This window comes from Rhinolophus ferrumequinum, chromosome 26 (assembly GCF_004115265.2).
Source record: "Rhinolophus ferrumequinum isolate MPI-CBG mRhiFer1 chromosome 26, mRhiFer1_v1.p, whole genome shotgun sequence".
NCBI lineage: Eukaryota > Metazoa > Chordata > Mammalia > Chiroptera > Rhinolophidae > Rhinolophus > Rhinolophus ferrumequinum.
Window position 1 is genome coordinate 777,283 of NC_046309.1, and position 144,179 is coordinate 921,461.

A 144,179-nucleotide genomic window follows, 5' to 3' on the forward strand; every position below is an offset into this window, starting at 1 on the left:
CCAGACGACGTTTAAATACTGGAAGAGACAAAGAGTTGCAGGTACAGCTGAAGCCGAGTCTTTGTGGGGTGCTCGGCTGGCATTCCAGGGTACACCCTCGTCAGTGGCATCCGTCAGCTGGTGGGCCCCTCCTCTGTCCTGACTGGGGGGTTTTCTGGTCATTAGGGAACCCAGGGCCCTGGGAGGGAGACCTCAGCCCAGTTGGGTTGTGTGGACGAAAGGGGCCACATAGTAAACCTGACACGCTCAGAGAGGCTCAGCGACTGAAACTGACCACACAGGATGGGCTGAACATACAAAGTCCTAACTGAAAGTGTGGACGAGAAAGGGGCCACATACTAAACCTGACACACTCAGAGAGGCTCAGAGACTGAAACTGACCACACAGGATGGGCTGAACATACAAAGTCCTAACTGAAAGTGGGTCATGGCCCGTAGTCACATCCTGGGCCTGTAGCTTTCTTGATAAAGGTCAGTCTTTACCTGAAGAGAGCCTGTCTATTTATTGTCTTTCTGCATCTAAGATAACATACCCTGTAACGTCAGTCATCCCTTTTTCCGGATCCCTCAGGGCACAACCCATGGCACTGAGCAAGAGACCACAGAACCCCTCATTGTTATCTCCTTCCCCGAATAAAATCTCTATGTGCTGTAAATGTTCATTATTAACTGTCCTGTGCCCACTGATGTAAAGAAGTACCTGTCTCTCTCCCTTTCACTTTTTATCCAGCCCCAGAGGCTTCTCTGCTTTGCTTTCTCCCACCCCCTTTATCTACCACCCATGGATTCCACGTAACCTTCTGTAACTCTCCTCCTTTGATTCTAATGTATAGAACAAGCTGCAAAACTGCTTTTCGCGGGAGCATTTTTCAGTCTGTTGAGATGTTGCCTCCCAGCAACTGTCGTCATTTAGGCTCAAATAAACTCATTAAAATTTTCCACAGGTTTGGAAGTTTCTTACGTCGACAGCTGGAAGATAACTGTTTCTACAGTGCATTTGTTCAGAACTGCTGGTGTTCCCAGTACCCATTTTCCTTTGTTCCACAGACTAAGCCGAGTCTCAGGCTCTCGGCCCATTAGGATGTAAGCTGCATCCCAGCAGGTTGAGAGCAGCGCGGCCAATTTCCAGCATTTTCTTTAAAAGGTAGCCTGAAGGCTCCGGAACAGGAACCGGCCGGGACGCCTCCCCCTACCAACAGGACTGCATCTGTGTGCTGCGTCTGCTTCTCTGAAGAGGTATCTTCAGTGTAGAAATGACAGTGACGCCACGGACAAGTGTTGGAAAGATCATTAAAAACAAACTCTCCTCCCCGGAATCAGAAGATAAAGGAATCAGCTGATTACCTAATAAGCAGAAAGTCGGGATGGGCGTGTCACACTCCTGAATGGGACAGGCTGCCAACGGGAGCCTCTGGTCTGGCAGGACCCACCCTCAAATAGGCAAGTGGTGCAGCTTGGAGCCAGACGCCCACTGAAGTCAGGAAACTGGGCCCGGGGCTTATCTCTTGAAGAGATGCTCATGGACCTGAGCTGTCATCCCAACTGTGAGACTGGCCAGAGGCTTTGAGCCACTGAGAAGATTTAGGTACCTTGGGACAGGTCAGAGGAAGAACCTCCGAGAGGGAACAGGAGGGGAGGGTCTCTGGATTGAGGCTGGAGAAGATGGGGCGTGGCCCAGGGGAGTGCCCAGGTCTGCTCTGGACTGTTGAGTTGGGGGAGCTTTACACATCCTGCCGGGTTCCCTGCTCCCTGTCAGTGGTTTTCACTGAACAGACTGCCAACCCTTGTCAGTCCTGACACAGCTGGGTTTGGAGGGTTTGGGGGCACAGTCCTGGGCCACTGGGGGGATGAACGGGCCGCCTTTCTAGAGGGCAATGCAGAGATTTCAAAGACACATTACCTTTTTAGCTGTAAGTCATTCATTTTTAGATTTTTAATCAGATTTAATTCACAGAACATAAAATTCACCCTCTTCACATGTAGATAGGTGGTTTTCGTACACTCACTGAGCAGTACACCATCACCACTGTCCCTTCCGGGACATTTCCTCACTCCGACTTCTTCCTCCTCCCAAGGGCCCCCACTCCTCTACCTTCTGTCTCTGTGTGCTGCCTATTCCGGACAATTAATGTAAAAGAAATCACTCTTTTCCTTTTTTGTTCTTTTAAACCAATTTCAATTCATTAGACACAGGGGCATCTACATATATTTTAATCAGTAGCACATGTCAGTGTGGAATGTATTTCTTAGTAGTCAGAGAAAACAGGGTATACAACCTTTGACCCAACAGTTCTACTAATAGGAACTTACTCCTCAGATACATGTGCACAAGTGGGGAAGTTACACACCACACACACACTCACGCACACTGGTTGGAGTAGCAAAAACTGAGTTGCCTGAGGGTTCATTACTAGAGGGTGAACTAAACAACGGGAGAGCCATGAAATGGAACACTACGCATCCATTAAAAAGGTAGCTCATTAGGTCCTGACTCGGGTTGTCCACTTTTCAATATATTATAGGTACATATGCTAAAAACCATAGCAAACACAAGGCAACAAAGACCCACAAGCGGACGAGCAAGTTAAACCACACAGGATGCTCGTCCTGAACCTCGCGCCTGCGCTCTGACTCACCGGCCGCGCGGGGCTGCGATCAGAGCGCGACCACTTCCTGGCACCAGGTGCCCAGCACCTACGTGGGTGGTCGCGCCCGCGCTTTTGCGGATTGTTACCGTTCGGTTTGCTTGGTTTCCAGATGGCAGGGTTTTCTCTCCCGGCGGCGGGAAGCCTGACAGCGCGGCCCTGCGCGCACAGCCCCGCCTCCAAAACGCGCAGCTCGGCTCTGAGCTGCTCGCACGCGGTGTCAGCGCCCCGGGCTTGCGCTCGTGGACTTGCCCTTTCCTGGACTCAAGGATCGCCCCACTTTTCTTCTACAGCAAAGGCTCTCCAACTTTCCTGAGGCCATGTTAGCTAGGGCTGAACCTGTGTCCGCCAAACTGGGTCATATGTTGGAGGCCTAACCCCAGTACCTCGGGATGTGACTATATTTGGAGATGGTCTTTCCAGAGGAGATCAGGTGAAGATGCGTCATTAGGGTCGTTGTCTCCAGGGGGGCCCTAATCCAATATTGACTGGTCCTTATAAGAAGGGGAAATTGGGCCAGAGACACAGAGGGACGACCTGTGAGGACACAGGGCGGAGACGGCGTCAACCCGCCAAGAAGAGATGCCTGGAGCCGGCTCCCTCACAGCCTCAGAAGGAACCAGCCCTGCCAGCACTTGGATCTGGGGCTTTGGCTTCCAGATTCGTGAGACGATCGTGTCTGTTGTCCAAGCAGCCGGTGTGTGCTTCTTTGTACTGCGACAGGCTCCCCCAGCAAAGACAGTAACTGCTTTGAGGTCTGCTGCGTGAGTTCCCGAGACGCCACGTTCCACTGCAGCACACGCACAGCCCCGAGGTCCACGATTCACGGTGACCTGACTCAGTGACTGCTGGTGTTACTTTGTGTTTACCCTACCATTTTGTTAATTCCTCCCTTACACCCAGACCCGTTAAATATTTTTCTTCAGACACACATCTCTCTGGCACACTCTCACTTTACTGGGTGTGGGCATTTCCCAAATCTTCTTGTAATTTCTTCCGTCCTTCGTTAATCTTACACACTTAACTCTAGGAGAGTGACCCACGTCCACGTCCAAGTGATACTGGAACTGCCCCTGAGGTGCTGACTGCAGGAGGCAGGGGTCCCAGAACCTTGGGTCGAGGGCCAGACGTACGCCCAGGCTTCTGTGACGCATGTGGTATGTTGTACATTCTTCCTTGCCTGTTTCCTTTTTTGCAACCCTTCATAAAAACAGGAGACCCATTCCCGGCCCCAGGGCCATATAGACACCAACCCACCGCCTGCATTTGGTCTGGGGCCGTAGTCTGACGTCCCCTGACAGGGGGTATGATCAATGGAATTTTCATTTCTGAGGGACCAAAGGGGATGATGGTCATGTTAGCAAGTTAACCAGAAGGGTTACAGGGATGCAAACTGAAGTGTTGGAGGCGCGTCCTCCCTCAGCCCCTGTGGGGGTGACTGTCCTGCTTGTCCTGGGACACCCAGCAAAGCCCTTTCCAGCAGCTGGATCTCGTGACCAGCCAGCACTCTAAGTGTGCAGCAAACGGTTGTAGAATGACTGAATGAGCGAATGAGATTCTCATTGTCCTGCTGAAGGGCCCAGCAGGGAGTGGTCTGCATGCTCCCCTTCTTTCCGCTCCTTTTGTCGTTTCCTGTCCGGGGGGTGCTGGAAGTGATCCAGGCCAGCACCCTCCTCATTGGGGTCAGGATGTCCGTCTACGCAGTTGGCAAACCAGGCAGTAAAACAAAGAAAGCAGAGGATGACACATATGACACAGCAGGAGCAGCTGACATGGCACCAAGAATTTCTAAGAGCCCATAATCTGGGTACTTCTGATTTCTCTAACAAATAAATGCTCATCAAATATTGACACACTCAGGGAGTTACAGAACAAAACCATGCTGGGCATTTATCTGAATGCAAACTACCTTCCCAGAAAAACCGGTACACAAATGCTCACAGCAGCTTCATTTGTCCTGGGTCCAAACTGGAAGCAGCCCAGAGTCCTTCAGTAGGTGTCAGCAAAACCAACCGGTCCGTCCACAGCTCTGCGATCCAAAGAAACGAGCCATAGATCCTGCAACACTTGGAGGCGTGTCCAGGGACTGGGCGGAGTGAAAAAAAAGCGTCCCAGAAAGTCACACACTATGCAATTCCACTTGAAATGATGAAATTTTGGAAATGGAGAAAAAGGACTGGTGGCTGCCAGGGATTAGGGCTGGGGTGGGTGGGAGGGGTGGGTAGGGTCCTCGGGTGCTGGGGAGTTCGGCATCCTCACTGTGGTGGTGGGTGCGGGAACCTACGTAATGCACGTGAGCGCACACATGTGCAAGTAAACCGGGGAACCGGGGGCCTGAAATCAGACGGGTGGATTGTGTGCCTGTCAGTACCCAGGCTGTCATAGGGCTATCATTTTGCAAGCTGTTACCATTGGGGAAACCGGGCAACAGGTACAGAGAGCTCTGTATTAGTTTTTACAACCACATATGAACCTACAATTATTTCAATAAAAAAACAAAACTCACAAAACCATAGTGTTAGTTTCCTAGGGCGGCCATAACAAAGCATCATAAGTGGGTGTCATAAGACAACAGAAATTTATTCTCTTCAAGGTCTGGAATCCAGGTGTTGGCAGGGCCAGCTCCTTCTGAAGGACAGCTGTCCCCTGCCTGTGCCCTTGTTTCTGGTGGTGGCGGTGACCCGTGGCTTGTGGGCGCATCACCCAGTCTCTGCCTCTTGGTCACGTGGCCTTCTCCCTTCGTGTCTGTGTCTAAATTTCCCTCTATATGAGACCACCTGTCATTGGATTTAGGCCCAGCCCAATCTAGTGTGACCATCTTAACTTGATCACCGCAAAGACCTTATTTTCAAATAAGGCCCCTTCACAGGCGCTAAAATGTAACATGTCTTTCTCGGCGGGGGGTGGGGTGGGATGAGACACAATTCAACCCCCAACAGCCAACCTCAGTTTCATCCTACCTGGTGCGTCACGGGCCTGCCCCTCCAGGTCAGGGGGCCTCCTGGTGGGCCACAGTCAGAGAGACAGCCGAGGGGGTCTGGGACCCGCAAACTTGTGCACACCGGCGGTGTGGACTGTGGACCATAGTACGCATCCTACAATTATGACGCGAAATGTGTATGCTATTCTAAATAACAAAGTGCAAACTCATTTTTAAACGGCAGTGAATTCTCTCCTTCAATGAAGAACCAGATATAATTGCTATTACTTGAGGGGCCATGGTAATTTGGGGGTGTTAAATGTGGTTCTCACACTCAGAATATGGATGTGACACGCTCATGTGTCCGACACTTCAAAGGTAATGTCACGCTGTAAACGCCTTGGCAAGACGCTGGGCATTTTGCTGTGGGGCCCAGGGCTGCACCATGACTGTGACCCATGACCCACCCCCCCCCACAGTGGCCGGTGGCCCCTGCTGGCCTCCCTGGGAGGTGGCTCCAGCCTGGCAGCAGCTCTTTACCAAGAAAGTGAACAGGAAGTCCCACACACTGCGGTGGCCCCCGAGTTCTTAATAAGGGAGTTTCTGGCCTAAGGGGGGGTAAATGTCTCATGGAAACAGGCTGTCAGTTGAGCCCTGTGGGGTTTTCTGCTGGGAAACTCTGTGTGTTTTGGCTTCACAGAAACTTCAGGTGATCGCTGGGGAATTCCGAGCTTGCCACGGGGAGCAGGAAGAGGACCCTGAGACACTCCCTAAGAGTCACGATCCACCTCAATCCCAGACCCGCTGTGCTCCCCAGAGAGGAGACTCACGGTGGGAGGGGCCTGAGGAAGTGGCCCTCAGACAGGTCCAGCCCCTCTCCCCTCCTCCCCCGCCACTACCCCCCCCCCCTGGACTCCCTCTTCTCTCCTCTCTCGAGCTTTCGCCTGCAGAACGGGAGGCGCCCCGGCCTTGCCTTCACTCCTGTAACGGGCTTTGTGGGGACTTTCAGTAGGGCTGGGTGCCACTGTGAACCAGGACACGGGACACTGTGGCCTGGGGGTTCCTTTGAGACAAGAGAGTTAAGGTGAATGCACGTCCTTCACAGCCTCGAGGACGGCTGGTGGTTTAAAACAATGGCCTTGTGTTCACCAGGCCCCGCTCAACCCTGAGTGGGAACCAGATGGGGGCCCTTCGTACAGCTCCCGGGGTCCCCCTGGGCTGGCAGAGCGTACAACTCCTGGGGCCTCGCCACGGGCAGGCCCGTGTTAGAAAAGAACCTCCAGAGCAGATCAGCCCCCCTGTAGGTGTCACCTGGCCTGTGGCAGGCACGGCGGCTGCCCTGGGGGACCCTGCGCCCAGCCCAGCACAGGACTAGGGGTTTCTGGGTCTGACCTGGGATTACCCACGGCGCCTTCCCTCACTGAGGGCCGAGGCAGCAAGATGCAGGTCAGCGCTCACCTGTGCCAGGTACTGCTGTCACGGGACCCTGCAGCCCTTCCTGCTGGCAGGTCAGCATGTGACTGTGTGCCCCTCTGCCGGCCATGGCTGTCCCCTCTGCAATGGGGACGTGGAGCTCAGGGCTCCCGCCCAGGTGCCCACAGGTGAGGGGAGGTGGGGCCAACTTACAGCACATGAGCCCTCTGTCCCTGTGACCCCATAAATGCTTTTCCCCCAGGACAGGGCTGGGCCACAGGTACACAGACACACACACACGTACACACATCACTCATACAATTAACACATACGCACTCACATGCACGTGCCCACATACATGTAGTCTTGCACATCAATTCACACAAGTCACACACACGAGTGTGCACACCCACAATTCACGTATGCACACTCACACACGCTCACTCACAGCTCATACACATTCACACACATGCACGTGCACACATGTACACACAACACCATGCTCACTCACAGCAGACTCCCGTCACGGGCACTGCAGACGTGGGTAGGAAGCGGGAGGTCCACACCTCGGCATCATTACCTGTAATGTCACATGTGTCTTTGCCATAATGTCCTTTTAAGAATAATGCTTTTTAAAAACAATGATTTAAGTTGTGACAATAACAGAAGCCCACAGTAAATATTCAAACAAATGAGTCCCCCACCCAACGGCGGTCGTGGTCAGTTGTCTCGCATCTGCCCTTCGAGAGACGTACGAGGAACAAGGCCGTGGAGGACAGTCTTTCAGTGTCTCTCACCATCCAGGCTGCTGTGCACGCGTTGTCCACGCTGCTGCCCGGTGGGGAGACACTTACCCTCTGGCTTTACCGCCGCAGCCTGCGGACGCCTGGATCGCCCGTGACCAGCTCTTGGAGCAAATGCCCAAGGCTGTCTGCAGGGTGAAGAGCTGGAAATGGGATCTGGGGACAAGCACATGTGCACTTTCATTTTTGTAATGCCAAACTGCGCTCCTTTGAGCAAGAGCTCTCAGACACCTGGACCCTCGACCAGGGCCTGCTGAGGTGACAGAGCTCAGGTGGCGCCAGGTCCCCTCAGCACCCCAGGCCCCAAGAAGCATGCGCCCCAGAACAGACAGCCAGCTCGCTGCACTTCCAGCGCCTGCCCCTGCTGCTCCTCTGGGCAGAGGTCTGCTCTGGGCGTCACCCTTACCTCAGGCAGCCATGTCACCTGCACTGGGGGACACAGGTCCGGACCTGTTCACAGCAGTTCCTCCAAAGTGAGACTTGGCCTCCCCTGACCCCACCTTCCCCTCCAACTCTACTCAGCCACTTTCACTCACAGATCTGCTTTTTATCTTTACTTTTGGATGTTTTTTTTACTGTAGTAAAATACACGTGACATAAAACTCACCATCTTAGCCATTTCAAGTGCACAGTTCAGGGACACTGAGTACATTCACACTGTGTCATCACCTCTGTCATCTCCAGAACTTTCCATCTTCCCAAGTAAACTCCGTCCCCATGAAACACACACGCCCTCCCAGCCCCTGGGAACCTCTATTCTCCTCTCTGTCCCTGTGAGTGTGACTCCTCTGGGGACCTCACACGAGTGGGTCACACAGGATTTGTCCTTTTGTGCCTGACTGGGTCCACGGAGCGTGTCCTGCAGGTGCATCTGTCACAGCAAGTGTCACAGTGTCCTCCCTGTTACGGCTGGATAACGGGAATCTGTTTGGCCTCTCTTCTTCCATGTCATCTTGTCCTCTGACCCTGTGGCAGAAGTACCTTGATGAGACAGGACGGTGGTGTCCTGGCAGCACCCACTCCTGCACCCACTCAGCAGAGAGGCAGAGATGAGCAGCGAGCACATGTCTCTGCCTCACTCAACTGTCTGCAGGGATGACCACTGCTCCTCCCACAACCTTGCGTCCTCGTCAGAAAACCAAGGCTCCGCAGGACCAAGGCCTTGGCCAGACAGGTGTATGGGGGCCGAACGTGCCACCTGCACCCTCGTCCAAGGGGCTTCGGGTGCCCACTGGGCCAGCAGGCGTCCCAGGTGAACCCGCTGGGCCAGGACCCAGGGCGGCTCATGCCTTCTTACCAGGAACACTTGCATTTTCACCTGGAGCCTCTGAAGCCTCGAGTCCACGTGACAGATGGTGGCGTTTCAGGCACAGAGCCTGCAGATGGGGTGATAGTGGGGGACAGAAGCCCTTTCAGGCTGCCCAGCTTCAAAGGCCTGTCCTGCTGGGTGACACGCCCACTGTCCCGAGGCTGCCGTCTGCACGGCAGGCAAACCTGTCTGCCCGCCTGCCCGTCCTGCCCTGACTGACTCAGCGCCACCAGTCCAGCTCCACCCTCCTCCCCTGCCCTCCTGCCCATAAACGAGCCACCCATCCCAGCCAGGACGGGAGGTGCAGCCGCCCGCCCATCACCATGTCCTAGGGAAGGTCTCCCAGGTACCCTGGAGGCTGTCAGTCATTTACATGTTAATGCAAACAAACGAACAAGCGGGTTTTGCCACGTACCTGACCCAGAGGGACCCATTCAGGCAAGAGACTTACCTGCAGAGCTGGGAGGGGCCGGGCACTTCCCAGAGCGCAGGTCTGGGGGCGTGGCACCAAGATCCCCTGACTTCTCAGAGAAGCGCCTGGAGCGGTGAGGTCACGCCAGGACAGACAGGCTCTCACAGAAAGCCTCAGCTCCTTAGGATTCCAGCTCTTTCCGGGGCTTTGTAAGGAGCCAGCAGCAATGCCTACTTTCATTCATTTTTGTCCAGGGCCATCCTGTGACACCATCTGCTGCTTTTCTCTGTCTGTATGAGCCAGGAAGCAGGGAGAGCCGTCCTGCCTCGGGCCAGTATTGACCACACACGGCCTTGCTCCCAAATGTCTCCTCCAGGTGACAGCCTAGCAAAAACCTACACCTCACTTCTCGGAACACTTAAAATCTGCTGGATCCTTCTGTCGGGAGCCAGTTCCCCCTGGGTCGCTCGTGTGTCTGCACGTCCTGTGAGCAGAAACATTGACAGCTGTTGTTTCAGGCTGTCTTGTCATGGATGCTCGAAGAGCATCAGGCAGGGACTCAATATGGAGCAGAGGCCAGGCATGCGCATGGCCTGTCATGGATGATGCTGCTTTTCAAGCACAGGGTCCTCCCGCAACGCCACTGCCTGTGCAGGTGCGGCTGTGCAGGTCCTTCAGCTCCCCTAAAATGCAGGTGTGTCCAGGGGACAGAGTACAGCGCCTTTTCCTGAGCAGGCAGGGCGGGTGGGAGCACGGGCAGCTCTGTAAGCTGAGGGTCCTAGAAGAGGGTATGGACCTCGTTCACAATCTGCCATGGGCAGCACAACCCGCACGGCTGGCCCCTCGCAGCAGGACGAGGAGTGTGGGCCCTCAAGGATTCCAGGTGGACGAGCCGCCCGGCACCAGCGAGAGGGAGCTTAGGGGACACGTTGGGACACACTGTCAGCACTGGGCTGGGACAGGGGTGGGTTGCCCGAGTCGGGAGGTCAGCTGTTCCAGCAGCAGTTTGAAGAGCAGAGCGTCTGTGTCTCAGAGAAACGAGTGTCCATTTTTGACAGCTTCTGTGGGAAGCTGGATCTGTAGGGAACAAGTTTCCTTTCCTTTTATCAGCTCTGCCTAAGCCCCTTGCCTTGGTGGGACCCACGGGTGGCCGCCACCCAGGGACATCACGCCAGTCCTGACCACAACCAGCCTGCGGAATGCCAAGGTTCCCAGCGCCAGGCCAGGTGTGGCTTGTTGGGCGGGGATCCCTCTGAAGGCACAGGTTGCCTCAGCCCAGGTGCTCGCCCAGGCCCCACCTGGGCCTGTGGCCAGTAGTCTCTAAATCTCTCGGACTGGACACATCGATGGATAAAAATGGTTGTGCATGCAAATTCCACACGATGGCAAAACTAGATATTAAATATCGATAAAGCTTCAATTCTTTCTTATGTTTTTAATAAAAAACATATCTAAATAGAACCCACCTGTCACTTCTCTCTGTGCCCAATAGATGGTCTTAGTGCCCACTGTTCTCCTGATCCCAAGGAAAGTTCCTGGGCTGGGAGGGACCTGGGCAAACAGCTTGTCTGGTGTCTGCCCTTTGCTGCCCCCACTGTGGCCGTTCCCTCGCTGACCCAAGGTGACCTGCTCGTCTTCCGGACCCAGCCGGTCCGCAGGCCTGGGCTCCAAGATGTGTTTCCCTGAGAACTTGTTTCCCAGCAGCTCTTGGGAAATATGTGTTTTTCTGAACCCTGAGAAAATTCAGTTGAGAAATTGGTAAACTAGGAAAAAGGACTATAATTCTGCCAGAATCAGAACTTCATCATCGACATAAAGTCATTGCTGGCTGGGGGCACCCCCGGTGTCGCATGGGAAGCTGCAGAAGGGACGTTTTCGGGCAGTCAGTTGTAGTGGGGAGCCGGCAGAGGCACAGGCAGCCCCATAGGAGCTGTGTCACAACGTGAGCGAGTGCCAGCCTGTCTGCGGTGTGTCACCCCTGCACATAATGCAGCCCTGGCCAGCCACTCCCCAGGCACACTGTCCAGGACCCCGCGGTGTCCTGGAAGGGCATGCTGCAGAGGGGAGACCTGCGCTGGGCACTCACTTGCTGGCAGGTTGAGCGCCACACGTGTGAATGCTACCCGGCTCCAGAGCTTGTAAATGCTGCTAAACTTCATATTCCTTATGAAACAGCTTTTCAGGTATCCACAGCGACGAACGCAGTCTGAGGAACGTTCAAGTATTTTAAGAAAGATAAAGGAAATCAACCATGGTGTGGCCAGAGCTGTTTTAAATCACAGTGAACTGTGCATTTATGTCTTTTTAAAAAAGAAAAGCCCCAAAACTGTTAGTATGACCCTATCACAGAAAAATGACTCACTCTCATATAGGCGCTCAATATTCCTTAAAGACGTGAAAATAAAGTGGTACAAGAAAACTACAGACCAACTTATGATTTCTGGAATCTGGTAACTCTCAGGAATTCTGATTTCTCATTCCCACATTTTGAAGATGAATACCGGTCAGGAACTTGTGACTAAAGGGTCACCCATGTCCTGTCTCCACCCTCATTTCCAGCTCTCCATCACCCCACCCCCAGCTATCACAGGTCCCTTGTTCACTCAACAAACGTTTCTTGAACTCTGACAATGTCTGGTGCTGGGTGTGGCCGTGGGCTGTGAAGTGAGTGGACATGGACACTGCCCTCTAGGAAGACACGAAGGTGGGGATGGCCGTGACCAGGTAGGTAGAACAGGATGACAGCAGGCTGAGGCGGGTTATCTGCCATCTCCCTGAATAAGTCACAGATAAGGTATACGAGTACACAGGCCTAGAAGGAGAGGGTGTCCTCAGGCACCGGGTGGGTGCAGAACTGCAGGAAGAAGGGGACAGACAGGGCCAGGCAGGGCTGAGAACTCCATGCCTGGGAGACAACCTCCTGGCTTTACGCAGCAAACAGCCTCGAAATGACCGCCCGAGGGTCCAGAGCCCTGGATGCAAATCTGCATGGCCCAGAAGTGGCAGAGCAATTAAAGACGATGCCATGAGGTCACCGAGTCGGAGGCCCCACCCAGGGCAGCTGCAGCCATGATTCACCCTCCCCGAGAGCCGCAGGGTGAGTAGCTGCCAGTCAAGGACTTGCCCTGTGAGTGACAATCTGCGGGTCCCTTCCTAATATTGCCGCTGCTTGGGAACAGCTGCTGTGTGCAGGCGTTCCAGGTTTGTGTTCATGAAGACGCACCACCAGTCTGCAGGTGGGTCTTTGCATCGCCATTTTACGGAGGGGAAACTGAGGCACAGAGCAGCTGAGTAAATAGCCCTGTTCTGATCTCCTGGTGCTTTCCTGCTCCCCTCTGCCCCAACACTGTGGATGGAGCCGGACCTCCTGCCTTCAGTCCAGCCCCCGCAGGGCCAGTCCGATCCTGCCCATACAGCTCACCGGTCTCCTCCCGAATGAGGGCCACACCCCAGGACATGCACAAACATTCTGGAATGTTCTGGAACCTACAGGGGGTTTTCTATGCTTGGTCTTCCCCACTCCCACCCCACCTCCTGAGGCGGGTGCCCTGTTGTCGGATAGAAGGCTGCTTGCTGGTCTTGGCTGTTTAGGGAGCCTTAGCTGGGGCGTGAATAATGAAGAAGCCTGTGCTCTTCTCTTCCTGCACCTGTTTCGGGGGGCATGGGGGGTGCTTCTCTGCTTAGCCCTCCCAAGGCCCACAGCGACCTTGTCACCTGAGGCATCTGCACAGGAGCCAGCACAGCTGCACTCACACGGGGTCCTGGGCCCGCCTGGGTGCTCACAGCGGACAAACTCAGACCTCTTTGACCGTGGCCCTGCCTACTTGAATGGATGTGATATTGATCTCTGTAGGAAGCCACCAGGGAGCCGAGAGAGGCCCTGGGACCAGCAGCGGGGACACTGGAGGTTCTGTGCAGGGCTGTCAGCCTGGCCAGGCCCTGGATCATCCTCGGGACGCACAAGCTGAGCTCAGAGCTGGAACGACATCAGTCTGCTTGTGGATGAGCACTTCCCCTGCCTTCTGGAAGCATCCCCTCAGAAACGTAGCTATTCTGTCTGTGTTGGGCTGGGCTCCGTGAGTGGAACTCTCAGGAGGGGCGGGCCCAAGCACCTCCTGCTGAGCAGAGCCTCTCCTGGTCCCCAGCTCTGCCTCTGAGGCCATGTTGTCCTCCTGCACCCAGAGCCTCGGCTGCTGCAGGAAGCTGTCCTGCCTTCTGCTCGGGCATGGGCGGTGGGCAGCGCTCTCTCCAGTGGCTGGTGGGCAGCTCCTGCCTCCTGGTGCCCAGTGTCTCCCCCTGTCGTCCACTACCTTGGCCTTGTACCAATTAGTGTCTCCTGGAGCATTTCCACATGCAGCCCGGCAGCCACCAACCTTCAGAAACCAGCCCCAGAACTCCCAGGGAGCCCCGGGGTCTCCCAAGGGCACAGACCTTGTCCCCAAGGAGACTGTGGAGAGCCATGTCTGTGCTGTCTGTGCTCTCGAGGGTGACTCTGGGCAGCTTGCCCCCAGCCAGGAGGGGGCCCGTGAGGGCGTCTCTGTAGCAGGCCCGGGGCTCAGCACCCTAGGGAGGATGGCATGCAGCCCATCAGGTGTTGGGCTGGGCCGGTAGACCAGCCCAGGTAACTTCTGCCATCTGCTGCCCACCCCCGCCGACTGAGGTCCTCCGTGTCAGGCTGATCCCCATGCCCCCAGCCCTGGCATGACCCACAGGAGGACCCGGAGGCTGTCACATGGGCCCGAGAGGGAGGTCATCCTGGCTGCTGCCCCTGCCTATCTGTCCACCTGGATGGGTTGTGGGCTGCAGGCTGGGACCCTGGGGTCTTTGCTGCATACTCAGCTTTGGGCTCCAGAAAAAATACAGGACGCGGTGAAGTGAGAATTCCAGATAAACAACTTGGGTAAACAGGCTACCAGGTACTGTCACTGGTTGCCTGACAGTCCCGTGTCACTGGGCACGCGGCTCTTACAGCTGGTGCCTGGGCCTCAGCATGGCTGGCTGGTGCCCACACCCCGTGCAGGGCGCTTGTGTGGAAGTCCCCACCTATGGCTGGGCCCTTGGATGTGCCAGTGACATGTGGCCCAGGAGCCTGCTGCAGCGGTCTGCAGGAGCGAGCTTGTCTGTCCCAGGCCTGAGCCTCCTGTTCACAGATCTGTACGCACAGACAGCTGACTTAATGGGACTGATGGTTTTGCTAGAGACGTAAATAATTGAAACGGCATCTCCGTTTACTCGACAGATTAAATGTACTTTACTATCCCACCAGGCCTGGTCTCACGCCACCTGTGAAAACTACACGCTGCTACTGTCTGAGAGAGGGCCTCGTCCCCAGGGACGAGGACGTTTCGGGCACAGCAAGGGAGAGCTGAGACAGGGAGACCATTCACTGGGCCATCATCCATCATTCCATCTATCCATCCACCATTCATTCGTTCATTCATTCATTCATCCTTTCAGTGAAGGGAGCCCACGAGGTTCTGGCCCAGGGCAGGGCTGCTGGGCAGGAGGCTGCAGGCCCTTGGGGCTGACCGCTGTATTGTGGGGTGCCTTAACTTTGTTGGATATTCACAGCACCTCTGCCTTTCCCCACCACATGCCAGTAACTACTCTCCCTCCCTAGTTGCCACAACCAAGAATTTCTCCAGATGGTACCAGGTGTCTCCTGGGGAGACGCCCCCCAAGTCAGAACCTCTATCTGATGGGAGAGACAGGCGAGTGGACAGTGGATCGTGACACTGTGGGCTCAGTGCTCAAGACAGGTGGAGACCCTGCTGGACCCCGGGGCAGGGGGCCCTCCTCAGACTCAAGTCTCTCTCACGGGTCTATCTCGGTCACATTTCCCCACCTTGCCCCCCAGGCTTGTCGGGGCCAAATGACGAAGCTCCTCCCCAAGTGAGAGGCCCCAGGGCCTACCCGTGTCTGCAGCTTGTTGGGGGCTGGAGGTCTGGGCTCCCAACATCAGGGTGGGTCCCCCACATGAAGCAGTTCTCTGCTACCCCCGCCGCGTGTCCTGCAATTCAGCTCTGACACCTGGAGTTAGTGCAGACCCCACAGAAAGGCTCAATTCCCCCTCATCAACCGCACGGGAAGTGATGCATGTATATATACCGGCACGTACACACCGGTACCTGTGTGCGTGTGACGTGCGCGCGCGTCTGTGGAGCCCCAGCGCCCTCTGCTGGCCACATCAGGAACCGCCGCGCCTCGGGCCCAGCCCCGGCTGGCTCCCTTCCGGACACTGCAGGTTGGCAGGGAGGCCCCGAGGACAGGAGCGAGCTGCCCCAGACAGCGCGTGCCAGTCACAGGCTTTCCCCTTTCGCAGCAGGTCCCATGTGGGCCATGCTACCTGCATGTTGCAGGGCGGTCCTGACTTGTCCCTGCAGGACCCGAGCGCTCGGAACCGGTTCCAAGGTACTCGCCTTTGGGGGCTCCTACCCCTGGGCGCTGGGTAGCCGAGCGTGGGGTGAAGCATCCCTTTGGAACAGAGCCCATTATTGGGGCCCCCATTCCCAGTTCCGTTGCAGCCCTTCTTCCCTGTGAGGCTGAGTCGGGGGTCCCCGACCTGCGGCTCGGGGACACAGAGCGGATGGGGGTTCCATCCCGAGCTCGGGAGCAGGACCCTCCCCCGCAGGGCCCTCCACTCCTGGGCAGAGCGCTGTTTGCAGGGTCCCCTTACAACCCCTTGTGGCCCGGACCGCACCCCCAGCTCCTTTCTCGTCCCTGATCCCGGCGGGCCCTGCTGCCTTGTTCCCACGGTCCAGACTCCGCTTCACGTTCGACGCTGCCTCCCGCCCCTGGTGAAGCCACACAGCATCTGGACCTGCCGGGCTGCTCACCTGCCACCTTGCCAGGCCACCAACGCGCTCCCCTCCGCCCCCTGCCTGGGCTCCCACCCCGTTTCCCAGTGGAATCTGGTGAGTGGCTGTGGGTGTCGGTCCCCGCCACAGGCATGACCCAGTGGTGGGTTCCAGCAGTATTTTGTGGGACGTGACCCGACCCTGTGGCCACAGGGAATTAGCTCGACTCAGCTGAGACAGAGACCAAGGGTTAGGACTGTCCTCTCCTGGGCTCCTGGGCCAGCTGGGCACCGCGCTCAGCGGCCCGCAGCCCTGCAGAGCCCCTCTCAATGACCAGAAGCCGCCTCCTGGCCATTTCCAGCACAGCCTTCATGACTCCATCTCCTCACAAAAACCCTAGTCCTTACTGGTGGTTTGAGCCCAGCGCCCAACCAGGCCACGGTCAGGGTCAGAGATGTCTCGGACCGCTCCCCAGGCTGGTCAGCAGTGAACCAACTCCGTGGGGCTGCTGCCACGAGGCGACCGCAGGGCACTTACTTATAAGCGGTTGGTCTCCCAGACCTGAGTCCGCTTTAGCCACGGGCTGCAGACGCTGACACTGACAGTGCATGGTGGGTGTGACCGCCTCCGCCAGACACCTGCGTTGGCTCACGACTGCCTCTCGTGCTGACAGGCTCTCGTCCCGACACCCTTAAGTCACACGAGTGTCTCCCCACAGTCCTGCCCATCAAGCTGAAGGCCTGGGCCTTCCCTGGGGGACCTGGCTCCACGCCCCCTTCAGGTTCCATTTCTCAGAGCCCCTCCCCGCCCCACCCCTGCTTGCTGAAACCCCGCACATCCGTCAAGGATGCTCCCAGATGCTCCCCTCCCCCCAGGAAGCCTGAACTGGTCTTCTTGGCCAGTGCCGCCTCCTGCCCCTTGGTGCCCAGCACGCACAGAGCCACCCAGCCCTCCACTACCTAAGGCTCTAGATCCATCTACGGAATTAGAAGGATGGGGTCCACACAAGGCCTGGTCACGGATGGTGGCTGTGCCATAGGATACTCAGGAGGCTGGGCTGCCCCCAAAGGTCTTGGGAACTGGAGAAACCTGGCATCTTTGGGAACTTTCTGCCCGGTAAGAACCTCCATGCCTGTGGACTGGTCATGGGGGTGCTGCGTGCCTACGAGCCTGACCCCAGTACAAATCCTGGACGCTGGGCTCCAGGGTGGGGTCCCACCAGGACCCTGCCCCACCTTTCCCTCTGATTTTTTTTTAATTTATTGGGGTGACAATTGTTAGTGAAATGACATAGATTTCAGGTGTACAATTCTGTATTACATCACCTATAAATCCCATTGTGTGTTCACCGCCTGGAGTCAGTACCCTCTGCGGATTTATCTGCACCTTTTCACCATAACACACTGCAGCCAAGAGCAGAACCTTTCAGTCCAGAGTCCTAGTGAGTCACCGGGCCCAGGGGTGGTCTTGGGGACCCCAACAGGATGGGCAAGTGGTGAGTGTGGTCATGACCTCAGGGGGAGCGGGGAGAGGAATCCATGAGGTCCCGTCTTGATTGTGGAATCTGAGATACTCAAACATTAGGAAAACAGTTGATCTGATCTATAAAATTACAGAAATTATTTACCCTGACAGCCCGGGCTCTTCTTCATGGTGACCTTTCAAGAAGAAATATAATACTTACCGTCTGTTTGACTTCTTTTCTCCCCATCTGTAGGTTGCCTTTCCATTTTGTTGCTGGTTTCTTTGCCGTGAAGCAGCTGAAATCTTTTTATTTATGCACCCATCAGTTGATGAGTGCTGGGTTCCCCCCACCTTTGGGCTATCATCACATTGCCGCATGTCTGTGGACACGTTTTGTGTGGACACGTGCCCACTGCATGGGTATAAACCTAGAAGCGGAGCTGCTTGCTCATATGCTAACTCTGTAACATCTCAAACCTTTTTTGAAGCGTTTGGTAAAAGCCCTGCTTCTATCCTCCTGCTTCAGTCGCCACCTCATGACGAAGACACAGGCAGGACAACCCTCGTGACCAGTCACTAGCTCCTGGACGTAGCCAGGCAGAGTGCTGTCACTAAGAGAAACTGGACAGGACTTGGGCGAGTCCCAGAGGAAGTCACACAGACCTGCGACGACCCTGTCGCAGGCCTGGAACACAGACCACAGCTGGGGGAAGGAGAAAAGGCCCTCATTGGGCTTAGAGGCGCCAAACAACAGCACTGGAGAAATTACATGCCCAGTGGAGGGGCAGCACCTGGGGTGGTCTGCTCTGGGGCATCGCGGCTACGTGCAGAGGGCATCTAACCGGGCCCAGGACAGAGAGTCCAAAAGCTTATAAACGCGGTGTTCACTTTAAATTTATCTTGGTTAGCAAAACACTCCACAGATGAAGCACATCCATTCAATGAATAACTACTGAGCACCTACTGTGAGCTGCGATTTGTTCCAGGAGCTTGGTATACAGCACTTTACTGACCAAACACCTACCAGAATGACACTTACATTCCGGTGGGGGGCAGAAAAATATGAGTGAAATACTAACGTACTGGACAGAAGGAGAGCCAGAGGGGCTGTAGTTTTTAACAATGGGGTAAGGAGAGGTGACATTGAGCAAAGAAGTGCCTGAGGAAAGCAGGAAGCCAGTCCCTCCGTGCCCTGAGGCCACAGGAGGGGACAAGGAAGGAAGCAGGGGACCCAGTCAGCACGAGGGCAGGTGGCCTGGGAGGGCACCAGGTGCCGAGTCACCAGGGCTCCTGCTCTTTCAGAGACAGAGGCACCTAAAGTTCTGCCTAGAGGAGAGGGAAGGACTGCCTTAGGAGCAAGGATCTCGTCTTGCTCTGCCCCCGGGGGCGGGCGGGCCAGGCCAGGAGGCCAGCCCGGGCGGAAGTGCAGCACTAGTCGGAATGCAAAGCCACCGCTCCACAAATGACAGTGAGCTGCCGGCGGTGCAGACAGAAGATGACGGTGCCAATTAGATCACGCAGAAGTAGGCAAGCGACGGGCAGCCCACCTTGCCGCCCTCTCAGCCAGCACTGCCAAGGCCCTTCTGGAACCAGACCCGAAAGGGCAGCACACAGAGGACGACTGTCCTCTGGCCAGCTCTGCGGGGACAAAGCAGTAATGAGGTCCTGCAGGGCAGCACACTTACAGTGCAGTGCTGGTTGTAGTTGCAGTGCTATCTGCAATGTGTGACGTCAAACCACATAGGAAGGCGACTCAGACAAGTTTCTGCTGGTTATAATACGGTAAGGTCCAAAGCACCCTACGTCACAGCTTCCCGACATCCCTGGGAAGCCACCGTATGTAAGGGTCCCCTTTCACAGACACATAAGTGCCTGGGCTTAAGAGCTCACCCTCAGTTTTCTGGAAGCAGAGACCTCTGAGTGGGCCGTGGCCACCAAGGGCCCTGGGAGCCCCCCACCTGCAGCCTGCCTCGGTCCTCCCCACTCTCTTCCGACTTCCCGCCTGGACCTGCTGGTCACCTAGCCTCCCGACGTCGTCAACTCTGGCCACACCGCAGTGCTAGGAACAAGCCTTCAGAAGCCAAAAAGAGCCCAACTACACACCCCTCACTCGGGGAGAAATGTCCCCCTAAAACAAATTCTGGGGAAGGCTGCTGTCCTGTGTGGCACAGTGTGTGGCTGCTGACGGAATGCGCTCTGGCCTGGAGTGTACGTGTCAGAAAGCTGACTGCTCTCAGCCTGTGTTTTGGTCCTGGCTGTAAGAAATCCACGAAACTGCAGCTCTGCTCTCCGCTTTTAGGCTCCTAGGCCACTCGCATCATTGTGGGCCTTTAGCTCTTTGTCCTTCTCTAAAGTACGAGGCAGCTTGAACACCAAGCTGCTCCAGCTCATACCACCCTCTTCAGGAGCTGCTACCCCAGCAGGGCCCGCCTCCATCTGTGTGGCCTGTCACCAGCAGGTCCGTGTCTGGGATGTGCGACTGAGCGGACTGCAGGCTTGTGTGCCACAGAGGCTCCGCGCCACCCAGAGCCAGGCCACGCAGGAGCGCACCACACTGTGGAGTCGGCACCCTGGTGAGATAAGCTCCCCAATGAGCTTTTGCAGGACACCTAGCAAACACCTGTTTGCAGATAACAGCTTGTGAGAAATGCCTGGGATAACTTCCCCTTTAATTCAACGTTTAGGTTGGAGCGTGAAATTACCAGAAGAAAAAAGTGGAACAGAACACAGAAAAAGGCGCCACAACAGTGAGGAGGGGAGAATGTCTCTTTGGTATCATTTTTCTTAATAATGTAATGCAAGGTGACTGTCCCTCCCCGCAGAGCCCGGGCTCTCACCACCAGCCACGGGCACCCTCCCAGCACACATGGGAGGGGGCACAGCCTGCTTGGAGCTTCTAACAGTGCGTTTCAGATGACAGGATCACTGTCTAGCACATCTGACTGTCACACTGTATTCACCAATGACACCTGTGATAAAACCAGTTCACACTGAGAAGTCCTGGTTTTCCTAGGACAGAACAGAACTAACCACAATGATTTGGGGTATGACTCCAACACAACCTCGGGGAAAAAAACATTTAATGCAAATATTTAGCCATTAGAACATACAAATAAATAAGCTTAGGATAGCTGAGGAAAAAACCCCAAATAAGTGTAATTGCCCATTTCTCTTCAGTCCCAGATGTTTCCAAAATACTGATAAAAAAAAGTACAAATTAACTAACAAGAAGATATGGAACACTCGACATAAAACAACCTCAAATAAAAATAAAACCAAGGACAAACCCTAGTTATTTTATTTCTGTATATCAAGACTACAAATAGCATTTAAACACTTAATTTATTATTCAAATTAAGAAATTATACATTTTGTTTTGATAATGGTCATTGTCTTAAAAGTGTCATTCAGTTTCCCCACAGTTAAAAGTATATTGCTAGTTCTGGCCAATTCAACAGGACAGCCCCCAGAGCTCCAGTGACTGAGATGCCGGCCGTGGAAGACAGAAGTCAGACTCGAGACCTCGCGTGCCCCAGCACCAGCCGAGGTCACTGTTCTCACAGCCGCCGCGCTGAAACACTCCGTGTCCAGAGACTGAAATCACCCAGCCACACGTCAGGTCCTGATAAAGTGCCTATTACGAGAGAATTCCAACACTCCTCCCCTGGACACGAGTCGGGGACTGTCCTGTCTTCCTTCCAAGCAGCACCATTGAGGAAGCAGAGGGTGCAGACGCGTGGTGAGTTACCCCAATATCCAGGTGACCGGCCAGTCAGCCCGGGCTGCAGAGGGCAGGTGGCCCCAGGCCCGGCCACAGTGGTCTGCAGGCAAAGGCGCAGCCCGGCACTTTGGTTCAAGTGACTGGAATCGGTGCTCAGTGTCTATTCTCCCCAAGTCATCATGTATCGTAGGTCACACACATGCCACAGGAACTAGACAGAGACCCTCCCCTCCTCGAACGCCCTCCAGGCACCAAGTGGAGACAGAAATGGAACAAGAATGAAGTACCCACCTCACATACCCCCACACGCAGTAATACCCCAACCACCATGATGCAGGTCAATGGGATACCGAACACAAGCATGCTAGTCCTATGGTGGGGAAATGGCTTAAAAAGCACAACCAAATACAATCGTTCTAGCTCTCCTCCAAACCTAACCGCTTTGGGAAAAGGCAGCAGGAAGAAAACGCCTTCAGTTTTGATAATTAGGCTTGTAAACAATTCAACTGCAGGAGAAGCCAGGCCCTGGGAGTCAGCATCTGCAGCTCTCAGAGCCGACTCTGCAGGCCGAGGGCCAGGCCGAGCCCGCAGCCGCCCCCCAGCCTGGAACCCACTGGCAAAGCCAGAGCTGCATCTTTGGTTAATTTCACCGAGCTGCCACCAGTCTTCAAACTGTGCTCTTCTTGGCAAAATTACTAACTTAGCCACATGGCACATGACATTTGTCACTTTAAGTTATCTGAAAAGTGATGTCCGTCTACATAAGTGAGCACGTCTTAACAAACCATGTGAAAGATGGAGGAGGGGGTGACGGGCGGGGGCCTGGGAGAGCTTGGGGGTGCAGCCTGAGCGCTCGGAGGGGCCGCCCAGGTGCTACTCACGCAGTGGCGGGGGCGAGCCTGTGGGCTCAGCTGAGCTCGAAGCCCGCGGCGCACTCGATGGCGTAGAGCAGCTTGCTGCGCAGCAGCGCCTCGTCCGGGAACTCGGGGAGCTTCAGCAGGTTCATGCACGTGCTGGCCGTGGGGAGCCGCTCCAGGTCTGAACCGCCATGATGGATGCAGAAGGCGGGGTACAGCTCCTGCAAGAGCGGGCGCGCGCCGGCGTGAGCACAATGGCTCCGTTACGCCGAAACCCTATCCTCTGCACAAACACACCCACATGGACGCGAGACGTGCAAACGCGCCAGTGGTCTGGATGGGAGACGTTACAGCTCTTTTAGTCGGAATTCCTGACACTCAACCACAATTCCGATTTTCTATAGTGAAAACATTAATTTTGTTACAGGGAAACTACTCAAACAGTATAGGAAATAATTACCCACTCACCAGTGAAGTGGGAGCTAGAGAACCAAAGTGGAGCCATGTTCCTGTGTGACAGGGACATCTGGACCATCTATGCCACGTTACCAAGCGTGGCAGGCACACTTCTGCTGCATTTTCTTTCATCTGTGGGTGAAGCCCACAAAGTGCTGAATAAAGAGACTTATATGCTTTTTAATCAATCTTTGTACCTCTCTTTACTGTTAAAATTTAAACCTCATTTAAACGACAGGTGGCCTGTAATACAGACTACAAAACCACTGTCTTTTCTTCTATTTATAGTTTATACACTACTTGAAATATCTCATGAAAATTTAGAACAGGAACCAAAAGAGAAACAGAAACAACATCTATTATTTAGCATTCTGAGTACACTGAAGACAATAATTCTCTCAAATGCTTGAGTAAAGTAAAATAAAACCATCACATTTTTGAAATAGAAAAGGCTCTGAAGGAAGGGCCAGTGAGCACTGGGTAAATGGTCAACTGATTGGGGAAATGGAAAGCTTGAAATATATTTTGCAGTTAAATGTCACATTTTAGTGTTTCTTTCATAATGCTAATTGAATTTCCTACTTTGAGTCTTAAAAGTAAAAAAAATGAAGTTCTTTATTGAAATCTGAGTCAAGGGCACCATTTCATGTATAATTCAACAGAGTACAACGGGAATTTGCATTAATTCAGAGTGAGAAAAATCATCAATTTATTATGTGGCCTGATGGCAACTTAACAATTTTCTACAGCACTTTAATGATTTTTTTGTCTGTAACAATCACATTCATTAACCATATTAAACTTTAATTAGCTTTAGCAGATGTTATTCTTCTCCGATAATCTGGCACTAAGGAGTTTCATAACTTTTAAATTATGCATGCTGCCTGCTACTTATGGAACTTCTACTCAAAGACAGTCTCCTCTTTTAAATCTGAAGTCTGCCAGCCCTTTCAGTGTGCACGCTCAACTAACTGGAAAGCATACATATTAAGGTGATTTTTCCAAATCTGGAGTCTTAACCTGACAATTGCAAAAACATTTGAAAACTCTTAATTAGATTTCACATTGAATATATTTTAGATCATTGAAAAAAATCTAAAATAGGAAGAATGTCTCATGGCTTCCAAAAAAGTATTCTTCATGGTAGGATGATAACTCAATTGTGACGGTACAGGGCGATCAACAGGGAAGAGGAGATTTCCACTGTGACTCTACTTGGGATTTTAAAAACTAAGGTCGACCCCTCAAGTCTCCTTTCTTCCCAGCCCGGACACCCCTGCTCAGGGAAGGGCGTCCTAGGCACTTCTAGGCCCAGACAGCCTTGCCCGCCCGCCCGCTCCTCCTCTGGCTGCCCAAAGTCGGGAACCGACCCCTTCCAGCAAGACCCCTAATTTCTACTGCAGTGAACATCACTGGCTTGAACGAACTCCCCAGAAGCCGGCGGAAACCTGTGCGCTTTCCACCCAGTGTGGATGGGAGTAGGTCCTCCAAACTTCTCTTCTAGAAACAAGATGCTTCAGGTTCTTACTTTTAAGCTTGGTGGAAGATGCTAGAAGCCTTGTTGCTCATAATAAATTTTACTAATAAAATTGCCTAATGGTAAAATCTTAATGTATAAGATTTGCTATGACTGTTTATGTCACTAACCGGTAAGAATCGTTCCGCAGACCGCCGTTTAGTTACTCCCTTTATCTGTGCCATTTGCACATTTCACCTGCATTCTTCCTGAACCCCAGATCCCAGAACAGCAGCATCCCCAGACTTCACCACATGCCCAAGGAACCAAAAGCAAAGCCCTGCTGCCTCCAGGCGGGTCTGCAGCCAGTGTGTGAGGCTGTGCAGTGGACCCACGTGTGCCGGGGGCGGGGGCTGGCGCACCAGGACAGAAGCATCACCGAATCTACAAGTCGCCTGCACAGGCTGCACCCAGCCCGTCTTATTCCTTTAATATTCTGTGCCAGCTCAGCCTTCTCCCACGCGCATGCTTTCTATCCTGTGATTCTTAATGTTAACTTGTTTCTGTTTCTGGCCAACACGGTTGGTTCTGTCCGTCTTGTGCTGCACGCTTGTTTTCTCCCTCTGATATGGAGGCTAGAGAAGTGATTTTAGTTCTGCTAAGATCACTGAGCAATTCTGTTCGCTAGTAGGTTACGTTCATGTCTTTATTCCTCACTGCTCTGACACGTGACAGTCGAGATCTGCCTGCCATGGAAAACGACCTCAGCACCTGCCCTACTCCCTGCCCTAGTTCCAGTGGCATTTCCCGGGATATGGTACGACATTGCCGATGTCAGTTTTTAAAAACAGCTTAAATGAGGTGTAATTTACATACTGTGAGATCTGTCCATTTAAATGCACAGTTCTATGAATTTCGTCAACTTAGGGCATTGTGCAACCAAACCACTCCCACAATCCAGTCGGAATGTCGCCTCCCCGCAAAGACCCTGCTCCCAGCCCAGCCCTGGGCATCACTGGCCTGCTCATCTACTAACGTGCCTTCTGAAGATACCTCACACGCATGGATTGGAACGCGTGCAGTCTTTACCGCCCGCCTTGCTCTCAGCACAACGCGGGCTCACAGTGTCCACGCATGCAGGGGACAGAGGACTCGGGCTCCCTCTGATTTCTGCACCTGCCCACAGTGTGGGCACACCACTGTGTTTAGCCACTACCACCTGATGGACATCTGAGCTAGTCCCAGGTTTGGGCCGTCACGAACCATCCTGTGCGCAACGGCTGCAGGAGTGCGGTGTGAGCATGTGTCGTCATCTGTCCTGACTACTGTACATTCGGAGGAGTGGGATTGCTCCAACAACGAGGAACATTCTCAGGATAACTTGCCTGCATCCACTGAAAACGTCCACGACACAGACCAACAGGAACTGAAGAGACGTGACAGCTAATTGTGATGTGTGGCCCTGGTGTGGACCCCGCAGTGGGGACACACACTGTGTGAGGGATGCTGAGGGACAGCGGGTATGGCCTCAGTGCACCCCACGCCCTGGAGGGTGGGGTAGCAGGAGTGCTGAGCCCACTCCTGGGGTCTGAGACAGGGGGCAGGGTGAGGCTGAAGAGGCTCATTTCTAACCAGGTCTCAGGGACGTGAGGCTGCGGTCCCAGCCCACACTCTGCAAGCCGCTCGGTGAGATAACACCAGTCTCACCGTGGCCATTTGGATCATTTAACTGTGGTTACGTACGAGTATTTGTATTTTAGGAAACAGGTACAAGGAACAGGAGGTCTTCAACTTACTCTCACATGATTCAGAAAAGAAACAGAGTAAGAACACAAATGTGGCAAAAGGTTAACAATTGGCAATCCTGGGTTAAGATGTTCTTTGTTGAATTCTTGCAACTTTTCTATACAGTTTAAATAATTCCAAAGTAAAAAGTTCAGGAAAAGAATACCTCATGTTTAACTCATCTTCAAAGGTTGCTGGAGTGACCTACCTGAAGTTTCACAAGGTCATCTAACGTCACTGTATTACCAACACCACTGTATCTTTAAACTATTAATGTTGCTTTATTTTAATTTACAATGAGTAAGGGGAACACTAACTGTGCTTCGACCAATTTTAACCACTAAAAATATTAAGTCAAATTATATGAGATCAGCATTAACGATCAGAAAGGTACAAGATAAAAAGAGAGACAGCGAGCCCCCAGGAGGACACGTGTTGCAGTTCCCACCTCTCTGCTCACACACACTCTGTCCCACTCTGAGCCTGTGTTCTGCTCAGCTCGGTAGTGACAATGGCCCAAGATGGTGACAGACGGGGAGGAGGGGAACTGACGTTAGTCAGCGGGGCAGACGCAGACCATCACAGGCCATCACCACCACCGTGTGCGAGCATGACATCGCAGGTGATCCTGCACACGTAAGAGAGGACAGAAGCGGCACCTCACTGACCCCGCTACATACGTTAACGTAGCTAAACACGGAGTGAACATAACCACCGTGGTTCCAAAGCACCCCACTGTAAACCTGACTCTCCGGAAACAGTGTGTGCCATGTACTTCACGTGACCACACCTGACAGCCTGCTGCCTTTCTTCCTAGGACATGGCCCAGAAGTCGTGTACCTTAAACCCCAAGAGTGGGGGTCGGGAGCAGCTGGTGACAAACTTGAGCAGTTTCCGCTTTTCTTCATCCGTGAACCCTTCCACAACTCGCCAGAAGACTTTGATGACAGGATGGTCAGCAGAATAGCCTCCTGTGACACAATGAGCACGTTTTAGTAAAAATAAGCTACGTGCCAAAGCAGGATGGCAATAAGGCTCAGACGTACAGGCGGCCCATTCCTGTCGTGTCCGGCACGGTGACAGGCGGGGTTCATGGCTGGAAGCCACATCTAAAGAACACCTCTCGTGCTGTTCCTGGGATGAAAGCCAAGTACAGAGGTACCAGAGCACCCAAGGCCAGAATGGGGACGCCTTGCATTTACAAGGCGCCCTGGCAGGAAACAATGCTGCAAAGGGGTCTGATTTTTTAGAGCTCTGCTGGGAGTTAAAATCAACCTGTGGTGAGCAGCAGACCCTAAGTAACAGGACTTACCTGATGGTCACACATCGAAAAATGGGCGACTTGGGATTTTTATCTCTACTAGAGCTGGTTATTTTGGCAACGTGACCTCAGTGTCTAGTTTGCTTTATCACCTGTCTGTCCTGACATGAGGTACAGACCATGGCTGACAACCAACCCAGCACATGATTAGACCACTATTCTGAAGTGTAATGTCTGCTACTTACAGCTTTTCATCTACTTAAGTGCTTCCTAAAACTGAAATAATCGCTATATATTGTTCCCTCATTGTTAATATACCACAGAAATAACATCAATAAAATATCTTAAGTGCATTAATTGGCACCAAAATGAATATGATAATATTTTAAACCTATTTACTGGAATAGCTCAGATCATTAAAGGTAGAAGCTTTCAGTGTAGATAGGGTAATGCAAACATCCCAAGACAATTTCTTGGCAAAGGCGAGACCGGATTGATCCCATTTTCTTAAACTCATGACTTGGTAGTGGGGCCAATGTGACCTTAGGTATTATTTGCCTTTACAAAGACATTCAAGTTCAAGTTTAGAGCAATATGAATTAACTGTAGATGGGGGACACGCACACACTGATACACGTTTAATATGCACACGTGCAAGCGGCTTGAGTTGAGAGGGTTTGCAGCTGTCCCCACAGCCCACTTCCGCCCACCCAGACAGCCACGCCCTGGTCTGTTTCTGGAGTGTGCTCTTGCAGATGCCACCGAAGCAAAACCATACCCACGAGCTATGCGACTTCACCTCAGCCCAGCGCCAAAGACTTTTCAAAGTTACCTTGGACGAAAGGTGGGGGAACAGCGTTGAACACAGCAGGAGTCTAGGTCGGTTTCATGTTTTTAAATAACATAATTTCACCATTTAAGCCATTTGTAAGCATCCAGTTCAGAGGCATTACATATGTTCACACTGCTGTGCAGCTGTCACCGTTCTTTCCAACCAACTCTCTGCCAGCCCAACAGCAAGTCCCCACCCCCTGCCCCGCCCGGTAGCTGCTCTTCTGCTCTCAGCGTCTGGGTTCTGCTTGTCCAGGTATTTCACGTGAGTGGAATCACACAATGTATGTCCTTTAGTGTGTGTCTGGCTTATTTCATCTAACATAATGTTTTCCATATTCATCCATGTTGTAACATGTACTTGAAATTCTTTTCTTTTTAACACTTAATGTTCCCTGCATGTACAGACCACATTTTGTTTATCCTTTCATTGTAGATGGATGTTGGGTCATTTCTACTTCTTGGTTGCATGAACACAGGTACGCAAATGTCTGTTCCAGTCCCTGCTTCCAACCCCTTTGGCTATATGCCCAGGAGTACAACTGCTAGTCATGCAGCAATTCCATGTTTAGCTTTTCGGGGAGCTACCAAACCGTTTTCCATAGTGGCCATTTTACATACCCACCCGCAATGCAAGAGGGCTCCAATTTCTCCACATCTGCACCAACATGTGTTGTTTTCTGTGTGCATGTGTGTGTGTGACAGCCACCTAAAGGATGTCATGTATGCCTTGCTGTGGTTTGGATCTGCAATCTGCATTTCCCTAATGATTAGTGATATTGAGCTTACTGGTTATTTGTATATTTTCTGTGGAGAAATGTCTATTAAAGTCCTTTGCCCATTTTTGAACTGGGTTGTCTTTTTGTTGTTGAGTTTTAAGAGTTCTTTATGTATTCTGGATACCAGACCCTTATCAATTATGATTTCCAACTATTTTCTCCCATTCTACAGGTTGTCTTTTCACTTTCTTGACAATGTCTTGATGCACAAATTTTGATGAAGTATGGTTTTTCTTTCATTAGTTGTGCTTTTGATATCATATCTAAGAATTCATTGCCAAATCCAAAGGCCATGGAGCTTTATTCCTGTTTTCTCCTAAGAAGTTTATAGTTTTAGCTCTTATATATGGTTGTTGATCCATTTTGAGTTAATTTTTTATATATGGTGTGAGGTACGGGTACAGTCCCATTCTGTTGCAAAAACTCAGCTGTTCTACAGTTAACTTTTTAAATAACTGTAAACTTTTCCAGAGACTCTACCATTTTACATTCCCACTAGTCAAGAGAGTTCCAATTTCTCCGCATACTCACTCACTCCTGCTGTTGTCTATCTTTTTGATTACAGTATTTCTAGTGGGTGTGTAGTGGTATAGCATTAGGATCTAATTTCCATTTCCCTAATGATTAATGGTGTTAAATATCTGTTCATGTGCTTATTTGCTTACTGACCATTTATCTGTATCTTCTTAAGTTAAAATTTTTTTTGCTCATTTTTAAATTCAGTTGTTTGTCTATCGGAGTTGCAAGAGTCCTTTACATGTTGTAGACACAATCCACTATCAGATGTATTACTTTCAGATAGTTTTTCCCAATGTGTGGCTTGTCTTTTCATTTTCTTAATGGTCTTTTGACGCACAAAGGCTTTAATTTTGAGGAAGTCCAGTTTCCCAGTGGGCGGGGAGGGAGACGGGGCAGACGGAAAGTCAGGAGAAGGACCTTCACTGTGGGCCTCATTACACATTCTGGGTTTTGAACCCATGTAGTTAAAAATGTGCTACCTATACAAGAAAATCTATGAAAAATTACTTTGGAAACAGGCCTCCGATACCAGCTTCAGGAATAAGTAACCAGTAGTGATAACATACCTGAGTAGTTTGTAAAAGATTTCAGGTCCTCCAGACTTATGGGAACTTGTGCACCAGAAATTAACACCTGAAAAAAAGGTTCAGTTCATGAGGGTGGAGGCAGATGTGAAGCGAGCCTTTTGAGGCAGGGGCAGGCTGGCAGCAAACCTGGATCTCCTGCTGGTCGAACATCCGCAGCCACTCCAAGCTGACCACGTTGGCCAGGCCCTGCCGGAAGGCCAGGCAGTGCTGCCGGATCTGCCGGTTCAGCCTGTAGTCTGCCACCAAGTGGATGTATGCGATGCGGTTGGCGCTGGTGACAGGGATGTCCTTCCCGCCAAACTTCAGCTCCACCACCTGTGAACATGAAAACCACTGCAGGGTAAACAGTGGAAAGCACGCCCAGCACACACCCGGCACCCACTTGAATGTGCCCGAATGGGCCACAGCTCGGCATCTCACTCTGTCTAGAAGAGCACTCACCCTGCTTTCTCCGAAGTACTAAGCACTGAGGCCACGTGAAATCATGGCGCTTCCAGGAAAGAAAACCAGAAATCACAGTGGGCAAAGACGTGGACCAAATGATCAGCACGAGTCAGATGGATTCACGTTGGAGAAAACGCAGCTTAAGGGATTAAGGCTGAAGGAAAACGACGGCTCACACTGGCACACACAGCGGAGTCCATGTCTCTCTGTGTTTCCGTGGCGTTACTACCACTGTGAAGTACTTTCCTGTGACTCACAGGCATGGGGATGATCAGCGGTAACTGGCCAGTCCACGTCTGCCTATCTGGTCATCACGTGACCATGCTCAGCCCTTGCAGGGCCCGGGCCGGGTCAGAAATAAGCCCTGCGGACATGGCCAGCGTATCCGTGGGCAAGCACTGTGGTCCCAGAGGCACCTGCTGGTTCCTGCTCCTCTCTGATGTGTGGCCACACACATATTATGTCCCCTTTTGTCATTAGTAAAATAATGACATCTCCTTTGCCTACTTGGACTTGCAACTAGGTAAGCTGACAAAAACAAGCTGACTGACAAAACGCCTCGGACAACTATAAACTTGTAAGCTATGTACAGGAGTGTACTTCTGAAACTGCTGTTTACTAGTACTTAAACAGAGAGAGGCATTCGTGATGCATTCGAATGAAACTACCCAGGCCTGGGCCTAGAGAAATATGAAATAAATACATATTAAGTAAGCGCAGACCTTCCAGAGTGACTTAGTAAGGGGACTGCTGCTAGTGGGAACCGAGTGACATCCCGGAACAGGCTTCACGTACCTGCCACGCAGGTGGCAAACATTTTGGGGCTGTCAGATTGTGGACGACAGGGAAACTATTAATAGCCCCCATGTGATTTTCTTCGGAGCCCTCACTTATCCTGGTAGCTGTTCCAGTCCAAGAGTAGAAAGACTACACCGGTCCTGCTGGGTAACAGCTTCCCGGATTTTTCCCCACTTTACAGAAAGGCTATCCTAAAATCTGCTCATGAACTTCCCTTAAATCATGCTAAGTCTGATGGTTACATGGCCACCTCACGTTATGAAAATCATGCAGCTTTATCACAGTGCTTCTTTCAATTCTGCATTTCCAGATGACATCTCGCTCTCACTAATTCACGTTCTCACTGCTGAACCACGGTCTCAGAAAGGGCTCCAAACCCCAGCCCCTCTGGGGGCGCCGTGTGGTTCTCTACTGACAGGCCATCTGTCCCCTGGCCTGGCTGGTGCTGTTTCGATGTATAAAGCAGCACCCACCCCTTAAGTGGATTAACGCAGGTAACAAATGATGATGTACTTACTGTGTGATGTGGGAGACGCAGGGCCCAAGAAGCGACCAGTAAAGGACCCCAAAGCCCCCCACCTGCCTAAGCAGACAGCACTGACATTTCTAGTGTTGTTAAAGCGGTTACACTGTGGGCGTTTAAACTCCTAAACAACTACCTAGGTTTAAAATCCTGTCACACTGTCCCAGGACGTGGGTTTTCAGGGCATTCTGAAATCTTTCAACAGGAGCTACAGCAAGAGCCACGCTCCCAGCCACTTCCGAAAGTTGGCAGGTTCCAGCACCACAGAAGACAGGGGCCTCCCCTCGGGCACGGGCCTCCCCTCACACACAGACTGCGTCTATACTTCCAGCAACTTCCGCCCCTTTTGAAGACAAGGAAGTCTTCTTCGACTGGCCCAAGGTCACACAGCAAAGCAGCAACACCAGGACCGGAACCAAGGTCTCATGACTCAAGTTCAATGCTTTTCTACATAACAGATGATTATTTATGGGTCCATCTTAAACTCTGAGCATTTCCTCAAGGGAGATGTGGATATAAATTAGTAGTCTAAAATTCCACGTTCTGTTTTTAAGCCAGCTAACAAACAGCCATATTGATTACCCTGAAGAAACAAATTTGAGAGCAAAACCATTATTTTAAAAGGGAAGATTAATTAACACAACCTGCCAACATAATGAAGTATTTGCATATTACAGACCTTTAAGTCATGATATTTTATAAATTTAAAGCTGTACAGAGGACCACGTTTCTATATCCATTTCTACAGAAATCTGTAAGATTGACCCCCAAATTAGTTGCTTTACCAGTGACTTTCTTAAATTTCCCAGTTGGACTCTTTAGTATAATTATTCGTGCACATTATCATCTGTAACCTCTTTGCTCAGGGGGCATTTCTATGACTAATTGGAACATCTTCCCTGTACACTTTTCCTTTTAACAGATTCCAATATTATTGGTGGCGCTTTAATGGAACTCTTCCCCAGGCGACATCTCACTATTACCATCTATTTCTGAAAGAAAAGTGGGGAACGCTCCATTAGCAAAGCCTGCATGGTTCGTTATGACCTGACCGCCCCAGAGCCTCTACGCCGTTCTGAAATCACCACAGGTGGAGCGGGGCAGCAGCGCCGCTGTGAATGTCCGAAATTTCCTTCGGAACAAACCTCATCTTTCAAAGAACAACTGAACTTTGCACTGTTGAAGCTTCAGCTCTACGGGACAGAAGAAGAGGCTGAAACAAAAGCAACCACATAAGTTGCAACCAAATAAAACAGCTCTGTATTCCTCACTCTTACTCTATCTTACAGTGTCGATGTCTGTTCTCAAAAATGCCTAGAGATGACCAAGTGCTGGGAGCGTCGGACGCCTGAGGCAGTATCATTTCCTTTATTCCTACCTAGGATTTAATCCATACCTATTTCTGAAATAGGGAGCTTTAAAGATTAAGAAACAGACAGAAAACTGAAGTACCACAAAGATGATCATTTAAAAAACATCCAGAAAGTTTAGACACTAGCCTGTATAACCTTTGTGTGTTTTTTATTTTAGTTTTGAAGACATCATTGCCATGTAGAAACCACAGAACAGTCCTGCACTCTAGGGAGGGCGCCAGGAAAACATGCTACATATCTTAGTTTTCGTGAAGAACTCTCAGTATTACAGCACAGCACTGAGGGAGGGAGGGACAGAGAGAAGAAAACAGAAAATGAGTGTTGGAAGGATGTGGAGAAACCGACCTGCCATGCACTGCTGGTGGGGGAAAATGGTGTAGCCACTAGGAAAAGTGTGGAGGGTCCTCAAAAAGATAAACAGAACTGCCACATGAGCCAACAGTTCCACTTCATGGCATTATTCATGAGCTGAAACAACTCTGCTGTCCACTGAGAGACGAATGAATAAACCAATGTGACACATACACGCAATGGGGTATTACTCAGCCTTAAAAAGGAATACATTCTGACACAGGCTATGACGTGGATGGACCCTAAGGACTTCCTGCGCAGTGAAATGAACCAGTCACAAAAGGACAAGCAGTGTGAGTCCACTCATATGAGGGCCTAGAGTCGTCAGACTCACAGTGACAGGAAGTGGAGTGGTGGGTGTCGGGGCTGGGGAGGGGGATGGAGAGTTGGTATAATGACGTCCTGCCTGCGCCCCCCACGCCCGACTCACATAAAATCTACTTCGCTTAAGACACTCACCTACAGAACATGATTTGACAAATGAAGATTGCAGGGGAAGTCACAGCGTCTCCGAATCCTGGAACCAACTGACCCAGAGGACACCGGGCTGCTCCCAGGTACTGCCCTGACTTGGAGAAGCAAACCGCAGCTCCCTGCGACAGGAGGCCAAACGTTTTCCTGTTGCTCACTTGCCCCGCTCTGAAGTGCACCTGCTTAGCTATCTTACTCTGAGGCGCGGAAATACAACAACGAAACACTGGCTCTCCTTCTGAGTTTGCTTAGCCTTTCTAAGGCCCAAGCCCTTAAACGGTTCTCCACGACGACAGGAAGAAACCCCGACGCCTTGGCGGCCATCGAACTCCTCTCCTACACGCCCTGTGAACTTCAGCCACTTCGAAATCTGCTCACCTCCCAGTGAAGTGATCTCCTTCTCACCCATCCAGGGTCTCTCCCAGAGAGCCCTCCCGGGCCTCCGTGTCAGCTACGACTAAACTTCACATCTCATTGCACAGATCACCTCTGCCTCTCTCGTTACAACATACATGGTCTTATAGTTTAAAAAACCCTCCTATGCATAGCATAGTGGCCGGGACACAGAGCGTCACGGGTATGTCATGAATGAATGAGGAAATAAAGACGAGGCACGGTGACAAGCAGGTAACGAGATATAAAAAGGCCAAATGGCACTGATCCAAACTGTTCAATGTGTGTTTAGCATAATGAAATGTTCGTGTTTCGACCTGGCAGTAGGTTAAGGACCCCGTGGGGGTCGATGCTTTCTCAATGGTGATTCAACTATTTAATATGCAGTTAATTTCAAACTGGTGAAGCTGGGGACCTTTGAGAGCCTGGATCAGAAACCAAGTCATAACAAAAATTTGGAGCAACAATTACAAAGTTTAAAGATACCATATTTTTTGTAGTTAAAATCAACTATTAGATTCAGACAAGATTATCGATCTATGAGTACGTAAGAGTTGTAGAAGGGCAGACGGGTGGCTCAGGTGGTCAGAGCGCGAGCTCTGGGCAATGGGGCTGCCGGTTCGATTCTCACATGGGCCAGCGAGCTGCACCCTCCACAACTAGAATGAAGTCAATGAGCTACTGCTCAGCTCCCGGGTGGCCAGATGGCGCAGCTGATTGGAGCGCGTCCTCTCAACCACATGGTTGCCGGTTCGACTCCTGCAAGGGATGGTGGGCTGCGCCCCCTGCAACTAGCAATGGCAACTGGACCTGGAGCTGAGCTGCACCCTCCACAGCTAAGATTGAAAGGACAACTTGACTTGGAAAAGTCCTGGAAGTACCACTGTCCCCCAATAAAAAGTCCTGTTCTCCTTCCCCAATAAACTGTTAAAAAAAAAATTGTGTAAGAATGTGTTGGTATGTCAGTGAGTGTATGTGTATTTAAAAAAAAAAAGAATCACAGAAAAGATGCTCTCCCCTGTGAAAGAGACACACTTGTCTGAAAATCAAACATAAATTAGATAAACACAGTTGGTTACTTTAAAATCTAATAAAATGAGAGATGGTAACAAATATGACTTGGAATATCCTAGATTTGTCTGTATGCACTAAAATGAGTTTCATAAATTATGGGAACATTTGCCCATAAACGTAGACAGAACAGCATGGCAAACGCCCATGTCCCTACCACCAGCTTCAGGAAGTGTCACCTTGTGGCCACCGAGGCCATGTGTACCTCCACCTCTGCCCATCCTCATAATGGTGGCAGCAAATACCAGATGTTGTCAACCCATCGTAAATAGTTTGTGTGTTGTACGTCAATGTTCATAGCAGTGTTATTCAGAACAGCCCCGAACATCCATCAGTGGATAAAATGTGGCACATCCACACGATAGGACATCATTCAGCCAGAAAAAGAAATGAAGCACTGACACCAGCAACAGTAAGTGACGGGAGCCAGTCACAAAGGCCACGTGCTGTGAGAATCCCATTAAGTAAAACGTGCTGGCCTTGACTGGAGGTGGCAGTGACCCGCCAATGGGCACAGTCTCTCTGGGGTGACAAAATATCCTACACATAGATGTCGGTGATGGCGCACGGTTCTATGGATATACTAAACTACACTGGTGGTTTATGTGGTGTGTGACTTGTAGCTCAAGAAAGCTGTTATTTAAAAAATTAGTTTGAGTCTCTAATATACGCTTTTTAAAAATAAAGGATAAAAATATGAAGAGCAACCAGATGTACAATGAAGATCAGAAAAAACATCCTGGCAACAACCTGCATTACAGCAGCAAGGTGCAGTGAGTGGACGAGCACCGAGGGAGAGTAACTCCCCAGGGCTGCTGTTGGAACCCTAACCATGAGCGAGACAGAAAACAAGGCTTCATTAACCGTCCAGTCAGCGTGCAGGACCACCCATCACCAAGGGGGCGGAACCCATTGCCGAGGGGGTGGAGCCCATCACGGAGGGGGCAGAGCCTATCACCCACAGGGCAGAGCCGTGCTCGCCCACCTGTGAGTCTGAGGTGGGCAAAGTGTTCCAGGCCCTTCAAGTCTCCCTCTCGAACCATCAGCCACTGTGACTCTTCCAACTAAAATGTGCACAAGCTCAAACAATATAAAGTGGATGATTCTATACAGAAGGAAACACAGGTGGGTGAGCTGCCGCCTACCACGTGGACGGAAGCTGGGTGTCAGGCTTACCTGTGCCTCCCCGAGCTCATTGTTCACCACGGTGAAGTTCAGGCCCAGCTCCTCCACGTCGCCTTCATAGCTCTTGAGAAAAAGCAAATTCTTATACACTTCCGGATCTAAGGAAGCTAGGTGATGGATGTCCACGTCGGCGCTGGTTCCCAGCAACTTGGACAGGAAGAACCCAGCAAAGGGCAGCTCTACCAGCATGTTCTCGTAGAGGGCCTGAGAGGAGAGCAAGGACCAGGGTCAATCAGCATCTCACAGGCAGGCATCTTCTTCATACTTCCTGAAAGAGGCGGTGCCTGTGCAAACGGATAGCTAGCAGCCCTAAGAGAGTACACACTTTCCCTCCATAAAACGAAAGGATGGCGGGAGCTGGTATTTGGTGAGCGTTTACCATGGGCCAAAGGTAAGGATTCAGTTCATGCATTCAGTATGTTGAAAACTCTAGAAGAGACTACCAAAGAATTCTGGGGCTGAAATTAGAGTGTTAACCCCAGTGAGATGTGAAGGGGCCACATCCTCCAGGTACGAGAGGTTGACAAGCATTTTCTGCAAATGGCTTTGCAGGTGCATCCGTATCCCAGGCTGCTGCACTAACTGAATGGCTCAAAGCAAACGGGATCTTACTGCCTCCCCGGTCTGGAGGCTGGAGGTCCGGAATCACGTGTCTCAGGGCCGAGCTCTCTCTGAAGGCTCAGGGGAAGGCTCCCTCCTTGCCTCGTTTGGCCTCTGGCGTTGCCGGAGTCCGTGGTGGAGCTGGACTGGCAGCCACATCCCTCCCACGTGGCTGCCTTCCCCTTGTGTCTCTGCTCTGTGTCTGAATCTCCGTCTCCTCTCTCATAAAGACGCCAGTCACTGGATTCGGGGACCTACTCTAACCCATCTGAACCTGACGACACACGCAAAGACTCATTTCCAAATAAGGTACGTTCACAGGCGTGGGGTATTAGGACTCGAGCATATCTTTTGGGGGTCACGATACAGCCCATGACAGCAGGCCAGACGGCCTCGGTCACCCCCACTCTGCTTTGGCTGCACAAAGGGAGTGCAGTGCATGGCGAGTGAGGGCAGCTGTGTGCTAAGTGGCAATTCACGTAATTTCCAACTTAAGAAATATTACTGTTCTTTAAAATTTGTTTTTTCAACCAGCAAATGGAAAAAGCATTCTTAGCAGACTGTCCACACAAAAATAGGTGGCAAGCTGGGTGTGGCCCACAGGCCGAGGTGTGCCAACCCCCGTCCTAAAATGGACCTGGGCCTGAGAACTGAGAGGCTTGTGTAGCTATCAGGAGTTGGGAGGTAGCAAGACTGACACCAAACCCAGATTTCCTGAGGCCCAGACCAATGCCGTTACTGCCTCCCTTTATGCCTGAGGGTTGCAATGTGCAATGCCCTTCGCATGTACTGAAAGTGTAATTTCCATATAGTAAGAGAAAACGTGCAACCTACAAGTACAGATTGAATTGTCATATTCGATTATACCTGTGTAACGACCTGTCAGATCAGGATAAAAACACTTACGCCCCTTCCACAAATCCAGAGTTCCCTCAGCCCCTTCAGGCAACACACCCCTACCAACCCCTGCAACCTCCATTTTGTTACCACCACCCTAAGTTTTACCAGTTCTAGCCCTTCATAAATGGGATTATACAGTATGTATTCTTTTGTATGTCTTCTCACAACATAGTGTTTTTGAGATTCATCTATGTTACTGTTTGCTCTTTAATTTATCGCTGTGTAATAAATACATACGTATTTGCCTGGTAATAGACACATGGGTTGTTTTCAGTTGGCGCTACGATAAATACAGCTGCTATGACGTCACGTGTGAGCCTTTCTGTGGATCTCTGCTCTCATTTCTCGTTAGTGATACTTAAGGTCTGCTGACAGTGGATTGGGTCACCCGACTGTTTTCCAAAATGCAATGATTCTGCCACCAAGACCCACAATGCAGCTCACCAATGATTAGCACGGCAGTCTTTGTCATTTTGGAGTTCTGGTTGGCGCAGCGGGGTGGCACTGGGTAATACTGTACCGACCTCACAGACACTCTAGCAGAGGACGGGGGAGGAGCGTCTGGAAGCCTCCCAGCACCCACCTATGGTCTGAGGCTGTGAGATGCACGAGAACCAGCAAGGCACTGCAGAGCCTCCAGAGGCATTCTGATGTGCTTCTAACAGGGCTGATGGGGTGTCAGCACCAACGCTCCCTGGCAAATGTGCTCCTGAAAACCACAGTTCTCACTTACTGCGTGGCTGCTCTGTGCTGGGCGCCAGGCTAAGCAGTGGGCACTGGCTCCCTCACCTCCACCTGGCCCATGTGCAAAGCCACCGGTGGTAAAGTACCGTGTTTCCCCGAAATTAAGACCTAGCCGGACCATCAGCTCTCATGTGTCTTTTGGAGCAAAAATTAATGTAAGACGTGGTATTATATTATATTATATTATTATTATACTTGGTCTTACAGGAAAATAAGACTGGGTCTTATATTAATTTTTGCTCCAAAAAACGCATTAGAGCTGATTGTCTAACTAGGTCTTATTTTCAGGGAAACACGGTACGCGTGACTCTTACCTGGGAGTTAGGGGCAACCTGGGTTTCCTCTACAGAGGTCGTTTTTGTTGAGATCCGTATTTACCAGATTCCTCTGCCATGCTCCCCACCTTCCCAGGTGAGAGGAGAAATGGTGCTACACCCCCAACTCGGTAAACGGACAGCTGGAGGCAGTCTCAAACTCAGGTGACCGTGAACATTTCTCTGTCTGGGGGCAGCCTGTGACCCAGCGTGAGACAGAGAGGGCCAGGGCTGGACGAACCCCACCTCTGAAACCCCTGCTACAAGCTCTGTGGTACATTCAGACCTCTAGGCCACTGCTTTAAGACTCGGGCGCTATCACACCACACCTAGAAAACCCCAATAAAAATAAACTTTCGCCTAAGGGCCATCCCCAGCACGAAGCTGTAAGTGCTGCAGGAGTCGTTCTTCCAGGAGGCTGCTGACGCGACCACGTCCATCCACACTACATGTGAAACGAGGGTTCAACGAGACAGTTGTGTGTGAACTAACACACAGAAGAGCTGGAACTCAGCTCCTCCCACCTTCCAGCAAAGAAAACAAGTTTAGCCGACACCACTGTTCACCTTGGTGGGAGCGAACCCTTTCCTTAGTCATAGCTTCCAGCACAGCTGCAGTATTTAACCAACTGTTTTACATGTGGCCGTCCATAAAGTCACGATCCTTAAACAAACACCAAATTTACACACTCAAGAATGCTTTTCCTTTCCTCCCCCAAACTAGAGAACACTGAAATACCCCTTCAGACCTACATTTCAAAGTTTCACCCACTAATACAAATGGAGGAAACCAGAAAGGCGACTGTGGCGGAAAAGCTCTGGTGACAGGCGTCCACCGTGTTCTCCACATTTCCCCTGAGAATGCAGGGAACCGAGGCTTTATGTCCCTGTGCTTTTATTTCTGATCTGAAGACTAATGCTTTCCCCATTAATTCTGAAAAGATGGCAAAAAGGACTTCTTAACGAGAGATTGAATAATAAACTGCGACCAGCACTTAAGTAACCTACCGGTGACGTAAAGAAAGCTGTTTTGGAAGGCTGGTTTGCGTGGGGCTAGGAATGGCCAACACTGCTAACCGGGGCACTTACCGGCCACATTACTCCTGAATGAATGATGGCTTCAGAGCCAAGGAGAACGTTCTGCAAAGACGGCAACATTGATTCCAGGTGCTGAGGAAAAGCCTCATTTGTACAGTGGACTTTAAAGTAAACTGGAGTGTAAATCACTTCATGTTCAATATGTAAGGTCATTGTTTGCCATTTCTGCATTAGTAACAATAAACCAGAGAAATTCGTTAAATAGATCAGAGCTACCTGAATTTTAAACAGAAATCCCACTGTGACTCATAAAATGCAAATGCATAGGTATAATTTTTTACGTAAGGCAGCTGTAAACCTTCAGAGCATTTAATATACAAGCACTAATAAATGATGGCACTAAAAACTATGGCTGCATCAGCTAAATGGATTATAAATTAAATTTCCATAATGTATGCAACCAAGATACAAATGTAAGCATAAATCAAGGTATTCTCTAAACACAGGTTAATTATACTACTTCAAAAACTGCCTATTTTTTATGCAAAATAATCCACTTAGCGTTTTTCACATTGGCTTAATTCGCAGCCAGCTGCACCACTCTTGTTCCTAGAAGCGTCTCAATAACTTGTCACAAAAAGTAGCCATAGGTATATGGCAAAAACCTGTAACGGATTTTTCAACTGTCTGTCTTTTATGAGTGTTTATAGCTAGAAATTGTGCCAACGTGATGTGAAATAAAAAGGATTAATTATAGTAGAAGCCTTTTAATGGAAGTGAGCACAGTGGCCGTGCAATTACTGCGAGCCGTGGCGCTCTCAGGAGCTCGAATGCCGACCACACCACAGGCCATTTCTGTCCGCTGCCCAGTCACTTCAGTAATTTACTACATTAAGAATCAATAAAAAAATAATGCTTTCCAAATGCATCTTTATCAATCTTCAGGCGGCTCTAAAGTGAACAGTTATAACTTAATCTAAAAACTATATCAGGTGTCCTTTTCCAAAGCCGTCCTATTGAGAAGCAGATGGTAACTAATTATTTCGGCCCATGCTAGCTAGTACTGCAGTTTAAGGCAGCATGCTGACGATGATACGCTACTTAACTTCTTACCTCATTTCCCCCGAAAATAAGACCTAGCCAGACCATCAGCAATAATGCGTCTTTTGGAGCAAAAATTAATAGAAGACCCGGTCTTATTTTAATATAACATAAGACCAGGTATGATATATGATATGATATGATACCGGTATAATATGATACTGGATCTAATATTAATTTTTGCTCCAAAAGATGCATTAGAGCTGATGGTCCGGCTGGATCTTATTTTCGGGTAAACGCAGTAGATGTGCTTCAGAGTTAATACCCAAGAGCTGACAATGTGGTCTGACCGGGACTACCACCGATTTCTACGGCTGGAAGCTCCTGAGGGCAGGGAACACACCTCATTTTTTAGTATACGTGCTGCTGAAGCGAGCACACCTCATCTTTAATGCATGAGTCTACACACAGCATATAGCGCCCGAGCATCTAACAAACACTTAGAAAGTGCCAGCTGTGTGCTGGGAAACCACACCACCCACTGGAATTCTGCATCCATGAATTTGTTTGCAAAGAAAACACTTCTTCTCTTTTGGGACATTTCTGGTTATACAAAAGTACAAAAATGTCAAGACCCATTGTCAATCCTGGGCCGTCACAACCCTACACCGACACCCTCCCACACTAGTCACTCCTCTACCCCCATCTGCACAGTCCCATGTCTTCCACGTGAGGAACTGTATTTCGCATGCGCCCACACCATGCAGGACCCCCAGGGGCTCCTGTGCACGGGCCAGGTCCTCCACCCTCCTCCCCGACACAACCAAATGCTGAGCTCACTCGGGCGCCCTGCAGTGTTTCTTTAAACACGACGGAGCTGAAATGGACGCTGTTCATTCATAAATCAGCACGTGTCCACTGGAGGGGCGGAGCAGGGTGTGCTGGGTGGTAAGTCAGGAAAAGGCACCACGGACAGGCTGAGGGTGCGTCCCCTCCCCCGCTGAGACCCAGTGCGCATGTCCCAGACCCCTCCCATGCACGCTGCCTCCCCTGAACCACGACTGCGACTGCGGCCACCCCCAGCTCTGCATGGCAGCTCTCGGGAGGGGCGCCGTTCACTTGTCCACTGCAGGGGATCATGCACCCTCACGGTGTGACAGCTTTCTTTTTCAACAGTTCTTTCACAAAAATCTGTAGGGGGTGCTGGGGTGGTGGAGACACAAGCCCACTTCTCCTGTCCCTTTTTCCTTGTTGGCTATCCAGAAATCAGCCCACAGCACGTGCACAACAGCTGCCAGCTGCGAGCTGATCCTTCTCTCCTGTCTCCTGCGAGCTCCATGGGTCCCAGTTCAGGCTCCACAAGGGAGAAGAAATTGGTCTGCTCCTCCCGCTCTGCCCACCAACAATGCCGTGAAGAACTTACATCTTCATGACCAAAAGCGTTCACCAGTGACAGTCACTGATGTCCACCGACATGGCAGTTGTGCCTGCTCGTGAACTTAATGTTCATGGGGGCCTGCAGAAGGCACCGTTTCTGGCCTCTCCCACTCAACGTCAGGCCTGTGCCACCCCCCACACTGCCAGGAAAACTGCAGTCTGTTCACTCAGCAGCTCACACGACTGCCCCCCAATGTAGTGGTGAGGGCGCGGGGGGTGGTATGTATGGTGTTACATGCTTCCCCAGGTGCCTATTTCTGTGGGGCTACACCGAGCACAGGACACCGCACATCGTCAGATACTTGTGGAAGCTTCTGCTCCCATTCTTCTCAGCCCATGCGCTGAGGCTTTGGCCCCCACGGCCCCTGAAAGCTGCCTGTCCCCCTCCTGCTAAATGACAGTCACCTCTCCATCCTTATCTGTCTAACATGCCTCATCACTCTCTGCCCTGAAACAGTCCGTATTTGGCTTCACAACATCACAGTGTCCTGGTTTCCTCTCCCTTCGCAGCTGCTTCTCCTCAACTTCCCCGGCTGACATCCTCCTCCGAGCTCTGGGTGCAGAAACGGCTGGGACACAGTGCTCAGTCCGTCCTTCTCCCTCGCTGCACTCACTACCTGGGTGACAGCAGCCAGTGTCACCTCAAGTACGATGTGAAGGGGACGCTTCAGCCCAGACCTGGCCCCTCACTCAAGCGCCACCTCATTCTCTATGTGAACGTCTGACAGACAGCTCGGACTGAAGGAGCAGCAAACATTTCAGCAGCACCCCCAAACCTGCCCCTCCTAGTTCTCACAACAAAACCCATGCAGTCCTCTCGCACCCCAACATCCCCTCGCCTGCAAATCCTCTTGGCCCCGACTACTCCTCTCCAGCACTACCTTGCAGGAAGGAGACTCCACGCTCACTCAACCCGAATGCCTGGGACCCCTCCACCAGTCTCCTGCTCCAGTCCCTGCTGCCACCTAAGGGGTTCACACCACCAGAGGCACCCAGGAGACCTGTTAGACATCATGCAGACCCCGCACGCTGCTGCCAGGGTCCCAGTGGCTGGAGCCGGGACCCCCCAGACTGGTCTGTGTCACTCAAGGGCCTGAGCTCAACCACATGCTCTGGCCCCAAACAAACTGATCACAGTTTTAGATTGTCAGCAGCAAGAGTAACAATCTGTAGCTTCACTTGGCTTGCTTTGCATCAAGTTCAATGTACTAATTTTAAATACGTATTTAAATGTTTACAGGATTTAAATGAGCGGTATTTGAGTTTTAGACACTCACTGCCCTTAGTGCACAAAGGCCCAAGAGACGCAGCAGGCGCAGCAAGAGGGCGTTTCTCACTGTCACGGTGACAACTGAACACGGCCAGGAAAAGGAGATGGCCTCTGGACTGACCCGTTCAGTTAGTTATCTGGGAGAGCTTAAAAACCGTGAGAAGGGACATCTCATGAGTAAACAAGACCTGCTTTATCCAGGAGCAGAACAAATCTTGGTGGCTCTCGGAGTGGTTAAAACTGTAATATTTTTAGGAGCTGGAATGAACTGCATTCTGGACTGCTGCTGTCACTTTCACTGTCCAATCTAAACCATTCTTATTTCATGTTTAATTTTGAAAAAATAAAATGAACTACATAGAAAACCATGACCTTCAGTGACAAGAAAAATCATCTCCAGATCTGCGAATGCTTTGTTTTTCATGAAAAAGAATACAAATCGTTGATTATTAGAATGCTACAAAAGCAGGCACAGTTCTCCGGAGGGTAAGATTCAAATAAAGTGATCATTTATAAATAATGATCTTTCATTTTTCTGCTTCCAAAAAAGCTGTCAGTGAATCAGAGCAAACTGATAAGGAATCGTCCATAACTGGGAGATTCAGAGAAAGCACGCATGTGAAATTTGCTGACATCAAAGTAAAAAAGTCTTAACGTTGATTGGAAGGCTTTTGTTCAGCATAGAATAATCAACTATTTGCTGAATGTTATGTTTAAAAAATCTAGGGAAAAGACATGTTAACTTTAGAGATCACAGCACTTAGTCTGATGACAATCAGACAGACCGTGGATGAGTCTGAGAGTTCAAAACAAGCAACAGTAACAAAGGAGCTTTGCCATTCAAAGGCCAAGGTAACTTTAATTACTAGTATTCACCTCCACCTAGTTTCAAAGCCTCAGCAAATTCAGTGAACATTTTAAAAAAGGACTCTAATGATATAGGAGAATAAATTTTCCCACTCTCAAAACTCTCAGGACCAACTGTTAACTGCCAACATTGCACTGTATGATATATTAAGGGCACACTGAATTCTACTAAAATACAAAATTATAAACTATGCTGACACTTCACAATCTGCTAATTAAAAGTTTGAAATATATGACCAAGATATTATCAAATAATCTGATTTATAGGCATTCTGTTCCAATTAAATCAATATTGTAAAGCAAGAAAAAAAAAAGCCATTTTCAAACAGAATTCAAATATGATAAAAGATTTCCTTCAATAAATATTCTGAACTTAATTGGCTTAAATGGACCTAGGTGCTTCTATTTGTAAAAAAAAATTCAAGATGACATTACCACAGTGAGCTGTTTATTTATTCCCCGTCTGAAGCCTGATTTACAGGCGATAAAATGCAATCACGACCCACACCAGAAGCAGGAATCATCTGCTAATGGAACTTTTAATTGAGAAGTGACCAGTGACACGGAGTAATTCTTCCTACGTAGGACTGCTCTTGAGGACCTCTTTGCACTTCATCACAGTAAACAATCACTAACATATGCATTAAAGAAAATTTAAATACATTATGACCCAATAAATATCATAATCAATCAATATACAATTTCTTCCTGTAGAGATTTAATGCTGAGATACCACACTATTAGTACTACACTATTACACTCGCTTAGACCTGGGCAATTTTTAACATGTTGGTACAAAGTTTAACCATTTGTAATCAAATGATCATTAGCTGTTTTAGAAACTAATGCTCCCTTAGGGATCTCCATGCGGAACATTATAAAAGTCTTCAACGTGTGGACCTAAGCTAACTACCACCCTCCAGGAACTCTAGCTTGAAAATACTGGTTTCGTCTAGACGTCACTATTTTAAAGGGCTTTTACTGAGATGCAATTTACATGAACTTCATTGTTGGGACAAAGGCTTAGACCCCAAATTCTCATCCCTGGAACCTGGTTTACAGAGACGCATATTCCCACGTAGACGAGTAAGACGAGTCACTCACCACTTACACAAATGTAAGCCAGCCCGGAAACATCGGTGAACCAGCGTTATCCGACCACCTTGTCTCCCTAGCGATCAAGCTTGGCCAATGTACACATCCGGGAAGGAAAAAGGACGTAAAATTTTAATAAGATTTTAGTTCATGCAAATATAATTACTCTATTTGTTGCCTGTTACTGCACTGTGTGAGAACCACCAAATTTAGGGAGAATTTCAGGTTAGTCTAGCAAAATACGAGCTCACTTTCATTAATATTTTTAAGTGTATTACTATTGGTTTAGCAAGTTCTTGGGCTCATCTTAACGGAAAGAACTATGGCACATCAAATTTCAAAGATTTTCACATAATGAGTCATGAAACTTACATCCTCCAGAGGGAGATGAGCTGAGCTGAGACACAAGGGACCAATGACGGAGAGATGTTACCTCACTATTTTTATTTCAAAAAAACTGTTACTTAAAAAAAAAGTCACAAAGAGCACAATCTGCTTTGCAGATACTGATTTTGAATTAAGCTGCTTTTCAGATGGGCAACTCCAGACACTATGCTGCAAGACGGGCAGTGGCAGGTCTGCTTAGTGTGGACCACCGAGAACTACAAACGCAATAGATGAAGGAATTTATTATAAAGTTGAAAATGACTAGTTCTGAGTAATTCTTACAGAAAGTGAACCAACAGCAACATTACTCTCTTAACTATGTAGTTACAACGATCAGGCTTACTCATCAGAACCCCGAACACTCAGCCTGTGCACACAGCCCACATTCCATTTCCCATTTGGGCCCACTGTCACTGCAGGGGGCACATCATGTCCCTCCCAGCTCCTACCCCTCCTGAGTTCACAGCAGCCTTTCACACTCCACCTTCCCTCCGAAGATTCCCATCTTCTTTGATCTTCCTCCACACATGGCCTCTACTCAGGTCGCTCTAGCAAAGCCCTGAGGGCTGAACCTCCCCCTCCCCAAGGTAACAGCCCACCTTCTGACTGTCCTCACTCAGCCGCCTGCACACACAGGCCTGGGGCCACCCCACCCCCACCCCCACGCGTGCTGTGGAGCCACGAGAGGCTGCTGACAGCTCCATGACAAATGTGACTGCTTGCCCCAGCCCGCCAGCTGGAGAACATTTCACCATCACCAGAAGCTCTCCGGCCGTGCGGCTCGTACCTTCTTTGCTGTGTCTTCCCAGTATCTTAACCCATCCCTCGTATCTGGTTCTTTATCATGGAACTTCCACCTGCACAAAGCTCCCCCATCTTTGAAAACAGACCAACCCACCTACCCATTCTTCTCTGGAACTTGTTCTTTTTCTAGGGATCCCCTCCCCTTCACAGCCCAGCCTTCTGAAAAGGCCTCCTTTCCATGTTTATCCTGCCATGTCTCTCCCTCAGCGCAAAGGACACTCATTTTGTCACACCCCTTCACTAAAACCACCGCAGGCACACCCCCAGGTCCAGCAACTGATGAATGGATACATAAATGTGGTCACCAGATAGGGTCTATTACATGGCAATAGAAAGGAATGAATTGCTGACGTTACAACTTGGATACTCCTTGGAAAATGTGCTGACAGAGCCAGTCACAAAGGCCACCTATTGACAGAAATGCCCAGAACAGGATGCTCTCCGCAGACCCAGAGTAGATGAGCAGTGGCCTAGGGTCTGGGGGAAGGAACGAGGAGTAACTGTGAATGGCTACTGGAACGCGGGGATGGCCACACAACTCTGCATATATGCAACTACCTGAGATGCGAGAACTGCACGGTAGGGGAATTGTATCTCAATAAAGCTGTTAGAAGGGAAAAATCAAGGGAAGAAAAACTACCCGATAAATCCAGCCGTCACTTTTTAGTCCTTAGCTTCCTTGTCCTTCCAGCACAACACCACGTAATCCAGGCCACCATTCTTCAGAACTAGATTCCTGTCCTAGCCTCTGAAATCCACTCCCCTCAAGGAAACCACCCTGTCTCCATACGAATGTAGTAAGTCTGTCATCTCAGCCATTTGCCAAACACAAAGGTTTTCCACGTCCCACAGGGTGAAGACCAGACTTTTCATCATGGACTACAGAGGCCCTTACGCTCTGGCTGGGGCTGAGCTGGATGCAGGGTCGGCAAGCACGTCCTCCACAGGCCCCAACCGCACCCGGGAGGCATTGTCCGACTCTGCCGTGGAGGGAAAGCCACCACCACAGGCCACCCGTGAGCAGGCCGCACTGCATTCCAGTAAAACCTTTTAAAAACAAGAATACTGGTGGGCGGCCCCGGCCAGAGGCTGTGGTTGGTGGCTCCCCGTTCCAGTGTCTGTCACCTGCGATGACACCTCTGACTCACAGATGCCATACTGATTACAATCCAACTGTCTCTAAAACACGTTGGACAGTAAATACTAAATACCAGGCTTTCCTATTCCACTGTTTTAAACGGGGGAAATAAAAATATATTCCTAGGCTATCCAAAAACCGTAACAAATTGCCCCAAAATACCACGAAAAACATTTACCTCTCTACGTAACAATACACCGAGGATTCTTGGGTAACATAAACCGCGACTTTATTTAATAACATCTTATTAGTGGGCATGCTGTGTGCACTACACAGTATTTTCCAGATTCTGATGGAAGTTACAGCTCTCCTCTACACTGCAGAAACATCCGTTAGTGAAAACAAACGAGGAAGATGCCGTCTGAACTGGCCCCGGGTGCCTGGCAGAAGCCGCCACCAGGAGCCTGGAAGGGCATCGGTGACGAGGGGACAAGGCGAGCCAGCAGGAAACACTGAGTTTTGACCTCAGCGCGTTCTCCTTCCCCCTCGACTTGCAAGATATTACAAAGGGCTTCTGACTCAGACAGCAAACGCGGGGGAAACTTTCTCGCTGTCATTCCAGTGAGTACTCGGTGGTGAGTGTGAATACTGGGGAGTCCTCGCACACTCCCACAAACACAGCACACTTTCTGTCATACTGTCACGACTAGTGGAATAAATTCATCCATTCAAAGAAAAACCAGGAATCGTTAATTTCCGATTTCCCACGGGAATGACCTAGATGATTTTCTGCCTCACTTAGAACAGCTTAGGCATAACTTTCAACTACTGACTTTACTGGGGTATTTGCCAAGCACATCCTGCTAGGATTAGCAATTATCAACACCAAATTTATTTAAAGTGCAAGGAAGCAAACACAATAAAATAAACTAACCCAAAAGTAGAACCTTGTGTATAAATGTCCCCCATTACTAAACTGTTAGTAATCAATTAGAAAGGAAAAACACTGCTTCTTTGGACTGGACCTGACCTGTGGGGAAGCAGTCGGCCACTTCTGACTGACATGAGGTCACACCTACTCTCCCCACAATGACACACCCACAGGCTGTGCTGTGCTCTGAGTTTGTGTCCCCAACATTCACAGGCTGAATCCTAACCCCCAGGACGGAGTCAGGAGGCGGAGCCTCCGGGACGGCATGAGGTCATGAGGGTGCAGCCCCACGACGGGGCAAGAGCCCACAGAAGAGCCCCCACAGGCCTCCTGACCCCTTCCACCTGTGTGGACACGGTGAGAAGGTGCCAGTTATGCACCAGAAAGTGGGTCCTCACTAGAACCGACCCTGGGGGTGCCTTGACCGTGGACTTCCAGCCTCCAGAACTGTGAGAAATCAGTGTCTGTTGCTTACAAGTGCCGGGTCTGCGGTGTGTGGTACAGCAGCCTGGAAGGGTGGAAGGCAGGCTCACACTGACCCCGTCCAATGACGGACGGGCTGGTGTCACTGGGTGTCCTTATCTTGTTCTGACTTTACGGGCGGGAGGGTTTTGCAAGTTTCAACATGAAGTAGGAAGTTTCCACCAGGTAATGTCGTTCTCCTTTCACTTACAATAAAGGTCGGCAGGTAGAGAGCTCTTTGGTTGCTAGAGCATTATCATAATACCACCTTTAAATGGGCAATTTTCACAGAATTTGCATACAAATGTAACAAAAACCATATTGAACAACTCTGATCTTCCACCTCATAGCACTTTAAAATTGTACAGAACTTTCAAAGAATCACTCTGAACACTCAGAACACCGGGAGCAAACTGTTTACAGTACATACACCGATGCCAGCAGACAACTACTGTAAGACTTCCCTAAACTTAATTTATGGCAGGTTTTCTGTTTTCTAGACCACACCAATGATTTTTACGCATGTAACTACCATGCACACAAAGTATAACAAGGAAAGGTAGTTCTGAAGTAAAAAATACTAGTCAGGGTTCATCAACCACTTAAGCAATTTTGACGCACGCTCGCCAGTGCCACAGTCGGCACCACACAGGCACGCCAGTGCCCACACCCCGTGGCCTGAGACCCATGTCGTGGGCAGTCTACATCACCTTTCCCAGCATCCTGCCCAGGAAGTAGTAATGCCTGGCGAAGGAGTCCCCCACAAGCATGTGAGCAGCTGGGTTGGGGTAGAGCAGGCCTTCGTTGGTCGTCTTGAAGAAGCCCTGGTTGGGGTTGAACCCCGACTTCAGCAGCTCATTGAGAAACTCTCGGAAGATGCCGCCGCCGTCGATGCCGGCTTCGTCCAGGCCGTGCGCGTTGAGCAGGTGCACACGGATCCGCTTCTTTAAGTCAGGCTCTGTGGGGGGTGGGGCAGGGGGAAGGGTTAAAAGAAAGCAATACAATCAGCTGGTATTCCAGAAAGTTCAGGGGAGGGGCGAGAATGTGAGAGCTACTGTAAGGCAGGGCTCCAACACCCTCAGTGAGACTGAGCGAGCCTGGGAGACAGACCGACAGCGTCTCCAGAGCCTCCGTGGGAGAGGAGAGAGGAGTCCTGTGCCTTCCTGTGTGAACAACGGATTTAAACGTTATGTCTAGTGGCTGCAAGGCAGAGGCTCTTTTCTACTAAAACACATTCTCTTTGATTTTTGAAATTTAACTATACTTATTTACACAAAGAACATGCTTTTCCCTGATGATTAAATTCCACTTATGTGCAGCTACTATTTTGATTGATACCATTACAAACTAGGTTCAATCTCAAGTTCTAGATATAATGTCAAATGAAATCTAAGCAGATAATTATAGATGCAACACAGAAATGTAGCTGGGGATTCCTCACCTTTACACATATCCTCTTAGTACCCAGTTTTAAGGATGAACTAACTCTAGGCACTGATTTGTCACTTGTAATATTTCTCAAGATGACTGTCAGCAGTTAGCAGCAGGTTTTGTAAAAATTGTGTAAATGGGAAATGCTCAACCATGGTCCATCTTTTAGCCCTCTCGTTCAAACTGTGAGACTCATATTCGACGTGGGGGTCACTGTCTCCCAGGGACACATCCCCTTCCCTCACGGCTGGACCAAGAGTCTGGCTCTCGGAAGCTCATCTCCATGAAAAGCAGAACTTGACAGCACAGAGCGTCTCAGACCCCCAGCGGCCTTTTACGCGTGTGCCTCTGCTGTGTCCAAGCACGCATTTAAAACACCTACTCACACAGGAAGTTCCTGCAGAAAGAACCTAAGTGAAATATCACTTCGATTCTACCCTAGTGTCATTTCTTCTTCTGGAAAAGACTGTAATAAACCCTGCCCATGAAACGAAAGAAAACATAACCGAGCAGCACACAAAGCACACACGACTGAGGCCCCGAGGGAAAGGCTACAGCCAAATTCAACACCAGTACCAGTGAATGCACCCACGACTGTGAATGACACCGAGGGCCCACGGTGGCGGACGACCGTAATCCTTACAACGGCCCAAGAAGTAGTATGATCATTGCTGCACGTGGAGAAATCAAGGACCAACCGACGCTGTTACCGGAGAAAATGCTGCAATGACCATGTGGGGGTCACGGTGCCAGGCCCCGTGTCACTGTTTGCTTAGCTCCTGACTGCAAAGAGAAGTCACTCAACTTCTCTGAGTCCCAGCCATCACCCACTTGTTGATGGAGCTGACACCCACACTGCAGGAAACTGTCCTCAGAGGGTGTGAGGTACTGAGTGTACACAAAAGGTGGACTTGCTTTAATGACTAAATGATACATGAAATAATCATATTGATTGATTATATGTAAACGATCGGTCAACAGAGCCCTTCAGACCGATTTCCCATAAGTAAATTAAACATTCTGAGATGTTTAATTTCATTAATTTGCCTAACAAAATATCAAACAATTTTAACACACGGTTTAAAAATTCTTATTAATAAGGCCTGAATTAGAGAACATCTGTAAAGATTTCAAACATTAGAACAAAATATTATGAGATTTTTTTCCAAATCCTTTAAACTCAATGAAATTATCAGCCTGCACTTAACAATTTGGAGTATGATCAACTTTTGAATACTTTATAAGCTTAAGGACACACCAGGCAATTCAGGGCTTGTTACAGCTGCGCGTGCTGTCTGCATGAAGTCATTTTCCGTCACTGAGAAGCACAGGCCTGATGCCGGCCTGAGCGCTCACACACGCCAGTGCCTGGAGAAGTCTCAGTCCACCAGGTGCAGAGTCTGGGACAGGCGCGCTGTGACAACACCGGTAGGGCATGTCCCCTCTCCTGAGTCCTGGCTCAAGTCCCCCCTCCACCATCAAGTACACATCAGCTCTTCTCTGAACACTGTGCCAACCGTCTGCGAATCGATCCTCTCGTTAGAGCTACTGTGCTTTCCCCAAGATCAATCACAAACTCAACAGACATCCCTGAGCAGCAGCTGTATGAGCTGACGAAGGTAAGGATTGGTGCTGTCCTGGACCGCGAGGCTGCTGGTCACGTGGGACACGCGTGAGAACTGCTAACACAACAACACAGCACAGCTGTTACTCCAACGGATTTACGGGGCGCTGTGGCTCCCAAAGGAGGGAGAACTACTGCTTTCTCCAAAAGTATGTTCGACTAGGAGTCAGAATACCTGATTTCTGCCTCATTCATGCACAACATGTTGGAAACACAGTGTCCTGGACAAGAATGACCTGGTACACTGCAGAGTGCACCGCCTGTGGGCAGATGTGACTTAAAACTGTCTCAGTTCATGGTATCTGGCTTCAGAGGGCTCGGGCACAGATTAAATGACAACACTGAATGATGTGAAAAACAAGAATGTGAACACGGAACCTGAGCACAGTGAGGGAACCTGTGATGGCAGCCTATTTGAAACAAGAGGTTTTGCTTCCCTAGAAGAAAATTAAATTGCTCCCCTAGAAAAAAAGGCAACTATTATTCCACTCCTGACAACCTCCCACCGTCTCCCACACCTGTGACCCTGATCCTACCAAGCTTCCGCTTTTCATCTCCTGCATTGATTTAACATCGATTTATTGCAACATCACAAATTCCACGTTCTGAAATTAAAATTATTAATATATAAATGAATAACAATAAAACTTTAACACAAAGTGTCAAATATTAACATAAGACAAAATGTGTCACTGACCTCTAAATGCTGTCCAAATTACTGCTACAACAGAATTCCCTTTTATCTAATACCACTGTCATCAAAGCACACTATCTTTCTATAAAGAAATTTAGATTGCAATGGCAATTAGTTTAATGTATTTAATTTGGCTTACAATTTATAATATTTACATAAACAGTCATATCCAAAATACACAATGTAAATGGCTTTCCATCCACATTTTTAGAATTATAGGTTGTCAACTCAATTTCAGAGACAGACATTTAGGGGTACAGGGGATGGGTTTTCTTGCCTTAAAAAATCCCCAGCATTTAAAAAGCTTGTGTTGCAATAATTATTTGTCAATCTTAGGAATATTATTTGATAATATATACCTCCTAAATTTGATCTACTGTATTTCAGTTTAAAAAGTCATTACTGAACAAGACGACCAACACTAATTTGTTAATGATTACCTTTTCCTAAAATAATTCCCCAGCGTCTCCCAGCCATATTCATACACACAGAGAGAATTACACATACCATTTTCTGGGGAAAGTTTGTCATAAGCATCTTCATAAATATAATTTCTTCTTATTGTGACATTAATTCCATCCAAAAATGGACCATCTCCTTGAACTTCTTGCTTGTCGGCATAAATCAACCTTTGAAAGATCTAACAAACAGGGGAAGTTGTAACGTTATTTGAGACAACAGACTTTTTGTTGTAAACATAAGCAACCAAAAGAAAAACTAATTAGAACTAAATCTTAACTTTTGTATCTCCATAAATTCTGAAACCGTTTTAAAGGCCAAGGTATCAAATACTGACTTGATGCCTTATCAATAAATATGTAATACTTATGCATCCTTTGCCCATTTTACATATTAATTTTTAAAATTCCATACTATAGTATATTTTTAGTATTTTTTCTGCAAACCCTTTATAAAAACCCAGGTGGTGCAGAGAAGAAGAAAAATAGCTTTGTAAAGTGTCTGAATATTAGTTGGGGTATCTCCATAAAGATAAAATTCAAGTAATATTTTTTGACACTAAAAATCCAGCAGAGGGAGCTCAGGAATTACGCAAGATCACATATGCACGTGTATTCGTGTGTTTTAATGAAGAAACATTAAGAGCTTTAAAGGGAGCTCATTCTTGTGTTCATCCAGTAAAGAGAACGGGCAAGCCTAACACGTCCCCTCTTGAAGCCATGACCTAAGAATAGAGCCTAGTAGTTTACAGAAATTTGCTAAGTTGGTGAATACAAACAAAACATTTTAAATTACATTTGGAAACAGATGAATGTAAATGAAGACTTTTGTACATTAGTCAAAAATCACCAGCCAAGAAATTAAGATACCTGTCCATCTTTTTGTGTTTTATAAATAAGTTTAGTGTTTTTTTAACATAAACATTATTATTTAACATAATAAAAAAGTAGTGTTTTATAAATAACTTTAACAATGTACAGAGCATATCTTTTCAAAGAACCTGGATTTTCAAAAATAATGTATAATTTACTAGACAAAAAGAACTTTATACTCCCATTATAAGCAAACAATAGTGTAACAAGCCTTTTAAATAGTTACAACTAAGGAAAAAATATTTCAAGTTTGCACAGATATTTGGTTGCATTACACTTTTATAAATCATTGTCAACTATTACAATCTAATGAGAAAATATAAGTTACATAATTAGCTGGGCACTAAGCAACTTTTGAGATTTTTCATTGGTGTTAGTTCTTAACACTGCAATGATATTAATAAGACTCTCTCAGCCAATCAATAAAGAGACTAAATTGCCTACCTTTACGCGTTCCTCAAACGGAACCACAAAGGGCAGTTCTGTCAGGATGGCGAGCTGTCTTTCCTCAGATACAGACAGTGGCGGGGACTCCAGACCCACTATGACACATTGAAAACCTCAGTTACTTTCCTTTCCAGACTCACAAGGCTATCCACTCTATGGCCCGATGTCAGACATTCCAGAGAAGGCAAAGTTATAGGAACAAAGGCCAGCCATGGCTGCGGGCTGGGGCAGGTGAGGCTGGCTGCAGAGCGCATGGTGTCAGGCTCACAGAACAGTACGGAAGGAGGTGTGTTGCACAGTATGGAAGTCACACTCGAGAGGGAAGTGCAAGGCCCGAGACTCACCGTCCAGGGTAGACTGCAGGGGGCCTATGCGCCCCATCCGCCGGAAGCGCCACACGTGTCTGGAGGCCGGCACGTAGAGCTGGGTGACCTGTGGGACCACAGCCTTTGCTTAATGCTGCCTGTGTGCTAGCACTTTCTCGTGGAACGCACACGGGAACTCATCGGTACTTTACATGTATCTAGAGTTTGCTACGTCCCTCTCTTAGACCTCATGTCCTTTTAGGCGGCCTTTCATGTCCTCTGTCCTATGCTGGCCGTCCTTTCACACTTTTACAGTGTATTGTCTGGACATAGTAAATAATCATGACACAATCGCTTTACAAAGAAACACATATCACGCTTAAAAATTAACAATTTCTTACCATTACCAAATAATCACTTCCTGTAATTTTCTAAAAATTGTTTTGTTTGAATTACGTAGTATCCAAATAAGGTTGGTGTAGTACGTACACTGTTTATCTTAAATTCTTTTAATTTGTCAGTTCCCCTCAACCCTTATTTTCGCCCTTGTAATTTTTGGTGAAGCAGCAGAAACATGTGGCCTGTGGTATTTCCTACCATCTGGATTGAACTACCGGTCGTTGCACCTCTTGGGGTTATGGAACATGCACTTCTAGCCCCTCCGCTTCCTATCAACTTGTAGTTATGTCTAGACGATTTGCCACATTCAGATCAGAGATTTGGGCAGAACACTTCCGGGTGGTACACGTTCTTTCCTTAAGAGGCACGTGTGTTTGGATGCTGCAGGTCTGTGAACTACATGTCATAATCAGTGATTAGGTCAAGAATTTGCGCCATAACATGAATCAATTATGCACTAGATGCACTGTTTGGTTCAGCCAACACTTTTTCTGTAGCAAAACTTTCTGGAGCAGGGAGGCAGCAGTGTCCCTCTGCTCCTGGGGCCTCAAGCATGGTCTCAGCAGACCCAGCGTGAAATGAACTCTGATGGGCACCGCTCAGGCTGTTTACTTCATCAGAGCCTGCAGAATATAGTGAGATTTGGTTGGAAATGCCTTCTGCGTGTGTGATTAGCTGGAATACGTCTACATTGAGAAGGCTCTCTCGTCATCAGCCACCTGGTTAGCTCGAGGAATAAAGGAAAGGCAGGCTAAATGCGTGACTCCTTTTTTCCAAACCTGTATTCAAAATGATGACATCGTTGCTTTGCATCCCACAAAACGGCCGATGAGGTTCTTTTTCCTGGAGTCTCATGAACCCGCAGACCAAACACATCTGAGGTTTGGCCCACTGTGCCCGTTTGCCTGCTGCTCACTGCCCACCTCTGCCGGACTCCTGGCCGGCTCACAAAGTCTCCTGGGCTCCCCTGCTCTCCGGCGACAAGCACCCCCCACCTGTCTTGTTCAGAACCAGAACCGACCATCGTGCCATGACGCTTCTTTTCGGGGAACGCTGCCGAGAGGCCCCATCCGGGGCCCCGGTGGGGCTCAGTGGTCTCGGACCTGTCCCGGTGGCTCAGCCTGCTCAGTGCACAGAGCTAGAAGCCACGTGCTTACTGTAAACATAAGCAGCGTACGGACACAGCAGTGCTTCTGAAACGTTCTACAACACTCCTGCTTTCTTTAAGGTTTCTGCAACCTTGTTTCTTCTATACCCTCCCCTCCACCCCACCCCGAAGATTTTGAAATTAATCTAATCATGCCTTTTTCTGACAAACAAAAATGAAAATACCTCAAGTCCTTTGTTATTATTTAAAATTTTAAAGATATATTATACTATTGAATCTACTTTAGATCTAAATCTTAGTAGTATAATATTCAACTTTGTTCCTTTAGAAAATCAAGGGAAAACACTTCTTTTATGTACTAAATATATATTGTTAATTAACACTAATAAAAGCAAAATCTTTTTCAGCCATAAAAAAGAACCATCAGGCTTCAATATAATTGTGGTTAAAAAGCAAAATAAAATTAATAAACCCAGGATGCACATTTTAGTCAACGGTGTTGCTATATATTCTGTGACCTAAGAGTTAATATTTAAAGGTTTAACTCCTTAACCTTTGACTCTGTTAATATTTAGTTATATAATAATAAATTAAAAAATTTTAAAAGATTTATTCTAGCTAACAAAAATCTGTTTAATGAAAAATACTGAAAAGCTCTTTCAGTAACACCTTATCTGCTTTGATGTCTTCTTGATCTGACAGCCAGTGATTTGGAGGGCAAAAATTTCTCCTGGTATCTCTGGACTTCAACATCTTCACTAGGTTGGTGATAACCTGAAGAGGAAGGAAAGGACCATGTCACATAAACGAGCTCAGGAAGTGCCCCAGTCAGAGGGCGAAGGACATGGTGTATTTTGTTACCTAAACGCTCAAGGGCACGGGGGCTTCGGCGACCCAGGGCTGGCCCAGGTCACCACACCAGTTTACAGAAAAGGGTCTCATTCTATGATCGCAAGAATGAGTTCCAAGTACAAGGCAGTTAGTTACTGCCAACAAAGAGAGAAAAGTTAACAGAAATATGTGCAAAGCTTGATGTTTTAAAACTATAAGGGAGACAGTAATGAAGTTCTGAAACACAAATTTGGAATGTATTAGCTCATTGGAGCTATAATGAAAGACGTTTTCTACGTAGAGCGATTTTATAAAACTTTTTCCTGAGGTAAAACACCATTTCTTTTTTTTCCTGAAAAACACTGTATTAAGGGCGCTGGGGGGAAAAGGGACTATCCTAGACACATCTCTCCCATCTTCCAAAAAGAAAAATGGTTTCAGTATTTCCCTTATGGAAGCCTCTGGAGTCAGGTCTACTTCCCACTGTAACTCCACACAAACTTCAGTGCAATTTCCTACCTGAAGCCTCCCCCGTCTCCGGCCCACCCACACCTCTAGTCACAGCTTAGGCCTACATGGTTTTGCCAACAAGCAGTAGTTCCTCTGGCTGTGCAGCAGGCTCCTGCAAACAGAACCCAACTAACTACTGGAACCTGTAGGGACGTGATGACTGACGTGGGATCAGTAAATGTCAGTTTTATAATGAATGATTAAAGAGATCTAACGGCACTATTTAAAAAGAATTGAAGTTTCATATTAAATAGAAATGTATTTTGTCCTAAACAAAGATAAACCAACATAAAATTGTAAATCCAAAGTTTTAAATCATTACAAGCAGGATCTGATCATACAACCATTATGTAGTTAAAGTGAAACTGTGACGATGTTTTCTGAGAAAGTAAGCCAGGCTTGTGTGCACCTTGCATTTAGCTAAGTAAAATACAATTTGGATAAAATATAACTTGGATAGGAATAACAAAATTAGGTGATGTGATTAATTTCCAAATACATCCACTGGGCAAGCAAGATTGCAAAATCTCAATTGTTAACAGAGATTTCCCTTGAAAATCCTACACTGTAGCATCTATATACAACAGAAATAACAAACAACATGCAAATCCTGGCATCTGGGAATACCAGAAATTCTGTGTGTCCAACACAAGTGGGAGAGAAAGTGTCTGTGGTTGACATCTCAGGCCACTGTAATGTAGACACCGCCTGGATGACATGCCCACGGACAGGGAAAAGCAGACCTTGAGTCATTTGGTCATGCAGACAAAGCTGCGTATCACGTTTCCCGGAAAATAAGACCTAACCGGAAAATAAGCCCTAGCATGACTTTTCAGGATGACATCCCCTGAACATAAGCCCCAATGCGTTTTTTGGAGCAAAAATTAATATAAGACCCGGTCTTATTTTCGGGGAAACACGGTAGATATTTCTTACCAGCTCAGCGGTGGCATTTTAAAGCCTGTCACAATACCATGGTGACAGGCTTTGTGAATGAGCAGGGATGAGCTTAGGTAAGTGCTCGGGGTGGTGTCTTAACCCTGGACTCTGCTGTGACTGTGCAGGGCTGAGTCTCCGCAGACGCCGTGTTTTATGACCTGGGCTTTCCAGGGCAGCCCCAGGAGACGGAGGATCGCCTGGTGTGGGTTCTGCCTGGCTAACTGCTGGTCACGACAGTGTGGCCACTGGCCCAGTGACTTAATCCTTGGTCGTCTCTCAGATGTGCTCTCCAAAGGAAGACTGAACCCCAGTGAGTTCTGGGTCTCGGACAAGCACAGCTCCATCCACACAGAGCAGCACGTGCCCTCCCTGCAGTGGAGACGGCAGTACAGCTGCTCTGTATGAAGAACATAATGTCTTACCTTCCATTTTCATAACCAATCACACTAATATTTTAGGAGTTCAGAGTTAACAGGCATTGTGCTGCAATTTACCCATAATAACCCACAACTTACCAAAAGCCATGGTTTCCAACAAGTACTTGTACTTAACACGTGTACTTATTTAGCTGTTCCCACTTATTACTTCAGGCTCCCACGTATCATCCTCTTGCATCCTGACCTGCTCATGAATTTATCATCCCCACCGTGCCGTTGAGGAAACTTAGCTTTATTGAGGAGAAGTAACTTGCTCAAGGGCACGCAGGGGCAGGATGACGGCAGCCTAACTCCAGAAAACAAAACTGTACGTGCCTCCTGGCATTCATGTCTATGCAATCTCTGTTTATGGGAGCACTTTACATAGGTCGCAAACATTATTAAACTGTCCATGAGGCAATGAATACCATAATTTACATTACTTATAAAATGCCTTAGATCGCTGTTCCTCTTTCAAAAAAAAAAAAGAAAAGAAAGAAAAGAGAGGTAAGCGGAGAATGGGGGGGAGAGAAGAAAGAAGAAGATACAGAAGTGCTTTGGAAGGGATGTCAAGATAGCAGTCACTGTGGAAAAGCGAATCTTAACAAATTACAGTTGACAGTAAACCAAACTGGAACACCAGCCTGCACAGGATCGGCAGAGAAAATACAGGACACCTAGTTAAATGTGAATTTCAGAGAAGCATCAAATGATTTTTCAGTATAGGTATGTCCCAAATATCACTTTATTCAAAGTGTAAGCATGTCCCAAATATTGCACTGGACATATTGATATTTAAAAAAGCATTTGTTATCTGAAATTCAAATTTAACTAGGTGACACATTTTTATTTGCTATAGCAACACTAGCTCTGGATCCAGTCCAAAATACTTTTTTAGAAATGTCAAATCCTGTATCTCAAATTCAACTGAGAACATTACCTTCTTCATTTTACACATTTTTTCTTCTAAGTTTTAAAGTAAAATACCATTTTCAGAAACCATGAAAATTTAACTGAGTCCATTCTGTGACGTCAAAACACCTTTAAAACACATTCCTTTTCTCTACATTCATTTTCAGTATTATGAACTCAGCCGCTGTACAAGTACTTAGTACCAAAAAAGCAAAGTTTATGGAGGTAACCATTAAAAAAATGACATGAATCGACTAAAGATTGTTAAAGGTAAGAAAAACTAGAGTAAGAGTTTTAAGCTGAATCAATAGATAGCCAGTAATGAGACCAAAAGATAGTTGTCTCTCAGTTAATTTTATCAAATTTTCTGGCACAGATGGGGCCACTAAAAAGACTCTCCCGAAACTGAAGGCTTATAGAATTCTACATTTAAACAGAGCCTCAGTCATAAATGCCCACACAGGCTGCCACCACCACCACCCATTTTAAGGCGACACCAGTCGGTAATTTTTTCACTCATTCCCAGGAGACTACTACGCAGTTAGACTTAAGAACCAGTGTGTTATGAAGTAAAATAAAACAGCAAACAAGCAAACACTGGAATAACAAGCTGTGCCTAGCTCAATATACAGTTTTAGCAGACTTCAATAGTCATACATATATACTACAACAGGATTATACTGATTAGATGTGTCTTGTCCCCTAGCTCATATTCTTCCATGTTAGAGCTAAACTTCAGAGTAAATACCTGCTCAAAAACTAATAAAATTATTTAAGTACTCAGAAATGCATACAATTGTCATACATGCTCTATCATTTACTATTTGAATTACAAAACAAGTGACACCTGTAAACAGGTTTCCTTAACCCCAATATTAAAAAGATAAGTAGAGGGGCCGGCCCAGTGGCTCAGGCGGTTGGAGCTCTGTTCTAACTCCGAAGTCCCACATGGGCCAGTGGGCTCTCAACCACAAGGTTGCCGGTTCAACTCCTCGAGTCCCGCAAGGGATGGTGGGCTTTGCCCCCTGCAACTAAGATTGAACACGGCACCTTGAGCTGAGCTGCCTCTGAGCTCCCGGATGGCTCAGTTGGTTGAAGCGCGTCCTCTCAACCACAAGCCGGTTTGACTCCTGCAAGGGATGGTGGGCTGCGACCCCCGCAACTAGCAACGGCAACTGGACTTGGAGCGCCCTCCACAACTAAGACTGAAAGGACAGCAACTTGACTTGGAAAAAAATCCTGGAAGTACACACTGTTCCCCAATAAAGTCCTGTTCCCCTTCCCCAATAAAATCTTAAAAATAAGTAAGTAGATAACTGCTCAGGAACATACAGACTCCTCGTAAGGAGCACACTTAATAACTGTCCAAGCTCAAGGTCACGAATGAACAAGCACTGTTCACCGATCACTGTACGTCTGCGAGCTCACTGGCTGTGAGGACCACAAGGCATCCTGACCAATAACCTGAGGCAGACATTGTTTAGCATTTCATACACTCTGTCATGTAATAAGTGTCCATATACACGTATGTATTATTTAAGGCTACTGACGTTCACGTATGATATTTCTGAATGAAGATCCCTGATATTTATATTACTGCAACCAAAAAAGTACACAGTCCAAATTTTGAAAGGCACCTGGTAGACTAAATTACATTATTAAGAATCTCTTTTTAATCTTAAATCTGATACGTAAAATCTGGTAAGTTAAATCAAACATCTAAGGAAATTCTTCAGATAGTTCAATACAAAACATAGGATATGGCATGTAATCTATGGGTCTTTAAGTGTGGCCAATGTGTAATGTGGTAAATATCCATCAAATAAGGACTTTTTAGGATTTTGATACCATGAAGAATATGTGAAAATGAAATACACGAAAAACCGGTAAAGCACCAGCTCCAAGATTATCATCTCACAGGGGACCTGAGTGAGTGTCCCCGTCAATCAAGCGTCTCGCGGGACCAGCAGTCGCTTTTCTCCGTCCTGTGTGCTCCAATGCACCCACCTCTCAACTCTGTTCTCTCTCAGTGTCATTAGTGGAAGGCTGTCCTTGTCACTGTACAATGACACTGGAAGTCTGGCCTCACTATGATTCCCCCAGCAGAGGGTGGAGTCAGTGTTCCGGGATGAAGCAAGTGGGTGATGGAATATGTGACAGTAATGCCACCCTAACCCCTAACCTAGAAAAGTCATGATGTGTCTGATATGGATTACTGCTGCCAAAGGCTCACCACGTTTTACACAACCCTCAGCAACCACTTGTTAAAAAGGTTTCTTTTTAAAGACAAATGCTCACCAGCATGTTTCCATCTTACTTTACAGTCAAAATCAAAACAAATAAAACCCTAAGAAGACAGAAAAGCACGCGGCTTGTGGCTTGAGCCTCATGGTCACCACCAACAGCTGACGGGGCGCATGTGGCAGGGTTAGTCAGCGCTCCACCCGATTTGACTGCGAACTTCTGAACGGCTTTGAAACCGGAAAACCCCACCCGAGAGCCTACACAGTGACTGTGGCTCTGGACTGAAAGCATGCGGGGAGGGCGCAGAGCCCCTCATCAATCGGGGTCGCCCAGGGCTTCACTCGGGAGCGCCTGTCTCCTCCCGGGGCTGAAGCAATCACAGCTGTAAATTACACTCCACGGGAGTTTATAAACTTGATAAATGCATCAACTGTTTTAGCAGTGTCGATTCAGGCTTTAGAAACTGACCTTCACTCTCACAGTGACAAAGAAAGATGATTCTATCCACTTAAAACTCAATGTCCTGTGATCAGCTGGCAGAGCCTCTCACAGAAATTAGTTCGAGGACCAGCACAGGACTGAAAAATGAAAATGGTCGGTGCCTGAAGGAGTCGGGTCTCATCATTTGCAATTGTGTCACAATCAACAGAAGGCACAAAATCACTGGCAAAACGCTTTTACCTTCTTTGGTGGGTTCTGCTTTGAATTCCTCAACTCAACTTGGCACCAGGACATAAAAAATGCTAACATTTTATTTTAGTGCTTTCCAGAGGGGAGTATAGACGAGCAGCTGAGATCAAATGATGGCTCTGTCACCTACTGGTCATGCGACCTCACTTGTGAGACGCGCTTAACGCCAGTGTCTTCCTCACAAGCTGCTACACTAAATGAGTGAATAATGGAAAGCTCTTAGAATGCTGTCTGGGACATAGCAACAACTGAGGGGTAAATTCTTACATCACATAAAGATAATCTTTTCTATATATAAAAAAAAGCTAATAGCAGCTGAAACCTTTCCTATTCAGACTATGCCTTAATTTTTTTTTCTTATTTTCAGGGCTTAGCTCATTAACAGGTAGTAAAAAAAATTTTTTTTTCCTCCAAAGAACAGGAAAGCTGTTCAAAAAACTGTCTTCAAACAATTCTGTTCTAAACTCAGAAGGTCTTACCTAAAACAATTGATACCAAAAAAGGTGAACTTTCACCCTAATTCTTAAAATCCTTAATAAAGTGGTACTAAGTCATGTCAGGCATAAGAAAAAATTCACCACAAAATTTCCACTTAACACTTAAGCAAAATAAAACAGGGCCAGGTGTAAAATACATGGCATTATTAAACCCAGAGATTTCCAGGTCCTAAAGATAAGCCTGTCGTGTGAAGATTATTAAATTCTCAACAGGTGCTATAAAATGATGAAATTATCTGACACTGTACACAATGCCTGATATCCTACATAATGGAAAGCTTTATTAACAAAGATCCCAGAGTTTAATTAAAAGCTTAAGGAAAAACACATATGGTACCATAATACGCATATCCAGGAAAAGCTTACATAAGAATTATAGGTTTTAAATGGGTAAGACAGCTTATTTTTAACTTAGAAAAGTTGCAAAATGGTCAATCTTTAAAAAAGGATATATTAAGGGCTCAACATGTGACCTTCCAAATTTACTTAGGAATACAGAGATCAGTAATTAAAATAAATTGTGCAAACATATATTACATTAATCTGCACAAATTATAAATTCAGTGATGCATTAGTACTGTGTTCGGTGCAATCCCAACATTATCAGTTACTCTCACTGCCACTAATGCCCGTGCTCATAAGTGAAATGTGTTGTAAAATCAGGCAGAACGGGCTGGATAGAGACTGTGCAGCGCTCGTTGGATGAATAAGCAATCCTTAATTAGCCCATCAGGTTAAGTGCAAGCATTAATGGGCCTTTTCTAAAGTCTAGCTTGACATCTCTCTCCAAACATGGCCAAGAAGAAAGTTCCATTAGCAATATTAATACAAGCTTAGTTGATCATTTTCATTCAATTAACTTCTTTCAATTAAATAGATAGCTTGACAAAAGCAGTGATAAAAGACCTGAAGGGACAGCTGATGACTCGAACTGCACATTACTGCGCGAGAGGTCGCCGGTACTAAACGGACTGTAAATCTAGCATTCAATTTGGAAAATGCGTTTCTTCTGCTCTCACTCCTTTAATGAGCGATTTTAGCTGACTAGATGTGTTTGCTGCAGAAATTTCATGGGAAGTCAAGCACCCTTTTTCTTTTCTTTTTTTCTGCCCCAATAGTCATATTCTCAGTGGTGGTGGTTTGCTGCCAACAGTCCAGCCACACTAACTCCTAAGTTCTCCTTCTGCATGGTTAAAAATGAAGATATTTTAGAATAATTTATATCCAACTTGCATTAAATTGATGACTTTAGTCCACCTTTGTTAATCAATTTCTTAAAAGAGTAAAACAATAAAATCTGTATAGGAGATCTTTTAGTGAAAAAGGAAAACATCAAAAAAAATTTTTATTTATACTATATATACCTTGTCACTAAAAGTACTTAGGGCAATTTATAAAAAATGCAATGTAATGATATAAAAATAAGGTTCTAAAAGAAGGCAAATGTAAAATGAAAATGACTTAATTTAAAAGTTGTGTAAATTAAAAATGACACCTAAAACAAACCTGTATTTCTTTTCTGAATGAGTCAACTCAAAACACATTTGTACATTAGTTGACCTCAGTAAACAAAAATAAACTCTGTACCTTAAAGAGCTGAATCCATCGTTTTTGTTCCATCTGTATACACTGCTGCATTTCAGAACTAGTCGTGACTCCAATACTTTGAAACGCTGTAAGGTATTCTTCTCGGACTTCCGGTTTTGTTTCTGGATACGCCAGCTTGATGATCCCTAAGCACGCATCTCGAAGGCAGCGAGACAGCACGATCAGCTCTTCTAAAGTGAATGGCATCATTGATGATTGTCTCTGGCCGACAACTGAAAAACAATCCAATCTTCTGTCATAATTTTTTATTAATTTCTCAACACACAGAAAGACTTAAAAAGGCTTAAAAATTGTTCTATCATCTATGAAAACGGATAGGTCATGGGGCCAGCAACAAACTAATTAGTCAAAATTCTTACCTTCTATTGGGTCACCGAAGAATTCATTATCATGTATGGAAATTAGTGAATGACTAAACAAGGAGCTAAAGAGGTAAAAGAGTGGGATGATACGACCAGAATCTTCAAATGACATGGGGGAACCCCTTGAAATCACCTGAAGCAGTGGAACCATAGACCTTGAATTGGGGAAAGGGAGAGAAGAAACAATAATTTTCAGATTAGTTTTAGTTTGGGAACAAATTAAGACATGACCTAAGACAAATATAATCAGGGAACGTGATATTTACATTAGCAATCTACTTAAAGAGACGGTAAAGTCATCCTAACACTATGTTAATAAGTAACAAATTAAAAAAAAGGACACCATCTCCCCCACTCTTGACTAATGAATGTTCTCAGTGAAAAAAATTATGAACGCCACTATTAAAGAAGCACACTTCACTTTTAGGTTGAAAACCACCCCTTCCCCCTCCATTTAACATAGTTAACAAAGGCAGATCGTTCTGGTCTTATGAAAACTTTATTTTTCATGAGAACTTAGTAAGTTCTCATGAAAATTTACATTTAGGAACACTGAAATTAGCGGACTACTGATCCCGGGTTAGAACCTTCAGGAATAGTCTCCCTTTTTCTATACTGGGCCTTGTTCCTCTTACCCAAGTTTGCCTGCCAGCTCCATTCCTATTCCTGCTTTACAAGGGGTCGCCCAACTCCCAGAGCAGCTCTAAAGTGACACAGTCCTGGGGGCGCTCAGTAGGCTCCTTCGCCTGCCAAGAGCTGGGACCTATTAGAGTTCCTTGTCTCACCTGGAATCTGTTCCCTTTCTCTCTTGGTTCAATGTGATTCCTTATCTCACTGAACATTTAGCTAACGGGTTCACCTGTAAGCTCTCTCCAAACTGTAAAACCCACTGTCCCCTACAGCATGTCAAATCACTCCTGCGTTAGACGTGGTGGGCAAGATCATTCTCTTATCTTCCGTCGTGTATGTTTATACCTTGCACATCTATTTCCACAAAACCACAGCTCTGTATTAGATGACATATGACCGGGAGTCAGGCTCCACAAATGATAACTGCTGCCCAGCACTGCAAAAGTTCTAGAGGGGAGAGCACAGCAGGCGATGAGGAGGTAAGGCCCGGCAGTGAGCTTGGATGAACCCCTGAAGCTTCAGGGTGTCCATGGTACGCAGTTCAGGGCAGAGCACTGCCATCAGCAGGCACCCCAACGAACTCTGTTCCCACTGAGAAGAAACACCCTCTGGCCACTGCCCCTCCCACCTGCACATGCCTTAGTCCTTACTGCAGGCACTGAGCCCTGAGCACTGAGCTCTGGGCACTGAGCACTGAGCACCAGTCACTAAGCACTGGTCACTGAGCCCTGAGCCCTGAACCTGAACACTGAGCACCAAGCACTGAGCACCAGCTGGATGAGTCAGAGAACAGAAGGGATTGGTCCCAAGTACAAATGCACGAGGACATATAAAAAGGGACAAAGTACACTGTCTCATCTCATCGCCAAAGCCAGGATGACAGAAAAGGCCATGAATGTGGAGGATAGGAGGCATGGGGGCGGCTTAACTGCACAGCAGGGACCCCTCTCTACCTCCTGTCACTCCCCATGTGGAAAGTGGGCAACCTGTCATCAGAACAGTCCCTGCGAATTAAAGACAGTAAGGGGCTGTGCCAGCCGCCGGGTCACTGCACAAGCCGGTGTTGGTAAGGGGTGACTAACGGAAGACAACAGAAACCAGCCGGCCATGGCTTCCTCCATCTCAGTCCCCGAGGAGCCTCAGACAGTCGCAGACCCCTGGGCTTCTGACACAGGCCCCGGACGCCAGCCTCAGGGGTTGGACAAGGAAATGTGCCCTCTGACTGGCTCCCTTGGTGACCCTTTGCTCACCGATGCTTAGGCGTCCCGTCCCGGCTGTGTAAGTCCTGCTGTGAAACTAGTTTCAAGTTAAACTCAGTACCAGTTCCAGAAAACTTGGGCACTTTATTCCAGCACAAACGTGAGGTACACATCAGGACTGATTAAGTTTCCTGACGGACTTGACAAGTACAAAGAAACTCAAGTTCTCACATTGACTTTTAAGAAATAATGATTTTAAACATCTGTAGAACTTTACCAACTTATTAAATCATGTTACTAATTGAATGTAATTAACAGTGACTCATTTTTCTTTCACACACCACGACTCCATTTCCTCACCAAGAGACAAACACCATAAACCAACAGGCCATCAGGAGGCACACTACGACAGCATGTGTTGCTAAGCTGACACGCTAGAGGTCAATGACAATTTCCTGTCCCAATGATCCCCAATATCTTTCAGCCTTAAACAAACCTGTCATTCAGGAAAGCCAAAGCTGACACTGTCAGAAGCGGCTGAAATGCACCAAAACCAAAAGCAAGCATACCTAAAAACCTCACATTTTAATTTGAAAATGAAGAGATGTAAAAGAATATTTCTGGGTTTCTCTACTTCTGCTACGCACTGTTGATACAAGATAAACCACTTACCCTTTCTGAGGTTAAGTTGTAGTGGTATCGTTAAAAAGCCCCTTTACTCACTTAAGATGCATAAAATTAAAGGAAAAAAACATGAAAGTAACTCAAAGTGATGCTACTAAAACACAGACAGTCCCGTTATTGGAAGAACAGTTCGTGCAGCTGAGTTGGACACGAGTCCTTTCACGCCAGGGCTGACCACTGAAACGTGATCACCTTTTTCTCCACATACCTCACTGAAAAGCTCAAGGTCCAGAAATTTCAACACAAGACTTTCCAGTACCACCAAGCGTGTCACAGAGTGAGTTAGATTGCAGATGAGCGCACATTCAAATTCTGGATACCCAACCCTCCATCTTGCAACTTCTTGTCCACCCCCTCAAAAAGCCACAAAACAAAACAAAACAGAACAAAACACTCTTCCTTCCAAAGTTTTGCCCTAGAATGGGGCCGTAACCTCCAAAACAGCGAGCATCACACTGTGAAGCTTAGTCCCCCAGGACCTGAGTTACACGCTTCGTCCTTCCTCTCACAGCACAGACGGATTTGCTCAGACTCGACAGACGGGAAATTCAACACAGTCATGGGCTAAGCCAGTTTACTATGAGATTAAATGCTCTACTTTCTACACATTCAAATAAAATATGTGTATTAAAGATTCTAGCCTTCGAGTTACATCAAGACTCAGGTAAGAGAAATTAAATTATTTCTACATAAAGCTTTAAAAACCAACTTCTACAATATATGATATCTTTTGATGTGTTAAGTTTTCTTCAAATCTGTTTTCACTATCTGAAGCACAGGAAAGTCATTTGGAGAAAAGAAATTTCAAGTCTCTGGTTTGCAAAAAATGACTAGAATTTCTAAAAGAAATTTACCCTCAGATAAAGCCATATTCTTAATAATATATATAAACAACTATGAAATTGGCATAATTTTCTTTTTGTGAAATTGAGACCATCTAGAATTTACATTCTACTATGAAATAAGCTAGATATAAGCAGTCCTTACAACACCTTCGTACAGTCCTTTCATTAGGTGCCACTTCCCACGTTAAGTTCAGTCTAGAAATCCGTGTAACACGTACCCTGTGATCATCCGTGTTGTCATTGAAGATATGAGGGACCAAAGATGCCTCAGAAACCTGGCATTAAAGGCTAAACTGTAGAGAAGCCTAAAAGGAACGGGGGAAATAAGAGTAAGTGAACACTCATTCAATGGCTTTCTTCAACAAAAGCTACACACTGAGCATAACAGACAATCTGGAATATATCTGCATCAACACCACAAAGAGCACATTCCCTATGACAGCTGCCTGGTGAGTGTGATGGGAGAGCCCTGGCGCCCCAGCTACTGGCTGTGCCTGCTGCCCCCGACGGGTGCCCCGAGCTGGGAGCCCCGCGCTGCGGCTACCTGGGCTACCCCGAGGGACTGGGCTGGCTGCTCCACGGCACAGGTGAGTTTGTTCCCTTCTGAGCACATGTCATAACATAGTAACATCCTGAAACATTACGTATCACATCACTGATGTTATTACTACTAATATACAGTGTAAACTTTCTAAGTATTAAGTAACTGATTTTAAGTAACCATTCTTAAACACAAAAAATGTTTTTTTAATGTTAACTAACATCTAAAATTTTTTAAGTCTAAAAATATATTTAAAGGTTAAAAACCCCTCTGTATAATATCAATGATTTAAAACTAAGGAACTTTGTGGATAACTTAATTAGCTCTATGCAGCACCCTCCATTTTTTAATAAAATGACTTTATAGTCACAATGTTTGAAAAACAACTTGCATAAAATATTTTTTTAAGTGTAGGAGTCAAACAGTAAATTTCTACTTTATGAGACGAACTCACAGTAAAAAGGTTCAGGATGATGGGAAACAGGGTTTGCAGACAAGAATGTGATTCACATGTGATTTACTTTCACACCATCTTAGAAGAACAAGGAAGGTGGAGTGTGACAACAGGTGGCTCTGGGAGCAGAATAAGGAATGGAAGAGGCACGAGAAGGGCCCCGGTGAAAACCTGAAGATGAAAGGACTCCGTACAGTCTGAGCACTTTTGTGGGGTGCTGAGGTGGAAGGGGAAGAGGTCTGGGAGAGCCAATGTGACCCCAAGGCTCCTGAGGACAGAGGGTTCTTTTCTCGCCTGATGGCGACCACAGCCAGGGCTCCCCCCAGACCCTTGCCAGCTCCCTTCATGAGCATTGGCCATTAACAGTCGCGGGTGTGGTCTGTATCCACAGTTCTCCACAGCTTTAATTACCATAGTTACTGCAAATACTGTACTGGGTATAATACAAAATACTTTAACAGACTAAATTTTGTAATAAGTGTACTAATTTAAATAGTGAAAGAGAAACAAAGAAAGTTTAGATAAATAAGTTACTTTTCAATAAAAAAAAAAGAAATCTGAAATTTGATCGATCATTTTCTTGGATTCAATCCAAAATATCAGATCCGTTCTTCAGGACTGGTATTTTCTCAGCATACAGACAGATATGGAGGTTTAAAAAAGAAATCAATCTCATTTCTGTGTGGTGCAGTTTGAGATGTCCAAATGGCATTAAAAGCACAACCATAAAAAATAATGAAAAGTATGTGAAATTTACCTAGAATCAAGAAATCTTAGGCGAGAAAGACTCTATTAGATCATTTAGCCCAACCACTCTTCAGACGCCATGGAGGCCAAAAGCAATCTGTTTTCATCAGCAAATGAAGGGGTTGGACTACATCAATTCTAAGGTCTTTCCCAGCTCAAATATATGACTGTACATCAAGTGTGTTACATTTGTCACAAGTACACTCTGTGACAAAGTGGTAACCATACTACACTAACTCATAGGAAAGCCAACTGGGTAAAGCTCAAAATTAGGGTGAGAAATTAAATACAAAAATTTACTGGAATAATGAAAAATGGTAACACAGTAACTTACAGGAGATCAAGGAAATAAACCGTGTTATCAAATATTCTGAGTCCCTGTCTTAAAGTACAAATTTCCACCCAAACGTCAGTGTTGAAAACGAGCTGTATCAGAAAGGCATAACACAGACTCCGTCTCTGACATATTTAAACACTTACCATAAACCAAGTATATAAATGAAGTGCTAAAATTTTGATTTTCCTGCCTTTATGAAGTATTATATGCTATCAAGGCTACCGAAACCACCACACAGAGCAAAAGAATAAGACAAAAGTTAAGAAAAACATGAACTTTCAACACCAAAGAATTCTAGAAGGTAGTATTTGCTTGCCTTATTTCTTTTGGGTCAAGAAATTGAGTCCTTTTAAAAAACATTATCTAGTATAATTTTATTGATACCAAGATTGATTAAAATGTGTTAAATATAAATACTAAAATTTAGCACCTCAAAAATCAGAAAAAAAAATTACACATTTTCAACAGGTGAGTTTCTTTTTTTCCCCTAACAACACAAGAGGGCAAAAGAAAATTAGCGACATGTCATCCCATCTTCCCCAAAATAATCAGCATTAATACCTAGGTATATAAACCATACAGATACTCTGTCCATATGTAAACAAAAAAAGGTTCTCCCAATATATTCTCTTATAATACATTTTCTCACAAAAATTACAATTAACATGTTTATAATTAACCTCTTTCCACATATATCTGAAACACCATTTAATGGCTACACATTTCCAAAGTTATATTTCAAGTTAACTTTGAAACAATTGTATTTCCTAAATTAACCACTCAATAATAAAATAAAATATTAAATATTTTTGTAAGTTACTGAAGGTTATTTAGTTTGGGGCTTTACTGCCAAACGGCAAAGAAGTGACATACTCTTTACATAAGCTGGGATGGATTAAAAATTACCCATTAAGCTTTCTTTAGCTGCGACAACCCTATGAGTTAATTAGCAAAGGCTGACACTTCCGACCCAGGTCATAAATTCAGGCCACTTGTCTGCAGGGACTATTCCAGTTATTAGAACACAATAGACGACACCAGCTCACACACAGGCAGTGAAGGTCACGACAGCAAACGGCTCTCAGGTACTTCCTCTGTATGTAAAGCTGTCACAGGTAAAAGAAATACGACAAGCCAGCCACCCAAAGACGCTCCCACACTTGGAGCACACAAGTACCAATGTGACACTTTGTGTTTTCTGCTGGAAGTGTCACTTGATTGGCAAAAGGGATATTAAAAACACAGTATTAAAATGCATTTCACCTCTAAGACAATGCGAGGTTAAAAGCAAATTCTAAATTTCCTTAATGAGAATAAAAACTTTAAGACATATTTCAGTTGGAGGCAACTTGCCAAAACATTTTCTTCTCCGACAAATGAGGAACTGAGACTAGAAGATAAGCTCTGGAAATACAGCTGTGTTACATTAACACCCCAGTGCTAAAATCCTAACCAGTTTAAACAGACAGTTCCCTTTACCTGATAACTGACTTTCTTTAATTTTAAGATGAACAGACTCAACTTTCCCTTACACTAAGTTTAAATTAAATGGGGGAAAGCAGCACTCGATGCCTTGGACATGTCCCTGAAGTACCCTTCCCTTACAATTTCTTAACACTATTCTTAGAAGAGAACTTTCTTTATGATTTTGATGTGCCTGCCAATAACTCCTGCCAATCAGTTTATCATCTACCCATGATTTCAAAATAGATTTACTAATAAAATTAAATCATTGTGTTGAAATGTTAAAAAGCTCATGAATTTTATTTGACTTAACAGAATGCAAATTTTAACATGAATCAATAGCCAATTAAATCAATAGATTATACTGAAACTATCATTGATAATAAAAGCAAACATGAAATCACAGGCAAAAAAACAAATGTCTCTCACTATAGGTACATCCTTAGTATTTTTTCTAAAGTATCATAAAAATCTGTTTACAAAACCATGAAGTTTATAATAATTCTACACTCTACAAAGAAAAATCCGTATTTTTATCCATTGAAGCCATCTGCATAATCATTCTACCTCAAATTATTAAAGATATGGACATAGCATCAGGAGCTAAGGAGCAGCCATTATCACATTACTTACAAGTGCTTGGAGAACAGATGGCGCAATAGCCATACATATCCAGGGCACACGGCTGTGTCTAAATCACAATGATTGATAACACACAATTAAGCGGGCTCGTTCTATTAGTTTTGGGTAGAAAAATCAAGTATGTGTTGTAATAAAACTGATTTGCGATGCCTTGAGATTTGATGTATTTACAAGAAAACTATAGGCAAATTGTACCAACCTTTCTGATCCCTAAAACACTACCTTCAAAATTCTGTTTCAAAGTTTTTAGATATTAACAGAAGAGCCAGCCCCAAAGAATATGCCCATCTACCCGCCTCCTTGGCATCAGCACTCTAAACGGCAGCACCTATCTATCGTAAAATGAAAATTTCCCTGGAGTTGGAATAGGAGGAGAACTCTCAGCACGTACACTCAGGAAGGCTTGAGAGAGATGGTAACCTCTGATGAATCTAACAGATTAGTTCAGCCACAGGAGACAGGAGGCCAGAGGACGCGTTTTGGAGAGACCATGTAGGCAAAAGCTGAGAGGCATGCGACACCAGGGCGGCATAAAACTAGCACAACAGGACCAAAAAAAAGGCAAGTCAGGGGCCGGCCCGGTGGCTCAGGCGGTTAGAGCTCCATGCTCCTAACTCCGAAGGCTGCCGGTTCGATTCACACATGGGCCAGTGGGCTCTCAACCACAAGGATGCCGGTTCAATTCCTCGACTCCCGCAAGGGATGGTGGGCAGCGCCCCCTGCAACTAAGATTGAACACGGCAGCTTGAGCTGAGCTGCCTCCAGGATGGCTCAGTTGGTTGGAGCGCATCCTCTCAACCACAAGGTTGCCAGTTCGACTCCCGCAAGGGATGGTGGGCTGCGCCCCCTGCAACTAGCAATGGCAACTGGACCTGGAGCTGAGCTGCACCCTCCACAACTAAGATTGAAAGGACAACAACTTGACTTGGAAAAAAGGCCTGGAAGTACACACTGTTCCCCAATAAAATCTTAAAAAAAAAAAAAAAAAAAAAAAGGCAAGTCAGGAAGCAGGGCAGAGGCTGGAAATACAGTCCGAGCAGTGGCCCAAAGCTCAGGACGCAAGTCCTCCACGCAAGTCCTACGCTAAGGACTGTGGGCTGTTTTCCTGAAAGCAAAGGGGATCCACTGGTACATGTTCAGTTTAAGCAAGAGGATGAAATAATCAGGGCTGTATTTTGACAATTCAGTCTGGCAAAACCCGACATAAGAGGAGCAGCAGGCATGCATCGTGGTGACCAGTGCGTGCGGGCTGACTGGGGAAGGCGTGCTCTAAGCCTAGGTCCCGGCCGGCCCGCTGGCGCTGTCCAACAGACTTTGTCCTGACGAAAGATCTCAGCCACTGGCTGCACATGACTCCTAAGCCCGGGAAACGGGCCAGTGTGGCCGAGGAACTGGGCTTGTACACTAATTTTAATAAACTTAAACTGAAGCAGCCACGTTTCACAAGTGGCTGCCCTACAGGACAACCCCTAGGCTTGGAGGTCAACAACAGAGCTCAGTCGTGGGCATGTAAGGGTCTGGGCACAGCCCTGGGAGCCGCTGAGCAAGAGTCCAGAGCTCCAGAAAGGCTGGAGCTACTTGAATGGAAGAGACCACCCAGAGAATCAACTGAGTAGAACAGGCCTAAGAAACTGAACAGAAAAAGGAGGCTAAGAAGTTTTGAAAACACTGAAACAGACAAAAAAGATCTGTGGAAGAAACTGAGGGGAGAGGTCCAAGAGTAAAGGAAGACGCGTGGGAATGGGTCTGTGGGGGAACACGTAAAGGGACTCAGGAAGAGGGAGGAGGGGGCAGGGCAGTGCCTGCGCAGGGACCAGGGACCCTGAGTCTGGGCTGAGCGTGGGGCTGCAGGCGGCCTGTGGGGCGTCACCTCTTTAAGTGAAAAAGGAAGATACACAACAATGTGAATAGGAACCTACTTTCTGTGTCAGAAAGGTGGAAAAGGTAGGACTACCTATTGGTTATTATTCATAATTCTGTGTCTTCCTTTTTTCACTTAAACCACACCTTGGAAACTGTTCCATATCAATGTAAAAAGGGCCTCCACATTTTTTATACAGCCTGACAGTCAATGTGAAGCCAATTAAAATTGCAAATCCCGACCTTGAAAATAAAAGGGATTGACACTGCCTGGGAGGACTTCAGAGCAGTTATCAGCCCAGGGATTTACTAATCGTGTTTTAAATACCTTTTAAAAGAAAGTTGGAAGCAGTTAAAAACTACAACAGTTAAAGTAAGCCTGTTTGCTCTTTCATGAGCTGTGAAGAGTTCTAAACACGTACAGGCTAATGGATGTGAACCATAAAGGACATCCCAGAGTAGTTTCTTAGAGGAAATAGGTGCTGTACTCATAAAGCGAGGCTGCACGTAAAGCTCCTTCAGCCATGAAACAGTGCCCAGCGGCTCACGTGGGAAGCCCAGCCCAGGACCCTGAGCATGCAGCAGAGCAATCAGCACCCAAAGGCTGGACTTTGTGCCACAATCAAAGCAAGTGTCCCCGGAGGGTCTCATATCCTGCACTCATGCCACCAGCCCCCGGCTAATCACCTTGGGGGCACCACTTCCTCCCCTGTAATAAACACCAGTCAGCAAAGGTAGAAGATAGCGTCTAATTAGCTGGCTGCATTAGTGGTTCCCACATACAGTTCATTTCAAAGAGCCTGTCCTAACCCAAAGGAACAGCTCTTTTCATGCTGTGGGCTGGCGTTTTGTAAAAACCGGAGCGGATCCTTTGGAGTGACATGAATCACCTGGTATTTTTTACACAGGACCCACATACTGACAGAGCCTTTGGGCAGGTGGCCTGTGACATCGTTCCCTCAGGTCCTAAAATTACTACTGAACTCTATTAAGTATTTTTCTATTAAATTACCAAGGAACCACTAAAATATCACTCAAAAGAGAGGGAAGTAAATAGCGCAAGATTACCCTCACAATTACCTAAGCATAAACGAACCACATTTTAACTTGTATGTTGTTTTGTCCCTCTCGAAAGTTTGTATCAAAATTAAAAAAAAAAAAAATTCAGAGTGCCAGAGTAAACTGCCAGGGCAATCTGATAAAAAGAGCCTTATGAAAGAGCCTAAAAAGATGTGTCATATTTTGGTTGTTTCTACAATATAATGGCCAGCACAAGTCTGACTTTTAAAATGGGCGGTTAGGACCAAACTCCTCTTTCATTCCTAAAATTCTATAGAAAGATGAGCTCCTCTGCTAACACTTACAGGGCACCTCACAGGCCAGCAGAGGCCCCTCTCGCTGGTTTGGGAGAGAAAAACAAACTTTCATTGCCACGAAACGCTTGGACAGTGGAACATTCTGTGTCATATTCAGACAAACAGATGTAGACTGGGAACAAAGCACAGGACGGGAGCGGGGGGGGAGCGAGGGTGGGAGGGCGGGGGCGCCCGCCTACTTGCCTGACTTTGGGCACCGCTGCCCGCTGCTGCACCATCAGCGTGTGGCACACAGAGGCCATGAGCGTGAAAGCCTCCTCGCTTGCCGAGTCCCTCCAGACCAGATTCAACAGCGTGTTGGTCTGCTGTTTTGTATCCAACTTTTTCAGACACTCCTCTGTTATGTAGGGTACTGACAATCTACCATCCTCCTAAAACACACCAGGCAAATAAATTAGTCTGAGTTAGTGACGTTCTGGGAGAACTCGCCTCTAACTACAAACATATAGAAAATCTTACTTTTCTTCAAATGAAAACACAAGATGGGCATTATTCCCAAGTGATCCATACCACATATCGCTCTCTCCACCAATGCATCCCCTAAAATACCCAGACACCCACCGAGATCGTCACTCTCTATATGAGGCACCAATTTTGTCCAGCAGAATGACAAGGAACGGTGACTACTCAGCTTTGCCTACTGATGTGACACAATATTTACATTTTAAGCAAGTTTTACTTCACATCTTTTGGATTGCAGCGTACAAAGCATACATGTGTGAAAATATATTTTCATTGACAGAATTTCCATTTTAAATGATGAGAGATCAGTTTAAGCAAAATAGTCAGAATAGTAAAAAACTTATTTAGAAACAATCAAATGAAATATATAAATCTCTTATTTGATGTCTTAATCTCTCTACATCTGATTCACTGAATAAAACCTGAGCTAACACTCTCTGTGGTTTACTTATCTGGGGTATTAACCAAAGATGCATACATTGCCCATATATGTACATGTATGACAGGTGTAACATGAACATATATGAAATGGGCATTGCTGACTGCACTGTTTGGAAACTCAGGTGGATAGAATTTATGTAATTCCTAAGAAAACACTGCTCTAGAGATAAGGTGACAAACTCTGTGCCACACTTGAGCCTGTCAGTAACTGTGCACCCACGACAGACGTCAGGACATGAGCACCGCTAGTTCTGAAGTGTGCGCTTTTAAGCTTGAAATACAACTTATTTTGAAATAAAGCAGAGTAGAGTTTGCCACAGATGTCGATAACGAGAAGCTCAAGCTGCACTTCTGAGCGCTCAGGAGTGAGCACAGGCGAGTCTGAGGCCCGTGCCTGCTTCGTGTGTCCTCAGTCTGCTTTTCTGCGTCCACACTGAGGACAGGCTCCGAGATGTCTCCAGCACACACAGCCCACAGCCTCTTCTTCACATGGGCACAAATGACATTGTGTACAATAAAATTTTAATTCCACAGAAGTATTAAAAAACTATCTTCTAAAAACAAAAGATTGATCTACATTCCATCTAGAGGATCCCACTTCTTTTTTTTGACCTACAATAAAATTCACTTTTTGGTGGACAGTTCTGAGTTTGACAGATGCAGCAATTCCAGTACCCACCCCAAAATGCAGTTTTCCCCTTATAATTAATCCTCCCTCCTGGCGGAAGCCCTGCAAATGGCAATCTGCTTTCCTTTCCTTATGGTTATGCCTTTTTCATCCATGCTACGAAGCTGTCTGAATCCAGAACGCACAGAACAACACCCCCTTTCACTTCCCGACAGCCTGAAGCTCTGCTTCCCCTGGATACCCGACCCACTCCCAAGTGTATTCTCCCTGAGACGATACTGGTCAACGTGAAATTTCCTAACAGCAACAACAACAAATACTTAAAACCTATCAGAGCCATACCTCAAGCCATTTCAATTGTGTAATTAAGAGAAAAAGAGGTCAGCAGCACCTGTATCACTTAAGACACATCCTGTGTGCATATCATGTATGACTTTTCACCCCCTTGAAAATACACAGTAAAAAATGATAGGTAAGAAATGAGAGAGAGGGACTTAGAAAAATGTGACAATGCACTTAAAACTAACTTTTAATAAATTGTAACATTTATCATCTATACAATTGACAAAAATTAACAAAAGACATTACTGTTCACAAGACGGTAAGAAGGCACTGAACCTTCTGTTGTCCTTTTAGGGGCTGGGGAGAAGGGGGAAGGGAGTGACAGCAAATGGATCTGGCTTCTTTATGGAATGACGAGATGTTCTAAAGCTAGATAGTGGTGATGGTTGGACAGTTATGTTAACATAACTGAAACACATCACTGAATTGTATGTCACTTAAAAGGGTAAAGTGTAATGGTAAACTGTATCTCAATAAAGCTGTTATTAGAACATTCTTTTAAAAACAGAATAGCGCCAGGGCCGGCCTGGTGGCTCAGGCAGTTGGAGCTCCGTGCTCCTAACTCCGAAGGCTGCCGGTTCGATTCCCACATGGGCCAGTGGGCTCTCAACCACAAGGTTGCCGGTTCAATTCCTCAACTCCCGCAAGGGATGGTGGGCAGCGTCCCCTGCAACTAGAAACGGCACTGGACCCGCAGCTGAGCTGCGCCCTCCACAACTAAGACTGAAAGGACAACAATGTGAAGCTGAACGGCACCCTGCACGACTAAGATTGAAAGGACAACTCGACTCGGAAAAAAGGCCTGGAAGTACACACTGCTCCCCAATAAAGTCCTGTTCCCCTTCCCCAATAAAATCTAAAAAAACCCCACAAAAACACAACAGAACAGCGCCTGGCAGTAAGTACATTCCTGAGAACTAGGAACTCATCCATTTCACCCAATCATTTCACTTCTAGGAAATACTGCGTGAGTAATTAATTAAATAATATACAACATGACCCTATTTTGCGTAAAAAACACACACAGAACTATGGATCTCCCTGGATACTTGTACAGATGTACGCAAAAGGCATGGACGAATGTACTTGTGATCACCAGGGTGGTTATCTCTGGGAAGAGAGGTGACGGCAGTGGAGGTAAGGGCACGTCATCTGTACAGTTTGAACGCTTTACAACAAGAGCGCTCTCATGGTTTACTTGTGTCATTACAAACGGGAGGTACACAACGTTAAAAGGCACGTGAAAATCTGATGAAGCCGTCCAGTTAAGCCTCCCACTGATGCCCAGGCCCACGGGAGCTTACTGTAGCGCTCATCTGCTTGTCTGTTTCTTCGCTCTCATCTTCGGAGTCACTGGCTGAATCCTGACCGCTTGTATTGGCAGGTGACACCGGTAACTGAGAAAGAAACGTCTGGAGTACTCTTAAATACACTAGCAGTCCTTCCTCAGAGAGCGTCCCTTTGTAAAACAACCAATTATAACATTTAATTAAAACAAATAAAGAAACTAGAAAACTCAGGTATCATTTTTCCTATACTCAGAAAGGCATTTGTGACCAGAAATTACTAAATTTCCAACAATCCATGTATAAACATATGCATCAAAATATACTGGAGGAAGATGCTAGAATTCTAGAACAGGCACACTAGATGCTTAGTAGGATACATGGGGAAAGCATCCCCACCCGCATAGGAGTTCTCCCATTCAACGCTAAAATTCCTTTTAATCGGTGTGGCCTTATAACAAGTGTGTAACTCAGGGTTTTCCTCTGCCTGGCAACTGCCAGGGGCCCCATTCAGGACAGCCCTTCAGCAAACACACCCTTCCAAGGAACCCCCACGCTGGAGGCCGTGCTGACAGTAGGACACCAGCCATGGCATTACCTGCTAATACAAGCTATGTGTGAGTTCAGTTGAAACGTGTATTTCATACCCAGATAGTTTTCACCAACAGTCAAAACGAAGTAGAAAAGCCACGGCGCGCCACCACTGGCCTCGGAAGCCCTGCTGCCCCCCAATAACAGTGCGTGCAGGAAGGGCTCGTAGGGGAAGACAGTCTGAGCGTCTGCTACCGTGGGAATGACCAAGTGAAAAATCTGCTCTGTAAAAGGTGCTGCCAAGAACTCCTCCGTGAAGGCAGTAAAAACCTGTTGCCTAAAAGAGAAAAATGGAAGCTCTTAGTAAAATCAAAACATGCTGTTCATAAAATCATTGATTAAAATGAACTTTCAAACTATCCTTCTAATTAACCAAAGTTAGGCATTCAGTATCAACCAGGCCACCCTGAAACTAACATAACTTTGGGTCTTCCCTATTAAAAAACACTGCCATGTTTTTGTCTCTTTTGACGGGGGCTGGAAAGCCGGAAAATAACCAGGTCTTCAGAATTATACGTTTATATTAGGGTACAGGCCAGACAGGAAAAGAACATTTTTCCTCAAACTGAGTCACATTAACAGAGTAAAACTTTGACTTTCGGGTCTGTGATTTAAGACAGCATCCTGCGCCACAGTTACTGTTGGACACAGATCTCGTCAAACTACAAACGACAAAAAAATGACCCCAGTCTCACCTGGCTCCTTCTGGACAGGAGTTGTAGGTAAAGTGCAATGGTTTTAGAACATTCTCTAGCAAAATTTTTGCTATAGGAACTCGAGATAAGTCAGAATAGTCAATACTTGATGGAAGCTTGCTATTAATTAACAAATACAGAGATCTATAATACCCTAAAAGAAAGGAAAAACACATATTTAAAATTTGGTACCTTTTCTTATAATGAGGAAAAGAACTTGTCAGTTTTTAAATGCTTTTTACAATTCTCTATAGGTCGAAACTTAAGCTTACTCTTCTTCAACATTTTATTAAGGGAAACTTTAAACAAATACGTAAGCAGCCTGCAATGGTATATAAACTCCTCGGACCCATCACCCAGCGTTGACAATTCTCAACCACAGCCAATCACAGAACGCTCCACTCATAGGAAGCAAATCGTTTCAGTGTATCATCCAAGATAAGGGCTGTGTTTTTCTTAAAAAGACCATTACTACAGCTAAGGAAGTTAATTGTAGTAACTCTAATATCACAAGTGTCTAGTCAGTGTCTGAGTCCCCACGTGTCTGTTATCATTTGTTTTACTCGTTTGCTTGAATTGGGTCCAAGTAAGGCCCCTATATTGTGATTTTTAAAATTTGTCTCCTAGGCATCGTCCAAATATTTCATTAGTTTTGTTTTTAAAAAAGCATCTTGCTGAATCCATGCCCTTCAATATCCTGATGTACTTCAACCACTGCCGCTGTCGTCCTCTCTATAGCTAGTCACGCTGCCCCATCCTCGGCCAGCGGGGTAGACTTCTGGGGGCTCCAGAGACCTGGGGGGCAGTGGGAGCGTCCTTTCTGATGGGACACAATGCCCCTGTGACACTCTCATTTCCTGACCAGGAGCTGCAATCAGCCTTTGCTCCAGAGTCTCTTAAGTGCCTTTTAGAGGAAATGACATCTGAGGATCACAAGACGGGCATGAGGAATACAACTGTTTTTGTTCTAAAGGCAACTTCTACGTAAGAGAAGCCACAACTTTTCTGCCTTGTACACCTTTGCTGGGACTTCTCGGTGTGCAGGGAACAGACCCTGCAGAATCACCAGCGACCACATCACAGAGCCTTTTCCAAGTTATCGGTCCCTTTTAAACATGGAGTGAGAACAGTCCAGGGCTGGTCTGTGAGCTCCTCATGACTGTACAGACACATTCGCAGGTACCACCACGCGCGTGGTTTGCTTCTGGAAACAGTGCCAGCCAGCCTGGCACTCGAGTCCTGGCCACTCGGCACCCCATCACTAGACCCACTTTGTTAACTACCCCAATTCTAACCTCATCTATTGATTACCAGTGAAGCTCACAAAGAAGCTGGAAAGCTCTTTCACTATAAAATTTAAAACGAGAATTTTGGGGGGGGGGAAAACATCAAGAAAAAATTTTAAAGTGTCACATCATTAATACCGGGGTGCCACAAAAATGTACACATTTTAAGAGATGCTATCTATCCAACTTTTCGAAGTTGGATTACAGTAGCGATGTGTATTATAGTGTGACGTTTGCTCAAAAAATGGCGTTAATCAAATGAATGCTAGCGTCATTCATTACAATTTTAATACAGTTTTTTCCTTTCTTAAAATGGGTATACCTTTTTTGGCACCCTCTATATATTAACAGAAATATATATATGTACATTAAACAGATGAACTGACAGCATGACTAGACTATTAAGTAAAGTTCAGTTGCAATTGTTAAAAAGCTTCATTTTAAGTCATAGCACATACCGTACAATAACACAGACTATAATAAATAGAATGCTAAAATTTTATAGACTGATAATGTCAGGAAGTAACTTATTAAAACAGCTGAAAATGGTTACACCACAGAAAATGCTAGAAGCAGCAGTTTTAGTGTAAGATTTTGAAGCATTTCCTATTTCTAGACACATTGCAAACTAATGCATGTTTCTTAGTTATCTTCTTGACACTTTTAGAAAACGAGAAAAGTAAAAATTCTAATCAAATGGTTTGCCTTAATCAATATACTCAATACATCAATTATATAATAGACCATTTCTAATTACCACTGATTTGTTTTTTAAAAGATGAAATTCCACCAATTTCAATTTACTTTTAATTAACTCCCTAGTCTTTCAACAAACTATGTAGGGTTTCTTTCTAAGCCAAACAGTAAGGTTGAGATGTGTAAGAATTTAATTTTTACAGTTCTAATGCTGAGGGTTAAATTAGCTAGATTAACTTAGATTAAGCCACCACTTCAAGAAACAAGCAGACTTACTCACGTTTTATCAGCGGTACCTACAGCTAGCTCCTCTGACGCTGATAACAACATGGATTTTTAATGCTGACAGACTTTGGGAGTCCAAGCCCTGAAGTATTTGATTCTCTACCAGTGAAAAACTGCAGATCAGTTTTTTAAAGTTTTGGTTTAATTTTATATTGTTTAGTTCATCATAAAAGTTTTTAAATCATGTATTTCACAGTCTTTCTCCAAAATGGTGTTACTGATGTGTCCCCAGAAGCGTTTCAGATCTAGGTCATGAGGTCTTACGTAATGCAGTCATTTTAAGAAGAGATCAATGCATAAAAGCTTTAACACCGAGTGGGTGACAAAGTCAAGTAAACTAAGTCTCTTCCTCTCCTCGTGCTCTAACGTGCTGCCCTAAGGCAGGCTCTCCGCTGCGTGCGGGGCACTGCTCCGTCAGGAGAGACTGGCCGCTGCACCGCAGACACACTATGTGCCCAGAGCGCCCCAACACCTTCGGAGAGCACGCCTCCATTTGCATCGTTTTCAAGCAGCAGGAAAATTTCCGTAGAGATTAAACACATTTCCCAATCCCAGGGTGGGCAGAGACAAGGACAAATGGGAGAAAGTGTGGCTCCCAGTGGGCGTCCCCTCAGCTGTGCCAAAAGCTTCTGTCACAAAGTCACACTTGACGTGGGGAGTGACTGTGCAGGCCCCTCCGGACACCCGGGCCCCCGCTCGTCACCAACCCAAAGCTCTGACTCTCCTGACTACTTACCATTTTGAACCATGCAGTGCAAAATTTGTTCGATTACTGACACCACGTAGCCAGCATCTTGTAAAACAGGTGAGTAAGTGTGCTCAGATGAAAACACCTCGAGCATTCTCATTGGAAGTGCGACATTCAAACTGTCATCGTTACAGTTTTGCAGTAACCTGTAAAAATGACGAAAAGTATTCACATACTTACTGGGTGGCAAACGTCACCAGAAGTTCCCTCAAATGGCCGTCCCTCACTATGGTCAGTGTTGGAGCTGCTCTGTTCTATTACCAGGATAGCTCCGAAAACAGACACGACTCAGACAGTCAGTGAAACAATCACACTCTGTCATTCACACTTTTGTCAGTCCTTATTTTGTGCTAAACAGCATGCAGGCACTGGGCTCAGAGACATGAAAAATGCACAATCACAGAGGGAGAAACAGACAAGAGAAACCGAAGACCACAAATTCAGTGTGAGAAGCGTTACAATCCACGGACTGTACCGAAGAGAAGCTGCACCTGAGTCAGCTCAGGTAAAGATGTCTTCTCTTTAAAAGTGCCCATGGCCTCCTCCAAAGACATCTTCAGGACTTCCCATGCCTGCAATCTCCCCTCAGTAGAACAGTTAAAACCTACTTCTGGCCCTAAGTCATCAATCATTTCGACTAAAGAGAATTACATGAAAATTACAGGCAGAAGGGAAGGCTCAGCTGTCATGAAATTAAGTCTCATGTAAAAACAATGTATTTTCTTACAATCAACTTTATATAGATATTATTTACATACAATAATGTACCCGCACTGGAAGCAGGCCCCTGAGAGGTTCTGACAGATCACATCACAATGAAGACACTGAGCTGCAGAGCTGTTAGGGACCCGCAGGGACAAGCCTGTGTGTGGCCTGTTCCATTCTCCTGGGGCCATGGACGGAACTGTACCAGCATCCCTCGGGCCCAGCTGCACCCCACACAGGACTCTTGGTGTCACCACCCTAATGGGTGTGCAGCTGCACTGCACTGCACTTGGAATTTATTTCCCTGATTATTTATGATGTTACCTTTTCAAGACGTATTGGTCATTCATGTCCCCTTTTCAAGAGCGCTGATATCTTTTACCCGATCTTCTAACTGGGCTGTTTGTTTCTTAAAAATATAACCAACCTGTGCCTACCCCTAGCCAGACCCCAGAGCCCTCCAAACACACCCTGACTGCTTAGTCAGTCGCTCAGAGGCTCGGCTCCAGCAATCGTCCATGTCCGTCTGCCCCAGCGCTCCTCCCACACTGGACCAATGACAAGCATGCTACCAATTTTTCCAAGTTCAAGACCATCTCTGGATCCCACTGCTCTCACCAGCTCCTACTCCACGTCTCTGCTCCCTCTGCAGAACTATTTGTAGTTCCTGTTAACCTATCCAACTGGCCCAGCCCCCACCACTGCTCTCATCGAGGTCACCAATAGTATTACTACTGGGAAGAACTGCCAAAGACTGAAATGGGCAAAAAGGAAAGAAAGGAAGACTACGGGGAGGTAAGATAGGGGGGCCTGTCCAGCTCATTCACTGGGTGATGATGGTAACGTGCTCTTTCATTTGGGCACCAAGTGCTCATGTCCCTTAAATGTGTTCTTCTGGAGACTGAATTCAAGAAAGTCACGCAGTGACTTGTTTCAAGTTCACACATAAGTCACACTGCGAGCCTGCGTTTCGGCAGGGACCTTGGGACCTGCTCACAGCAGGAGTCCTCTAGACCAGCCAGTCCAGTCACTAGTAACCAGAATGTCTGCACTTGAAAGAAAACATTATCTGGAAGGAATTTATATCTACGTTTTAACTTCACCGGCCAGAATCACCAAGAGTGAAACGTCTAACATTCCACAGTCTCAAAAACAAACAAAACAACATTCCAGGTGTGACTGCGACAGGTTACCTGCAGCAGAGGCTCATCAACCTCTTTATCTGAAATAAGCATGTAAGTCTTTCGGATCCATCCAACTGCTGGACAAACAGAGAGCTGTGTTTAATTAAGTTCTGATACATCCATATCTGAAACAGCAAAACAGATAAATTACAACTCTAAATCCATAAAGACCTGTTTACTGAATTACGTAACATTTCAAATGCCCTTAGATAGTAAATAGATACTTTATCAAAATTAATTAGAACACGATAAGAAGTAAAACTCTCAAGTCAGTTTTCATTTAGTAGCATATATGTTTTGGATTTTCCATCTTAAAATGGCACATCAGTATTAAGCTCAATTACTGAATTTACTACTAAAACAAGGAACACTTAAAACTCACGTAAATTTGAAACAAAAACCGTTCACTTGCAAAAATCAGCATTCCATAATAAAAAGAGATGAGAAACACAATATAAATCCTAAGTTACACAGGACATTGGTTTTTCCTTTTTACCTTTTTCCTCCGTGTCTCTAGCATCCTTTCCTTTTGGATATTCCACTTTCCTAACTCCTAGAAATTGGTAGGAAAGGCACGCACCCGGCCCCACTATGCCCAGGAGCAGGTCAGGTCTGTAATACTGAGCTGATGGCTGTGGACTTCACTAGATGGGAGGCTCCTCTCACAATGTGTGTGTATGTCCAATCAGCACAGTGGATGGACACTTTCAATGTCCTACAACTTTGTCAGTGGCACTTCAATACAGCTGGATAAAAAGACCTGGTGTGTGTCCGGGCTGCCAGAACTCCCATTCCCATAAAGAAATATCTTTTGCGGGCTGGCCCGGTGGCTCAGGCTGTTGGAGCTCCATGCTCCTAACTCCGAAGGCTGCCGGTTCGATTCCCACATGGGCCAGTGGGCTCTCAACCACAAGGTTGCCAGTTGAACTCCTTGACTCCCGCAAGGGATGGTGGGCTCTGCCCTCTGCAACTAAGATTGAACACGGCACCTTGAGCTGAGCTGCCGCTGAGCTCCCGGATGGCTCAATTGGTTGGAGCGCATCCTCTCAACCACAAGGCTGCCGGTTGGACTCCCGCAAGGTATGGTGGGCTGTGCCCCCTGCAACTAGAAAAGGGCAACTGGACCTGGAACTGAGCAGCACCCTTCACAACTAAGATTGAAAGGACAACACCTTGAAGCTGAGCGGCACCCTCCACAACTAAGACTGAAAGGACAACAACTTGACTTGGAAAAAAGGCCTGGAAGTACACACTGTTCCCCAATAAAGTCCTGTTCCCCTTCCCAAAAAAACTGAGCAAAAAAAAAGAGAAATATCTTTTGGAACATTCCATAATAAAAAATAAAAAACCTATTGAAAATTTATATCAATGTGACTTTTTTTTTTTTTGACTTTTTTTTAAAGCGTGTTTTTCCAGGACCCATCACCTCCAAGTCAAGTCGTTTCAATCTAGTTGAGGAGGGCGCAGCTCACAGTGGCCCAAGCAGGGATCGAACCAGCAACCTTGTTGTTAAGAGCACCAAGCTCTAACCAACTGAGCTAACCGGCCGCCCCCAACATCAATGTTTAAGAGGTAAAACACGTTACCAAGATGGCCTATGACAGGTGACCGGAGAAAAGTTCACGAAGGTGAGACAAATAGGAGGGGTCATCTGACCACCTTTTAAAAAGCTGGAAAGTATGTCAACAAGGATAAGTCAGAACGTAGTTAACACTCACCAAACGTTTTGAGTCTTCATTCTGCTTGTAAAAGAACAGAAGCTGCCTCACCAACAGGGTAAGGTTGGGACCATTAGCAATGGAAAAAGTACCACCAGACTGTGACAAGTTAGCACAGCGGTCAAATGCACTTCTTTGGATGGAATACTGAAAAGAAAACAAAACAAATTAGTAAGCACTCAGGCGCATATTTATGGCCTAAACGTACACCAAATGTTTCAACAGGAGTGGGAGACACTGACAATTAAGATGCCTACTACGGAGTTATCGGCAAAAGGTTAAATAAAAACAAAAACGTGGACTGCAATGACAGACCCGAAATGCCCACTGAAAGTCTTCCACCACGTCCTTCTACTTGGATCTTCAGCTGTTGTTTAGCCTATATTTGCATTTTAATGTTTAAAAATAACCTCAAACTCACCTATCTATAAATCTTCATGTAAATATAAACTATTAAAATTAATAATTGGGAGAAATACTATTATGAACATTAACTTTCATTAAACAGGTATACAAAAAGACAGACAAAACGGACTCCACTTCTAAGACTCTAAGGTCGTTATTTAAAATAAGCTCTCACATGCCTTTCTAATTCTCAATATATAAACAAACTTACTTGCTGTTTTCTGTCTCGATAGCCTCGAATAAATGACTGGATAATTATTGCATTTTTCAACCTTCGCCTTTCTTCCTGGATAATGGAGGGAGGAGGGTCAATCAGTCAGAACTAGTGAAAATGACATTTAGGTAGTAAAGACTTTTTTAAAAAAATTACAGCTATATAATTCACATACCACAAAATCCACTCTATTGAGTGTACCATTCACCAATATTTAGTATGTTCAAAATTGTGCAACTATCACCACTACCTGATTTTATAACACTTTCATCACCTACCCCCACCAAAAGCCTCTGTACCCATTAGCAGTCACCCCTCATTCCTCGCCCTCCCTCCCTCCCCACCCCCAAACACACTTCTCTGCCCCTGGCAACCACTACAATTTCTGTCTGTATGGAACTGCCTATTCTGGACATTTCATATAATGGAATCACAGAACGTGTGGGTTTCTGATGTCTGGCTCTTTTCCCTTGGCGTGATGTCTTAAGGTTCAGCCATGCTGTATCATGTACCAGGATTTCACTCCCGTTGATGACCGATTAATTGTCCTCCATAGGGATGCCTCACATTTTGCTTATTAATTTATTAGCTGATGGACACTTGGGCTGTTTCCACTTCGGATTATTACGAATAATGCTGCTGGGGACATGCATGTATAATTTTGGTGTGGACAAATGGTTTTCATTTCTTTTGGGTGAATACCTAGGAGTGAAACTAACAACTGAGGAACTGCCAGACTGTTTTCCAAAATGGCTACACTATTTTACAATCCCACCAGCAATAAGACTTTTTTTTAAAGTTTTAGTTTTAAAGATAAAAACAATGCAGGCAACACAAACATCTATTTTAAAGGTCACGTTCTTGTTTCAAAGCAGAAAACTAATTTTTATTGACTTGAGACTGTCTTCAGTGACCTAGCAAAAATACATATTCTTCATCTTAATTCTAACCATTGCAGCTACCACTGTTTGAGAGCCTATTATGTGCCAGCCCTAAGAAAGACACTCCACGTGCACTTGTACAATAATCTTACAGGTCAATATTACTACTGTTTTAAATATGCTGAAACTGAAATTTCCATAAAGATTAAATAATGTTGAAAAACGTAAGCCTCAGAATTCAAACTCAGGTGTGACACTAAAAATCTGCACTCCATCTTACTACACGACACTGTCTCACGTCTCCTATGAATCCCATCTACCCTGGAGAGGGTCCTTTTAGTCCATCTTTCCCACATTGGTTCCAGAACAAATGACTTATTGGAAAACCCAACACACCCAGAAATTTTTCTAAAGCTTAATATATACATACACATAAATATATATATATATTACTTCATACATAACACACACATATCCACATATAACAGTAAAGCCAAGACTAATTTAAATGCTATGGAAAAAATCCCTATTGGAGCCTACTATAAAACTTTTTACCTCTCTCTTTCTTCTTTCTTCCTGAGTACGATGTAAAAGAGAAGCCTTTTCTTCCTAAACACAAAGAGATCCAAATATTATAGAATGTTTTGACCCAAAAGATTCTGAAGACCATCGCATCCTACTACCTACCTGAATGAGAAGTCTAAGGTACAAGAGGTTAAATGGCTTTCTGAGGTCACAGATCTAATTAAAGTTGGTATTTCAGTAGTTTTCTAAGAATAAAATCTGATTTCTTTACACACAATCAGGTAAAGCTGGGGAGGCAGGAAGAAGATCGGCACACTGTATCAATGCTGATATCCCCACTGGGATGATACACTACAGCTTTTTTGTTTGTTTTTTCCCCCTTCTTCCGCCTCCCCCCGCCCCACTCCAGTTCAAGCTGTTGTTTCTCCGTCTAGTTGTGTAGGACCCCAGCTCCCTGGCCCATGCTGGTATTAGGAGCCTTGCCCTCCCCGCGGCTGAGGCAGTCAGTCGCCGCTCAAAGCAGCTCATGGCAGCTCTCCCCGGCTGCCAGCTGCTCACACTGACCACCGGCTCATGGCAGCCCAGCTGCAGGGAGAGCTGTTATTCACAATCTTAGCTGTAGAGGGCGCATTTCACTGGCCCATGTGGGAATTGAACCAGCAACCTTGGTGTTAGGAGCATGGCCACCAACCACCTCAGCCACCAGGCAAGCCGGATATACTACAGTTTTGCAAAATCCGGACCCAGGGGAAATTAGGCAATGTGAACAAGGGATCTTTCTGTATTATTTCTAACAGCTGCACAGGAGTCTACAATTTCAATGAAAAATTTCAATGAAAAATCAATTTCTTTACTGTTACCAATGTTAAAAAAATATATTTTTTTCATCCTAAGTAAAACTAAATTTTGAACAAAATTACTTGGTATGGAGAAGGAACTAAATAATAACTAGGAAAGTTAAACATTTCGAATAAAATAAAAATACATAAAGACAACCCTCCTCCCCACAAAACTGTTCCAGTCTATAGTATTTTTATAAATTTAACCCAAAATAACATTAAAGGCCCAAGACACTACATATAAATTATTAGAAAAATTAATAAATTTAAATTTATTAACAAGAACATATATCCTGTCAGAAGTGTTGGAAGGCAAGTAATTACCAATTTAAAATAATACACTGATATGTGAACGAGCACACAATATGTAGAATAGTTTCTCACTGACAAAATTTAAAGCCAAAGAAATAAATCCTCCAGATATTTTTCATTGTAGAAAATTTCATTTCTTGAATTTCAAATAAAAAGCCTTTTATCTACCACATGTCCAAAGTCAGAAAATATTTTGTTTTAAACTTAATCAAAAGGAGAATGTAAAATCTGAAGTAAAACGTGCAAAGTTATGATGTTCAGCATTACGGAAAACTTAGATAAAAACAAGCATATTTCTGATCAGTATCTTTATTCATGAATAGAACTGGTACATTTAGACCTATAATTTCTTTTCCTTCTAATTTCCCTTTGTTCAGATTTAATATACGTTCATTATTTCGTTATAGCTGAAGAGCTCAGATATCCTAAAATGGTATACAGTTACAAGTATGAAAAAATGTATTTAATGTCTGAAATTAAATATACCAACATTTTACTTTTAAAAAAAGATACATGCTGGCAAAACAGCCACTAACTGACTTCAACACACCGATCTGAGCTTAGTCGTCACTGAAGTCCCATGGCCTCAATGATCTCCTGTGTTTCCTACTGCCACGTCCCTGTCATTTGCTTCAGTGCCTGGCACATGTAGGTATTCAATAAACAGTCACAAAATGAGAGGATGAACATGTCCTTTAAGTAAAACAAAGTAGTCTAAAAGAAGGAGTAACCGGAACGGTTGCAATATTCTGAAAACCAAAATAGGTACTAGGTACCAAAAACCATAATTGGACTCTAACTGAACAGTGGAATTTCTCAGCTGCTCGTGGTGTGGGAGGAGCTATGAAAGCACAAGAGGCAGCCCTGGCTGTGCTGGCGAGGAAGATTGTTCGCCTTCAGCCACCTGCGGACACAGGGCACCATGTAAATGGGACAATCAGTGCTCTTGCTGTCCTGAAGGGCTTTAAAGTTTCCTGCTTGAAAGCTCACTTCAAAAATAATAACAAGTAGGGTCGGCCCGGTGGCTCAGGCGGTTAGAGCTCCATGCTCCTAACTCCGAAGGCTGCCAGTTCGATTCCCACATGGGCCAGTGGGCTCTCAACCACAAGGTTGCCAGTTCAACTCGAGTCCCGCAAGGGATGGTGGGCAGCGCCCCCTGCAACTAAGATTGAACACGGCACCTTGAGCTGAGCTTCCTCCCGGATGGCTCAGTTGGTTGGAGCGTGTCCTCTCAACCACAAGGTTGCCAGTTCGACTCGCGCAAGGGATGGTGGGCTATGCTCCCTGCAACTAGAAACGGCAACTGGACCTGGAGCTGAACGGCACCCTCCACAACTAAGATTGAAAGGACAACAGCTTGACTTGGAAAAAAGGCCTGGAAGTACACACTGTTCCCCAATAAAGTCCTGTTCCCCTTCCCCAATAAAATCTTTAAAAAAATAATAATAATAACAAGTATAGCAAGCAAATGCAAAGTATTGGATACACACACCCACAAAAACCCCTGACATGTGATTTCAACAAAGAGTATTCAAACTCCTGAAATAGTTGACAGAAAAAAGAGAAAGGTCAACCAATCCCTCACACGGAATTGGTCACACCGGAGAGTCGTCTCGAGGGCCGGCGCCAGCAGCCACCCACACTGAGTTGTCTACGCCCACTCACTGTGCCCTGGCGCACGTGTGCGACACAGAGCACGACCAGGGCTGGGGACTTAGCCTCCCAGGCTCAACAATCCTCGGGGCGTTGGGCTGTGTGAATTCTGCACTCCTTAGAACCACCCGAGGAGGAAAGCACTATCCTTTGTCCTGTTAGAGATGAGAAAAGCGACATTCACAGTGAGGTTCAAGATCTGAACTCAGGTGGGCCCAGGGCCTAAGCTGCTGAGCAGCGCACTATTTCCTTAGAAAAAGAACATTCTGGATGTTCTTACTTCTTTACATTTGGGGAAATTCACAAAAATCTTCTGTCTGCAGAATCCATAAGAAATTTGGAAGGTCTACCAGAAGGGAGGCTGGTGGGGAAGAAGCCACAGAAGAAAGTCTGAATCACCCCAAACTCGACATGTGTTGAAAGCATGGGGCACAGGTGGGCTTCACAAGTGCAGCACACAGAGCGTCCAGAGGGAGGCGCACAAAGCCATCAGAGCGGGCTCGGCACAGGAAGCCCAGCGGGACGGAGCACACAGCCAAGTCCAGGAACGACGGGCGTTGTCCACGCGGGACCTGAACTTGGAACCAGAGCCTCTTCTCCCACACTCCCCATCTCAGAGAACGGCTCCAGGCAGAAGACATTCAAATGAGGCACAGGAGACCACTTCCTCATTCAGCAGAAACTTACCGAGTCAGGATCATGCTAGGTACCAGACAGGTTTAGGTAAAGAAAGCGTTTGTTCCCAAGGAGGTCACAGTCTGGGGGGCAAAAGAAGCCTGTTTATTGAGGACCTCCTGTGGGGCAGACATGATCCTGGACGGCGCACTAACGCCTGAATAAAAGACCCAGTTCTTGCCCTATGAGCGTCCACTTTCCTAGAGGTGCCACGGGGCAGGAGCCAGCAGGGAGGAAGAACAGGAACTTGGCCTCAGTGACTCGGAGGAAACTCAGAAGAAAAGGTGAATTCGCGACACCTTGGAAGGATGAGCGGGTGACAAGATGGGAGAACATGCCAGCAGAGGGAGAAAAGCCCAGGAAGCAGATGAGTCACAAGCAGAGGATGAAGAAGGGGGCGACCAACCCTCTCTGCAGGGGTCAGAGGTCAGAATCCAAGCTCAGTCTGAGAACTCCATCTCTGGCTCCGCAAACCGTGTATCCAGACAGCGTGAGATGGAAGGAGACGATGATAAACTTAACGATTCACTGACAGCGACATGTCTATGAGGCTGACCAGTAAGTCAGTAGGTAATAAAGTAACAGGGAAGAAGCAGGGACTGAAAATTGAAAGTTCAAGTCACCCATTGCTTCAGTTTAAACCCCTTCTGTGCCTTCTTCCTTCTGTGGCTTCCCAATTCTGTCTGCATCACCTTACACTGGGCTGCCACCCTTTAAAACAAACAAAACACTGCCATCTATTCTAACAACCATCCCTAAAAGATCACTGAACACAAAGAAAACCCTCTCTTCTCAAAGTTCAGTTACTTAAATTAACCAAATTTATGTAAAACCTGCTACACTGCCCTTCTTTTTCCATTTTTTCCCATTTTACAGTAGCCTATCTGAGAACCTAAGTTGAGGGATCAAGTTCAAACACAGCCTTAGCACAGGAATGCCAGTCACCACATTGCCTCGGCCCCCCTATTCCGCACCACCTCCGGCGCGGCCGCAGCACAGCGTCCGACTACCCTTCCAGTCTGGGTGCCCCGTCTTCCCTGCTGATAGCAACTGCGCCTAATGAGCACCTGCTGGTCTCAGGTGACACAGCTCCAATGTGGTCCCTTCCGTGCCTTCCATAAAGCTCTCCCTAGACGACCGCCACCAGGTCCTTTCCTCCCCATGCTGGACTGGCCAGCTCACTAGTGTAAACAGATCGCTTTGGCACATACGACAATCATCCAAGTGTACGCGACAGGCGGGAGACGACTGTTTGTGCAACAGGCAAACCCTGGGGACCAAACAGGTATCACCTCCAAAGACACGACCTCCCTTCAGCAAACGATGCCAGAGTGCTGAGTATGGGCGGAATGCCTTCGGACCAGGGTGCATTCTTAGCCCTCAGAGCAGAAAATTAGAAAATAAAACTTGACTTACATCAGTTTAAACATCAAGTAATGAATGATCAAAGTACAAGTAGGTACCAAATTAGACCTCAATCTAGAAAAGCGCAGGGTGTGACTCTAGGAGCCGAGTGACAAGACATACAAAGCCCCTGACCTACCACTTCTAGAATTTCACCTACACACGTTATAGGCACATACAGAAGGACATGCACCTTGCTGTTTAAATTAGCAAAGAACTGAAAATCACCTAAATGGCCATTAAGTACACGACAACTAAATAAGTTAGGGAACATCCATGACATGAGGTTCCACACAGTAGGTCCACTGCACTGATCTGGAACGATCTCTGAGATGGATTATTAGGGGGAGGAGAGAAGTGGCTCAGGTGTTCAACAAGCTCTAATGTGTGTCTGTCTACACAAGAGGAGGTCCGCACACCTCAAGCATTCCATACACGGAGGGAGAGTGCCGACAGGAGAGACCTGTCATGGGTCTGAACACAGCGTCAGGGAACAGGCGAGTGGGGGTGGGGGGGCACCGCTATCACTTTAGTTGAAGCTTTATTTTGTATTTGAAATATTATCCATGTACAGGTAATACTTTCTCACTCTTTTAGAATAAAAACTAATGAAGCTATATGAGAACATAAATTTTTTGATTCTTAAGTAGTTTCTGATTTCAATTTACTGTACTTACACTTGAAAACATCTCTTACCTTTTAAAAAAGTTAGGGATTCCTAGTAGCACTTTCATAAAACACACTAATCACTTCGGTGTTTCTCGAAAGACCAAGCCCATTGTTCTTACAGCAAACATGTCACTTGCAATGCTAACCACTCTCGCCCACGACTGTGACACTAAAACTATTCATCAATGTGTAAACAACACTAAGTTACAGCAAACTTCTCTACTTGATGTGTGAGCTTTGGCACATTAGCTTATCTCTTCTGAAAATTAAATATGAGCAACCTTCACAAATACCATTAACACTGATGTTTTTAAATGGGAAAAAATACTTTTTTCATGCAAATAAATTGAGTGGTTACAAAATATAGTTCTAAAAAAAGTAAGTTATATATAGTTTAAATTAGATTTCATTAAATATCAGAACAAAAAAAAATATGGCCAAAAGTTCAAGTATATGTCAAAGTGAATTTATATAACATGACAATTTCCATAAAGCTAAATGCTCAAACTGACTGCTAATCATTTACAAAAAAGAACGTTAGCATGTTTATTGATACCTGGATGTTAAAGAAAAACAACCATGAGGTTTCCAGTCTTTCATCTATTTGGGTTATTTTCTTTAGCAATTTCCTCTATTTACCAAAGTAAATAGAATAACCAGTTTCACATCTGTTTCAAGTTAGTATTTCCCACTCTTAAGCACTAACATAACACTAACAGTTTTACACAATTCCAGGAATATTCAAGTAAAACACTTCCCTTTGAGCTAACTAACTTGCTAAAAGTTAGCAAAAGTGCATTATTTGTGAATAATGCAAAACCTACAATTTGTGGGTGCTTCCTTTTTTTTGTAGACCTATAAGAAAGAAGAACCTCTATGAAAATATAAGAGCAACCACCTTCACATACATGAAAAAATATTTAAAGGTGCGTCAAAATATAGTAATAAGTTACCCACAATCATATTTATAAAACAGAATGTGCAATATGATTCCCAATTCAAGAAATACATTTAAAAAGACTAGGAAAAAATGTACTCACATATTAACAGTGTTTTATTTCTAAGTGGTGGGTGGGGTTCCAAATACATCATTTTTCTTGAGATATTTCAGTATACTTAAAATTTTCTATAATAAACACTACTTTGTAATCAGAAAAGAGCTCGTTTTAAAATAGTGTCCAAAGCAAAATGCAATAGTTTAAATCCCATTACCATAAATTCCAAGACTTTCTTTCCTTATACCACAATTGTGTGGTAAATATGGTACTGTTTAAACAGCAAAACCCTGGAAACAACACTTACGTATCCACCAACAGGAAAGTGGCTACGTGACAAAAACCATGTAGTAAAATAATAGCATCCAGGAAAAAATAATTCTATAGATCTAAAGGTGCTGGTATGAAATCACTATAAAGTTGGAGTGCTTAGAAGAAAGGTATGCTTTCTCACTTTTATTTGTTTATTTACATTTAGACTAGTTCTGGACAGATGTTGCAGATATTGAGCAAACTGGGAATAGTGAGGAAATTAGGAGTCTCAGTGAAAGACTTCATTATATGCCCTTCAGAAGGATCCCACTTCTTGTTTTTCCAATTAAAAAGTTATTTTTAAAGGCCACTGACTGGAAATTGGAAATGAAAATGTTACTAGAGCAAAGAGATCCGTGAAAATCGGGTTTGACTTTCACATTTTTATCAAGAATTATGACATTCACATCACAACAGAGAAGAGAAAAAGAGAAGCCCAGGAAAGATGGATGACTAAGTCGTGAATAGTTACAGATAAACACTTTTTCAAGTTCCCATTAAACGTTTTACAATTTCGTTTTGCAGTAAAGATGTGATATAAACCATGCTGCTTGCCAACACACACAAGTTTACTAATGTTCCTTGAAAACAGGGAGAGAGCATGAAAGCTGCATTATAAAGACAGTTAATTTTAAGGGACTGGAACTACGCCCACCACCTTTTCGGTGCCTGAGGCACAAGGCCCTCGACTTCCCAAGCAGTTAAAGGAAAGCTTAAGAAGAGCAGGAGACAGATGCAGGATGTGTGCAGGCCACACGACCCGAGGAGAGCAGACCACGGTTCCAATACTGAGCTCCGTGGTTTCACACAATGATTTGGACTCTCTGAGCCCTGATTTCGTCTGTTTCCGTGAGACACTAAGTCTGCCTGCCTCCCAGAACACGCACCAAGGTGAAATGAGAGCGCACAACCAGCCAAGCACCCTGCAGGCGGACAAAACAGAACAGCAGCAACAATAAGGAGAGAGAAGAGAAACACCCTGGAGGGAAAAGGCCCTCCCAGGCTCACAGCAACCCAGCTTGAGCAGGGGTTTGAAACCCTAGGATTGTTTCCAGAGAACAAGTACATCAAAAGCCTGTACTCTGTGCAAACTTAGACCAAGCAAGTCAACTTCTTTCTGCAACTTACCCTAAAAAGCAGGTATAACTGTTGGCTACAAGGAGCTTGCTATAATGAACAAGTATGCTTCATACAAAGTTCATACAACGAGCACTCATTTTCAAAAAGAAAATTTTAATTTTAGAAACGAGACTGAACAGTTCAAACCTCAGCTCTGGGAACCTCAGCCTAGAGTGTAACAGTGGTCAGTCCCCAGGGCCTGAGTCACAGCCACAGCAAATGAAGCCCAGAAGTCAGGACAGAGGTCTGGGGTCCTCCGAAGCCCCGCGCGTCCCACTCTGCCTCGGCTGGTTCCTTCTCAGCAACACTGTGGTCTCCCGACCACGTGCACGTGGCTCTCCACTCACCACGTGCCAACTGCACAACCCTCTCTGCACACCCATTACTCTGCTTTTTCTGCAAATGTGGGCGTCCCTCGGAGATCTGTCCTGAGCCACGGGTCTTCTAGAACATTCTCCCTGGAGGATTCCAGCGCACCCCACAATTTCAATGACAACTTACTGATGGACCAATGGACTGCCAGGCTCTCCCTGAAGCTCCGCCTGCCCCCTGAACACCGCCAATTAGACACGTCCCGAGAATTTAACGCTGTCCTCGTTTATGGAGTCACTCCAGTCAGCCCAGACAGACACCTGAAGGGACCCTGTCACAGGTCGCATCCAGTGTCCCTCCTCACAGCTTGACACCGCTGCCTCAGGAGAATGTCACCTGCACAGAGCGCCCCACACTCATCTCTCGAAAACCCCAGTCTGCTCGGTCACCTCACTGCTTGAAAAGCTTCAGGGGTCCTCAATGCGCCCAATGTACCTTTGTGTGTCCTACAGACCCTGATGGCCTGGCCCCTGCCTGTCACCCCAGCCTTCGCTTCTCCACGCCCCCACTCCAGCCACATTAGACGATCTGTAGGCTACGGTCACCTCTCCCGGGGTGGACCCCTCTGCCCCCGCCATTCCTCCTGCTGGTGGCAACAATGTTCATAACCTATCAGTACTGAGAACCCTCCTCCAGCACACAAAAGCAGTGGTGATAACACTGCGGGACATAAGCCAGGCAGAAACAGAAAACTGCTCTACGTAGCACTTATATGTGGAATCAAACGGTTAGAAACAGAGGGCAGAAAAGAGGCTGCCAGGGTTGGGGTAGGGGGTGCGGGGGAAGGGAGAAATTGATAAAAGGATATATACACAAAAAAACCCCGAAAGTCAAATGCTTTCCTATATACCAGCAATGAACACCTGGAATTTCAAATTAAAAACACGACATTATTTATATTAGTACCAAAAAAAAAAAAATGAAGTACTTAGGTCTAAGTCTAACTGAATATACATCTGGTCTATCTATGGAACACTACAGAAATCTAACAAACAAACTCAAAGAACTAAACAAATGGAGGCAGATACTGTGTTGGAGAGAAAGGCTCAGTGCTGCCGAGATGGGTCTGCCGAACCTGATCTAGAGTCAACAGAATCCCAACCAAAATCTCAAGAAGTTATCTTGTGGATATCAGCGACTGACTCAAAGGCTTATATAAATAGCCAACAGCATTAAAGCTCAACAATAAGAAAACAAACAACCTGACTAAAAAATGGGCAAAGACCTTAACAGACACCTCACCCAGTAAGACAGATGGCAAGCAGGCATGTGAAGCTCCACATCATACGTGATCAGGGAAATGCAAATTAAAACGAGACCCCCCCCCACAAACCTATCAGAACGGCCAGATTCCGGACACTGAAACCACCAAATGCTGGCGAGGACGTGGAGCCACAGGAACTCTCAGTCACTGCTGGTGGGGACGCAAAGGGTGCAGCCACTTTGGAGACAGTGGTGGTTTCTTACAGAACTAAACACACTCTCACCATGTGACCCAGCAATCGTGCTCCTTGGTATTTACCCAAAGGAGCTGAAACTTATGTCCACACGAAACCTGAGTTTATAGCAGCCTCTTTCATAATCGCCAGAACTTGCAAGTGAGGTGATGGATAAACAAACTGGTCCATCCAGACAATGGAATTTTATTCAATGATTTAAAAAAAAAAAAAGGGATGTCAAGTCACAAAAGACCTGGAACAACCTCAGAAGCACATTTCTAAGTGACAGAAGCCAATCTGACGCAAACCACACGGGAATGTATACCCAAAGTGAACCCTAATACACACTGACTTAGTTAATCGTAACGTACAGACATAGGTCCACTAACTGTAACAAATGCACCCCATCCCGTCAAGACGTAAATAACGGACCAAACAGTGTGCTGGGGAGATAGAGGCTGTGAGAACTCGCTGTACTTTCCAATCAACTCCTCTGTAAACCTAAAACTGCTCTAAAAAACTAATCTGTTAATAAAAAATAAAAGAAAAAGAAATGAGCTACCAAGCTATGAAAGACATGGAAGAACTTCACATGCATGGTCCTAAGTGAAAGGAGCCAGTCTGAAAAGGCCACACGCTGCATGATTCAACCATATGACGTTCTGGAAAAGGCAAAACCACGGACACCGTAAGAAGGTCAGGGTGGCCAGGCGCTGCGGTAAGGGGGAGGATGTACAGGTAAATCACAGAGGACTTTTAGGGCAATAAACTGTTCTGTACGGTACAGTAACCATGGATACAGGTCATTATACATTTATCAAAACCTACAGAAGTACAACACAAAGAGTGCACCTTAATTACTGATACTGGTTCATCAATTCTAACAAAGGAACCACAGTAATAATGCAGGATGCTAACAACAGGAGAAATGTGAGGTAAAGGAAAGGAGGAAAGTCTATTAATTTTTTTAAAAGCAATGGACAAACATTAAAGAAATACTAATTCTACTGCCACTTTTACCGCAACTATTGATGGAAAGTTGGAAATTTTAATTTCCTTCCTATCTATAAACTTTTCTGTATCCACATCCATTTCTTTCCTTTAAACCTCAAATTATCCCCCTCTATTGCTCGCACCTCATTCTTCCCACTCTTGCCTCGGCCAGGACTCTGAAAGCCTGCAACCCTCCCTCCCCTAAACTTGTTCAAGTTCCTCCCATGCGAAAAACCACCCAAACAAAAGCCCGGGTGCCAGCTCCTTTCTGCTGGGCGTCCACGTGCTGTTCCCACGGCCCTGGGATGCGCGCCCTCCAACATCACTGAGGTCTTCCTCTTGTTAGGCTCTTGCTCGCTCGTCACTGCACCCCCACAGCACTCGCGTCACCCCCACCCCTGGTCCTAAGGAGTTGCCTCACTTACTCAATGCTGCAATCCCCCACAAGTTCCACCGTCCTAAACTCCACGCCTCCCCGAGGCGACTTCAGTCTGTCACCTATGTGCTGACAACTCACAGATGTCTCCCCAGCTCCACACATGTGCAGTCTGTTCCACAGCCCCACCCGGGGCCACAGGAACCCAGACATTCTCGTCAGCACCCACGTCCCCTCCTGGGGCGTGGACTCCGCAGCCCTCACACACCCAGCGAGCGGCCCCGTTTGTGGCTGGAGCCAGGACTCCAGCGCCGCCCAGACTCAGCTGGTCAGGAGGAAAGCTGCCCAGGCCAGAGTCTCCTCCTGAGAACTGGGCCTGAGATCCAGCCGCCTCAGCGGGGCACCTGCACTAGGAAACCACCCGGGCCAAGGTCCTGCGCAGGTGAAAGGAGAAAGCCGTCTGCGGAGCGCCAAGAATGAAGGAGGTGGTACAGGCCAGGAAGAAAGCCAGTAACCACCATGGTGCTGATGACTTGCTGTCCGGATGTTCCTGTCCTTCCATTCTGGGAGATACCATCTTATCCTCCCCATACACTTGTTTTTTGTTTTTTGTTTTTGCCTACTAAGCCAGTTTCAGTGGATTCCTGTACCTGTAATCAAATGACCTCTAAGATATCCTTCTATGTACTACCAAGAAATGGAAAAATACTGCCAATAAACTATGTCATGCCACCATGGTGCATCCTGACTTCAGAAATATTAAAAAGCGGGAACCTGTGACTCAGCATCATGGGATCCAGTACGTTATTCCATGCACACTGTTCCATGCGCTGGGATACCCTTCCTGTTTCTCACCTCCCCAAATTCTGCGGGTCCTTCAAGACTAAGCCCCAACCAACTCCAGCGTTTCCTGGGTCAGCCCAAGGAAATCCAGATGTAGTAATTACTCTCTCGTTATTTAACTGACTTGTTTAAGTCACATCTCCCTAACAAGATCATACTGAGGACGCGGACTTTTCCTTCGGTTTCAAACCCTACACAGAGCTTTGAGAAATAAACACTAAAAATACTAACTTACTTTGAGAAAAAAGACATATTTATTCAAAAGGTGGCACTATTCAGTTTTCCACTAGGCTCAAGAAAGAAAAGATTCAAATAATCTAAATCATAGAAAAGATCGTTATATCTTTTTGTTTTTTAAATGAGGGAAAGGCCTAAGCTGCAGCCAACGAGAATTAGGAAGATACGAGAATTAGGAAGATACGTGTATGTAGTTGTTCAACATCGCAGTTGTCAGGAAGCAAAATGAAAACTACAGTGACACGACATCCCCGCCAAAACTGCCCGAATGACGAGGGGTGACAGTACTAAGTGTTGACAAGGAAGTGAAGCCACTGAAACCCTCTGCCTCTGCAGGCACCCCACGCAGGGAGGCCGGCAGTGTGCACTGGCGCCCACGTGTCACACACGACCAGCATGAGCGTACACGCCGCCAACACACACACACAACTGCCCATAAAACAGAATGATCACTGGTGTGTTCACACAACACAGAACAAGACGGTGGGTTCCACCTCAGACAGAATGCTGAGCCAGAGGCCAGATGGACAGAAAGAGACAAACTGCATGTGACCCCACGCACGGACGTTCAACAGGCAAAACCAACGTGGGACGGTAACAGGTGGGACGGTAGTCGTGCATGGGGAGGGCGCAGGACCGGCCTGAGGAACGCTGGGAATGCCCGGCGGTCACGTGGACAACTCCTTGAAGCTGAACCTCCCTGGAGAGCAGCCCAGAGTCTTCTCAGGACACCGGGCCCGGCGGAGGGGCCAGCGCGTCACACCCCCACCCTCGCCGCGGGCAGCCTGCAGCCGATGACTACTACGGGGGGATGCGAAACGCCAGCCCCTTCCCTCCACAGGGACAACTGGGGTGCCAGCCGCTGTGCAGGGTTCTCACTGGGATGGGCCCCCGCCCCCCTCCTCCCCTCCTCAGCGGCACCCACACAAGGTGTCCTCAGGCCCTTCTAGGGGACAAAGCCTAAGGAAGCATGTGCACTTAAGGTTGGTGATGTACGGTAAGTCTGTATGTCAATAAAAAGGAGGGAAAAAGGGGAAAAAATTGTTTTGCACAGCTCAAAAGCAAGATGCGCGCTCTCCCCTTGAGAGTCAGGTCAAATGACAAGTCCTGTCCCCGGAAAAGAGACGGGCTGCTCGGTGGAAACCAGGTTCGGTCCCCCGCAGGGCAGGCCCGGGCACTCCAGTCTGCAGCGGAAGGCACAGGCGCCACACACGCGAAGGGACGTGGATCCTGGGGTGGGCACCTGCCACCGCCTCGCTGTGCGCTCCCATGGGCAGAGTAACCACAGTTGGTCCGCCCTTACCCTAAACAATTACGATGACAATAATTACATGACGAATCGTAAAAGACACACACGTATTTCCCTCCAGAAATGTGTCTCCAGAAGGCCGGCAAAGAGTAAGTTTCACAGCCTCGTATTCACCCACGCGGCCCCTCCGCGGTTCTGCCTCAATTTCCCAGACTGCCGCCGCGCACACACACACCTGTTCACTTCCGACAACAGACAACACCGTGCGGTACTCCCCTAGGGCAGGCGTGACGAAGGGTCTGAAGTCCCTCCGGAGAAGACGCACCGCGGCCGCGCCGCCGTTTCCTCACGGCCCGAGCCGAAAGGCCGTCCGTCCCCCCCGCGCCCCCTCGCAGGAGCGGAGACGCCGGGAGCGGGGCGGGCGGGCGCTCGCGCTCTGCGAAGCCCTGCCCCCGTCAGCCTGCCCTCCACACCTGCTCCAAACCCCGGGGCCGGTGACACGGCAGGGGCCGGCGCGGTCTCGAGGGCGGAGCCGGAGCCCGCGGCCGCCCCCGGCCCCCGCCCGCCCGCCCGCCCGCCCGCCGGGGGCCCAGACGCCGCGGACACTCGCAGGCCGCTCTTACCTTCCTACTCGCGCCTCCCAGAGACACCTTGGGCCTCGTTTTGAAATCCCCTTCAAAACTAAACATCTTTGCAGCTTATCCCATCTGGGAGGAGCCCCGGATCCTGAGAGCAGCGGGCCGGGCGGGGAGGGGCTCCGGGGGTGGGGTCCCGGGGGAGGGGTCTCCTGCGGGGGGGCCTCCGGCGGGGAAAACGAGGCCGCTCCTGGAAGCGACCCCGAGGCCACCCTGGGGACTCTGCCCGCCCGGGCCTGCCCTCGGGTGGGGGGGCGGCGACACTGGAGGGCGGCTCCTCCTCGCCTCCCCCGTCATCCACGCCTCCCCACCGCTCCGGTCGGGGCTGAGGGCGCCGCAGGGAAGCGGACCCCGCACTTGCACCAGCAGCAGCCGCCGGGAGGGAAGATGGCCGCCGGCCGCCGTCGCCGTGCGCGGCCCCGCCGCCGTGCGCGTGCCCGCCATCGACGCCGCGGCGCTCCTCCCGGCGCCCTGCCAGCGGGCGCGCGCCCGCCATCGACGCCGCGGCGCTCCTCCCGGCGCCCTGCCAGCGTGCGCGAGCCCGCCATCGACGCCACGGCACTCCTCCCGGCGCCCGCCCTTGATGGCGCGTCGGAGCGTGGGAACGTGCCGCGGTGACCTGGGTCTGCGGCCAGGGCGCGTAGGTGGGGCCGGGGGCGGGGCCGTGTGGGCGGGGCCGAGGGTCGTGCGTGCCCGCGACCCGGAATTGGACTCGGATGTCGGGTGTGTGTATGTCTGGGAAGCGGGCTCGTAGCCTTCAGTATGATGCCCAGCGACTGATCTGGGAAGAGAAGGATAGGTTTTATTACATCCTTAGTTCCTGCAGGGAGTGCATACATTTCACGTGGTAACCTGGTTCTCGTGTGTACTTCGCACGCACATGTATCATACACATGCATACACGTACACAGAAATGTATGTTATGTACACACATATACACGTCACGTGCACATGTGTACATAAATATATCATATACACATACATATGTATTATAGACATAGGACTAAAAACCAAATTTTACAAAGTAATACTTATCACTGTGTCGGATGCACTGCTTTTTTTTTTACTCTTTTTTTTTTTTAATGCTGCTTGCAAACCACTGTTGTAGCTTCTAAGACACACCTATTCCATCACCTAAAATCAAAAATAGTGACAGCCCCAAATGCTGGCAAGGAGGCAGAGAAACCTGACCTCCCATATGTAAAATGTGACAGTCACGCTGGGGAAGTTTGGCAGTTTCTTCTTTAAAAGATGAAACATAAGGGGGTTGGGGGGTGGGAGATGAGGATAAGGGGGATCAAATATATGGTGATGGAAGGAGAGCTGACGCTGGGTGGTGAACACTAATGTGATTTATGGATGATGTAATACAGAATTGTACACCTGAAATCTATGTAACTTTACTAACAATTGTCACCCCAATAAATTTAAAAAAAAAAGACGAAACATACACAATCTCAGGAAAATCCTGCCTCCACCGCCCCACACATACACTATATATATATATAGTTCAATAACTAGGTCACCCTATAGAATACGAATATATTTTTTATTGTAAGTCGGGAGCAAAAACTTTTGAAAGCCACTGGATCAGTGTGCTGTTTCCCATCAATACAGACGTCTACTCTGATATATCAAGATGCTTGAGTCATTAAAAAATCTCCAAATTTTACCAATTTTGAAATATTACAGATTTTGTAAATACAACATCACATTTTTCTTAAGCTGTCAAATGGGCAAAGATTAAAAATATTGGTGATATCCAGTATGTGCTCTTAGTCAGTGAACTGCTCTGAGGTCTGAGGTTTTGCCTCAGATAAACTCTTTGAGGTCTAGCCCAGGAGTGAGGAGCGGGCAAGCCCCACTGACTGGAACACCAAGCCCAGTTAGTTCTCCATTGTCAGCTTTGCTGGTAATTAAGGTGTGTTGTCTCCATCTGCTGGGGATTGTTCAAGTATTCTCATGGGCTAAGAACGTAGGGAGGGCGGTGGTGCTATATTTACTGGGCCTCTACAAATCCCAGCACTGCTGTCCCCTCATTTGGTCTCACGTGTCCCTCTTGCTGTGGTGTAAGCACCCCTGTGCTAACTCTGGTGCTTTTATTTGGTGGCCCTATCGTGTGAGGGACCACTTCACTTGGTACTCACTCCACTGAAGAATGAGTAAGCTGCCCCCATGCCAGAGGGAAAACGGGCTTATCCAAAGAGTGTCTCCGACATGCCGATACCTACTGAAGGATTTTCAAAGATTTTTAAAATACCCTTTTATAGAAAATTTCAAGCCTAATAATGCAGAGAGAATAGTATAATCAATCCCATCAGCTAGTTGTGATGATTATCAACTCATGGCCAATCTTGTGTAACTTACACGCCACTTGTTAACCACTGTCCTCCATTATTGATATTATTTCATGTGTAAATATCTCAGTATGTTTCTTTAAACGCGGGATGTTTTTGAAGACATAGTTATCACCCTACAAAAACCAACAGCAATTTTCCACGATAGTTTTGACAATAAAAGATTCCCAACCACATGTGCTTGCCTCAGAACTGAGTGCCTGTGAAACGTGACTCCAGGGTGCCTTACCAAATACGTGTCTTCTTCCAGCCTACAGACTCCGTAGGCGTGAAGAAGCTGAGCAGCTCCCTCTCGTACCTACTGCAGTGCGTACGACAGGCCCTCAAATATATGTGAATTCAATCGATTACTAACACAAAGCAGTGGAAAGAGGTAGGTTGAAAACCATAACTTCTACGACACACCTATTTGAACACCTAAAATGAAAAATAGGGACAGCCCCAAACACTGGCAAGGAGGCAGAGAAACCTGACCTCCCCTGTGTAAAATGTGACAGCCACACTGGAAAAGAGTTTAGCAGTTTCTTTTTTAAAAGATGAAACATACACTTACCTTACCACCCAGCAATTACACTCCTGTACATTGATCCCAGGGTAATAAAAACGTATGTTCACATGTCATTTATACATAAATGTTCACATTAGCTTTATTTGTATTGTCCAGATCTGGAAACAACCAAAAGAGTGATGGTCAAGCCACCTGCTGCGACCCCAGCTTGGATATTACTAAGCAGTAATCAAAGAACAAACTATTGGCACACACAGCGACTTGGGTGCTCTCATGAGGCTGAGAGAAAAAGTCACACCCAAATGGTCACATACTGGGTAATTCCACGTATATGGCAAAATGACAGAATCACAGAGACAGACTGGCTTTGTAGTTGTGACGGGGAGGAGGGCAGGTGGGATGACTCAGACGGCAGGAGGAGGGAGGTCAGTTCCACATCTTGGTCTTGGTGGCGGTTACATGAACTCCACGTGACCAAATGACACAGCGCTGTGAACACACACTGCCAGTGCCATGGCTCCGGTTGGCTGCTGTGCTGTCATTATGTCAGACGCAGCAATGGGGCATCTGGGGGGCGCATACAGGACATCTCTGTACTATTTTTGCAACTCCCTGTGATTCTGTAACTATCTCAAAATAGAATTTTCAGATACAGCCTAAAATAATAATAATAATAATCTCGAATACCCCTTACAGGTGAGGTTTTTCTGGTGTCTGAAAGAGCCCTGCATGCCTCATCCTCCTCAATTAGAAAGCATGCTTCCTTTCTTCTATTTCTTTGCTCCAAATCCATCTAATGCAACATATGCAGTATATTTTTAAGCTTTTGTTTGGGAAGCAGTAAGACTTCAATTTATGTGAAGATTCTGGCTAAAAATTGTAAATTGTTTCAGAAGGTGTTTTGTAACTTGCAGGAGAGGAAGGGAAGAATTCCTGCCACCAGGACTGCATTTACTCATTTTCTCTTCTCTTGCACACCTTGTCTAAGTTACCTACAATTCAAACATTCGGGAAAGATTACCCAGATTTTTATTGTAAGGATTTATTATTTAGAATAATGATGCATATTAATTATTAACATAAATCAAAACAATATCGATACAAGCAAAGTATAAGAGAAACTTTCCATGTACCCTACACCCCTCATCTGTCTATCCATCTATCATCTATTATCCATCTATCATCTATCTATTATTTATTATCATCTATTATCTACCTATCATATCATCTATCTATCCATCCATCTTAGTTTCTTAGTACTGTTGCTGTAACAAATTATCCCAAACTTAGTGACTTCAACAACAGAGATTGATTATCGTACAGTGTGGGAGTCAGAAGTGTCACTGGGCTAAAACCTGGGTGTGTACAGAGCTGTGCTCCTTCTGGAGGTTCTGGGGAGAATCCATGCCCTTGCCATTTCCAGCTTCTAGAGGTTTCCAGGGTTCCTAGGCACATGGCGCCTTCCACTCTGGCATCACGCCTACCTCTGCTTCCGTCCTCCCATGTCAGACGCTGGCCCTCCTGCCTCCCTCTGATAACCACGGTCCCACTCAGATAACCAGGACTACTGCCCCATCTCGAGATCCCTAACTTATCCCATCTGCTAAGTCCCTATTGCCAGGGAAGGTACTGTTCACAGGTTCTGGGGATGAGGGTGCGAACATCTTTGGGTGTGGGGGGCATTATTCTGTGTGCCAACCTGTGTATCTAGGATTGTTCTGTTCTTAAAAGAGATCATACTCCCCGCAAGCCCCCAACCACTTGCTTTTGTACCGAATGCACCATGGATGCCCTTCCCTGGCAGTGCTCAGATACAGCACCCTACGTTTGCCTCAGGGTGCTGAGAGTCCCGTGTGTGGCTAGGCCCGACTGTACCAGCTCCCCACGTTCCTATTGGCTCTCGAGCCAAGAAACCAGCCCTACTGACAGACCTCAGGGCCTCATGGCTCTTGGGACCTGCGTTTTGGTGCTACAGATATACTGAATAAGCCTGGTCGTTTCAGACTGTTATTAGCACCAAACATCTGCACCCGAAGGGCGTTTTGCCTAGTTCATAGGCCAAAACACCAGTTCCCCGATGAACAGCCTCCACCGACCAAGCGGCAGCAGCTGACATTCTACCAACACTGTCTGTGCATCATCGGCGGCGTCATCACCACCATTTCAATCATTTTAAAAGGTTAGACAATTAGGAGTGCGCTTGGCAGCCGGCTGGCGTATGGAACACGGGGCCAAACTGAGACGAGGCGAGCAGCCAGGACAGTCCCGGAGCCCACCCCCCGCTCGGCCAAAGTACCACATCTCCAAGCGCACTATGTTTGGGAAAGATATGCTTTCGCTCCTGTTCAAAGTCACCTCCGAGTAATTAAGTGCTCGAGTATAGAAAGCGGCCGTGGAGAGCAAACGCTGCCATGTACCGCGCGTTCTGGGTCAGGCTTGCCACTGGGTGCAGCCTTGTACTCACTTCCTTCTCAGGCAAGCCTCCAGGTAAATAGTACCGTCCACATGTCACAGATGCAGAAACTGGGCCTTAGGGAGCGAGCTGACAAGTCTGCCTGCTGGTCTGAGCAGAGCGAGTTCTCAAGCCAGGAATTACCGCCTAACCCCTCAGAGCCCGAGTTTCCCTCGAGAATGTGGCTTTGTGACCTGCAGTAGGTCACGGTCTAATTTCTATCAACACCAACACAGATGAGGCCCTGCCTCAAAGATGTTCATAAAACTTTTTCTGTTTGCTCTGGGGAAAACTGCTGTAAAACAGCGGTGTTGTAACGACTGTTGCAGAGAGCACTTCCCTTAAGTGCTTTCCAACAGTTAAACACCAGGGCGCCCGGTGCTACCAAAGAGAGAAGACATTTTATTTAAAATGACACTGGCGTAGGACCATCAGAGTAGCCCTAAGCTAACATTTTCATTCAATTGAGACACAGCTACAGGTAGGGCAGTAAATCTCTGATACAAGGAGCTCACGCGGAGCTCACTGTGACAGAGTGAGCAGACACGACTGCGGCAGCCGCCGGTGTTTGCGAGATGCACAGAGCAGGCCACATTCTGGTGAACAGCGGCAGGTCTTGCCATATAGGCTGTGAGGTCAACAGATCAGGAGACCCCTGCCGCTGAAAGGACAGTGTCACTCAGAGGTTCAAGAGGAGAGGCACACAGGATGGGGGTGACAGGACGGGGAACATGGTTTCTGCAGGAAGGAGCTGCCAGGCAGGATGAGCAGGCTTGGGACTGGCAGCTTTGAATAATTTTGGAGGTTCTGGGGGGCCGAGGAGCCACCCTAGTTGTTGGGACCTGGCCCTGGGTGACTAGTAGCCGCAGCGTGAGAGCCCGGAGAGAAGGTGATGGGGGTGGGTGCTACAGAAGCTGGTCTGCAGAGTAGGCGCTCACAGGTGGGCAGGTGTTTACCTGACCAGCTCATCCTCTCTGCCCTTCCCTATCTTGCTTGCTCGTGAAGTTAAGATATGGCCATATGTGCCATATTTTGATCACAGTTTTTCCCCTTAAAATATGTCCAAGTCAAGAAGAAATGACTCTCCCTGAATGACGTTACAGCCAGTCTCCCTGGGAAGGACCCCCCTCTCCGGCCATTGGAGGTGTGCGTTCATCTCACTTCCCCTCGCGGAGGGGTTACAGGACCATGTGTCAGAGAACCATGAAAGAAAACGCTTTTGTCAGAGCCCTCCACTGTGGGTTTGCATTTCAGGGGAGAAAATGTCCTGGAAACGTCATTCAAACCTGGCACTTGCCTGTTCTAGGACTGTGAATGGTGTGGCCACAGCCGTTGGTTGGATCTGGGGTGTCCTCCCTGCTTGAGCCGACACCCCTCTGATTTCTCTCGTTGGCTCCCCTAGTGCCCTGTGCCTGTCTGTGGCACATGATGCTGCTGTCACAGAGCTCGGTTACTGCGGTTCTCTCTCCTGCTCCTCAGGGTCCCTCATTTAGGCGCGTGGAGCCTTCCCCATTGGGTGTCAAATGAAGCCAGGAGCCTATTCAGTGGAGCCAGCACATTCTCTACCAGTGGACAACTGGTAGACAACTAGCGGACAGCCAGTGGACAAAGGTCTCCTTCAGAATAAGGGATTCTGTCAACAGTTCTCTCGGCCATTATAATCTATCTTAAAAGGAAGGAAATTCTTAGTAACAGACAATTGAATGTTACAGCACAATATGTTACACATTTGAGCGAGCTACTGTATCTTTATGTCACAAACGGAAGTTAATGCAAATGTGGCAGACTGTTTTCTAAAAATGGCCACAGGAAAATGTCCAGTCCCTCCCTCTTCCAGAACCTTTCACACCTCCTCCAATCAAGTCGTGAAATCTAATGAATGAGCTCAGCCTAACATGTTTTTATTCATGGCTTTTTTTATTGTGGTAAAATACCCATAACATAAACTTTACCACGTTAACCATTTTAAGTGCACAGCTCGGGGCATTAAGTACATTCATTGTTGTGCAGACATCACCACCATCGTCTCCAGAGCTTTCCATCTTCCCAAATGGAAACTCTGTGCCCATTAAGCAGGGAGTCCCCTTGCCGCGCCCCCAGCCCCTGGGACCACCATTTTACTTTCTATGATTTGAAGACTCCATATAAGTGAGCTCATGCAGTATTTGTCCTTCTGTGACTGGCTTCTTTCACTTAGCAAAGTCTCCTCAAGGTTCTTCATCCATGGTTGTAGCGTGTGTCAGAATGTCCTTCCTTTTTAAGGCTGCATAATATCCCATTGTGTGTATAGACCACGTTTAGTTCATCCAGTCATCCGTTGGTGAATGGATGTGAATAAATGCCGCTACCACCGTTCTTGGTTTGAGTCTCCATTTTCAATTCCTTTGGGCATATACCTAGGAGTTGAATAAAACTTTTAGGGCAAAATTTCATCTCTGCTATGGCAAAAATTATAGCCACATAAAGAAAACATGAAATCTAGTCTGCATGTGAAAACAAAAGTTGATTTGCTTGCTTCTCCAGGCATGACAACTTCTCCGAGGATACTGCAAGGCTGGTGGCTTGATGGGGAAGAGTGAGAAGGCTTCACACACGTGGGTGTTTGCTCTCGAAACCGGCAGTTATGACTGGATTCACCACCTATTTAAGAGCAGACGCTCCGGGACTTTGTAATAAAAAAGCTGTATTATGAATGTGCTATAGAGATTTAAACTTTAAAATTTCAAAGGACAACCTAATCATATCCTGGGTTTGGCAGTCATTTCTACACGAAAAACAGAGTACTGTAATAAATAAATGTATGTCCGACAGTCAGATACCGCATAGAAAGCAAAGCTTCTAATCCACCTGCGGCTCATCTTTCAAATTAAATTTGCTAAGTAGGTTTATGATTATATTTTCCCCAAGGGAACGTAATTACTTTAAAATATTTTATGTATTTTTGAGATGCAAAGACTGACATACAAATATTAAATAGATCAATATTAAGTAGAACAAAGATTGATAGCCATGGATGCGGTCCAACCCTCTCACTTTACAGATTAGAAAATTTGAACTCAGAGAAGTCAACACACTGAGAGCTGGCCCGAGCAGCCAGCCGTTGCTCCCTCCTCACAGGTCCTTCTCTTCACAGGACGCCTGCTGCTGCCCAGGGCCCTGGGACAGCCTCCCCTGGCTGCTCTCTGCTCCTCCTCAGCAATGCCAGGTAAGTCCTGTCTGTCAAGGGCACCGGTGCTATGTTCCACTCCCTGGGTCCCTAGCCTCAGCTGTGGAGCTGGATACGCATGGCAGTTAGTTACTGTTTCACCTACCCAAGTAATATCGTAGAACTTTTTAAAGCTTCTTATCGGAGAAAATTTTAAACATATGCAAAGTAAAGAGACGGGTATCATAAATCCTCATGTTCCAGTTACCCAGTGATGTTCCAGCTTCAACGATCACCAACCCATGGTTCATCTCGTGTCCTCTCTGGCCACCTGCTTCCCCCACCGCTCACCATCCTCCCAGCCCCAGATAATTTTGAAGCTAACTCCAGACCCTGTATCATTTTATCCACAGAGACCTCAGGACGCACTGCTAAGAGATAAGGACTGCCTTTTCCGAAGCCATACCCACAGTTCCATGACCACACCTAAAGAAGTTAAAAACAATTACTTAACTCATCAAATGGCCTCACTGTGTGTGGATTCCTGATTGTCTAATAATTTTTTACTTTGAGTCAGGATTCAAGTAATGTTCATAGGTTGCAATTTGTTGAAATTTCTAAAGTTTATTTGAACCTCTAGGGCCCCTCTCTACTTGTCTCTTTTATGACAATTCACCTTTGGAAGAGATCAGATCCTTTGTCCTGGAGAGACCCCCTGCAGGCTTCATAAAATGCACCCTATGTGGGGACAGAAGTGTTCTTGTGGGAACAGAAGTCAGACCTGGAGTCCTGGGCAGTTTCAGGTTCCATTTTTGGCAGGACTCCTCCCCATGTGGCATCATGTGCCTCCTGGAGGCCCATCACCTGGCTGTCCTGCTGTCACCGATCATCACTGCCTGGATCCCTGACTCAATGAGCAGCTTGCCAAATGGAGGGGTTCGAGTTCACGTATCCAGTGTACTCCACTCCTGCTTCGTGAACTATTTCTATGCAGAGAAACTTCCCCTCATCCCCTCGTCCATGTTTGGTAACAACTTATAAAGGACAAGGGTGAGTGCTCGACTGCTTCTTACCTGTATCTGCGCCCTTTGAAAAGAACCTGTTGTTTCCCGAGCACTGGCCACACTACCAGCTGTGCCTTGTCCCCGAGAGGCAGCTCTAAACCCAGTGCTTGTCACTCCCACAGAGCACCTCTGAGCATTTACACTGATGGGGGGGTAGGGGGAGGGGCAGGGAAGACCCGCCTTCATTAGAGGCTTTTGACCTGGGGGGAGTAGGCGAGCCGTTGAGGAACGGCAGCGTTCTGTGAGCACAGTCCCACCACATGTGGGATCCGCCCGGACCTCACCCTCCTCCTGCTGCTGGTTCTGATTTGTATCCTTTTGCTGTTACAAAGCTGTGGTTATAAGTACAGCACTTTTCTGAGTTCTGTGAGTCTTTCCAGTAAGTTGTTGAACCTGAGGTGGTCCTGGGAACCCAGGAATTTGGAGCCAGCTGGCCAAAAGTGAAGGCAGCCCTGGGGACCCCCAGACTTCCAGCTGGTGTCAGTGAGGCAGCCTTGTGGAGAACGAGGGCGCCCTTCGCCTTGAGTTTGACTCCCTCGGTCCCAGTGAAGGGTTTTGTATAAGTATCAATAAACACACAAACATGGTTTAAACCGCAGCAATTTATCTGTGCTCAAATTGCCTAGCTTTGGCTAATGGGAGCCCATGAGACCTGGTTCCCGCGCCCATCTGACATGACTCTTGCCATTTTGATGGCTTCCTCCATCTGGAGTGACAAGATATTCCAGACTCAACTTCTAGGATTCCTGTTCCATTTTTGACAGAGCCCATCCTAACGTATTCTGACATTGGAGAATACGCCATAATGGGAAGCTTCTCTCTCAGTTTTCTATGAAATGTTGCAAACACAAGTACAGAGCATGTAGCACACACCACACAGACTTAGGAGATATTCCCCACGTTTGCTTCTCACCCTCTGCCTTAGAGAAACAAGCGTCAGATAGCTGACACTCTTCTTTGCCGCGTAGGTCCCGCTCCTGCCCTCCCACCCCAGAGGTGGCTGTTCTAAGGTTGATGTGCCATCATCCACATTCCAGGAAACTCTCTTTACTACCTATGTGTCTCTGTAGAGTATGGCGTGAACTGCTTATTCTTTTGTAGATAATTTTTAATCAAAGTAATATACAAACGTGGTTTTCAAAATCACATAGTGGCTTCAAACAAAAACAGGGCTCTCTTACAACTCAATAGCAAAAAAACCAAAGAATCCAATTAAAAATGGGCAAAGGACCTGGCTAGTTATTTCTCTAAAGAAGACGTATACATGGCCCACGGGTGCATGGAAACGCGCTCACTGCAGCCATCAGGGAAATGCAAATGAGAACCACAGTGAGATGCCACCTCACACTTGTCAGAATGGCCATCATCCATAAATCCACAAACAACAGGTGTCGGCAAGAATGCAGAGCAAAGGGAACCCTCATGCACTGTTGGTGGGATTGCAGGTTAGTGCAGCCATTCTGGAAAACAGTATGGAGGTTCCCCCCAAAATTAAGACTAGAGCTACTATGTGACCCAGCGGTTCTACTCCTGAGTATTTATTCAGAGGAAATGAAATCGGGGTCTCCAGGAGATGCCCGTACCCCCATGTTCACTGCAGCATTATTCACCCTGGTCAAGATATGGAAGCAACTTAAATGTTCCTCAGTGGGTGAGTGGATAAAGAAATTGTGAGAGATATATACACCATGAGATACTATTTACTGTTAAAAAAAGAAGGAAATCCTGTCATTGGTGACAACATGGATGAAGCTGGAGGACGTTAGCTAAGTCAAATAAGCCAGGTCCAGAAGGACAAACATTGTGCGATCTCTTTTATGTGGAATGTAAGAGTCCGACTCACAGAGGCAGCGAGTGGGATGGTGGCCGCCGGGGCTGAGGGCAGTGACGTGGCGAGATATCCGTCTGGGGTCCACAGTGTCGGTCACGCAGGAGAAATGCATCCCAGAGACGCCAGCACTGTGACCAGACTCAATGAGCCTCTGTTGTGCACCTGAAATTCCCGAAGAAGTTAGACTTTAAATCTTCTCAGCCCACTCTACACACAAAAAATGGCAACTGTGAGGCGACAGACATGCAAATCAGCCTGAGTGTGCTGACCTCTCACAGTGTGGACATACATCAGAACACCCGTGAGGCCCTCGGCTCTGGAACAACAGCCCGGCCTCTGCTCACATCTGCTGAATTATCTGTGAGCTCCCTGAAATTCAATCAACAAACGCCTATTGTTTAGCCTGCCCCAGATAAGGTCCTAGGGTGAACGCCGGGGACGGGAACACATATGTGTCAAAGAACATGAGAGGTGTGGATTTTACGCAGCTGATATTTTGTTGAAAGATTTCTAAAGAACCCACGAATTTCAAAGGAAGAGGAAAATATCTCCAAGTCTGTTTGGGGCCAGGCCCGAGTCTTCCTGAGCTCCATGCTTAAGGCACCAACCCCGAAAAAGAAATTCATTTTCAGAAATTATTTTTAAAAGCCGTGAGCTTTTCCAGGAGTCTCAAAGCATAAATCACACCTTTCGTGAAAACCCATAAAATATACTCAGGCTGTGAGATGAAATGAAACCAAGACAAAGCTAATCTTTCCAGTTACTAGTTCTGTCCCCGGGCCCAGAAGAAGGCCACTGCCAGGGTTCTGCACTTCTCGACAAGCAATTCATAAACCAAAATAACAACCTCGCCGAGTTTCTTGCTCTAGAAATTGCCATCCCTGATGCATTTCAACACGTGCCTGCTGTCTGGGACGTTTCTTCTCCCTACACGTGTAAGGTGTCCCATAGTGGAGTGAGTTTCATCCGTTTCTTCCACGCTGCCAGGAATTGTTCAGACCCACCTAACAGCAGTTCGAGCGGTGTCTTGTCACCAAAGCAGCACACAGTTGCGACGGTTCCATATTGTCTCGCTCAGGAGTGGCACAGTGCTGTTCTGTCCAGAACGAGCCGTGTGTGACAGGCAATAAATCAGGCCCATGTGCTGGTCACCACGTATGAGAGCCACAATCCCGCTGCCTGACAGAGCTCCACGCCTGAGCTGGTGAAACCACAGGCCTTCCCACGGAGGTCAGAGACCGAAAACACAGGCTGGAAAAATTCTCAAGATGAAAATAAATTTTAACTCTCTTTGACTTAGAAGAAAGTGTGGACATCAGATGATGTGGATGGCTGAAGATATGAGTACGCTGTAGAGGTCTACTGAAATGAAGTATAGTGTCGAAAACCCAAAAGCAGAGAATGCCCCATCTATCTTGCCACCATGGCCCAGTTATTTGAATAATGTGAATAATTGCTAGTCACTTCAGCCCTAGGAAAAGAATTGAATAAAGCACAGGAGCCCATCGGGCCTTCCTCAAACACTGGCCTCGTGGTGATGTAGCTGAAAAAATCCTGAGCCAGAGGCATCAGGCAGGGGCAGGGATGGCCTTCTGGTTCTCACCCTGTCGGTCCATCGTACAGGTGCGGGTGTCTGCAGGTGCTGGGGGCCCGGCTGGGCTCTGTGTGCCCTGAGCAGCGACGTTCTCACTTCCCAGGGATTCTCAGCAAATCTTGATTCTATTAAACTTCACTCTAATGGAGCAAGGAAGGCTTGAGTTTTCAGTGTAGGAGATGAGACTGTAAGTGTTATTTCATTTCCTATGGTGGCTGTAAGCAACAACCACAAACTGAGTGTTCAAAACAACACAAATGCGTTCCAGGACAGTTCTGAAGGTCAGAGTCCTTCACGGTCTCCCTGGGCTGAAGCAAGTGGCCAAGGGCTGGGTCCTTCCAGGGGCCGAGGCAGGGTCTGTTCTCTTGCCTTTTCTGGCTCCCACAGGCGCTGCTTCCTCTCTGATGGTCACATCTGGGAGTCACATCGCCCTCTGTGACTCTGCTTCCGTCATCACAAGTCCCTCTGTGACTCTGACCCACCTGCCTCCCTCTATGAGGACACTTACATTATAACACGCGCACCTGTGTCCACGCCCTTAACATCCCATCTGCAAAAGTCCCCTTCGTCCTGTAAGGTGACAGCCACAGGTTCCAGGCATTATAATGTGGACATCTTTGGGAGCCATTACTCTGCCTACCACAGATGTATTTTTTGTTCAAAATATTTGGAAGACTGTTGAAGGAGTCATGTTGAAGGAGGAAGTTTTCTGAGGGGCCCCAGGGGGCAGAATTCAGTATTATCAGAGCAGAGTGATCAGCTGGTGACACCATGTGAGGACGCTTCATGAGGGCTGTCCCTAACCCCAGCCAGGGGGAGAGCAAATGATTCCACCTGCGACTCATGTACGTTGTTTTTTTCGTTTGTTTGTTTTGTTTTGTTTTTGAGTATGTATACCCAGAGGTTGGATTTTGTGGTAATTCTATTTTTAACATTTTAAGGAACCACCATACTGTTTTCCACAGTGACTGTACTGTTTTAAATTCCCACCCACAATTCTAAGGGCTCCATTTTCTCTGCATCCTCATCAACACTTGTTATGTTCTGGTTTTTGAGAGTAGCCATCTTTTGTGTTCATTGTTTTATAACAATGTCTCGCCCACAAATTGTAAGGGTCTCTGAGACCAGAAACAGCACCATTCAGGACAATCCACTGACCAAAGCATTTCTGAGCACCTACTATGCGCTGTGACTGAGAGGCACCGTGTCCAGAAGAAGTTTACTGTCAAGTTCAAGGACACACAACACATCCAGAGCTACACACTAGGGCGCCCAGCCAGCCTGAGAGGTGAGATCAGGAGGGACTGCCCCAGGGACATGAGAACAGCCAGGAAGCCACAGTCGGTGCAAAGACAAAGGGGAGACACGGTCCTCACGTTTCCCCCACGGATCCCGCTCTTCACATCCCCAGGACGCCCCCCTCTCCTTTCCATTCTCCACACGGGGCAGCCCCCACCTGCTTATCCAGCTCGGGTGTCACTCTCAGCTCCAGACACAGCTGCCCACCTGCTGCGAAGTCCCACAGGCCTTGAAATGTAACACGTGGGCACCAGGGGCTGGTGTGAGCTGATCCCGTCTCTGGGGGCCCCATCCACCCAGAGGAGCGCCCTTTCACACGGCAGCCCTGCTGGAGTCTATCAGTCCGCCGCCTTCCTCCTCCAGACAATCCCACTGGGCTAGGGGGCTAATTCTTCCATCTCCCCATGGCCTCCCTGGGCCAGCGTCAAAACTGAGGACTCAAAATGGCTGCCATCTGGGATCATAAGAAAAAATGCCAAGGGCCATTCAAAATCTTCTTTTAAAATAAATTGTCACCATGCAGGCAAGAGGATACCACACCTCCTTCCCCACGAGCTTCAAAATGGCTGGACGCCATTGGGCACCCACCATCCACACGTCTCCCTCCAGCCAGCTCTGGTCTGGGCTCCAGGTGCCCATGTCACTACCATCAGATTCCAAACTGTCTTAAACAAAATGATCCAACGAGCCTTTATCAGCGTGATTTGGGGCACACGCGTGCAACCCTCCCCACGTGAATGAATCAAGACACTTAATCAGCAGAGACGGGCGTGACTGCCAGCAATGAATTAGTTTGTGCCCCACCAGTGCGATCACAAAAGCGCAGTAGTTAACAATTAATGGATTGAATTTTAAACGCAAGGGCCTCCGTATCAGAGTGCTAACGCAGTCCATCTTGGCTTTCTTATTACTCCTTAATTATAATTGATGTACCTGGAAAGGATGTTGGCGGCACCCAGTTTCACACAGGTGTTAGGGACACCCCCCCAACAGCTCCCTATTCTTGCTGGTGAGTGTCAGCGATAGGCAACACGGTTTTGATGGAATCCAAATTTATTAGGGTTATTAAAGTCATTAATTATTTGGCACCCTCTAGATTTCATTTGCTTCATCCTTAATGAAAATGGACAGCTTTATATTTGTAGGTGTAAAAAGTGGGATTTGGTTTGAAATACTTCCTCTCCTCATCCTAGGCTGTCGGCTCCCCGTCTTTCCCTCATTCCTATCCCCGACCTTTGCTCCCCACCACACACACCCCCGATACTGATCTGTAACCCTTTCCCTTCAAACAAATGGGAAATGGGTCCTCCCCTGCTCCTTCTCACGGGCCTGTGGAAACCCCTCCAAACCCCAGGTCAGTGGTCTCAGGCCAGAAGTGCTCTCCAAGGGCACGAATCCAATTACGGGGAGAGGAGAGAGAGCTGAGAATCTGACGCCCTTCATGCTCTCAAAGGGGGAGTTGCCTTCCCACCTGACACCCCCCAGCGGACCTGGTAGTGAGCTCCTTGGCTGGTGCCCGGAAGAAAACGAAGCTGGCTGTGGGGTCACTTGCACACACTGAAGCCCAAACGAGGGTGTAAATATCGGTGGGGGCACCCTGACTGCAGGAGCCCATCGCCTCGCATGTGTGACTCGGGCTGGGAAACCCGACGTGACAAGCCGTGGTTCTGTGCTAACATCTCCTGGTTCTTCTCCCGACCCCGAGGCTGCCTTGGTGGAGGAACATGAGTCAGTGTGGGGGCTCCCCGGGGGCGGCTGTGTCAGAGGCCGAGCCCCCACCACCAGCTTGGGGCCACTGTTCTCGTGTGCTTACTCCCGCAGTCAGAAAGCCCGGGTCCACACCCACTGCCCCTCCCGGCATGTTTCCTACTGTTGTTAGGAAAGGACTTCTGTCCAAGGTGTTAAACTCGCACAGGACGTCACACGGGGCTGGGGATTTCCCACGAGAATCAGGAGTCCACGCCACTACGCTGAGCCCTCTGAGGACGGAGGGACGTGCGATGCTAGTGTCAGGAGGTCCCCGGGCCTGGTGGCCCAATGGTTGATGGTTCCCAGAAAAGCCACTAATTCTACCAGAACTCCCAGAAACATCAAACAAGTTACACTACCTAATTTATATGTACACAATGCTACATTTCCTAAACATTTGTTCAGCAGTATTAGTCTCGTCTCACTGATGGGAGAACCCTTGGGGACGATCAAGTGACGTCCCACAGACAGAATGACAGTAACCAGCAGCACGAGGCAGGGAGAACGGCGCTGCCTGGGCATCGGGCAGCGCTCACACAACGGCCTCCTGGGACCACCCAGATACAGACCAAAGACCTTCCAGAGCTTCCTTGATCGGACCTCAGTCTCCCGTGTGAATCATCACTAAGAGGAACGTGTATTCCAGTCCCAGGACAGCCTCCAACAAGCAGCCAAAGAACAATGTGAGACGAAGCCTCAGGCAGCTTGGGGGAGAGGTGACAGGACTGCCCGCGGGGCTCCCAGGGCACCAGGGGACAGCTCTGCGGCCTCTTCAGGGGGAGGCGTCCGTTCTCAGTAGCCCTGAAACGGGGCATGTCCACACTTCAGTCATCTGCTCATCTTATGAGGAGAGAGAGAAAAGCGGGGCAAGAGGGAGGATGGACCCGTGAGCTGAAGCAGAACCCAGCAGCCCAGAAGCACGTCCGCCTCCCCTCAGTGTCACCCCAATTGTGTTCTGCATGTGACAAAAATCGAAGCCCAGGTTGAAAAAGAAAATTCAAAGGAGCGATTCCCACGGCTTTCCAGATGATAAAAATGTTAACCTTTAAAAGCCATTTGGGGTCAGGCTGCAGATTTGTAGCCGTGAAACCGAAACACTGGGAAGCCAGGCACAACAGCCGCAGAACACACAGCCACGCAGGTCCCACTTCCTCTGCGTTTGGCCTTATCAATGAACAAAAGGGAAAAGAACACTTTCCCGATAGTTTGGCTATACATTTTGTGATAAATTGGGGACCTATTAAATTAATTCTATATATTAAAGTGATTGGGTTTGAAAAAAAAAAATCCGCTGAATGTGTGCCCAGGCTGCCAGCACGACGGCCCAGCTAGCATCCAGTCCCACCTGACCTGGGCAGGGCTGAGGCTGTGTCGTCACAGCTGGCTTCCAGGCACTGCGTGACACTCAATTAGGTCAAAATTTTAGGAGCAACAGAAATGGTGGCAGCATTGTGGCTTCATCAGTCATTTTCCCGCAGGAACAATGGCAATTTGAAGAGTTTCAGCACTCTGGAGGTCAAGATTAAAAACCCAGTAATTTATTAGCACTGATTTAGAGATTAACGTTGTGCCAATTGATCAATTACTCAACGTGATGAATTGACAATTAATTGACATTTCGGTTCCCATCTGGCAGAGCGTCTTGATTTCCATAGTGAATAATATAAAAATCTCTAAATTGAAAGGTGACGAGGTTGTCTTCCAAGATCAAAATGAAAAGGACTAAAAGAGGATACATAAAAAGTACCATTCACAAAATTTTAATAGAGGAAATATATGTCATTGTTTTACCGGTGAGCAAATCAATGTCACTGAACAAGTCAGCTTAAGCAGCATGACGAGGAAGACCTTTTCTTACTGTGATTTGTGAGTGTTTGTCCTGTTTTGTTCTCTGGACACAAGCATCCACCGCCCTCAGCAGCTGGTGACACACAGGGGCTTCGGAAGGCGCTCACAGCCCCGGCTCAGACTCCCACGGGGACAGCTCTGGGTGGGTGGTCGTGGGAGTCGGTCAGGAGCTGACATTCTGACTGCCCAGCCGAGCTCATGGACCTCCCCCAGGACAGAGTGCAATGTGCCTGCAGCTGGCCCAGGAGCGAGAGGTCTGATCAACAAGGTCACAGCCAGTGGGTAGAGCCCAAGGTCTGCTGTGAACGCAGGTAGCCCACAGACACCTGAGCCTTAGCAGCCAGGAAGAAGATATTCCAGAAGGTCCTGTGAGAAAGGGAGGAGCAGGGAGGCACGTGAAGCTTAGAAAAGGTCTGCTCCCTTCTCTGGCTCCTACACCCCCTTACTGTCACCGGCCGCCCTTGTTCCTGAGCTGGCCGGGCAACGACTGAGCTCGTGGGCTCCTGACCTTCAGTGGTGCTGGGGTTTCCTCCTCCCTCTCAGTCCTGTGTTTCACACGCGAGCCTAGACCCGCTCCTACCCTTTATCAGAGAGAATGGCGGCCCAAGCGCTGAGGATATGGTGGGACCCGGGCGGCGGCTGTCGCAGGAGAGCAGCTGCCCTCTGTGAGGGGGGTGCAGGACAGAAGGAAGGAAGCAAAACTCAGCAAGGCCCGGCCCCAGAAAGCTGTCACATTGGAAGCACAACTGAAACGACAGCCAGCTTCAAAGGCCCTGAAGTACAATTAGGCAAAGGGACCAGTGGTTTCATTGCAGGGGAAATTAAGTTCTTGATAAAAACAGCAGGAAAATACAATTTCTAGAGGCAATTGTAAATGTGTGCCGCAGGCTCCCTGACAGACTGTCTCCCCTTCTCACAGCATTTATCTGACACCCCGAGCAAAGCCACTGTCACTGGAGCCCAACAGCCCAGTTTCTCCCCTGGCACTCTGTTTTGTTACGGCTCATGCCTTTCCTTCGATTAGCTCGGCAAAGCCAGCCACGTTCCCAGATGAGGGTTTAGAGAAGGAAGACACAGGGCCTTGCCCAATGTGCTCCCTGTTGGCGGGCACGGCAGGCGCATGCGAACGCCCACCACAACTCTGGCCCTTTGTTCCCTCTTCCACTGTCTGCTCCGTCTACAGACTTGTCCCTTACGCAGGTCGGTTCTGTGAAGGAGAGGTAGAGGGCTTGCGTCTCCCTTAAGAACAGTCGGGACGAGACGCTGAGGCTGAGGTGGGAACACAAAATGGGATGCTGGGACGGAGAGAGACCCCCAGCCAAAGTCAGCCGGGGGCTCAAGAGCTTAGTTACTGCCAGGCAAGCTTGGGACAAGGGCCACCAGGACAGGAGGAAGGGAGGTCATGAGAATCAAGTTTGTAGTGGAAACGAGGCTGGCACTGGCCTGATAGTCGGTCCTCTCCAGCTTATTAGTGATCACAGCTCATCCAGCTCAGGTGAGATCTTGTATCAGTGAGGAAGGGGACCAGCTGTAGGTAACAGAAAACCTGTGCACAGTGGCTCCAACGCCTGGGGACTCGTCTGGTGTTACAAGAGTCCCGAGGCAGGGCAGCTTTGCAGGTGCCGCAGCTCAGGTGTGCTACCAGGGACCCGGGCTCTGTCTCTCTGCTCCTCCTCCCCAAAATGGGTGCAGGCTTATCAGCCGGCGGTTTCAGGTACAGGTTGCCTGTCAGAGTCATCTGCCCACCTCCCAGGCAGGAAGAAGAAGGGAGGAGAAGAGAAGGAAAGGGAAGGGAAAGGAAACGAAGGGAGGAAGGAAAGGGAGGAACAAGTGCTTCCTGTTCAGGCTAGTGGAACCTTCCCAGAAATCACACTATGCTTTTTGCATCTCGTTGGTCAGAACTGTGTCACATGGTCTCATAAACTTTCCCAGGAGTCTCCGCCATACTTTGCCTCGCATCCCATTGGTCAGAACTGTGTCACATGGCCACCATTGCTGCAGAAGAGGCTTTGGAGAGCTAGTGTTTCAGTTAGACACACTCCATGCCCTCCACAGTCAGAGCTCTTTCCGTAAGGAAGGACCTGGGTCTTAGGTGGACGTATCCAACTGGTATCAGGCTGGTAAAAGCACGAAGGGAAGGTGGGAGGGCAAGTAGGTAGAGGAGAGGCACTGGTATGTAGTATGCAGTGTCACCACAGGCCTTCTGCTCAGGAATGAAAGATCTCAGCCATTTCCATGATGGGCTGTGAGCTGGAAACTGTAAGTCTGCACCGGGATGCGTAGCTTCTAGATCAAACTATTCTTTAAGCAAATTAGAGATGGAGGCCAATTGCATCATTTCTCTTAATTAGGCAACCAATCCCCTTCAGGGCTAAGAGTCCATATACGAAACCTGTCATTCCACGTGGCCTTTCAGCTGACTCGCCAGGCAGAGGCGAGGGTAGGGAGGTGACGTAGGCCCCTGGGCCGGCGCGTCAGAGACCACGCAAAGATGGAGCCATGGCATTGTCGGCACTGCCGCAGCGCTAATGTCTGCAGACCTGGGCAGTCAGAGCACAGCAATAACGGAGCTCTTCAGATGCTGCTGGAAGGTGTCCATAAGGAGGACATAATGAAAGGACTGCCCAAATGCGCAAGGATAATACCGCTAATGTATTACTCCTTTTATTATTTTATCATCTTTCATTAATTGCTGGCAGCGTGCCTGCGGGAGTTGGTTTATGGAAAGGGCTTTTAGTTAAATGTCTTAGATGAAACGACCACTTAGAACCTGTGAACAAGGTTGAACCAAGGTTCACCTGACTTCAGTAAATCTTGTCAGGGGTGCCGAGGAGGGAAGAGGGGGTTCGTCCTGGGACAGAGCAGGCCCCTAGACACCCCGGAGTTGCCTCGCCCTCCGGGGTGCAAACGCCCCCTCTGCCATCTGCCACCACTGCCACACTGTGTGGCCCTGAAGAACTGACTTGCGATCTCGGAGCCTTGATTTGCCCCAGCCTGCACCTCACTTGGCAAAGACTTGTCCTGACTCCAAGCCAATTACCCAGCTACTTAGAGGTCACCAGATCACTGTTATTAATGGGGGAGGGGGCTTGGGCTGTAACGCAGGACGTGGATGCCACTGCTCAGCTGTGCTCCGAGGTCCCCTGACACTCGCCGGTGCCCCCCGAAACCCCAAGCTGCCCTTCATGCCCGCTGGGCTGCGGCACCTCCCTCAGACAACAGAGCACCACGGGGTTGGTGGCCCTACGTGCCAAGACCTCCTGCCACCCTGGTGTTTCGTAACCCCTTGCCTCCTCTTCCCCCCAGTCTGGAAAAGAAGTATAAAAATGCTGCCAGGTCCTAATTTCAGCAACTTAACACTCCCGTCTTTCTGCACAGCTCGGGTACAAGTCCTTTTCGTTCACGGCCAGCCTTTGTGCAGCACCTCCTCTGTGTCTCGTGTCCAGAGGGAAACTGTAGAGCACGGGGTGTCCGGAGCTCGGCCTCAGGCCGTGGCAGTGGGGGGACTCAGGACCCACGCTGGCTTGTCAGCTGCTGGAGGCCACAGTGCCAGGTAGCCACAGAGACAGGAGGTAGCGGGAGAAGGAGCTGAGGATGCTTCTAGAACTGACTTTTCCAGGCCTGACCTCTGGGTCTGCTGGACTCTTCCAGTTGGGTGTCACATTAATACCCCCAAATGGCCACGTCCAAACTGAATGAACCAACTTTCCCCTGAAACTAACTCTCCTTCAGACATTCCGACTTCTTTCACTGGCTGTATGACTTTTATGCACCAGCTTTTTGCACGCCCTCTAACCTGTGGCTCTATTCCTTCCCATCTCCATCCAGGCACAAAGCCACTGGACTGTAAGTAGGTGTGGACACAGAGAGCGTCTGATGCAGGCAGATGCTCCATTCCAGTTTGTGAGCTGAGCTCTTCGTGGGCTAAACTCTGGCCTAGTTGTCACTTCACGACCCACTGTCATTCAGCTCAAGACTCCAGCCTCCCCAGTCACTGTTTCTCTTATCCTTTAATAACAGAGTTTGCTCTCTGAAATTCTCTTGTGCATCTGTCGACTTGTACATTGTATGTAAATAAGTATATTCATTATTATTTACGTGTAGACATAAATTTCATGACAGCAGAGACCTTGTCTAGTCTGTTCCTTGCTCTATTTCCAGGGCCTGGTGGATAGCGGGAGCTCAATAAATATTTGTTGAATGAATGCACTTGTCTTCTTCCTTTCATATTTCTCTTCTATCTACACTACTTACCATGCCGAGCCAAACTTCTCAAGGCACAGTTTTACACTTGTCACCACTGCTCACAAATACACAGTGTCCTCCATCGTCAGGAAAATGAGGTTCCAGCTCAGCCAACCTCAGAACCCACTGCAACCGCGTCCAGTCTGGCCTCCACCCGCGACTTCTCGCTTGGACACTGCCAAGCCCTCCACGACGCACACACATCCTGCTGCGTCCCTCAGGCCCTGCTTACAGCAAGTAATAGAAACTGGCTGGAGTTACTGGAAGGAAGGATGGAAAGAAGGAAGGAAGGAAGGAAGGAAGGAAGGAAGGAAGGAAGGAAGGAAGGAAGGAAGGAAAGAAGGAAGGAAGGAAAGGAGCCAGGCATAGAGCTCCCATTTTGCCAGAGGAAAGGGGATGGCTACACAGCAATGTGGGTGCATTAGTGCCACTGAACTCACTGTGTGCTCAATAATGGGAATGGTGGCACATCTTATGTGTATTTACCACGATTTTGAAAAACAGAGGTAGGATTTAGCATAATACTAATAAGGTGATAATGGGGGTTGTGAGAGAGAAAAGCCCAGTCCTGGCAGAAAAGGAGGGAGGAACGCCCAGGCTGGCACCCGCCTGCTCGCTGCCCCGGGCCTGTGCCCTCTCCCTTCTCTGCCCCTCGCCGCACACAGCAGCTGGTGCCCTGTCAGAGCCGCTCCCGGACTCACCCGTGGACACTGGCAGCCGCTGAGTCCCAGGATCCCAGAGCAGCTGTGTCAGGGGTCCCTCATTCCTTCTAGTTTGGGGCTGTCACAAGCAAGGCTGCTCTAAATATTTGTGTACCAGTTTCCATGTGAGAGTAAGTTTTCCTTCTCTGGAATATATGCCCAGGAGTCCATCTCTGGGTGGCAGGGTACGTCCACGTTTCATTTTGAAAGGAACTGCCAGGCTATGTTCCACAGCCACCAAGCCAGTTTGCACTCCCACCAGGAAATATGGGGGCTCTGGTTTCTCGGCGGCCCTGTCGGCATCTGACTTGATCACAATTTTCATCGTAGTCATTTGATAGGTGTACAGAGCTAGCTCACTGTGCTCTTCCTGTCCATGTCTCTGATGGCCCTGACGTTGACCAACTTTTCATGTGCTAGTTCACCACCTCCATACCAAACTCACGGAGAGCTTGACAATGTGTCCCCGTCGTCGCAGTGAGACCTGCTCGTCCCCACCCCCACCGCACCCCCTTATAAACCGCTACAGCCGCTGTGGAATGTGCTTTGGCAGTTCCTTTTAAAATTGAAAATGGATGTACCCTGCAAAGGAGTTGCAGCCAGAGAGGAAGAAGGAAGCCAGGGAAGGGAAGTTAATGATATAACTGTCCTTTGAAAAATGTCTGGATCTTCGATTGTTTTTCATCTAAGATCATCAGGTGACTTCTCTTCCTCTCTCTCTGTCCGATGACATTTCTGCCCTAAGCCCTCCCCTTGCCCGTTGGGGGACCCAGGTGGTGACAAAATGCTCGTTGCAGCCTGAGTATTCCTAATGGACTTCCCAAGGTCAAATTTGGTTAGTATGTGGAATATATGGACCTGGAAGCGGATTTCCTTTTCTCTTCCACAGACAAGTGTCCCTGGGTTTCTCAGCTAGAGCCCCAGGAAGCCCTGGGTGCTGAGGACCTCCCTCTGACGGAAGTGAGGGCCCCCCTGATAGCATCCAGAATGTGGCAAATTGTTCTGACAACTTCCGGGGTTGGGGGAAGCAGGATTCCCAAACAGCCAAAGCAATCGGACGCTTCTCAACAACCCTTCCAAAAGGTGTCTTGATTCTGGAACAAACACCCCAATAACCCCGCAGTTTCTCTGTCTGCAGATCACCAAGGCCAGCCAGCCAACAGCGCTTTTTACGAAAAGCCACTTTCCACTGCGACTACCCACTTGAAAGAACCCAGAACAGGACTAATAATTGAAGAGACTTGCAGTGAGAACCAGCCCAGACCCCGAGCTCACTGCTAACTACTTGCAGTTACCTGTGCTTGTTCCCCTCTGGCCTGGAAACCTGAGATGTGACATTTCTGAAGTGTCCAATTTATGAAGTTGAAAACTGGGGCAGGCTCATTTGTTTGTGCAGTGTTGACTGCCAGCGGTTAATCACCAAGGGTAAGTGGAAGAAATCATTCCTGTTCATTTGCAAATGGAAATCAAATGAGGACTGAGCTTAAATGCATCAGCGTTTTCACTTCCAAAGGAAAGGATTTCAGAAAGACGGCCGACCTTGGGTGCCTGGCAGGCACACGCGCCTCAGTGTCCTGTGCCTCCTCCAGACATTCTCGGGCCTCTGTGCTGCTAGGATGGGAGGCAGACCTACTTAGTTTGGACAGTGCGAGGGTTTCGGGGCCGTGACGGGACTTCAGACACATAAACAGCCACCTATCTCTTTCTTGTTACTCTGCAGAGACCGAGACAAGCATTGTCCCTTGCTTAAAGAGCCCCAAATGATGCCGAAATCCTGCCAAGTGTTGAAATATGTTTATAAATTCTCCTTGCCAAACCGTCGGCCCCAAGGAAGCTTGAAACAATAAAGCACCGCATTTGGGTGGGTTGTTGGGCTCTTTCCCCTCAGCCCCCCCAAATGTGCAATGTTCTCTGTTGACGGGAGATGTGTTAACACTGCATTTGGCCCCGTTTGATGCCCTCCAAGGCGGGAGCTTCCAGCATTTGAAGGAACAGCCCCTGGCTCAGATGTGTAATGAATTTTTCTCACCTGATTTATGGCTGCTTTAATGTAGGCAGCCTTCTTAAACAACCCACAGTTGACTGTTCTAGAGGTAACTGACTGGCCTCAGATAAGCCCCTGGAGCTGTGCCATTGTTCAGGAGCCTCCCTGCTGTCCCTGGGCAGGTAAACAACCTTGGATCAAAGGCTTGGGGTTACTCGCAAACACTCGGTTGAAATGGGCCGGGCCTTATAATGGGGAAGGGCACAGCTAGCGTGACCCTTTTGATGGTCCAGGCAGCCCTGAGAGACAGGGAAGTGCAGCTCCAAGCTGGGCACAGCAGTCTCCTCTTCAAAGCTCAGGGGATGTGGCTAGAGTCCGAGGGCTCCCCATGGGCTCTCCTGCAGCTAATCAGGGCACCTCCCCACCAAGTCCCCAGAGGCCCACAGACAGGAACTGAACTCTCTCCATCATTGTGGAGAACCAACCTGGCTTATTCAGTGTGTCAAGATGCCTCTTTTATTCACAAGCAACGCTTGTGGTTTTGTTTTTGATACTTTTCACTTAATTATTTAAAAAATGGCTTTAACACACTGTCCATCATTTCAACCTAAACCAAGCGTCTGCTTGCACCCTGGACATCAGGGCAGGGTTTTCTCAAAGGGTGGGAAGCAGACACTGTGCATGGAGGCATGGGGGCTGTGGAGGAGTGGCTGGCTCCCGTGTTGGACATAAAATCACCAGGAGTGCCTCCTGGAAGCTTCAGCCAGACAGGAGAGAGCTCAAACAAAGAAAGGAGGCTCCAGAAAGGAGTGGGCACATGCTTCCGGGGCTGGGCAGGAGGGTGACATTCGGAAAGTCACTTCCTGGAAGGTAGGGACGCCCCCCCAAGAGGCTCCCAGCGCCCAGCAGGAGGCAAGGGTGGTGATGGTGCCCACCTGTGACCTGGTGGGGACCCTCACAAGAAGTAAATGACCTCAGGGTCCCCGGGGGCGGTCCCCAGTACCCAAGGCCTTTCTTGCCATCTACCTATCAGTTGAAAGTCAGTTAATTTCTCACCAGCCTGGGGGGTGTCAAAGGGAACGGGACCCGCTCTTTGTTCTGAATGGGCACCCTGCCAATCAGACTGCACCAGAACTGGCTGAATCGCCAACACTGCACATTGAACAAACTTCTGTCTCTTCTTGCTTCTTTTCTGTGATTGTTTCATGGACCCCTAGTTTCATGCCCCTGGTTAGACCCTCAGGTAATAACATTTATTGTGTGTCTGTTATAGCACACACCTGATTTCATTGTCACAACACCTGGGACATGCTTGTCATTAGTGCCACCTTCTTGATGAGAGAGTGGACAGTCAAGAGGTTGTGTAACTTGCCTGAGGACATACAAAGAGTTTCATACACATGAAAAGGCCCTCCTTCCTTACTGTTAATGAAACCATAAATGCAAATTAGGTCTAAATCAAAGCACTATGTCTCACGTAGACAAACGAGCCCTCTCACACACAGCTGGGTGCAGGGGTGCTGTGTGTGCTGGGCAGTTTGTCATTACCTCTCAAATCTTTAAATGAACATATCCTGTGACCCAAGACCTCTCTGCAAACATCCTGTAAACATAGGGCAACACACCTTTACGGCATCTTGGCTCAAGGGGCCCTCGTCTTTGCTTGGCATCAGACACGCTCTTGATAAATATTTAACATAACCATTGTAGCCTAATCAATGACAGTATTGGCCAGGTGGGGAAGGCATCAAAGCAGAGAGTGTGGGGCACTGAACACAATACCCACGTCCCTCAGAGGTTGCTGAGAGAAAGCACTGCCATCACCCAACAGCAAGACAGCAGGGACTCGGGGTTCCCAGCGCACGCAGCTGGCCTTGGCCCAGTGGCACCAACATACGCAGCTCAGAGGAAGTAGCTGTCAAGGGTAGTCTGTGCTCCTTCAAAGCATGGCAATCTTTCATCTGCAACCCACGGCCGCCACGAAGTCACTCACCTACAAAACAGTCATCGCTAAGTGCCAGTGCATTGGGTCCTTGGCTACAAGAAACAGGACTTTTTGTTAACTAAGCAACAAAGGAATTTATTGGAAATACATCAGCTAGTTCCTGGGATGAATGGAAGCCTCCAGAATAGGCTCAGAAAATGTCAGGAAGCTGAAGGGTTGCAGAGTGGCAGATAGCAGAATCACAGCCAAGGTCTGGGGCAGGGACAGCCTGGCTGGAGCTGCCTGTTGCCACCATTGGATGCTATTCTGTGAACGAATCTTGACCTGTCCCTTCATCACTGCCACCACCTCCAGGCTCAACACATGTGTGGGAACATCTGTTGGACAAGCAGGGGCACAGGAGCTAGGAAGACGGTGGACTGGACCCCTCTGGCTTCCACAGGGAGAGGGAGCCCTTCTCTCCCTTGAATCAGGAGAGGGTCCCCTGCTGGCAGCACGGAACTTGGGTGCTGGCAGAAAATGGCCGTGTGGATGGCAGTCACCTGTTCCATTGCTTTTGGGGAGTCACTGTTCATCAATCAATAAACACTTCTTGAGCATTGAAATAGAAACACCAGTAGTTGTGTTGTCTTCCCTTCCACACCCCTTCCTAGGGAATTTTCTCCAGCCCTAGCTTCTGCCCTTGCCTTTGAAATTTTTTTCTCTGTCTAATTCCTTTCACAGCTGACTACTGAGGAAAAACACCTAAGAAGAATCAATCAATCCATATCTCCTCTGTCCCCAGAGAATCTGAACCAGGAGACCGGGATGAGCAGTGGATGGTGAGCTCTTGAATGGAAGGTCAAGTAGGGCCGAGCCAGTCAGTGCTGAGGAGGCTAAAGGCATGAGCGTGTGTGTGCACGTGTGTGCATGTGTGTGCATCAGAGGCCACAAATCACCGGGAAACAGCGAGAGGCCTGGCCTTGGACTGCCCAATTGTGCAATACAGACGGCCGAGCAGTTTTGCTTCTGCCGTGGGCACCTGTGACACAGCTTGGGCATCCTCTCAGCAAAGCCCCTCCTACCCAAGCTAGGTTGACGGGGTTTCTACATCTCCGTAACCAGACAGCCCCATGTGAAGACACATGCGTCCCTGGGGCCGGGCTAGGCAGACATCCCGAGGGCGGTACTGGGTGTAGTTGCGATCCCTCGCACGTGGAGACCAGGAATAGCCATGAGGACTGGAAGGGCCCATCACATCAATGATAAAAGAGCGTGGGGCACTTGGGCCACAGACACTGGCTGAGGGGGAGAGATGAAATCATGAGAGGCTGTACTGCTTTATCCATCAGGAGGCCAGCCTGATCTGGAGAACGGAATAAATGTGGGTGGTACCTGTGTGAATCAGTCACTTGCTGATTAGCGGGGCCGCCAGTGGGATTGATGCTGGGGCCTCAGGTCTTATCTGTCTTACAAGCCAGCTCTCTGCCTTCCAGTTGTGTAAGAATCGCAGCTTTACATCAATTACACCCCCATTAGTACTGAGAGATCCTTTTCATGTAGCATCATCAGGATGCATACACACGAGATGTCAATATCACCGCTCACTTCATTATGCTAATCACTCCGCTCAGCTGGGTTCCTAAAGGATCCTGAGATCTTTAGGCTGAGGCAATATTTACAAGCAGCTGGGCTTCCCACGCGCCCGGCCCATGGCTGACGGTCGGAGTAGAGGATGTGTCCCTCCAAGTGACCTTTTCATCGTTGGGCAGGTTAGGGTCTGTCAGAGATGAGGAAGTCATGCTGCTTTCTGTCTGCTTATTCATCAGCTGCTTTTCTACCCTGAAGTCAGAAAATGCCCATGTAAATGACTAAAGGAAAGAGTTACGATGGCAAATCACAGCCATGACCTTGTTCTCTGCCTTGTTTTCCAGTTTGACATACTCCGTCTATGGCTGGAATCAGGTCTATCCACGGGACACAGAGACATCAGAACAGGCCGACATGCTAATCGGTCACCCACACGCTGCCCTGACTATCTTAGATGACCTGGAAGTTGGCTCTGTTTCTCCTGGACCATTATACATTTACCGGTCTTTGTAAACAAACAAACCAACCAACAAAAAGACTCTTCTTAAAATACTGATGTATAGTTTTAAAATAACAAAATTAAATGGTAAATAAAAATCTGGGGAAAATATTTGCAACATATGTGATAACTAAAGGGTAAGGCCTTCAATATATAAAGAGCGTTTATAAATCAATAAGAAAAAGTTGAACATCCCATGAAGGAAAAAATGGCAAAAAATTTACCTAGAAGTGTGCTTTTAACCACTATTTTTTTTTAAAGAATGAAGTACTGATACATGATACAACATGGTTGAATCTCAAAATAATTATGCTGAGTAAAAGAAGTCAGACATATCTCAGGAATATGTCACCGGAGAGCTGGCGGTGACCCAGGTGGCCTGTTGTCCTTGGCTGTCCTTTGGTGAGTGGGCCAGAGCTGGCAGACATGGGCTGCTTCCCAGAATAAAGTGCCATCACTGACCCTTTCAGGGGTTCCAATACTGAGGCGGGCATCCCAAAGAGCAAGAACATCTGATTTGAACCCCAACAATTGTTACCCAAGCAGCCCTGACTCTGTACCCCTTTGCTCAAGCAAGCCTGACTTCAAGGAAGCCAAAGTCACCACCTTCTAGCACCTCTTATGGTTCCCGCCACCGTCCACGAGGCGCGGGAACGCCATGGACAGTAGGACTTTCCCTCCCAGCAAAGATGGCCTCCAAAAGAACGTCCTCCACAGCAGACACGGCCACGATTTAAGGCTGAATTGACACTGAGGCCAGGTCCCAGCTCAGCCAAGCGATTCCTCAAGGGGCAGTAAGTCAGGTTGTGCACAGAGGGTCAGTACCCACCCACGGGGAGCGGGGAGCGGGGCAGGGGGCAGCAGTCGCTGGTAGAGGGCCCAGGCGACCATCCTGCCCGGGCAAGTGCCAGGACTGCAGTGCTGGCGGGAGAGCCAGGAGGGACCAACTGGAGGCAAGTGCAGGGATGACGTGCCAACATAGCCATCGGCCTGGATAACGGAGGAGAGACGGAAGTAACGTTGGCAGTCTCACTAAGAATGATAAACACACGTGTGGCCCTTCTGACAAACGCTCCCACCACAGAAGCGCGGGTGGCACTCCACCACGTAACGATCCCTACTCGCTCTGAGACCTCTCGCTGAAATTGCCAATTACGATAGAGCTTCCAAAGGAACGTGCATTGCCACCAGCTCTGAGGATGGCCTGAAAGCAGCCTCTCACACCAGATGCCCGCCTAGGCCGCACAGCAGCTATTGACCTGCTTCTGGGCCCAAGGAAGAACGTGGCGAATGTGCTCACTGCATGTCCCCGAGATGAGACAGCCTTGGGCACTGCAGTGTACCTGCTGGGGTTCGCTAGTGTCCACGCTGACCTGACTGTGACGGCTGTGGCGAAAGCCGGCCTCTGCCTGGCTGGGGTGCATTTCACAGCCCAGCACCTGGCAGACGGTGACCCCAGCCCCCCTCCAGGTGGGCGGGAATGAAAGAAAAGGCAGCCCCGCACATGCCACAAGTGTGCAAGGAGGCGCAGCCAGGGCAGGAGTGTACATGCAACTGGGGACCTCCTGGGCAGGCCCAAGGGCCATGCTGCAGCCCGGCCTCCATTGGCCTCAGATTTCACTGCAACGTGGAGGGAACGGGTCTCTGAAGCTGTGGGGGCTGCACCCCTTCACCCCAGACCCCACCACCCGTGTTTAACACCCTCCCCAGCCCACAGGAGCCGAGCCACCTGGGTCCACAGCAAAGCCCACGCAGCCACAGCTTCTGCACAGCCCTGCTTCTGGTGTCTCCACGTGGAAACCAACAGAGAAGAAAGGTTTATGATTTGGAATCTGGATGCATTTGTCTCTAGGACTGCTGGAACAAAGTGCCCAAAACGAGTGGCTTCAACAAGGGACATGCATTGTGTCACAGTTCTGGGGGCCAGAAGTGCAAGGTCAAGTGCACTGCCGCCCGATGGGCTGGGAACCAGTGTGTTCCCAGCCTGTCCCCTGGCATGTGGGCCCTTGACTTGCGGCAGCAGAACCCCATTATCACATGGCATCCCCCCCGAGGGCACGGCTGTGTCCAAACGTCCCCTGCTCGCAAGGATGCCAGTTCCATGGCACTGGGAAGGGCCCACCCTAATGGCTCATCTTCACTTGACCATCTGTAAAGTCCCACTTTCTAGGTCACATTCTGAGGTCCTGGCGGTTAGGATGGCCACATCGACATTTCTTGGGGAAACAGTTGAACCCATAAAACGGGGGGAGCAAGGCTGAGCCAGTGAAAGGCGCAAATTGCAGACTTTTGTAAAAGAAACACAGCATGATATACTCCAGACCAATTTTATGCCGGGATGGACAGGCCGTGGTATCGTGTAAAGCTCAACCAGACTCAGAACGTTGTCCAGAGATGCCCCGAGCGGGACTCGGCCCCAAGCCGACCTCCGGAGAATGCGTGGTGCAGGCAGGACACGCGCGTCGTCCTTACCCGGCAGGTTCACTCAGAACTGAGGCGGTCGATTAGATATACAGCTTCAGGAAGGCTCGGTATTAAACTGTCATTTTGTCAATAAAACGTCATTTCATCAATAGAATGTCCGTGCGCCCGAATGTTTCTGCATAATTAATTCTGCTGATGCATTACGGAATGTTATACACAGTATTAATCAAAAAGCAGTGTCAATAGAAGGGTGATAGATAAACCCAGAAATAAAGATCACAAACCTCTGAAAGCCGTATTCCCACGGAGACACTTCTCCTCTAGAAATACTTAGATCTTTATTTTCATAAAACAGCTATTTAAAAAATTAGTCAGCTAAGGAAAAGCAATTAGAGGAATATAGAGAAACCTCTTGGGAAATTAACAATATTTTACAAAACAGTTTTTAATAAATGGCAGTTAGTATTTAGAAAGTCCCCTGAAGGTGGCCGGCTCTGTGACACCCATGTCCCTGTATATAGTCACGTGCCCGTGCGGCCCACTGCCACCCATCCCTGAACCACCTAGCATCGCCAGGGCATTTCTCTTCCAGCTGTTTCCAAGCATATAAAGGGTTGTCATCTTCAGACAGACCCTGAGGGCGCCTCCCGTCCCACAGCCTGGGACCGAGGCAGAATCTCAGCCCCGAATGACTTGGCAGCGCCTGGAAAGCACTCCAACCTGCCCCCAGGCCACCCAGCTCCTGCCCAGGGCAGAGGACAGGAGACTGTGGGGAAGAAGTAACTCCGCTCCACAGGACGCCCACCCGCTGTCCCTGTCCTTGGCTGGGTTTCCAGCTCCTGACTCAGGGTCTGCTCTGGCCCGGGGCCCTCCGTGCATCTTGCAGCCTCTGTGGACTTGCCTCGACCCCCCTCCGTGACCACGCTCCACAGCCACAGCCATGCAGGCCAGTCCTTTTGCCAGGCCCTCAGCATGTCTGCGTCGGCGTTGGCATGCATGCCACTGGACACCTGCACGAAGGAACTGACCTTCCTCACCTGGAAGCGCCTGGGGCAGGAGGGGCGGAGTGAAGGCTGAGAACCCGGCAGATGAGCTCGGAGGGGGGCGCTCAGAGCTCCTGAGGTGCCTTTGTTCTTGGTGGGCACATGGTGAGCCCCTTACACTGAAGATTTGGCCTCAAGCCCATCCAGAGGACATTGGAAACCCCACCCTGGCCAGCGGGACCTGGAGCTACCCAACCTGGATTCCAGCTGGGATCAGACCAAACATGCTCACCAGAGTGCAGTCGGAGATGACCTGGGTTGGGGCCCCAGCTGTGCCCCTTGGAAACTCTGTTGCTTTGGGCAAGTTCCTTTTCTCAGTTTGCACTTCTGAAAACAGGGATCTAAGAACGCCAGTCCCCTTTGTGAGCGTGACTCCTGAATGAGATGAGATGCTATCAAACATTGCAAATCGGGCCCAGCCTAGAATGAGCTGTCACTCGTGCTGGCCACCCTTTGGGTCTAGGCTCAGACTCCCTGATCTAGTTCTTGCTCCCCACGTCGCCCCGGGGACCCCCTCCCTGCCCAGGAGACAGAAGACTGAGGTGCTTACAAGCGCATTCTCATCCTGGCCCTGCCACCCAGAAGCTCTGTGGCCTGGACAAGTTACCTTGCCGAGGCTCTTCACTCTGTGGAAGGTTTCTGTGACTGTCTGACCTTGGAAAGGGGGAAAAGTCATGACCAACAGGTCAGCTACCTGGAGATATGCTGTCCTAGGCGCTGGATCGCTGGTGGCACCAGGGAGTCACTCCCTTGAAAAGCCCCCAAAGGGACGGATGCAGAGAGTAACTCAGGATCAGCTCCAGGTCACACCAGAGTGGCCAGAGCTGGGGAAGGTGAGGCTCAGCGACCCCCCCAGAACTGGAGTCCCCCGGGCCTCCCCAGGGCCCTGCATCTCTAGTCAGCCCAACCCATCCGAAGGACTCCTCACTGTATACATGGCCCACCTCCATGTACCATGACGTGGGGGTGCAGGACTCAACATATACATTTTGGGGGACACAAGCTTTCAGCCCATGCGGGCACATACACCCATGTAAATTCCCGCCACCACCATTGGTCACAATTAGTCAATACCAAATGTCACGGACCCCAGCGGACCAGCATGTGGTCATACTTACTATATGCCAATATCTAATACATGTACTTCCATCAGCGTTCCTAGCAACCTTGTTAGGATTGACAGGTGTCATTATCCCTATTTTGCAGATCAGATACAGATAAACCGCGGCTGAGAAGGACGAGTACCTCCCCAGGCTCACGTAACAACATACAGTGTGGCCCCCACGTGACGCATGCTGCCTCACAGGCAGCAGTTGGTCGCACGGGCACGCATTACGTGTAAAGTATAGACACTGCTTTCTGAACATCTTACGTGTCACAAGCTGGTGCGACCCTGCTCCAAAACGCTTTAACACTCGATATTTGTGTCTCTATTTGCCATGGATGCCTAAAATTTAAAGAGCCCTCTTTTATGGACAAATATTAACATTTTTTTATTTGCAACAGTAAAACAAGGATATTGTTGTGAACTATTGTATATTTGTTTTTTGTTTAGTATTTTCAGAGGCCACGTTTAAGTGCGTTTTTATATAAAGATTAATGCTTTTCTAAAGGGCAAGCAGGTGGCCTAATCAGGAGGCCCAATCGGTCTTTTAAAACCTTCTCAGCTGGCCAGACAGGTAGTATTAATCCCCATATATCATTAAAAGGCCCATGTTTGAATCAAATCATTCTTACTAATTTAATTATTTAACCAAATTTGCAATCATTACAATCCCTTTCAAAAGAAAGATTGCATTATCAATACATTTCCCATCAAGGATTCCATGCAGCTTACAATTATCTATGGATATATTCATGCTGAGTGAGGGTCTGCACGTTGAATATTTCATCGTCTTCCTCTGATAGCCTTTGTCACCTAATGATGTTTCATGACAGTCAGGCAAACCAAACTCTCTCCATCTCCTCAGTTACAGAGCTTCGTGTAAAGGAAGGTTATCTGATATATTTAAGACATGAAATGACTCCTATGCATATTTTCGTCTGAGTAGGAGCCCGAGCAAGCATTTTCCCCTCGTGGCAATGTAAGTGTGGAAGATTCACTAACTAAACATAAGTGTGGCTCGGTAGTCACTTAGAATGATGTGATGAAAACTGGAAAGGTTAGGGTGATCGCGGTGCTGACGATAGGAATATTAATAAAATGTGTCCCAAATTGCTCTTTAACTAAATCAATAAATCCCAACCTGGAATCCCCAGGTCTCCAGGCACCTAAGAAGTGAGTCATGGGGGAGGGGAGGGCAGTGTTTCTCAGATCATTGCAATGTATTAATATTAAAAGCTTAACAGAAATCTTGCATTTCCTCTCCATGAGGCTGCCTTAACTAAACGCTTCAGAATGTCTGGTTGGGCCGACATTATCGCTCTCGTGTGGACGAGAAGCTCAGTAGGTACTTGACTAATCAGAAGACAAAGCAGGGCGTTGTTTTGAATCCAGTTTGGCGAGTACAAGGTTTATAGGGAAAAATGAGAGGGAACTGTCATGCAGCAAAGTTTAAGAAGCAAGACTAAATAAATTATAGAACGGGTATCCACGGATAAACGTGCCAAATAGATTTCCAATGAGCACCAACATGCTTAGACTACAAATCCTCACGACTAGATATTTGGTTAGGAACCAGAGGAAAGGAATACACACATTCCAAAGGACCAGATAAAATTAAGAACCAGTAGTCAGGACATTTTAGTCGTCCTTATTCTGACAAATTGCCACTCACCATTTAGAAAACACTGACCTCCCCCCAATCGACTTACAGAACAAGAATATTATTCTATCCTCGTTTATTCTAGAAGAAGAATAGATCACAGTCACTTCAGAAGTAATGCCGTTTCCATGAACAGCCTCCAGGGATGCATCACCACCTCCCACCCCACCCCATCAAAAAGTCAGCCCTCGGCCAAAGGATTAGCCTCCCCTGAGGACAAGCCTTCCGGCTCCTTCTACTGCAACCAGAAACCCAAAGAGAATGGGAGTCCACAAAGAGTTCTTCGATTGTTCGGACTCCGTGAGTTTTCACGTCGGAACTTTAGAACCAGAAGCTAAAGACAAAACCCCCAAAGCAGCTGTCTCCCCAGGACAGTGTCTACTGCCCTCTCTCGAGAAACCTCAACACCAGCGTTTTGAGGCCTGGTGGCTTTAGCTGAAATGCAAGGTCACGCGAGGCTGATTTAGTGCATTATTAGCTGTTTATACAGTACCGAAGAAGCACATGACGGATGAAAAATGACTTTCCAATCTCAGGGAATAAATCAGGTCCAGCAAGTGATTCCACTTAATAGTTAACTGTAGCCAGTAAAATATTACACCTGTTATTATTCAGGGCAAACACAGCCCCTTCCATTTGTTTATTGAGGAAACAATTTATTTGAGGACATTTAATTGCAATAGTGAAGGCTGACTTGGGGGGTTAATCCCAGTTTATCGATGCAATTAAAAGCAGTGTGTGTGGCGTCTCATATTCATTATCAGAGGTGGAGTGTTGACACAAGCTGGGTGTTGGGACGCTGTGCTTGCGAGTATCCGTGCGTGTGAGGTGTGAGGTGGGGGCTGCCATCACGTGGACCGAGCACATCTCTACCTATGGTCTGCATGAGCTTCGCAGAATCTATTTGGGGAAAGACTTCTGCTTTGATTTTACCTGGAGCACTACGGGTCCGACTTGCTGCATAGATCCAACACTGTTTGGTTTCTTGTCAATGATTCATGGTATTTTGAGGTCCAGCAGACAAACACGCACCTCGGGCAGCATTCCACAATTACCTTGGCCTGAATTCTACCCTTTCTCCTACCAGTGCTACACGACTGGCCCCTCTCATCTCAGATTCCACTAGCTCTTGCCTATGTCAATTCCGGGGTGCTTGCCCCTCTCCCCTGGAGGGACCTATCTCCTGGGAGTTCCCCCAAGTGGGGAACAGAAAGGCTGGAACCCACAGCCACCTGCCCCTCACTGGGGTCCATCCTGAGACATGGCCAGAGAAGGCAGCCTCAAAGATTTTCATGCATCTCTCTTCCTCCCCTACCCCCTTGGCTACGATTGTTTTTCTGGTCAGAGTTCTGTAGTTTTTATTTTGGCTTTTTAAGGTTATCCCTAACGGTTTTATGGTTAACATTTACCCACCAGTATTGGGAACCATTTCCAGAACTGCCTGGAGATTTTTCCATCTTCTTTCTCATTTCTTTCTGTCTGCCTCATCCCCAAGCACCAAAGCATAGCTTTATAATGTCTTCATTTGCCTCAGATGGCCCTGGCACGCGGCTGTTTTTCTCCGTGAGTTGTCCCTGGTTTGCCCTGGTGGCCCTCTCTGTGTGCCCAAACTCCCCCATGGCTCGGTGCCTGGTGGGGTGCTCTGGATATGTTGGTGGTTGAGCTCCAGCTCTTGAGTGACAAAGAAATGGGCTGATAGAGTAGCGATGCTTGGTTTTTCATCAGAAATATGAAACATTGTCCTGCAGACAGGCCAAATTGCCTCTGTGTACAAATAGCAAATTTTTCCCACAAGGTACTAGGACAGAAGTTGGTCTTCTGTTGCAAAGGCATCTGTGACAAGAGCCGCCCAGCCGTTGCAGGAGTAAGGTGAGCAAGGAGAGTCTTGGGCCACATGGTCTGGGTTTAAATCCTGGCTTTGCCACTTGCTGCATGTGTGATTTAGGGGCAAATCAACCAAACTCCCCAAGTCTCTATTTCCTCACCTGTAAAATGGGCATAATACAGTATTTGGCAGCTGACTTGCTTCTCCAACAGTTCTCCAACAGTTTCAATTATCCCTTCTCCACTGAGGGTCCGCCATATCAAAAAAACACAAATTTAAAAGAATTTCCTTATGTTTATTTTCCAATCCCCATAATAACTCTGTGAGGATGGCAAAGTAAATTTTTCACAGATGAAGAAATTGAGACCAAAGGAAATTAATCAAATTGCCAAAGTGATAGTTAATAAAACGCCAAAGCAGGGCGAGAACTGGACTAGCCATCCTTCTGTATGAGATGGAGAAAAGCAAAACTCTGATACTGTGTGCTTGATGCCATCAAGGAAAGACAGCCTATGACACATCCGACTGTCACAAATACAGGCTGAAGTCTGGCTGCGACGGAGCGGTGCTTTCTTTCTCATTTTTATACTTTATTACACATGATTTGATAGCGTTTTCCATTTCATATGTGCACTTTTTTTTTCTCCTCCAAGAAGGAATTAAGTTCCTTTAACATAGGAAGGGTACTTTAAGCTACCGCCTTATTCTTTAGCATCAAGCTGGCCATGCAAAGTGGCTTAATAAGTGCTTGCTGACTCGGCCCCTGTTAAATAGCCTCTGGGACCCAGAGACCAGAAAACAGTTGTGCCCTGTCACTCCTGTCTCTCTCTAGGAGAGCAGGCAAGGGAACACCAAACTCTCCCCCCAGCCACAGTGTGAGACGCACGGCCGGGAAGCAGGCAGAGAACCCGCTGTGGGAGAGGACGTGGGCTCCCGGGCCCTCGGCTGGCCGCTCTTAGGCCATGGCTCTGACCACATTCAGACTGAGCAGCAGAGATGAAATTAGAGGCCATCCACTGTGCCTCAGGCACTGCCCAGGCCGCCCGGTAGACCAGGGAGCCGAGCAGGCGTCACTCATCTAGTGCTCTGTCATTGCCAAGGACAATTATTGGCCTTCACCTGTCACTAGAATCCTAGCTAACCACCAGGAAGACGACATGAGTGACTTTTGATATGACCCAGCAGATGGATTCCGGGTGAAGAAGGAGCGGGCCTGCCCGTTACAGTCCCTGAAAAAAGCCAAGCTGGGGTGATGGTGGGTTTGAGAGAGTTTTAGAAGTTGGTCAGGTCATTCAGATCGCAGGGTCCTCCCCGCCCATCTCAGGCAGAGGCGCTGAAGGAGGAAGCTGCCGGCTCCAATTGACCTGCAGTCCTCCTCTCCCCTTCCACCCAGCTGTCTTTCTCTAGGAGTGACTGTGACAGCAGGCATTCTCTGCAGAGGGGCCACTTAACCAAGGGGCAGCCGCTGGCAGGCTGTAGGTCTGCCCCAGGACCTTGGACAAGACCCTAACTTCTTCCATCCGGTTTCCCACGCCTCTAAGGTTCAGAGTTAAAATGCTAAAACTTCTCCGTCCTCCTCCCCAAATCAGCCCCATGCCCGCATCAGGGAGGGGACCGGAAGACGAGGACCGGTCCAGGTTCGAGAAGAGGGGCACCCGGGGTCAGTGGGAGGCGGGGGCTGGGATGTCTCGGCTCTTCAGTCATTTCATGTTCCCGCTGGGAGGACCCAGCCTCTGGGGAAGAAATCCCAGGTGACGGGAACTGTCTGGGGGAGTCCTTCCCACTCTAGGGGTTCGTTGGGAGGGAAGGGTCAGTTACTTAGAAACACACAGGTTTCTCACTTCGCTCCCCTGGGAAGGAGGCAAGAAGGGAGGCAAGGGGTTCCGGAGATTGTGGTGGGAGAAGGCCTTAAGAGCGCCGGCTTCTAGTAACGGCCACTGGTGACCGTGAGCCGGCAGGTGGTTCTCCGCCGCTGTGCGGGTGGGAGTGGGCGGAGGTTGCGGGCGGGATGCGTAGGTGGGGGGAGCCGCCCACCCCTCCAAAGGCAGAGGCGTTGGAAGAACTACCCTCCAGCTCCCCGATCTGGGTGGATGGGCGGGGACGCCATGGGGGCCAAGCCACTGGCCCTCAGGACAGACGAGTGCCCAGACCGTGCAGGGGGCGGTGAAGAGGGACCTCGGCCTTGGCTCACCCGGGCAGGAAACGTGCTGAGCCCACCCCCGCCCTGCACTCCTCTGCCCTCGGATAGGCGGGGCGGCCTGCCGCTCTGTGGGCCGCAGGGGATTAGGGCTGGGACGGGGTGGGGCTTGGGTGGGCTGGGGCGGGGCGAGGCGGGGCTGCGGTAGCCCTGCCTGGGCGCGCAGAGGCCGGGGGTCCTCAGTCAGCCCCGCGGCTCCTGCAGGAGTGGGGTGGGGCGTGCAGGCACAAAGCAGCAGCCCCATAAATCCTCCTGGGAGGAATTAGTTAATTTGCCAATTAATTAAGAAAAGGAGGGTTCCACCCACGTTAAGCTGATCTCTCGGACCGACCGTTGTGGCAAAACAACATCGAAGGAGAGGTCCGCCGCGAGGTCCCCCAAAGCGCAGGCACCGCCTTCGCCGAGGACACGGCGAAGGCCACCTCTCTGAGAAATGACCTCACAGCTTGGAAGGCAGCAGGGGGGAGGGAGGCGGGGTGGAACAGACGGTGCGGAGAGCGTGTCTGGCAGCCCTTCCTTCTGCACCCTGGACCCCGCCTGGGCCTCGGCCTCGCCGGCATCCCTGGGCCGTGCGCCCCTGAGCGAAGGGGGACGAGGAGGCCGATGGGGAGACCCCAGGCCCGCACAGCGCGCTGGGCTCCTCTGCAGGGTGTCCTCGCGCAGAGCCAGGGAGGGGTGGCGGGACAAGACTTTAAACAGAAAGAATGTCTCCAAATACGGGCCCTGGTGACGGAGGGGGCCTGTGGAGCCCGCACAGTGCCCACCCACGCGGAGGGGCGGCCAGGCGGCGCGTCCGGCCAGATGCTGAAGACAGATGAGAACGAGTAGTTAAAACCCACATTATATAGTTCTGTCGGGTATAAAATTGCATGTGCTGACCTATATATTCTAACTGGAAACGGACTCGAGTCACTTAAAATATGGCAACGTCGATAGGACTAATTAATTGGAAATAAGAAACGAAAGAATACAATTAAACGAGAACAGAATCATTTTCTAATTTAATAGAGGGACATTTATAAAGATCACAAGCTAAAAGGCATCGAATGATTCTATCGACATGCTATTAAATCAGCCCCCTCGCCGCGGGCCGCGGGCGAGGCCGGCCAGCGCAGGGGCCTGTGCCGCCGGGATGTGCTCGCGCCACCGACCCGCGCCGGCGGCCACGTTGGGCTCGTCCGCAGAACTGACCGCCTGCCCACA

General features: G+C 47.8%; 1 protein-coding gene, 1 long non-coding RNA gene and 1 other non-coding gene across 4 annotated transcripts; all 3 read right to left on the bottom strand.

Annotated features, from left to right (window-relative positions):
* Nucleotides 1-7,524: 7,524 nt before the first annotated feature.
* LOC117018223 (uncharacterized) lies at nt 7,525-10,159 on the bottom strand. The gene is made up of 3 exons (XR_004422189.1): nt 9,542-10,159; nt 9,079-9,157; nt 7,525-7,937 (listed from the first exon to the last, which is right to left on the bottom strand). It is a non-coding gene; the product is annotated as an uncharacterized LOC117018223 (long non-coding RNA).
* A 10,927-nt stretch (nt 10,160-21,086) lies between these two features.
* On the bottom strand, nt 21,087-104,341 carry UBE3C (ubiquitin protein ligase E3C). 2 transcript variants are annotated; one of them, XM_033098803.1, is made up of 23 exons: nt 103,921-104,341; nt 89,841-89,894; nt 88,402-88,476; nt 87,786-87,932; nt 86,077-86,192; nt 84,167-84,324; nt 81,164-81,317; nt 80,525-80,745; nt 79,896-80,050; nt 76,902-77,089; nt 69,516-69,602; nt 65,937-66,094; nt 65,557-65,789; nt 57,600-57,704; nt 55,463-55,550; nt 55,116-55,213; nt 53,848-53,980; nt 50,302-50,549; nt 36,616-36,828; nt 30,142-30,330; nt 29,995-30,061; nt 26,879-27,009; nt 21,087-22,562 (listed from the first exon to the last, which is right to left on the bottom strand). In XM_033098803.1, exons 1-23 carry the CDS (start codon nt 103,984-103,986, stop codon nt 22,392-22,394), a joined length of 3,255 nt encoding a protein of 1,084 aa, XP_032954694.1. In that variant the 5' UTR covers nt 103,987-104,341; the 3' UTR covers nt 21,087-22,391. The 2 variants fall into 2 exon arrangements, with proteins under 2 accessions (XP_032954694.1, XP_032954695.1); XM_033098804.1 differs by lacking the exon at nt 103,921-104,341 and adding an exon at nt 103,533-103,551.
* Nucleotides 87,542-87,615, bottom strand: TRNAK-CUU (transfer RNA lysine (anticodon CUU)). Its single transcript has one exon. It is a non-coding gene; the product is annotated as a tRNA-Lys (tRNA).
* Nucleotides 104,342-144,179: the final 39,838 nt, after the last annotated feature.

What these genes read in the sequence shown, in the direction of transcription:
- UBE3C (XM_033098803.1), bottom strand. Translation starts at nt 103,986, where the DNA reads ATGTTTAGTTTTGAAGGGGATTTCAAAACGAGGCCCAAGGTGTCTCTG. An exon ending in GCAGCGGTGCCCAAAGTCAG is followed by an intron (nt 69,603 to 76,901) that starts GCAAGTAGGCGG and finishes CGTTCCTTTTAG; the next exon opens with GCTTCTCTACAGTTTAGCCT. An exon ending in CCCCACTCTTGGGGTTTAAG is followed by an intron (nt 22,563 to 26,878) that starts GTACACGACTTC and finishes CCGCTCTTGCAG; the next exon opens with GAGCTGTACCCCGCCTTCTG.